Source organism: Elephas maximus, chromosome 21 (assembly GCF_024166365.1).
Source record: "Elephas maximus indicus isolate mEleMax1 chromosome 21, mEleMax1 primary haplotype, whole genome shotgun sequence".
NCBI lineage: Eukaryota > Metazoa > Chordata > Mammalia > Proboscidea > Elephantidae > Elephas > Elephas maximus.
This window is the reverse complement of record NC_064839.1, coordinates 63,723,197-63,845,092: the sequence shown is the minus strand read 5'-3', so window position 1 is coordinate 63,845,092 and position 121,896 is coordinate 63,723,197. Positions and strand designations below refer to the sequence as shown.

The window sequence follows — 121,896 nt, the reverse complement described above, 5'->3', positions numbered from 1 at the left end:
GGTTTGGTTTTATTTCCTTGGTATGCAACCTGGTGTAACAGAGTTCGGCTGCTAATCACAAAAGTCGACAGTTCAAATCTACCAGGCGCTCCTTGGAAATCCTATGGGGCAGGTCTACTCTTTCGTACAGGGTCGCTATGAGTAGGAACAGGCTCAAGGGCAACGGGGTTTTTTTTGGTCAACTTCACAAACTTGTCTATCATTATTGCATACGCATCCTCATTTATCTTGCCTGACTTCCTTAACTGCCGCTTTCTACGATCTTGGTTTTTGTGTTTACTCTTGCTCTGATTGGAAGTTCTCTGTTGTGGACTCACGTCTTTCTGCCTCTGCTTTCATACTTGGCTAGGTTGTGGCTTAGGTCTAGATTCTACTCAAAATCAGATCTCAGTGAGTAGTCTTTCTTTTGCTGATTTCAGTTTGCTGAATCTTGAAAGACAGAAGAGACCAAGCTCTACCGAATGCACAAAGCGTGATAATTTCCAAAAGACTTTACTACTTATGTTAAGATGCAAAGACAAAAACAGTGAGCAATGGCTTTTCTGGCATTGTTTGGGCAAGTGGTTTGGTTAGACACTGACTCAAAAAAAAAAAAAAACTTGAGATGAATTGCCTTTACTAGAGTGGTTGTCAAATGCACACATATAAACACACACAAATACCCACACACACGTGTGCCCACACACATATACATCAAAATCCCTTGTAAATATAATCCTGTCAAACACTTACAAAGCTGCATTTTGCTATTTTTATTTTCTTTTAAAAGCTGCTTTAGCTTTATTTTATTTGTACAAAAGTCTTGAAAATTCTTCTAAGGGGGATGGTCACCCACTGTATTGTCCTTGATCTCCCAAGACATACTTAGGACTGCTTTGAGAACTCTCTTGTAGAGTATCAATAGTTTACATTTCAACAATTCCTGTTTCAATGAGATACTTTTCATTAATCCATCATACACAATTTAATAAATGGCTGATTTGGATAATAGGTGAAAAGCCAGTATCACATACTTTCATCAAGAGAATTTTCTTGGGTTTGGAATAATTTTCAAGAGAGATGAGAAAATATGATTCTCTAGTTTTGTTATCAGGCTACTAGTAGCACAATTTTATCAGAAAATCTACACTTTTGATGCATCTATAAAGCAGTATGAGTGGCCCTCCAAATCCTTCTCTTTATTTTAGTAGTCGTCAGCATCCCCAGCACAGATGGCCAGCAGCGCTTTCTCATAGTGCCCTGAAGCAAAATTCTGAAAAGAAAAAAATAGATATTTGAAGTAATATGTCATAGTATTTCTAGAAGAGAACTTTATTTCCTCTGAAATGCAGTTTGAAAGACCCAAATTTATATACTTTGTCATTCAAAGCTTTAAAGTGTCCTGGGAACTATTCCCACTGGAAGTTATTTGAAAAACGATACCATGTTTGTAGTCACCATAAAGTGGTTTAAGTAAAGTTGATTGACCTCTAATATGTATTTATGAGAATAGCTTGCAGCTGAATTAAATCATCTCCTCATCTTGAGAAATTTATTATTATAAATCAGTATAGAGCCCTCTGGAGAGCAAACTGACAATGTAACTCAAAAGAATATTTATACTCATAAATGCAGTAATTCTACTTGCAGAAATACATACAAATCATTATCAATTATTGATGATCACAAAGATTTATGCTAAATAGCATGTACCTTAATATTGTTTATTGGAGTGATAAAATGAAAATAAAATGGAATGTACAAAAATATGGGGTAGTTTATATACTTTACAGCTCACACAATAGGATATCATGGTCCAATAAAAATGTCCCTTTAAGCAGTAAAATAAATGATTGTTTATATATATACATATACATGTATTTTTTTTTTTTTTAAGACTGAAAACACCTAAAACAAAATTTCATTAGTGGTTATCTGTGGTAGATAACTAGAATAATTTTTTATTTTCTTTTTATTTTTTTTTATAGTTTGTTTATAGTTTTCTAAAAAGGGGCCCTGTTGGCACAGTGGTTAAAACACCCGTCGGCAGTTTGAACTCATGAGCTGCTGTGCAGAAGAAAGATGTGACAGTCTGCTTCCATTAAGATTAAACCCACTGCTGTTGAGTCAATTCTGACTCGTAGCGACCCTATAGGGCAGAGTAGAACTGCCCCATAGAGTTTCCAAGGAGCGCCTGGTGGATTCCAACTGCTGACCTTTTGGTTAGCGGCCATAGCACTTAACCACTATGGCACCCCGGGGTTTCCCCGTAAAGATTACAGCCTTGGAAACCCTATGGGGAGGTTCTACTCTGTCCTACAGGGTCACTATGTATCGGAATCAACTCGAGGGCAATGGGTTTGTGTTTTTATGGGGAGTTATAATTTCTACATATTCTAAAATGATAAAACAATAAATAAATACAACTATAAAAGCTATCTTCATTAAAAATCAACTATCACCTTAATGTTCTCTTACACAAGATCACGTGATTATAAGTCATTGCTTTAAATGCACATAGTAAAGTTACACTGAGCATTTGTAGACATTGATAGACTTGGAGGTGGCTGTAATTACTTGCAGTATGTGCCTAAGAACTACTTTATTTATCTGGAAAGTAAGTTATGACATGCAGTTCTCAATGGAAAATTTCTATCACCACTAAGAGGTTTGAGGTCTCTAGATGGAGCAAACAGTTTGCCCTCAGCTAGTAGTTGTCAACATTCCCAGCACAGGTTAGTGATTCGAACCCGCCCAGAGGCACTGCGGAAGAAAGGGCCTGGTGATATACTTCCACAGCCAAGAAAATGCTATGGAACAGTTCTGTAATACCTGTGGTTGCTATGAGTTTGAATTGACTCAACAGCGGTAGAAAACAATAACAAAAAGACCATAGGGTTTTCAAGGTGGGTTTAAGGAGAGTTTTATCCCAGACAAGGAGATAAGATTTCTCTTAACTGCTCCATCAACTCTTACTCTCAGGAAACAACCTCGGCTACCCAAGGACCTACAAAGTCTTCTTTTGTGGTTTTATGGTCTCTTGGTCCTTGGATTGCTGAGTTTCTTCTGGAGCACTCTTTCACTAAACTGAAAAGATATTTTCAAAGAAGTGTAAGAGATACCTTGCAATGGAAAATTTCAATTGAAAACAACATGAACAAGGCGACAGCATTTAAAAAAAAAAACTAAACTGAAGAGATATTTTCAAAGAAGTGTAAGAGATACCTTGCAATGGAAAATTTCAATTGAAAACAACATGAACAAGGCGACAGCATTTAGCTACGTGCAAAATATGAGTTAAGATATATTCTCAGGCCCTGCTTGTTCTTGATTTATTGCTTGGCTGTCACCATCACGAAATTCTTAATATTTTGAGCAAGGGGCCAAGCCTTTTCATTTTTCACTGGGTCACCAAAATTATGAAGTCACACCTGTATATTCCGACAATTCCTCGCTAGGTTTCACCAAAACCCTGGGAAAAGCTTAGAAGTACCAGAATGAAGAAATTGGTGTTGAATTCTGAATCACCCTTCTCTGCACTTCAAGGGCTAAAGAGAAAATTCTACCTAACTAGCAGTGATAAAAAATCACCAGTTTCTGAGATTTGGCTGGCTGCCCTGCCTTCTCTGAGGGTATGAGAGGTGGTCTGAACAGATGGCGTAGTAGTTAAGTGCTACGGCTGCTAACCAAAGGGTCGGCAGTTTGAATCCGCCAGGCACTCCTTGGAAACTCTATGGGGCAGTTCTACCCTGCCCTATAGGGTCGCTATGAGTCGGAATCGACTCGATTTCACTGGTTTTTTTTTTTTTTCCCCTTTACAAGTAGTGTTGTCTTGCCAAAAAAATGCATTCCCCCCCCCCCCCCGAGGACTATCTCCTGCTGATCCTGACCATACTTCAGAATTAAGCCTCCAAAGCACTATTATTGTGACTGAGTATTTTACATGGGAGCCCTGGTGGTGCAGTGGTTAAGTGATATGGCTGCTAACCAAGAGGTTGGCAGTTCAAACCCACCAATCGCTCCTTGGAAACCATCTGGGCAGTTCTACTCTGTTCTGTAGGGTAGCTATGAGTCAAAATCAACTTGATGGCAATGCGTTTGGTTTAGTTTTATTTTACATCACCACAGCAATGGTTTTTGCTTAAGACACATCAAACAAGTGTAAATTCTGTCACTGAGGTAAAGGTTTCCAAGATTAGTGCCTGTTGATGTGCTAATGCCTGTCTGAAGTACTAGATTATCTCTGTTAGAATGCTTAATTTTTTCTCTTCTAGTATAAAGTTATTGAAATTAAAGCTTTTGTCTCAGTTTCAAAAGGGGACCTTATGTGTCTAAATAAATCACTGGCAGGAGACTTACTTTGATATCGTGAAACAGGGATTTTCCATATCTCTCTTTGTATCGTTTCCTAATGGTCATCAGGTCTATTTCACTTCTGGCAATTAAAATCCTGATTACGGTTTTATTATGAAAACCAAAGTCCTAAAGGATATAGAAAAGAGGAAAAAATGAGGAAACTGTACCTTAAATTCAGTGGGATTCCCTGGGAGGTGCAAAACAGTTAAATCCCATGCTTGTAGCCCAAAGGTTGATCATTCAAGTCCACCTAGAGGCACTTTGGAAGAAAGGCCTGGCAATATACTCCTAAAATAATCAGTCATTGAAAACATGGTGGAGCACAGTTCTACTCTGATACACACGGGGTTGCCATGAGTTGGAATCAACTTGACAGCAACTGTTTTGTGTTTTTTTTTTGGTTTAAAATAGACTCCTTTCTTTTCCTGTACCAATTTGCTCTTCTTTCTGTGTTCCTCAATTGCTGACGGCCCTGTCCATGGAGCCCTCTCTCTTACTGAGTACATATTATGATATTCTCCTACATTTATTTTACTTTTTAAATTTTCCTGTAATTTCTATGTCCAGTGTCACAGCCTTCACTCTGGTCTTTATCATTTCACCCGCAGATTCTGGAAGAGTATCTCCGTGTTCCAGCCTTGTTACCTTCACACTGTTTCCTTCACACTGTACTATAAAATACAAACCTGATCACGTGGCTCTCCTAGGTAAAAATGCATCCTATGGGGTGTCATGGATTGAATTACGTCGCCTCAAAAATGTGTGTATTAACTTGGTTAGGCCATGATTCCCAGTATTCTGTGGCTGTCTTCCATTTTGTGATTGTAATTTCATGTTAAGGAGGATTAGGGTGGGATTGTAACACCACCCTTACTCAGTTCACATCCCTGGTCTGAAGTCAAGGCAGTTTCCCTGGGGTGTGGCCTGCACTACCTTTTATCTCTCAAGAGATCAAAGAAAAGGGAGGCAAGCAGAGAGTTGGGGACCTCATACCACCAAGAAAGCAGTGCTGGGAGCAGAGCAAGTCCTTTGGACACGGGGTCCCTACACCTGGGAACCTCCTCGACCAGGGGAAGATTGAGGACAAGGGCCTTTCTTCAGAGGCGACAGGGATAGAAAGCCTTCCCCTGGAGCTGACACCCTGAATTTGGCCTTGTAACCTACTAGACTGTGAGAGAATAAATTTCTCTTTGTTAAAGCCATCCACTTGTGGTATTTCTGTTACAGCAGTACTAGACTAAGAGTGCTTAAAAAAAAAAAAAAAAAAACTAACTCCTTGCTAGATGAATGTTATGCAGTAAGACAGCAATTACATTTTCATTTTATATTCTATTTATTATTGAAAACTGAAAAGAATAAGAACTCCAGGTACTTGAAATATTTGCTGATTTAAATGCAAATATTCAAGAAATACAAAGATCAACTTCTGTATACAAGACCCAGAAATAATACTGCTAATAGGGTCGCTATGAGTCCGAATTGACTTGAAGGCACGGGTTTTTTTAAGCTGATTTGAAGCTGATTTCTTAGATTAAGAAATCAGCTTCAAATTGTCTTTTCAAATGGTGTAGTAGTGACATCCAGTGGCCACCAAGCATAATATAATTTTTGATGTCAACATTTAGGCTGTCGACCTAACAAACGTTTCATAATTTGAGGTTTTTCTAAAATGAATGAGCTAACCAAGTTTCTATATTTAAATCACAGATAAGTGTTTGGCATGCCCTGGAAAAAAATTCAGAGGTTTTCTTTGGCTTAAACAAAAACAAACAAACAAAAAACCAAACCCGTTGCCCTCGAGTCGATTCCAACTCATAGTGACCCTACAGGGCAGAGTAGAACTGCCCCATAGGGTTTCCAAGGAGCACCTGGTGGATTCAAACTGCAGACCTTTTGGTTAGCAGCCTTAGCTCTTAACCGCTACACCACCAGGATTTCCTTTGGCTTAGGAGGAGTGAAAAGTGTTTTTTTTTTTTTTTTTTTTTTACAGTATTTTATATTCAAGGTCCTCATGCATCAAAAATTTGATGACTTGGGTATACAGTTCTGCCCTTTTCTTCCTAATTATTTGTAAATGCACCTCCCTTCCTTTTTTGCCTTGCAACACACACACAGCCAGGATACAGTTTACATTTATTATTAGAATAAGTAGCCCCCAATTTAGGCATAATTAGAATCAAGATAACTGTGATGATTGTTTCCATCCTTATTTGTGAGTGAAACTATTCTGTTGTGCTGGTTGTTGGTTCTTTGAAGAAGGAGACTGGTGAAATAATCCCATAGCGTTGCCCAATACACTATTTTAAATAAATTTCCATCAAATAAGCTTTTCTGTTTAGAAGTAGAGTAAAAGAGAAGCAGAGGGACTGTGAGAGTTAATCTTTCCCGTGTTTTTAGGTTACATAGACTCTTCCTGTGCATAAATAAAAACGCTCTTTACATAAGACATATAATGAAAACATTTATCACAACTCACATATTCTCACACATACTGCCGACTCTGAACAGATTTTCCTGTAAAACTGCTCTGAGGATATAATGCTCTGAATATTACTGATTATTTTATTAGTACAGTAATTATAAAATTACCATACTACTGGATTTTTAGAATATTGTCTTTGCATTTTCAAGGCCATGACATATATATAATAATTCGCACCAGACTATTACTTTTTCCAAAAGTTTCAAGCCCGTGTGGCAAAGCCGCTCATTACCTCATGCACGTAGGTGTTTGTGACTTTAAAAACAGATGCACCAAAAGACGTGTGATTGAAAAACACACTAAAGTACAAAAAACGTTCCCATTTAATTACAAAGATGGCTTTAGAATGTGTTGTTGCCAAGCAATCTCTTTAAGTACTTTGGGAAACCAACACATCATGGTTAAAAATAGCCACTGACATTATTGTAATGTTTTAAAACTTCAGGAGTGTAGCAATTTCTTGGGGAGAGTTTGTAATGGTTTGACATTTTCTGCTTGATGCCATTTGTTTTGTCTTGCATAAGTATAACGGTGGGATCTTTGGAGATACACAAAAGCACTAGTATTTACCAGTTTCCGAGGATACTAATAGGTTCTAAAGGACATGAGGGATATAGACCCCAAAGACGTAATTCTTAGATACCTAAATTTGATACAGAAAGCAGAGAATTACTTTCATTTAATGTGTCTTATGGAAACCCTGGTGGCACAGTGGTTAAACGCTAGGCTGCTGACCAAAACGTTGGTAGTTTGAATCCACCAGTCACTCCTTGGAAACCGTACAGGGCAGTTCTCTGTCCTATAGGGTCACTATGAGTTGGAATCGACTCAACAGCAGTGGGTTTGGTTTTTTTGTTTTTATTTTTGGTGTATAACACATTTTTCACTTGGGCATGCTGTCTTTGAAGTGTATATATTTATACATACAAGACCAAAATAGCTATCAACATTTTATTAAGTGAAGTAATATTTGGAAGAAGTAGACACAATTTCTGGAGAAATATTAAAAACATATGGATTGTACTTACATGGATTGCACTATATAATCTATACGCAAAATAGGCTGGTTTATCTTGAACACAGAGAACTGGGAGAAATCAGAGAGAAAAGAAGAAACTTTAAGGGTGACGATACATATGTTCTTCAGAATTCGAGAAACTTTTTTATATGGAACAATTCTGAAATAGGGATTCTTTGAGCGTTCTAGGGATGTGGGATTCCATATTGCACACTGTATTGTAATTTTTACACTAAGAATAATAGTAAAATCATGACACAGAGAAAAAATATAAAGTCACCGTATTATAATGATTTATTCAGGTTTTCATTTGGAAGTCTCTTAGTTCCTTCGTATATCCTAGTGAAGAAAAATTTATCCACTCTATCTGAAGATTAAATAGAGCTAGGAAGGAGCCCAGTTTATCTCCGCTATTATACATTTTGAAAACCCTGGTGGTGTAGTGGTTAAGTGCTACAGCTGCTAACCTTAAAGGTCAGCAGTTCGAATCCACCAGGCGCTCCTTGGAAACTCTATGGGGCAGTTCTACTCTGTCCTATAGGATCAACTTGATGTCAATGTTTTTTTTTTTTTTAATTATAGATTTTTATTATTGTAGGATTCAGTATAACAAAGCCCAACCCAATCCGTTCATCTTCCCTTGCAGGCTTGTGATAAGATCTGAATATATTTGAAAAGAATCTGTATGGACCATAACTGCTTTAGACTAGTTTTAGAAGTTGTCGATTCAAAATCCCTATGGCATCAGAACAGCCTAGAGCCAGGTATACAGGTGCCTTTGATGAATGTCAGTTGTTAATTATAGACATTCAACAGTGTTTATTTGAATAAGTGAATAAATTAATGAATTCTGTATTTTGGGCTAGAACTTTCTAGGCAAAATAAAATCACCATAAAAGTGTTTTCTCTGTGGTTGAAGTAATTATTTTACGTTGTGAAGCCATGCCTTTATCTTTTATTTATAATATAATCACTCTTGAGTCTCTGCTAGAATGTAAGCTCCTTGAGGGCAGGGACCCTTGTTGTTCTTTCAATATTCCCTCTGCAGTGCCTAAATCAGGGACCAGAATAGCAGGTGCTCCATAAATGTTATTGAATGAATGGATCAGTTAAAGGGTTTCTAGTACCCCTGTGGTCCACTATTTGTTCTCTCATGCCTGCTGCTTTGTTTTTGGCTTTGGTCTTTGGCAGAAAGAGTTATGCTGAGATTCAGATGACACAGGTTTTAGTCATAAATTTGTTACTAATTAACTGAAAGATGTTGAAGCAGTCATTTAACCTCCTTACATCTTTTTTTTGTAAAAAGAGGGGCTTTGATACATAGTTTTAACTTTTGTTGAGAATTTGCTGGAATACACGCACAGTCTTCTCAGAAAACTGCACAGACGCAAATATTCATATTTTGTATACTATTTTAAGGATTTTACAGAGTGCTTGAAAGCATTTTCTTGGAACTTCTAGCTTAAAACCTTTTTACTAGATAAACTATAAAGATCCTGTTATCTTTCAGCCCCCATGGTAGATTTCTGAGTAGCTACCAGTTTTTCCTTCTATAGAGGGTACCATCTCTTACTTAGAAAAGAGTGGGCAGAATGCTCTCTCCTGATAGCCTGCAGAAATCACTGCTAAATAAAAACTTGGTAAATCTCTTCTATGGTAGGATTCTCACTGGGTTTGGTTTTTTGGTTTATGGTAGGATTTACACTTCAAAGCAAGTTTTTTAGAGAGGGGTGGCAAAAAACCCATTTCCTCTAAGAATAAAGGAAGCCACATAGCTGGTATTTACCTGCTCTTGAACAAGGCAATGGCAGTCAATAAATATAAAGTAGATTTAAAGGTGTCAGACCCCGATTACCTGAAAAATAGGGTCTGAGAATTCAGTGTTTCCTAGCATGAAAGTTGACGCAGCTAATAGGGTTGGGTGTTTATTAGACCCATCAGACTGCCAGCTCAGTTCTTATAACAGTAGATGATAGACCTCTAGTCTCCAGAGTTAGCATTTCATTTAAATAATAAAACTCAGGGAAAAATGCATCGATCAAGTGCTTATATTTGTACCTAAATTCAGTCAGAGACTGTGGGTTTATTGTTGGAGAAAAGGTTTGCTGTACACCAGGTAATTTATTACTTACCAATGGCAACTAGCAGTTGCTGAAAATATCCATCGTAACATTCATTAATGGCGTCTACCAAGTCTTGCCCAGAAATATTTTGAAATTCCTGGAAAACTTCAACAAATTGATGTAATTCAAAGGAGAGTTTGTACATACGATAAATTTAAAATACAAATATTGATTGTGTCGCTATACATGGTGACAATGAATGTTTCCTAAAATGAATAAAAAATACTACTGCTATCAGTTGCATTTGATTTAAGAGTCAGCATAAAGCCTGCGCGTTGGCGACCATTAGAGAGCCTTTGTTGCTCTCCTCTCTTAGGGAACACTTGTCATTTCTAGTGGGAGCCGCTAACTCACTGCTGATTTAAACTGAAGGGGAAGCCCAGGGCCAGCCATTAGATATGGGACATTTGCTTAAGACACATATTATTAGTCAGTCAGACTTAAGTCAACAAAAAAACTTTCTAGTAGAGCTTACATCTGAGAAGTAAGTGCAAAAGTCCTCTGAGTGGTGATTAAAGTAGTGATTATGAAGTCTATGAAGAGTATTCTGAAAAATATGGTATCACCTAGAGGGTCATAGGCTAGAGTTTACTTAGAACTGGGCTACATAAAGCTTCCTTATTTCAAGTACTTACTTATCCAGATTTCTCCCAAGCAACTTTGAGTTCTCACTTACCATTTCAGCAAGTTAGAAGCAGGGAGGCATTTTTTTTTTTTTTAACAGCAATTCACATACAAAGTGTAGGGGTGGGAATTGGGTTAGGGTAGGTCATCTTTTGGAAACCCTGGTGGCATAGTGGTTAAGAGCTATGGCTGCTCACCAAAAAGTTGGCAGGTCATCTTTTAAAAATTTTATAGAACTTTGTATGTTTTATATACATAGAAAAAAGTTCCTTTTTTTTTTTTTTAATGTAAGGGGAAACAAAAAATGCATCAATTTGGGAAAAGTTAAAGTGCAAACTAATGAGGCTGCACCTCTAAGACTAATAAGGCAACATCGCATAAATCATGACATTAATAACAATTGCTGTGATTTATTGTTATGAATTGAATTGTGCCCCCCTCCCCAAAGTTAACCCCTGTGCCTGTAAATATGACCCTGCTTGGAAATAGAGGTTTTCTTTTGTTATCTTAATGAGGTCAGACTAAATAACTAAGACACTCATTGTAAACCTCAATTCTGACTCACAGCAACCTAGAGCAGAGCTGCCCCATAGGGTTTCCAAGGAGTGACTGGTAGATTCAAACTACCAACCTTTTGGTTAGCAGCCTAGTGCTTAACCACTGTACCACCAGGGACCCAAGACACCCATTAGTTACACTATGTTCACTATATTTTTTCAAGACAACATAAAATACACCATGTAGGAAATAGCTACCAATTTGAGTAAGTTCTCCTCAAAAACAGAGACAGTTTTTTTTTAAGGTTGAGTATTTGAAGATTATAGAATTTAGTTATGGGAAAAAATAAAATTATAGAAAAAACTTTACTTCTCAGTAATGTCATTAAATGAGGTCTGTCTATATAAACGTAATTCAAAATAAGTTCCTTTGAAATGAGTGGCTTTTTTTTTTTTTTTTTTCCATTTCTGTGTAAGATTTCCCCTTGTGTTCTGTTTTGTTTTTAGTTAACTCCTTGCTTTTTGTTACTGTAGCATCAGCTGAGTAGCTGGAAACAACCCAGTTAATAATCACCCAGCCACAGCTGCCGGTAGCTCTTGTTGCACAGGGTCATCTGCAGCGTGGTTTTGTGCTCCCCGGTCCTCTGCTGGCAGGCTTCCCACAGGACCTGGAACATCAGACAGACAGGGAGTAGCATCGGAAGTGCCCCCGAGCAGTTTACAAAGGTTCTTCACACTCTGGGTGAGAGCTGGTTCCAGTTACCACTGCGTCCTGAGCAGCCAGAGCAGGGTCTGCGTATCCTTCCTCTCTAGTTCCCTGCAAAGTAAGCACAGGTTTCCCTCCGTCAGTATTTTACTGGACAACCCATCCTGGCGTCGTTGGGAGAAATACGCTGGAACCACCAAACACACTGGTAATTCCTGAGAAAGTTCTACGGTTATTCGAAACAAGGTGATCTCTATTTCATAGTTTGTTTTTTTTTAATTGTGGACTTTTTTGGGTTTGTTATATTTATTTATTTTTGCAGCAGTGATAATCTTTGCAGCAGTGATAATCTTTGCAAGATATTGAGGTGTTTTTCAATTTTCCAGTTCTCTGTGCTATATCTTCCCCGTCATCAGCCATAGCACCCGCTGCCTGACAGGGGGTGATACGGTGGGATTTGATATTGTTAGGGTGAAAATGCAGAGAGAAAGAATGAGTTAATGTTCAGTCTCTGACATGTAAAATAGGATTTGTGCAGCAATCCAGACTTTGTGGAGTGAGAGGATTTTTTATATCCCTCCCAGCCATTATCATATAAAGAGCAGAGACGACCAAGTTGGTTGTAGAGTTTTACATAAGGGATGTCTCCTTCAAACAGAGACCGGGGCGGGGTTGGCACACAGAGTCCTCTGGTCCCCCATCATTATGAGGAAAAGAGGGAGAAAGAGGTAGGCGAAGCAGAGACGTTATTGAACCTCACTCTTTAGATCAAAATGCACAGGGAAAGCTTTTTTTTTTTTAACTACACTGAAGAATATACTGAGAGTATAATGGCTTCTGCCCCTATCATTGCCGTAGAGTAGGTTCCAACTCATAGCAACCCTATAGACCCTGGAAATAGCCACATTGCAATGAACTCAATGACACAGCAAAATTGGACAGAGGGAGGGCTTCAGTACTACCCTCTTGAATTAACCTCAGTTCCTAAATCTCATGACTGGAACCTATTCCTAAGTGGAGGAACTTGTATTTTAGTAGAGAACTGGAGGGGTAGACTTCCAGATGGGGTTATTTATAACTATGGCAGGGACTGAGTGTTCCAGGGCTACAAGGTAGACACTCAGCTAGAACTGTGTGGGAAACACAGATCTTAGGGGAGGGTTTCAGCCCTGGTGAGAGCAGAGGTGATGGTAAACCGTCATGAAAACTACTTGGCTGTAACCAAACTGAGGCAGAAAAAACTAAAAAAAAAAAACCAAACCTGCTGCCCTCGAGTTGATTCCGACTCATAGTGACCCTATAGGACAGAGTAGAACTGCCCCATAGAGTTTCCAAGGAGCGCCTGGCAGATTCAAACTACTGACCCCTTGGTTAGCAGCCATAGCACTTAACCACTAGCCACCAGGGTTTCTGAGAAAAGAGACTGTAAATTAACCACCTGCATGTTTTGGCAGCTAATACTTGAGAAACTCCCATATCCTGGACATCTCTATCTCATGTGGTACATGTCCAGAATTGTCCAGAATTGCCATTCTGTATCCACCAGCCACTCCTTGGAAACCTTATGGGGCAGTTCTATGCTCTTATAGGGTTACTATGAGTGGCAATCAGCTCTACAGCAAGGAGTTTTTTTTTTTTCTGGTCATTTTGTGGCTGAGACCAGCAAAAATGCAGAAAATATCTTGATGATCTGAGGACACTATGACTCTCCTGCTGACAAGAGATCTTATAAACCATGTGCACACCTGTCTACCAGGTGCCTCTGAGAGAGGAGTAGGAGGGCCAGAAATCTGAGAGGACAGTATTTAAGTTAAAGGAATTGAACGTTCACTCACACTGAGTATCCAAAGTATTGCAAGATTAAATTTACCGTATTAGATTAAATATTAGTTCTATTTCTCATCAATCAAGAGTCTGAGGCTTATGAGCGAGCTCAGTTCATTTATAGAAATGAATCAGCTACACTTTTTTTGTGAGTAAATTTGTAGCCCTGGAAAATTTAATATTTTAAATCCTACATCAGAAGCTCTGTATTATCTAAAGTTGTACAAATGAGGGGAAATAGACGTGGGCCTGCCAGACTCACTTCTTCGGCCTCATCTCTTTTGCTTAAAATACCAGGGGACTAAGAATAAAAAAAAAGAATGCATGCATGTAATTCATATTTTTAAAATATGTGCATTTATATAAATATGGGTGCTTTAATGCTTGTAGGAACAAGGCAGAGAAGACAATATTTAGAGAGTGAACGCTATTTTATTGAGTGGTAGGATTACTGGTACAATTTTAATTTCAAATCACAAAAGTAGTGAGGTACAGGGACCTCGGGGATCCTGCAGTTCCTCCTCTTATGTTGGATATAAAAATAAATGGGCTTTGAGGTATTTAGTGAATATTCCAATGTGATTTCACTAATTGTTGGAGAAAGATTATGATTAGATTCCAGTGTCATTTCTGGCTCTTGAGGTTTGGTTACTATGCTCTTCTCTTTGCCTAAAGAACTCATTACTTTCAGACAATCTCCTCTAGTCACCTTTTGGATTCCTCCCTTAAGGTTTTAATCTACACCAAGCAACACATGTTTGCAAAAAATTAATGTGCTATATCTTCTGTGGCTTTACTCCATTTATCTAACAAAATAAACCTATTATGGTGATTCTTAGTCATCTTGTTTGGCTTGTCAGTTTAGAATTTGTTGGAATTGATCACTCCCTCCTCCCTGATACACATTCATCACTTGGCTTCTAGGGACCGACACTCTTTCTTCTCCTTCTACTTCCCTGGTTACTGCTTCTTAATCTCATGGTTCCCCTTTACTTTTCATAAAGCAATCACATACTAATGGAAGATCCAGTACTCAATCTCTAGCCTCCTTCTTACCTGTATACACACTCCTTGTCAATTTTTTAGAATCATGCCTGGCACATTATAGGCATTCAGTAAATGCCCACAGAATCAGTACGTGAATGAAGGAAAGCTAAACAAATAAATTTTAAATGGCAGTAGATCATTAGCAGTAGGCATGGACAGATTTTCTGAGTCACCGGAGTTCTTTCAGTGATCTCCCAATCAAAACGTGTACCTATGTAAACATCTACCCTTGCAAAGTTTTTCAGAGATATTTAAGAAGATTGCTGTTTTATCATTTTTCTGCATTTTTGCTTAACCAAAATCTTTTTTTTTTTTGAAAGATAATATTTTTGGACATTTAACTTGAAATGGTGCCTATGTGTTTACCTTCCTAGGAATTAGTTCTGAAGGGCACCTTAAGCAGACTAGTTCACTAAAAAAAATGTGAGTGAGTACGTTTGTTATTTGGCTTTTCCCACAAAGACAGAGCCAAGCATGTTTTGCCATATAAAGAGCCTAAGACAGCAGTGTGGTGTGTTGAATCGATGTTAAGTATCAGAGAAATAGCATAAATGAGTAGAGAGCTTGAGTTAGGGACAAGATAAAAAAACAAAGGAATGAATTAAAGAGAGTAAAAATTGGGCTGAAAATACTTGGTACAGATAAATTCCCTACAGGTGATTACTGAAAGTTAATGGCAATAACATCCTCAGCTCAGAGGCCTTACTCTGTTTCAGTTGGAGAAATTGTCATAAAGAGAATTCTGAAAATCAGCGTGAAGAGTGAGCATCCCACTGGGCAGTTTCCATTCCTTCTCTCTGTGCAAACATTTAGCATCTCCAGTGTGATTTGCACATATTGATTAATTAATCTCTAAATTGGAATTTTTTATTAAGATACTTAAAAAAAGCTCTCTGTAAATCCAGCTTAATAAAACCACATGCAGGAAGTGTTGTGAGTCACTTTAACGATTCACATTCGTTTTCAAGAAGAATGTGTTCTGGCTGAGTTGTTTCCTTATTAGAAATTGTCCTGTCGGAAAACACTTTAAAGATTAAGTAAAAGATCTTTTTTCCCCCAGAAACTAAAAGTGATTTTGAACACTTTCCAATTAGTGAATACCTCAAGGCTCCTAGACTCCAGTTCCCACCTCCGCTTCTCTGTTAATTCACACACACACACAAAGTGTGGCTGAATTATCCTGATGTTAAAAAGACGAAGACGCGCAAATTTTACTTTGATTCTGAAAGTGAAGATGCATCAGGAGGTGGAGGGCATGTTTATAACAACCGGAGAATTGTAGACTATTAGTATTCAGAGGGATCTGAGAGAAGAATGAAGTCATATCCCTTAATTTATAGATTAAAAACCTAAATCTCAAGAATGTTATGACAAATCCAAGGACAAGCAACTGAAATATAACAATACCAAGAGGAAAAGATACATATCTTGTTTTATACAGAATGTGATACATATATAATATACATAGCCTCTGTGTGTGTGTGTGTGTGATGTTTCTCCCCGAAATAGAGATGGACAGAAGGATAACTGTCCCAACTAGAGAGTAAGAGAGCTTTGAGTTTATACTCCTGTCAACGGGCTGGAATTCATCATCAATACATTTTGTAACACTTAAGGAAGGAATTCAATTTCTTTTTTGTAAAATACCTGCAGAGATTCTCCCTGAAATGGTGTATACACGTAGGGGTCAGAACAGATTTTTTTTTTTCGAATTCCTTAACTCACTTTGCATCTTTTTTCAATTATCCAAATTTACTGATCCAAATCCTGAATCAGGGATTCCAAACCGAAGAACCATTAATGTAGAAGTTGGTAATCATGACAAATCTTCAAAAATTTTAAAAACCTAAGAGAAATCATATGTTTTGCTAAGCAGTATGCAACACCATGGGACTTCTCATCCTCAAAACAAACAAACAAAAAAACAGTTGTCGTCAAGTCAACCCTGACTCATAGTGACCCCTTTTGGGCCAGAGTAGAACGTGCTCCATAAGGCTTACAATGGCTGATTTTTTAGAAGTCAATTACCAGGCCCTTCTTCTGAGGCATCTCTGAGCGGACTTGAACCTCAAATCTTTTGATTAGCAACCAGGCAGTAAATTAACGATTTGCACCATCTAGGGACTCCCATCTTCAAATAGAATATTAAGGAAGATTACTGAATATGTATTTTATACGTCTATCCTCTCTATTATGAGTTTAGCAATCTCTATTTGTAAAGTGTGTTTTAAATTTTAAAAGAAATGAACTGTGAAATTTTCAACTGATAAAACAATTAAATTGTGTTTTTTTTTAAAACGTGTATGTCTACACAAATTATTTTATTATGTATACAAATACACACACACTCTCACACCCATACCCTATCAATAATAAAAGATCATTGTTTAATTTCAGGAAAAAGGAACTGGAAATATGAGTAAGATTGATTACCCTATTATATCAACGGCAGGCACTGTTCATTGATTTTTTTTTGTCCTTATGATTTATTTTTCTCTGTTTCATTTTTAAAGTGCCTTTTTTTTTTCTTTAAATTAAAAGGATGCTTATAAAAATACCCTGCCATTCTGATTTTTTGGCGTCAGTTACTTCTAAGTGGTTTTAGCTCAACCTTTAAAGAGTTGAGATTCTAAGAGGTTATTTGAAAATTGATGACTTGAATATTTTATTAAATAGAAGTAGAATTGGAGTGGAACTAAATGGAGTTGGAGGTAGGAGAAATTAAATTTAACAATAGAGGTAGAGTGTACTTATGATTGGTTTCATGTTATCTTTCTCATTAGGTAGATATGTGATCTTGGGCAAACAATTAAACCTCTCTGAGTGTCATGGATTGAATTATGTTCCTGTGCAGAGAAGCCCCTAGTCCAGGGGAAGATTGATGAGAAGGACCTTCCTTCAGAGCTGACAGAGAGAGAAAGCCTTCCCCTGGAGCTGACGCCCTAAAGTTGGACTTCTAGCCTACTAAAAAAAAACTGTGAGAAAATAAATTTCTCTTTGTTAAAGCCATCCACTTGTGGTATTTCTGTTATAGCAGGACTGGATAACTGAGACACTGAGCTTCAGTTTCCTTTTCATGCAAAGCAGGACTACCACCAGTTGGGTTCCCTGGGAAGCTGACTCTGAGATGGAGATTAGCATGCAGCCTGTTTATTATTGAACGTCTTTGGGATCAACCCATTTAGAAGGGAGAGTAAAAAAGAAGCAGGCTCTGGCAGAGCGTGAATAGTCCTAATAAAATGAAATGTAGTCCTAATGAAATTAGTTTTTTTCCTACTAAAGGGCTTACTTTTTTTTTCAATGAACTGAAATACATTTCTAGTTGCACGTTAAGAAAGTAAAAGCTTTTTTGATATTAGGATACAGCTCATAGATTTACAATTTAATAATTGGCTTTAGCAGGAACATTATCTATTCCAAGAACAACCTCTGAGTGAAAGCTGTTATTTTTTAAAAATTGTTTTGTTAAATAATAAACATCATTTTTATATTAAAAGTAGGAAGTAAAACATAATGGAAAAATACCATTCGCAATACCAACCCAAACATCAGATAATTAAAAATAAAGATAATAAGAAAACTGCAGTGCCCATGTCTTTTTTTTTTTTTTAAAAAAAGGTGATTTAGAAAGACAGACCATACTCCTGGATTGAAAATCTGGAAGCTGTTATTTTAAATTTTATTGTGTGCCACCATTACTTTCAAAATAGAAAAATAATAAGCCTTTTAAATTGAGAGACTGTTTTAATTAAAATTAATCTTATGTAATTCAAAAGTTAGAAAATATTCAATTAATATGCTGCCAAGATTATTTTAAATAATAATAATTATTATTAAGTGTCTCTTTTCCTATAAATGACTTCAGTGTCTGTTAAAAATTAAAATAAGCTTATTCCTAAGACGATTTACACAGAAATCTCAAACTTGATTATGAAACCCCAAATTATGTATCTTTTTTCCATCAGTGTTAACATTTCTAGGGATCAGAATCCTCAGTTAGGATTTGAATAATTGAGGTTGGTGATGTAGCCAGTTCTACGGGCTGTGCAGCCAAAACATGTAAATCCAAATCAAACCAAATTAAAACCAAGCTCAAAAAAGCAAATGCTTGATTTTATTCATAGGAATTCACTAAAAAATTGAAAATTTTAGCCAAAAAAATTTACATAGCAATATGATATTCTTTTCAACTGAGCAATATGATGAAATCCAATCAGCCCAAGTCATCAGCCTGTCCTCAATGTGAAGCAGTTAAATTGGCTTTCTCAGCAACGTTTTCTTTTAGGTTTATTCATTCTGAATTCAAAACAAACAATAACTTGGGTGCATACACACACAAATAGATAAAAAGAATTAAATCCAGGTTGCCTGGCAATGGATGGAATTGTTAGTTTCTGTTTTCATCTGGCATATATATTTATTCATTCTTTAATTAGATTGTACTAAGTATTATGAGTCACGGTATGATTTTTTATTATGCTTTAGGGGAAATTTTACAGAGCAAATTAGTTTCTCGTTAAACGATTAGTACACAAATTGTTTTGTGACATTGGTTGCCAACCCCATGATGTATCAACACTCTCCCCTTCTCTACCCTGGGTTCCCTATTTCCATTTGTCCAGTTTTCCTGTCCCTTCCTGCCTTCTTGTCTTGCTTTTCAGCTGCTATGCCCATTTAGTCTCGTATACATATTTGAACTATGAAGCACGTTCCTCACATGTGTTATTATTTCTTTTATAGGCTTGTCTAATCTTTGGCTAAAGGGAGAACTTCAGGAATGACTTCAGTACTGAGGTAAAAGGGTATCCGAGGGCCATACTCTTGGAGTTTCTCCAGCCTCTGTCAGACCAGTAAGTCTGGTCTTTTTTGTGAGTTTAAACTTTGTTCTACATTCTTCTCCTGCTCTGTCTGGGACCCTCTATTGTGATCCCTGTCAGAGAAGCCTGTGGTGGTAGCCAGGCACCATCTAGTTTTGCTGGACTCAGTCTGGTAGTTATGGTCCATTAGTCCTTTGGACTTATTTTTCCCTTATGTATTTGGTTTTCTTCATTCTTTGCTCCAGACGAGGTGGGAGCTGTTCAAAGCTTTTAAGCTCTCAGACACTACTCACCAAAGGAGAATGTAGAACATTTTCTTTATAAGCTGTGTTATGCCAATTGACCTAGATGTCACCTGACACTTGGCCCCCAGCCTCACCCAAGTAACTTAGTCCCTCAGGGAGTTTGAATGTCTATAAAGCTTCTATGACTTTGCCTTGATCAAGTTGTGCTGACCTCCCCAGTATTGTGTATTGTCTTACCCTTCACCAAAGTTACACTTATCTATTATCTAGTTAGTTTTTTACCCTCCCTACTCCTCCCCTCCCTAAACCAAAAAAAAAAAAAAAAACCAAACCCAGTGCGGTCGAGTTGATTCCAACTCATAGCAACCCTATAGGACAGAGTAGAACTGCCCCATAGAGTTTCCAAGGAGTGCCTGGTGGATTCAAACTGCCGACCCTTTGGTTAGCAGCCATAGCACTTAACCACTACGCCACCAGGGTTTCCCCTCTCCTCCCTAGTAACCATCAAAGATTCTTTCTGTGTGCAGACCTTTTCTCGAGTTTTTATAATAGTAGTCTCATATAGTATTTGTCCTTTTGTAATTGACTTGTTTCACTCAGCATAATGCCCTCCAGACTGATCCATGTTGGGAGATGTTTCCCAGATTCATCATCAAAAATTCATTAATTCTAGTTACCTATTTATTTGGTTAGAGCTCTGGTGGTGCAGGGGTTAAGAGCTTAGGCTGCTTATCAAGTGGTCAGCAGTTCTAATCCAACAGCTGCTCTTTGGAAACCCTATGGAGCAATTCTATTCTGTCCTATAGGGTCACTATGAATTGGAATCGACTCTACGGCCATGGGTTTGGTTTGGTTTTTGGTATGAGACTCATACAATAGGGTGTGAACAGTTGGCCACTTTCTACTTCTGCAGATTGGGAAGGATAGGAGTTATGAAATTAGAAACCAGGCATGAAGATAGATTGGTCACTAGATGGGAGCTGACTGACCGGCTGAATCACCACTTGGTCTAGAGCTGCTCACTTGTCAGGAGTACCTGGTCTGGTCGTTAAGTGGTCTTGACCAATGGTTTTCACCTTATGCTTTTAGACAACTATTACAAGAAAGAGATGAGCTAGGTAAATAATTGGCTGGCTTACAAACAGAAATAAAAAGCAGTAGAAAGAAATTCCAGAAGTTTGGTGTTTCTTGGTTCCTCAAAATTAGAATGGGAATCACTTATTTATATTAAGTAATGGGAGCTGAGACTTAAAGAGGCTTAGAATGAATGGCAAAAGCCCTTTATGATTCAGCCCTGCAGTAAATATCCTGCTAAGTTTATTACCTGTGATGGTCTTCAAGTCATTGACTTAAGTTGTGAAAAATAGAGACATAAGTCAGTGCATAGATGCAAAGATAACTCATATTTGATAAATATATCTAGGGAAGAACTTTGGGTGTGGCTAATTAGTACATGGAACTGATGGAAGCAAGGCGATCAGAACCCTTCTAATCTTTTTAGGAGTTTGTATTTCTGAAAATATTGGAAACCCAAATTAAAAAAAAAAAGCCATTCAAGCTGTAAACATGCCCTTAACCTCCAAATTAGCCAGACTTGAGCTGTGAAGGGTATACTCCACAGCACCACTTAAGATAAAATTGTGGAGGATAAAGAACAAGGAAGAACCCCTCAGAGTTTGGTACCAGGAGCCTCAAAAGTGTTCAGGCTAAAAACCAATAATCTAGGAACTCACAGAGGCAGCTGGCACTGGAGTGGCTCATAGAAAAGGAAGAAGGAGTAGACAGAGAGTTTTTATGTGTGGGGCATTGGGGTTCTGAGGGCATAGGCAGCATTGTCACTCTAGTCTCTTTCCCTTGGTTCTTTCTGTCTTCTTTTAAGTACCACGCTTCCACCTTTATTTCCACTAAATGGACTTTCATTTTTTCTTCTTCTTTCAGAGGCCATGGAATCTTTTCTCAATGTCAAATCCTATGTACAACATTCTGTTTACCTACAGCTTATATCGTATCAGTGATTGCAAAGGTGACGCAGAACTGGACAACATTTGGTTCTGTTGTACATGGGGTTTCCATGAGTCAGAGCTGTTTGCACAGCAATTAACAACAATAACATGGCTTATTGTGAAATTCCATGGCAACAACTCAAAGTGATGTTCTTGACATATAAAGGAAAGGTTTGAGGATTTAGAAACTCTTGTTTTATCATACACATATACACACACTCACACAGATACACAATCAAAATGCTGACTCTTGAAACATTTTCCCCAGCTATAGCAGTGGTGAAGCATTTGGCTGCTAACCAAAAGGTTAGCAGTTTGAATCCACCAGCTGCTTCTTAGAAACTCTATGGGGCAGTTCTACTCTGTCCTATAGAGTCACTATGAGTTGGAATCGACTTGATGGCAATAAGTTTGGTTTTTTGGTATGAGCTTCCAGATTATCTTTTGGTAGGTAAGCATTGAACACTATTTTGTTGCATTCTTGAATGCCTTTGTTCAACAGGATTATGGGCACGTTCAAGAATCTGTGCAAGACAAGAGATAATTCTATTGTTAAAATATTATTCTTATTACAAGGTTAATATGTGGAGTGTTTCCAAGCACTACTGATTGAATAGAAATAATTACACATCATTTAGTCAGTACAGAAAAATAAAGTGGCAAAATCTAATTTTATTTTGAAGCAATTTTCCTTTGTGGCAATATTATAGGCAGTACTGAGGATCATAGGCTAGCACTTGGGATTCTATGGAATTAAATTCGAATTCTAAATTTCTACCTACTAGCTCTTTAGACACTCAGAAAACAAGGACCTTATACTTTTTGATTCTCTGTTTTCTCATTTCTAAAGTGCTCATAAGAATATTTAATTGTAGTGTTTTTATAGCTACTAAATGAGAAAATACGCTTCTTTCCTTTCTCATTACTGGGCGCTTAGTAGGAGAAAAGTTAGTATGTTCCCAGCTTGTTTCGCAGCTCTAAAAAATGGATTTAGAGATGGAATATTCTAACTGAGAAATAGAATATTCTAAATGGAATATTTTAATCTTTTAAATCACGTGGCATATGTAATTAAGTATGTATATATAAACTCAAAACCCATTGCTGTCAATTCGATTCTGGCTCATAGCAACCCTACAGGACACAGTAGAATTACCCATAGGGCTTCCAAGGCTGTAAAATCTCACGGAAGCAGATTGTCACATCTTTCTCCCACGGAGTGGTTGGTGGTTTTAAACCACCGACCTTTTGGTTAGCAGATGAGCCTTTAACCATTGAGCCATCAGGGCTCCTTTGTATGTATGTGTGTGTGTGAGCCTGACTAGTAGTTACCCTATGGGGCAGAGTAGAACTGCCCCACAGGGTTTCCAAGGAGAAGCTGGTGGATTCAAACTGCCGACATTTTGGTTAGTGCTGTAGCACTTAACCATTAGCCACCAGGACTCCCATACACACACACACACACACACACACACACACACACAGAGGGAAGAGGTGGAGGGCCTTAACAATTTGTACTACCCACGAACTGATATACATACGTACATATACATATATTTATAATTATCCTAAGTAGAAATTTATTTGTATTTTTTGAAAACAGAGTTGATGCATTATTCATATTTGTTTGTTCCTGCTTCCAACCTGAGTTTAGCCTTGAATTTAGCTGGTATTCAGTAAATGCTATTATACAGAAGTTACAGTTAAACTTTAACTTGAGTTTCTTGTCCTAGTTTTCGAAAATGACATGACATACAGCCTTTTTTTTAAATAGCGCAAAACAATTTGAATTTTGGAATGCCATACCTGAACCAAGTTCATGAGGGTGTCTCTGAAGTGTCCTGAGGTCTCTGAGTAAATGTCCCCTTGAAGGTCACTGCCGTATTCTGGGAAAAAAAAATGTCTATTTTAAAGGTATGAGTTAGAATAACATAGCAATGAGCTTTGAATAAATTGATGCTACTTCCTCAGCTGTGAATGAAAAGCACAGGAAATATAGTCAAGCTGTTGACATTTCTTTGCCTTTTGCCACCTTTTACCAAATGTAGCAATAAATAGTCTGCCAATGAAACCTTGTACCTAATAGTAATGTAGGCAGAGGTCTTAAAAGTACTATTTTTTTTCCCAAAATTGAAAAACAACATTGAAAGTCATTTCATATTTTCTAATTCTCAAAATTAAGAATCATGCATTTCATTTCTTATAGGCTGCTGCCCAGGCCACAGCTCTTCCCAAATGCTTTGTCTCATTTCCATATTAGAAGGGAAGGCTCTTACTTCATCCTCCTTGGGTGAATCTTGTTTTTGTTCAAATGCAATAGAGCTGTCTGGAACATTTTCTGGACATTCAATTTTACAGAATACATTATGCGATGGAACTTTACGCATTCAATTTTCTTGAAATGAAAAGAGTCAAGCTATTCTACTTTTCAAATGTGCAAAAGAGATGATTTTGAGGCAGACTACAGGGATTATGAAATTCATGTTAAGTGAAGTGGTTATCTATATTTTAAAAAATTCACTGAACAATTGTTCTGTTTTGCTTCATTTGATCTAGGTGTCTGGTCTCCCCTGGGTAAGAGATAATATGTCCCCTGAACCAAGGTGCTGGACACTTGCTTTTCTTAAGGAAAATAGCCACCTCTTAGACACTGGTCGTTTTTCCTAGAAAATTTGGTTAGTTTGATTGTCTAAGGAATTGTTTTCTTTTTAGTAGCCTAATCATCAATTTTATTTGATGAGTTCATTGGTCTTGAGTGAGTCATATTTAAAATATGGAAATGCCCCATAAAAATCCTTAAAATACACACAGTGGAATATTTTTGTGTGTTATTTGGAAATATAAAGTTAATATGTGTGTAAATTCCCTTACGCAAACAGTAGGCTTCTCGCATCTGGAAAATTTCTCCATTTGTTCTTGAAGCTAATATATCAATGAGGCAATTCTCTTCAGTGCCTACTCCCTAGAAAGACAGAGAAAGAAAATATAAAGATATTTCTATTGGGATTAAGAGTCATCTTATATAGAATAAAGGGATATGGCATTCCTGGTATTCTGGGAGGTTGTGTGTTTGGGATTGAGACTCAGTTTGAATTCTGGCCCTACCATTTACTCCCGGTTTGACCCTGAGAAGATTATATTATCCACAACTCTGTTCCTTTAGTTAAAATAATGCAATACAGGCATTTATAAATGATGTGGAAAAGAAGTGTTTAAACATTGCTCATGACATTGAGCATTTCCATTTTGCTCCTGGAATATGACTTCTTCAGCAAGCTAAAATTAGAACATAGGTCTCCTCGGGATGTTTCAGGGACCTGCCCTTCCTCTCCCTAGATGAAGAATTTTGTACAACCTGCCTAGACATTTGGAATGGGTGCTTTCTAGGGTCTCTTACAACCATATATATATTTGTCTCTGATAATGGTTGTAAAGACAACACACTTTTTTCCAGGAAAGTTTCAGAAATTCTTAGCATTCTAAGAAATATTGATCAATTATATCAGTTTTGTTTAAACAGCAACAAGTAACTTCATTCTTATAATTTTCAGTCACATACTTTTATAAGAGGTAGACATTGACATATACAACCTTTTTTTTAAAGCAATTAGAAATTCTCTTGAATTTTATACAACGTCTATGCTGAGCAGCAAACATGATGGCCACAATCCATGTTCCCTTAATTTTTTTTTTTTTCCTACTTTGTCACACATCGTTCACAGATTGTGGTAATCTCGTCATTGGCAGCCATTATATTGGAATAATTTCAACCGTTTTGCAGGTGGTTAATATCAGGATTTGGAAAGAAGGAGAAGAGGACTTCTTTCTCCCCATCCCTTGCCAACAAAATCTGTACCAAGTCTGCAGTCAATTTATTTCGTGGAAATGACTTTTCTGTAAGGAAGAACCATTCTAAGCCTTCAAAAGCAAAATTCTGATACCTTTAAGCAATAGTTTTTGTAAAGGACTAAATGAAGGTCATAAAAATAAACAAAGAGGGTATCTAAATCCTGTGTCTGATTCAGGGTTCTATTTTTATTTCATGGGCCAAATTTTTACAAATATTGTGAAGAGAGTCACCTGATTTGTAACTTTCCCCATTAATATACCAATAAATATTGAGGAGAGGCCGTCTGAGTAAGTACTTTTTTCCTTTGGGTAGCTTAGCAAGTGGTTGGCTCAGTATATCTGAGTTTGTACAACAAATAAGCAGACTCATCCCAAATCCTGAGATACAGCGGCTCCCCCTCTGCCCCACCCTAATAAGGCCACTTCCCCTGACTGTAACATGTTCACTGTAAGCTTCTTGCTCAGATATCTTATCCCCCGCTCCCAATTCTGTAAGTGCGTAGAGACTCACTGAGCAGTTCCCCCTGTACTGGATTATCTGTCTGAGTCTGTTACACGTATGTTTTTGGATCAGGTCACTACCTTCATGGCATGCCAGAGCTCATGAGCATCGTAAGACGGTGGTGGGTACATGAGGCCAACCATAACATCTTTGAAATGATCTGAAAGTGTCTCCTTCAGATCACCAATCAGGTCCTGTTGAGAGGGGGGGAAGTAAAACATTTTATTAAATCAGTTACCAAGTTTACAAGAGAAATGAAGTAATTGCAGAAAATCTTCCGGTAACAGTTCCTTTTCCCTACCGGTTCACACAGTAACAAGTCTGGTTTTGAGTCATGCATATGTAAGTGGATTACCCCGGGTTATAGACTTCATGGAGCCCTGATGGTGCAGTGGTTAAGTGCTCAGCTGCTAACCCAAAAGGTTGGCAGTTTGAATCCATCAGCTGCTCCTTGAAAACCCAATGAGGGAGTTCTACTCTGTCCTAGAGGGTCCTCATGAGTCGGAATTGATTCGACAGCAACGGGTTTGGTGTTTTTTTGGTTTATAGACTTCATAGCTTGGAAATGACTGACTTACTGATAGTCTTTTCACAATCCTTATCCCCAGTCCCTCTCATGATTTGATTATGAAAATGAATAAAGTTGAAACCTAAGAACATTTTAGTTGGGTGTTCTTTCTTTTCTCGTGCAGAATCAATTAACATTTTACTTTAAAATAATTATCTTATCGTTACAGCAGTCTCTTTTAGCTGGGACAATCTCTGTAGTATTGTCAAAAAGCATACTGAAAAGGATTTAGTAAGTAATCTTAGAAGTTTCTTCAAATAGCACATTAATATACCTATTTAAAATATTGAAAGCTAAACACTAAAGAAAAAGACAGTGGATTTTTTTTTCTTAGAATACAGTACAAAGACATAAAATTGATGATTTTAATTTTTTCCTAGTACAGGGTGCAATTTAAAAATGCATGGAATTTATTTTCTGTAGAATTATAAACATACCTTTAAATATAAAGATAATTCAAATAAAGATATAAAAATATTTAAATAAGATTTATTAAATAAACTTGAAAAATTTACAATATCTTGCAAAAATATATAGAGATTATTCAGAATTACATTTAAAATATGCAATATTTTAGTCTTAGCTTTTTAGGTGGTTCAATGATAGAATTCAAGTATAAGGTACAAGACACAATAAGCATTATTAGCATAAAAACTGCAATTCATTCATTCGTTCATTCATGATTCATTAATTCATCCAATGAATACCTGATTGGCCAGGCTATTTCAGGGACTGGGGGGTCCAGTGTTCAACTGCATAGATGGGGTCTCTATTCTTATTGAGCTTACAGTAAATGGAAGAGGAGACTGAGATTCATGAAGGACTAAAGATTTCTAAGAAGTTCATTTAATAATCAGGATACTTTATCCAATTATATAAAATACAGATAACTGCAACCTCTTTTATTTTTACTTGGCTGCCTGAAATAAAGAAACATTATTGAAATAATCAGTTTCTTTCATAAAATATTTTCTGTTTTGGTCTATATGTTCAGATTGAAGGTATTGGGGTCTGGGGAATGGATTTTTAGACTGTTATAGGGTTCAATGACTTTTGAGAGATCTAGGCCGTCCAGAGGAAAGAGACTCTCTTCCTATACTTGACTCTAAAAGACCACCAACATAGCTTCCAGAGAGGTATGTTGTTGTTGTTGTTAGGTGCTGTTGGGTTGGTTCTGACTTATAGTGACACTATAGGACTTTTTTTTTTTATAGGACAGAGTAGAACGGCCCCATAGTGTTTCCAAGCAGCAGCTGGTGGATTTGAACTGCCGACTGAGCTCTTAACCACTACACACCGGTGCTCCCCAGAGAGGTATGTAAAACCCATAGTTGAATAAATCAAGATTAAAGTATCTATACAGAAAAGCAAACCTGTTACCATCAAGTCAATTTTGGCTCATAGCAACCATATAGGACAGAGTAGAACTGCCCCATAGAGTTTCCAGAGAGTGTGTAGTGGATTTGAACTGCCAACCGAGCTTTTAACCACTATGCCAACAGTGCTTCCAGAGAGGTATGCATACCCATAGTTAAATAAATCAAGATTAAAGGATCTAGGCAAAAAACCAAAGCTGTCACCACTGAGTCAATTTGGAGCCATAGTGACACTATAGAACAGAGTAGAACTGCTCCATAGGGTTTCCGAGGAGTGCCTGGTGGATTCAAACTGCCAACCTTTTGGTTAGCAGCCATGGCTCTTAACCACTATGCCACCACTCTTTCAAGCAGGTAGATATACTGATGGTGTCGTTTATAACATATATCTAGCAAATACCAGCAGCCTACCTGAGTCAATGGATTAAATACTTGCTTTCATATACTGTATCTTTTTTTTTTTTTTCCATATACTGTATCTAGGAACCCTGGTGGCGCAGTGGTTAAGAGATCAGCTGCTAACCAAAGGTCGGCGGTTCAAATCCACCAGCTGCTCCTTGGAAACCCTATGGGGCAGTTGTACTCTGCCTAATAGGGTTACTATGAGTTGGAATGGACGCCATGGCAACTGGTTGAGTTTTGTTTTTTATAATCCTCACGATAATCCTGTGAAGCTTTTATTATTACTCCCATTCTCTTCCTGAGGAAATCGGGGCACAGAGAAGTTAATTAACTTGCTTAGGGTCATATGACTATTAAGTGGTAATGTCAGAATTTGAACCCAGTATTTCCAACTCTGGATCCCATGCTCTGTATATCTGATCTGACCAGCTGTCTGTATAAAATATAAAGAATATGGCTTCTGTGGGTTTGAGGCTGTGAACTTTCTTAAAGAGTACTAAGTGTGTATGTACCCACACAGAAGAGGAGAAATCAATTTCTGCTGTTTTTTTTTTCTGTTCCTGTGTGCATAGGCTGGTGTTTAGTCTTCTACAGACTACTTGAACACTTGTTTTGTAACTTCTCAAATATCTCTCTCTAGAACACATTTCCTAAATTCCAATACCTTTTACCTCAAATACGGTCTTTTAACTCAATATCTCTTACTACTACTTTCTCCTACAGAAATGGATAAAGACGTTTTCATTTTGAATCTTTCGCCGTTTCTCTATTAGTTCTTCACTGAATATTTACGGCCATTTGAAATGATCAATTTTATCATTTTGCATCATCGAGAGATATGGGTCTTAATTGATATCAGCTATTTCAACTTTAGTTCCGACCCCCTTATTAATTTTAAAATGTCCTTAGAATTATTAGCATAAATAATGTTCAGCTAGTTGTTTTGATGTGTTAAAAGGAAAGGTTAGAACACTCATTTCTTTCTTTAATGGACTCTTTTATGTAAGATTAAATAAATAATTTTAAAAGGGAAAAGATATTCATGTAGGGAGCCTATCAGAGTCTCTAATAGAATGACATTACTTCTTTTTATTAAGCAATTAGTATGTGCCAGACCATGTAATACATGTCATTCTACTTGAATTAATTCTTAAGAACCTATGCAAGGAATAATTCATTTACAGGGGAGAAGCTGAACAAGAGTGACTAAGAATTGTCTTGGGGTCACACTGCAAATAGGTGACAGGGAAGGAATGTAGATTCATGTCTGAGTGATTGGATCCCCCCAGCCTTAGACACAACTTCTAGCTGGTAGATTGTGTCAAGCCTCTCCTGATCTCTGGCTAACTCGATCTCTAAAAGATGACCTTGATCTGCTCTTTTGGATTTCAAACTTACATTCTCTTATGTGTCTTGACAATCTGCCTCCAAACTTCAATTTAACCCTTAGGATCATTCTCTTAATTCTAGATTTGGAAGTAGAGGGCGTGGCATGTTAACTATGCTGTTCTGACCGGGCTTTCTTTGAATTCTCAATCTTGTTACTTCACTTTCTCCCCTGACCACCTGGAGCTCCTTCTCAACAGTGGGCATCTTGTACAGTTGGAGTGGGGCCTGGCTGAGAAATTTCCTTCCATAAGGCTTGTGATGGGCCCTTTTGTGATTCTGAGGAAAATTATTAAGTATCCAACTTATGTTGAAATAGGTGTAACTGAGAGAAAATAATAATTACTTTATAAAGCCTCCTGCTCCAGTATTTCCAAAAATGTAAAACATTTTTTGAAAGATATTAATGTTGTCAAGCTGGGATGTAAAAAAAAAAAAAAAAGAGAGAGAGAAAATAGCTCAAATTAAAAATAAAAACTAGATTCCTGAAAAAGCATCCGCAAAAGGTACTGAATTCTCTTTGGATCCATTTGACAAATACTAAGTCACACCAGGAATATAAATTAATTCATTAATGCATTTTGATCCTGACAACATGCCTGGGGAAACAGATTAATAATAGGAATCAAATCCAATTAAAAAGCCTTCCGTACAATCAGGCCCAGGATTAATGAAGAGAGTCTTGAGAAGTGAGGATTCTAGATTATCATTATTAATGATTTAAATGATCATTTTCTATGATATTATTTCAAGAAGAAAAAATTAGATCATGTTAAAACTTACTTGAAAAGGAATCGCTCTATTTATTGCTTTTGAGTATTTCTCTATTTCATTTTTCTTATGCCCAAATTGGCATTCTTGCAAAGCCAATTTAAAGATAGTCGTGATTTTAACGATAAAGGAACTGATATTAATTGCATTTCTGTTAAGAAGTATGTACTTTGCAAGATACTTTACACAGGATTGTTCATTAAACCTGATAAGAAATTTGCTAAGCAGATTTCAATATCTCAGATTTGTAAGTGAGCAAATGGAATTTCTGATTAAGTACATTGCCAAAGATAATCAATGGCACCATTGAGCTTTTGTGCCAAGATTGTTTGACTCTTTCCACTGTACCCATGATTTCTCCAACTATACTTTTATTTACTTGCTTTATTTTTCTATTACAAAGCAACATGTTATTCTGAAAAGATGCTTAAAAGTTGCTTAAATAATAATTTATCAAGAAAGGGAGTAAAACGCATCGATAAAGAACAGTGACGAATCTGAAACATTTCATGACATGGAGGAACCTGGAAGGCATTATGCTGAGTGAAATTAGTCAGAGGCAAAAGGACAAATATTGTATAAGACCACTATTATAAGATCTTGAGAAATAGTATAAACTGAGAAGAACACATACTTTTGTGGTTACGAGGTGGGGAGGGAGGTAGGGTGGGAGAGGGTTATTTACTGATTGGTTAGTAGATAAGAACTACTTTAGGTGAAGGGAAGGACAATACTCAATACAAGGAAGGTCAGCTCAACTGGACTGGACCAAACGCGAAGAAATTTCTGGGATAAACTGAATGCTTCAAAGGTCAGCGGAGCAAGGGCGGGGGTTTGGGGACTATGGCGTAAGGGGACTTCTAAGTCAATTGGCAAAATAATTCTATTACGAAAACATTCTGCATCCCCCTTTGAAATGTGGTGTCTGGGGTCTTAAATGCTCACAAGCGGCCATCTAAGATGCATCAATTGGTCTCAACCCACCTGGATCAAAGGAGAATGAAGAACACCAAGGTCACACGATAACTATGAGCCCAAGAGACAGAAAGGGCCACGTGAACCAGAGACTTACATCATCCTGAGACCAGAAGAACTAGATGGTGCCTGGCCACAACCGATGACTGCCCTGACAGGGAGCACAACAGAGAACCCCTGAGGGAGTAGGAGATCAGTGGGATGCAGACCCCAAATTCTCATAAAAAGACCAGACTTAATGGTCTGACTGAGACTAGAGGAATCCCGGAGGTCATGGTCCCCAAACCTTCTGTTGGCCCAGGGTAGGAACCATTCCGGAAGACAACTCATCAAACATGGAAGGGACTGGACAATGAGTAGGAGAGAGATGGAGATGCTGATGAAGAGTGAGCTATTTGTATCAGGTGGACACTTGAGACTGTGTTGGCATCTCCTGTCTGGAGGGGAGATAGGAGGGTAGAGAGGGTTAGAAACTGGCAAAATTGTCACGAAAGGAGAGACTGGACGGGCTGACTCATTAGGGGGAGAGTAAGTGGGAGTATGGAGTAAGGTGTATATAAGCTTATATGTGACAGACTGACTTGATTTGTAAATGTTCACTTAAAGCTCAATAAAAATTATTATAAAAAAAAGGGAGTAGAGATAGCATTAGAATTCTCATTTGTTAGAGAATCCTCTTGCCATCTCAGTTATTCTTCCTTAGTTAAAAAAAGTTTCTACTTTATTGAGGTCTAATTTATGTAAAGTGATATACACACATTTAAAATGTACACACCAATGAATTTTGACATGTTTTTACATCAGTGATACCATCACCAAAGTCAATATGTTAACTATTTTAATCTCATACAAACATTTCCTTGTGCCTCTTTGCAATCTATCCTTCTCTCCAGCTAAGGTCTTAGGCAACTACTGATTTATTTGACGTCACTATAAATTAGTTTGCATTTTCTAGATTTTTTTATAGCCAAAATTATGTACTCTTTTTAAAATCTGTTTAACTCAATTTAATAAGGTTTGTTATTCATACTTGTTGCAGTTTCAGTATTTTATTTTTATGGAGAAGTAGTATTCCATTGTATGAATATACCATTTTTATAAATTATCTCTTCAGCTGTTGATGGATGCTTGAGTTATCTCAAGGTTTTAGGTATCACAGGAAACCTGCTATAAACGTTCATATACAAATCTCTGTGAGATAATATGCTTTCATTTCTCTTTGGTGAAACACTAAAAATGGAAAGTTTGGGCCAAATGGCAGATGAGTGTTTAACTTTTTAAGAAACTACAGTCTCAAAAATTGTACTGTTTAATGTCTTTACTGGTAGTATATTAGGACCCCAGTTGCCTTGGTGGCATAGTGGTTAAGAGCTTGGCTGCTAACCAAAAGGTCGGAAGTTCAAATCCACCAGCTACCCCTTAGAAATGTTATGGGGCAGTTCTACTCTGTCTTATAGGGTCACTATGGGTCGGAATTGACTCGATGGCAATGAGTTTGTTTTGTGAGTTGCTATATATTCTCAATTACACTTAGTATTGAAAATGTTTTTAATGTTAACCATTCTGCTTCCTGAATAGCAGTATACTATTTTTGCATTAATTTCATTCCTCTAATGATTTTTATGTTGAACATCTTTTCTAGAGGTTTTACAGTTCTACATTTAGATCTAGGATTCTTTTTCAATTTTTTTTAAATTGTACTTTAGATGAAGGTTTACAGAACAAACTAGCTTCTCATTAAACAGTTTTATGACATCAGTTAACAACCCCATGACATGTCAGTACTCTCCCTTCTCGACCTTGGGTTCCCTATTACCAGCTTTCCTGTCCCCTCCTACCTTCTAGTCCTTGCCCTCGGGTGGTGTGCCCCTTTAGTCTTGGTATGTCCTATGGGTCTGTCTAATCTTTGGCTAAATGGTGAACCTCCGGAGTGACTTCATTGCTGAGCGAAAAGGATGTCTGGGGGGCGCATACTCTTGGGGTTTCTCCAGTCTCTGTCAGGCCAGTAAGTCTGGTCCTTTTTTTGAGATAGAACTTTGTTACATATTTTTCCCTAGCTCTGTCTGGGACCCTCTATTGTGATCTCTCTCAGAGCAGTCAGTGGTGGTAGCCAGGCACCATCTAGTTGTACTGGACTCAGTCTGGTGGAGGGAGGCTGTGGTAGTTGTGGTCTATTAGTCCTTTGGACTAATCTTTCCATTGTGTCTTTAGTTTTCTTGACTTTCCCTTGCCCCTGACAGTGGAGTATCTTAGATGGCTGCTCACAGGTTTTTAAGACCTCAGACACTACTCATAAAAGTAGAATGTAGAACATTTTCTTTATAAAATATGTTATACCAGTTGAGCTAGATGTTCCGTGAGACCATGGTCCCCACAGCCCTCAGCCCAGTAATTTGGTCCCTAAGGGAGTTTGGATTTTTCCTTGGAGCTTCCATGACTTTACCCTGAACAAGTTGTGCTGGCTTCCCTAGTATCGTGTACTGTCTTACCCTTCACCAAAGTTACCACTTCTCTATTGTCTCTTTAGTGTCAATTAAATTTTTTGGGTGCTGTTACCTTATGGTGTAGTGGTTAAATACTACGGCTGCTAACCAAAGGGTCGGCAGTTCAAATCCGCCAGGTGCTCCTTGGAAACTCTATGGGGCAGCTCTACTCTGTCCTATAGGGTCACTATGAGTCGGAATTGACTCGACGGCACTGGGTTTGTTTTGTTTTGTTTTTGGTTATCTTAAGGTTAATTTTATTACTGTTCTTGTATTTTCATCAGATATCCAGCTGTTGGAGTCCCTGGGTAGTGAAAACAGTTAACACATTCGGCTGCTAACCAAAAGGTTAGAAGCTCAAGTCTAACCACAACTGCCTCGAGAGAAAGGTCTGGTGATGAATCCCCCCAAAATCAGCCATCAAAAACCCTTCGGAGCACAGTTTTTGTCTGACACACGTGGGGCCATCATGAGTTGGCATGAAGTTGTTTAATCTGGTTGTTACTACAGCATGTGTTGAAAAGACATTTCTTTCCTCAGTTAATTGCTTTGGCAACTTTGCTAAAAATCATTTGGCTCTATTTGTGTGCATCTATTTCTATGTTCTCTATTTGCTTCCATTGATTTATATGTCTTGTCTTTCACCAATTAAAAAATGTCTTGAATAATGTAGCTTTATGTTGTCTTGAAATTAGGTACTTCTTTGTAAAAATTTCCTAAACTATTTCCATTGATATATACATTTTAGAATAATCTTCAGGTATGAAACAAAAGCTCCTGGAATTTTTCATTCTGAATGAGTTGAATCTACAGATCAATTTGGTGAGAAATGACATCTTAAAAATATTTTGGCTTCTCATTCATGAACATGGTATATTTCTCTATTTCTGTAGGTATTCTTTAATTTCTTTCAGTTAACTTTTGTGAATTTAATGGGGAATATTGAACTATTCGTTTAGATTTGTTTCTAAATATTTATGTTTCTTGGTGCTATTTTAACTAAATTTGTTTTTATAATTTCCTTTCTAATTGTTGCTACCATGTGAAAATATTTTTAATATTAATCTGTATCCTGCCAGTGTGCTAAATTCACTTATCACTACTTGTAGTTGTTTTATAGATTCCTTGGAATTTTGTAAATAAAATATATCATCAAAAATAGGGATAATTTTACTTCTTTTTTCCCGATTTTTAGGTCTTTTATTATTTTTCTTGCCTTATTGTTGTGGCTAGTACCTCCAGACCAAAATGTCAAATAGAAGTCGTGAAAGCTGGTATCCTTGCCTTGAACTTGATCATGTTACTAACTTGTTGAGACTTTTTATCAGAAATGTGTTTTGAAGTTTTCCATATGTTTAGTGTTTGAAGTTTCAAATGTTAATCTATATAAAAAAGAAAGATCATTGGTTGCCTTGAGCAGCTGGATGGTGGTCTGATAAGGATCAGGGACAAAATCAGGGAGTATTTGAAGTGCTCTGTAATTTGACTGTGGTTGTCGTTATATGGGTATATACATGTGTGAAAACTAATCAAACTTTACAATAAAATGAATGCATTTTATTTTATATAAATTATACCTCAACAATGTAGACTTTTAATTTTATTTAAAATTTTATGTTAGCATCTATAAAGTGAATATGTTCCAAATTGTCAATTTATTGAATTCTTTCAAAGAGATACTCTACAATATTTATATTCTACATTAAGTAATACCTGGTCTCAAGTTATTTACCATTTAATTTAGTGCACTTTGATATTTTCCCCAAATTACTGCACCTTAGGAAATATATACACCCTTTTATTAATATCATGGAGCCCTGGTGGCACAGTGGTTAAGAGCTCAGCTGCTAATCACAATGTCCCAGTTCAAATCCACCAGCCTATCCTTGGAAACCCTATGGGGCAGTTCTACTCTGTCTTATAGGGTCACTATGAGTCAGAATTGACTTGACAGCAATGGATTTAGTTTGGTTTTATTAATATTGGTGCCATAAGGCAATTATTCTTTTTTTAAAATATTTTATTGTTTCAGGTGAAAGTTTACATAGCAAATTAGATTCCCATTTAACAATTTTTATACAGATTTTTCTGTGACATTTGTTACAATTTTTGCAGTGTGTAAGCATTCTCGTTATTTCCATTCTGTTTGTTCTGCTTTGCATTTATCTAGCTTCCCTGACCCTCCTGGCCTTCTTACCTTTGCTTTTGGGTAAATGTTGACCGTTTGGTCTCATTTAGGTGATAGTTTAAAGGAAGCAATTATTCTTTAATAGGGCTGTGGCAGGGTGCCATATGAGAATCATAGGTGACAGAAAGAGTTGTTGAAATTATTCAGATGAGTTTAATGTAGCATCATATGTGTCTCTCAAATTTTCCTTAATTCAGCATCTAGCTTTAGTACGGTGCCAAGGGTATGGAACGTGCAGAGTATACTGTATATAATTAAAAAAAAACCCACTGCCGTCTGGTTGGTTCCGACTCATAGCGACCCTATAAGACAGAGTAGAACTGCCCCATAGAATTTCCAATGAGCACCTGGCGGATTCAAACTGCCGACCTCTTGGTTAGCAGCCGTAGCACTTAACCACTACGCCACCAGGGTTTCCATACTGTATATATAACCTATAAATTAATGTATAAACAAAAGAAATAATAAACAAATGAATGAATGAATGAACTTTGAAGGAAAAAAACCTTATTTATTGATTAGATGTAGAGGATAAAGGCAATGTTAAGTTGAATATTTTTTCAGTTATTGCAGAAGTCTTTTATTTAATCTAATTCACATTTCCTTGATCACTATCCCTTCTCACATTTATAATAACATCATTAGCTTCTTTCCATCTTTATGCATTATATCATTGTACTACTATTGTCCGTCTACAGTCTAAGTATTCCATTGTGTAACATGCTGAACTTAATGCTTCCACTAGATGGAGCTGGTGTATCTTTATTTTGTAACATTGTATATATGTAATGCTCTGTAACATGTTACACACATACATATTTAATATATATGTACTTATGAAAATATTTATAGTATAGCAAATATGTACGTATATATATTTGCTATAGTAAACAGTTTTTGAAATATTCCAATAAAATATTACACTTTCAGGGAAAGAAACAGCATCAGATATTATATATTGTCATTAGAATATGGACGTTCTGTTGGTGGAATGTTTAGGTTTCAATCACAGCAAAGTTCCATCTGTGAGATCATGGGAACATCCCTTAACCTCTGTATGTGTGTCTGCTTCCTTGTCTGTAAAATGAGAATAATAATTGCACCTAACTCATAGAGTTGGCGCATTAAGTGACTACCAGAGGAAACTCTTAGGATATTTTATAATGCATAACAGGCAATTAAAAACTGTATTTATAAAAATAATTTTAATTGAAGAAACTGTGTAACAAGAAATAAGAATTTTACTCCAGATTAAAAATGGCTCATTATCAGCAACAGCAGTATTCAGTTCTGTCTCTCACCTACTCTCTCTTCCTATCTCTATGTCTCTCTACTTTAGAGATCTATGATACTGTATTTCTTCCATCCAATTGTCAGTAAATCCTTCTGTTTACAAATATATCCAGAAACTGATGATTTCTTACTACTTCTACCACTATCACGCTTGCCCAGGCCACCATCATCATACTCCTGTGTTAATGGCAAAGCCTCCAAATGAGTTTCCCTTCTCTCCTTGCGTCCTACAGTCTTCCCTCAACACACCTGACAGCCTGATCCTGTAAAAATACCAATCAGATTAGTCACGTCTCTGCTCAAGATGCTCTCTTCCCACTCCAAACACCAGGATAAAATATAACCTTCCCTATGTTTTTTTTTTTTTTTCCCTGTGAGTTGGAATCGACTCTACAGCGACAGTTCTTTTTCTTTTGTATAGTTGAACTCAGAAGAAAGTGAATACCCCAGCTGTTTTAACCCATGTAAATAAAATAAAAAATTTTTTTTTTTTTTTTTTTAAATACTGAAGTCCTTACAATGGTTGACAAGGTACTACATGGTGTGTTCTCTGTCACTTTTCTGCCCTTATCTCCTATTACTCTTCTCCTTTCTATTGGTACTTCTACTCTAACTGCAATGGTCTTCTTACTGATCCTAGCATAGCAGACCTGCCCTGACCTAATGGTCTTTGCTTTTGCCCTTCACTCTACCTTGAATGTCCTTCCTTTAGATACTCACATGACTCACCCATCCCTGCCTTCAGGCCTTTACACAAATATCACCTTCTCAGTGAAACCTACCCAGGTCACCCTATTGAAAATAACACCAGATTGTAGCACTTCCTGTGTATTTCCTTTGGGCTTCATCTCTTTTTCATAGTGCTTTTTGGTTAACATATGACATACTTTACTAATTTATTTTATTTATTATTTGTCCCATACCAGTAGAATGCAAAGTTCCATCGTGGTAAAACTTTTGGTCAGCTTTATTCATGGTTATTGCACTGGCATAGCCCGGTGGCACATTGGTTAAGAGCTCGGCTGCTAACCAAAAGGTCAGCAGTTCAAATACACTAGCCACTCCTTGGAAACACTCTGGGGTAGTTTTACTCTGTCCTATAGGGTCACTGTAAGTCAGAATCGACTTGTTGGCAATGGGGTTATATTTCACCAGCACATGGAAGTGTGCCTAGTACATAATAAAAAATTAAAACCAAACCCTTTGCTGTCAAGTCAATTCACTGCCCATAGCATTTCCGAGGAGCAGGGGATGGATTCAAACTGCCAACCTTTTGGTTAGCAGCCACTACACCATCAGGGCTCCTCTTAGGTATATAGTGCTCCCCGGTACATAACACAGAGACCCTGGTGGTGTAGTGGTTAAACGCTATGGCTGCTAACCAAAAGGCTGGCAGTTTGAATCCACCAGGTGCTCCTTGGAAACTCTATGGGGCAGTTCTGCTCTGTCCTGTACGGCTGCTGTGAGTTGGAATCGACTTGAAGGCAACAGGTTTGGTTTGGTTTTTGGCACATAATACACACTTACAAAATGAGTATTAGAAGAATGAGAGAATGAAGCCCACTTGTAATTCAGTAAACATTTCTTTGGAGTCATTCTAGGCAATTCAAAAACAAACCCAACCAAGGTCCTTGTCCTCAAGCAGTTTCATTTAGTGGAAGGGGCTAATATGCAGGAATCACGATTGCATTGCAATGCAAAATGTAGCCGTGGTAATGACATGATATCATTAGGATGCTGGGAAGGAGATATTACTTTCAGTTGGGAAGATAAATATTGAATAATGTGTTTAAATAACTAAACTCTGCAAGTTCCAAGAGGAACCTTCAAATAGGTTCTCTAATTAAAATCTTAAATTCTCACTTGATGCGATATAAATAACTTTGCAGATGCAAACCTTTGGAGTGTGACTCTCCCCAGCCTGGATGCCTTAGCTTTTTTTGTTTCCTAAAGACTTGCCCTGAAGTGGACTCTGCAGGGAATCACAGTGTGGCCTTACATTAAGCTAATGAGTACTTGCTTTCCAAATTGAGCAGTTCCATGTTGCTGATGGAACTACAGATTGCCCACGCTGTAGCTATTCTGACCACTGCAAGTAAACGAAAAGTAAATTTGCAGTTTCTTCTGTGTGGCCCCTCTTAAAAAATTTTTTAGCTATCTCTAATTATGGGTAAGCAGGGATAAAACCAAAGCAAACCCGTTGCCGTCAAGTCAATTCCTACTCATAGCGACCGTACACGACAGAGTAGAACTGCCCCAAAAAGTTTCCAAGGAGTGTCTGGTGGATTTGAACTGCTGACCTTTTGGTTAGCAGCCATACCGCTTAACCACTACTCCACCAGGGTTTCCAAGCAGGGATAAGAAGTAGAATAACATCTTGCTTGTCAGAATGCACTCAGGAGAACAGTTTCATATGCATTGAGCTCATATGCCCTTTTCTATTACCAGAAAAATCATACTTGATGTTTAAACACTCAGTGATGCAGGCCCTATAAAATACAATTTAGAATTTGTCTTAATTCTACTTACCCCAGCCCAAAACAACAAAAAAGCAAACCTGTTGCCATCTAGTCAATTCTGACTCACGGGAACCCTATAGGAGAGAGTAGAACTGCCCTATAGAAAGGTTTCCAAGAAGTGCTTGGTGGATTTCCAACTGCCGGCCTTTTGGTTAGCAGCCTAGCTCTTAATCACTGTACTACCAGGGCTCCACCCACCCTAGCAGTCACTGTATAAATCCTTGTACAATTTATATTGTATTATGAAAATATTCCCATGACCTGCTTTTTCACTTCGCAGTGATTAGCGAATATTCTTTTGAACGACTTCATTTTACAGATGTTTTCATGGCTTATTCAATGATTCAATTGTCGAGGGATATTTGAGTTGTTAATTTTTCTCTGGTGATAAAAATAAAACCTTTGTCTGTGGAGAAGATGAAAGCTAAAACTCTCCTCTTCCAAACACCGGGGTAAAACGTAACAAAAATTCTTTTAAAAGCATACTTGTTCTTAGAAGAAAGGGATTCAATGATGTAAAACCATTAGAGGAATAAGGATCAGAGGATAAGGAGATGATCTGACCCGGGAGATGATGTTGCAGGTGATTGAAGAAGATAGGGTTGGTTTGAGAACTATTTGTTTGGGCATTAATACCCAAGGACAGGAGAACATTTATCGAATCTGTTAACACAGGAAATTAAGTCTGAAACCATTCGTAATGCAGTTCGGACCCTCCAAGAATTACACCCTCAGTAGAATTGTTATCTAGGAAAAAAGAAGTAGCGTTCACCATTGGAGGATGGGCAGAAAGCTCACCTATCATTGCATGAATTTTGAGTACAGGGATATTCTCCCCGAGAATCCAAAACACTAGAGCTGTGTCTCAGTTGGGCTTAAAGTTCAAATTTATTCTGCCCACATGAACTAAGACTTCCCATGAAGAGATAGTATCATGACTTCATCCTAAGCTGGTGAGTCTCCTGAGACACCAGTAAGAAGCACCTGCAAAACAAAACTAGAGAAATTCTCTGACTCCATAGAACAAAAATGATTCTTACTGTAGAGCAAAACAAAACAAAACAAAAAACAACTCAACTGAAAAGTTCTTAAAAAGTATCATGAAATACACTTAGAAATAATCTCCTAGGATGATAGCGGACTCTACAAACAGCAAATTAAAACCCCATGAATTTGAGATAATTAATAAGAATCTGAAGACTCAATATAAAAAAAAAATAACAGGCTTGGTTAAAAAAAAAAAAAGCAAATAGCATCTAGAAATTAAAAACACCTAGAATTAAAAAATGTAATACATATTTTAAGGAATTGATACTAGCAGCTAAAAATGAATTAGTCAATTGGAAAAATATGAAAAAGTGATAAAAATTTAGAGTGACAAAAGATAGATAATATGAACACAAGATTAAAAGACATAGAAAACTAAATGACAAGGAAAAATGTCCAACAGGAGAGAATATAGACAAATGCTATTTCAAATCTTATGTAATATGTGAATTCTAAGCTGTTTAGACAAAAACACACAAACTTATTGATTACCACAGTGAAACTCAGAATACCAAAGATAAATGAAAATATTTTAAAAGCAACCAGAGATAAAAATAACAGACAACCTACAAAGAAAAACTCTTGATGTGAGAAGAGATTTCTCAAAAGCATCAGTGAAAAAAAAAATTGAATAGATATCTGCAAAGTTCTGAGGAAAAATAAATGAAATTTAGCCTAGAATCACATAACCACCTAAACTAATATTCAGTAATGAACAACAGATAAAGATATTCTTGGGAAAAGACCCAAAGACCAAATTCACTTGTTACTTCTGGAAAAAAAAAAAAAAAGTGCCAAGGAATGTTCTTTTGGAAAAATCCTATTGAAATTAGAAACACGGAGCTGAATGTTAGAAGAAAAATGAACAAAGAAATTGAAAATCATGAATAAAACTAAAGCACTAACTTATAAAACAGCAATAATAATAATAAATTTAGGGGAGTATATGGATTGAAGTGTACCCCCAAGGTATATATAAGTCCTAACTCCTGTACCTGTGAATATGAACTTTTTAGGACACAGGGTCTTTGAAGATATCAGTTAACATGAGGTCATACTGGAATAAGGCGGGTCCCAATTCAATCTGAGTAGTGTCCTTATGAAAGAGAAGAGACACACACAGAGGGAAGAACCTCTGGCTACCAAGGTAAGCTTTATCGGCAAACCAGAATGCCTGGGGCTACTTGAAGCAGAGCGAGACAAGAAAGAATCTTCCCCTAGAGCCTTTGGAGAAAATTTGATTCTACTGACACCTTGGCATAGTGGTTAAGAGCTAAGCGCTCCTCGGAAACCCTATGGGGCAGTTCTACTTTGTCCTATAGGGTTGCAATGAACTGTCTCAGTGGCAACGGGTTGGTTTGTTTTTTTTGGGGGGGCACTCGGAATTTGGAATTCTAACCTCCAGAACCTACCTGGATTTAGCATCCAGACAATAAATTTCTGGTGTTATAAGGCACCCAGTTTGTGATATTTTATTATGGCAGCCCTGGGAAACTAATAAAGGGAGAATAAAGAAGGTGAAATAAAAATATTGGACAATAAAAGTCTACCTGGAAAATTCCCCTAGCTCTTATGTTAAAACCAGGCAAAAACCTGTAGCATCATGAAAACGGGGCGGCAAATTCTGTGGATTAAGATGGACTCATTAAAAAAGAAGTTGCCATTGTATGAGTTAAGCTTGTGTAAGCCAAAGGGTGAACATCCCTTAGCTGTAGCCAGAAGGAAATGTGTCTCTGGCTACTGAGTCCAGGGCCGCCAAAGCTGAATAATACACCATCAGTAATAATGGCCTTACAACCTGATACAGGGCTTTGCCTGAGCTGAAAATATTAGAAGTTCAGATGTCACACAGAAAATAAGTGTGCTTGCTTGCTGGTGCAGAGCAGGTCTCTCCCTCGTGCTTCTTGATCTTTCCCCTCCTTCAGCTTTTTAAGTAGGAAAATATTTAGGGGTGTGACAGAGGTCTTTGTCTCTTCAATGTGGATGATGAAAGGCTTGTCTGAATATTCCATCTGAGTATGCTTGTCTGTGGATGTATTGTTGCAATCTACAGAAGCATATGGACAGGGAGAGGCCAGAAATCCAAGCTAGATTCAGAAGAGGACATGGAACAAGGGATATCATTGCTGATGTCAGATGGATCTCGGCTGAAAGCAGAGAATACCAGAAAGGTGTATACCTGTGTTTTACTGCCCATGAAAAGGTATTCAACTGTGTGGATCATAACAAATTATGGATAAAATTGCTTAGAATGGGAATTCCAGAACACTTAATTGTGCTCATGAGAAACCTGTACATAGACCAAGAGGCAGTTGTTCGAACAGATCAAGGGGATATTGTGTGGTTTAAAACTAGGAAAGGCGTGCATCAGGGTTGTATTCTTTCACCATACCTGAGCAAATAATCTGAGAAACCTGGACTACATAAAGAAGAACAGGGCATCAAGATTGGAGGAAGACTCGTTAACGACCTGTGATATGCAGATGACACAACCTTGCTTGCTGAAAGTGAAGCGGACTTAAAGCACTTAAGATAAAGATCAAAGATTACAGCCTTTAGTATGGATTATACCTCAACAAGAGAACAAAAATCCTCACAACTGGACCAATAAGCAACATCATGATCAATGGAGAAGACATTGAAGTTGTGAAGGATTTCATTTTACTTGGATCCCCAATCAACACCCATGGAAGCAGCCATCAAGAAATTAAACGACATATTGCATTGGGCAAATTTGTTGGAAAAGATCTCTTTAACGTGTCAAAAAGATATCACTGAGAACCAGGGTGCGCCTGACCCAAGCCATAGTATTTTTAATCACTTCACGCATGTGAAAGCTGGACAATGAATGAGAAATATCGAAGAAGAACTGATGCCTTTGAATTATGGTGTTGGTGAAGAATATTGGATATATCATGGACTGCCAGAAGAAGCACAGCCAGAATGCTCCTTAGAACCAAGGATGGCGAGAATTCATCTCACATATTTTGGACACGTTATCAGAAGGGATCAGCCCCTGGAGAAGGGCTTAACGCTTGGTGAAGTAAAGGATCAGCGAAAAAGAGGAAGCCCCTCAGAGAGAAGGATTGACACAGTAGTTGCAACAATGGGCTCAAGCATAGCAATAATTGTGAGGATGGCACAGGACTGGGCAGTGGTTTGTTCTGTTGTACACAGTGTCTCTAGTAGTTGGAACTGACCCCACAGCACCGAACAATGACCACAACATGCTTATCTGAGTGTGCTGGGGAGAATTAGAAGTAGAAGGACTCAAGTTTTTATGAATCTGTTGGATACAGGTCCCTGAGTCACATTCTTCCTATTATCTATTGGTGGGATGGTACTTAAGTTTAACTGATGAGATTTGGGCAAGGCTAACAGTGGAGAAAGGAACTAACATGACCTTGTGACTGGGGCCCTTGAGCTGATTCACAGCTGATTATTGTAGCTTCCACTGCTAGATATACTTCGTATTTGCTTTATTTGCTTTGAATGCTTGTAAGTACCAGGGAGGTGCTCTCAGTAAGGAAGAGTCGCATACAGGGAAGTGTTTCTACCTTTGGGGCCCCATAACTCTAATAAACACTTTTCAGTTACAATTCTCTGTGATAGATGATTTGCTGATTGGAGGGGAAGTAGCCTCCTAGAGGTGCCTTTTGGTGTTTTCAACTTGCCATCCTCACAAAACTTCCAGGTATACCAGTTTTGAAAAGAGGCTATTAGATTACTCCTGGAATCTTGTCAAAGCTGCATACGTGACCTATGGAGGCCTTGTGACTCTCGTACCTGATTTTCCCATTTTGAGGAGGGTCAACTAAAACTCAATGACTGATATGTTGAAAGAATCCAATGTACCTCACTTGGCCCCCACAGCATCTCAGGTTTACATGAAAAAGTGGCAGATGTTCCTTTGGGTGAAAATTTAACCTCCACTCTGCTGCCTGAAGCCTGAAGCAAAGCTGCTGAATTAAAGGATGTCAAGCAGTTCCCCTAAATGCCTTGGCCTGGTAAATTGATGGCTCATCTGACATGAAACCAAATGGTATCCACTGGGCTTCTGTGGCTATTCAGCTTAGTAACTGCTGCGCAGAGCCAAAACATGAACAAGGTCATTCTGTTCAGTGGACTGAAATCAAGGCTTTTTTCATAGCTCTCACCAGTATTCTCTTTAATTAACATCGTTATCTTTTTACTCACTCTTTGGTCTAACACTTGGAAAAGTACATCCTGGCATATTAAAAAAGGGTCATTTGGGGGATGTAAAAAGGTGGAAATAAATTGGAGTTGCTGATAGGAACTTATGAATCATTCTTGCAGGTGTCCATGGTGAAGTCTCATTCTCTGATGAAACAAACTGGAGTCCAGCTGCTGATCAGGGCTGCCCTGCCAAGATACACCACTGCTGCCTCTATCCATCATTATTTTGGACATCACAACACATACACTATCATAAACTGAATGTAAAGAAAAGTACTCTATGTGTCTGATGCCAAGGGTATGACTGAATGCCAGACTTGTTGCTCTTGTCAAAACTTGATTTTTTTTATGGTGAAAGAAGACCAGTGCCTCTGTACCGTCCTGGCAGATGGACTGCATGAGACCTTTGATCCCCTCTTGGGGCTAGTGATAGTCCTCACGACTTTCGACACTTTTCAAATTACAGCGCTGCTGTTCTAGTTCAATTAGCCAACTCCAGTCACACTATGTAGTCCTTAAAACTAACCTGTATCATGTTTTTGGCTTTCCAGGCTACTTTCCAGTCTGACCATGGTGCATCTTTCATTGCAAAAGCTGCTCAATACTATGCTAATTGTCAAACAAGGTATTTGGTGTACTGCCCATGCTCCCCACCATCCATAGGCTTCTGGTATTGTTGATCATTGGAATAGCTTCCTAAAATATGAACTCAAAAAGATTTCTGACTCTATCTCCTATACTTCCTTTTGGTCTACATAGCTTATCAAGGCAGTTTTATCAATGAATAATAGTCATCCCAGAAAAGGATCAACTTCTCTCGACCTCCTCCTAGCCTAGATAATGGTCAGGATGAAAAGCGAGGGTTGTATAAACCCATTCTGAACATAATAAATTTCACCCTGACCATTACTGGGCATGCTGCTGCTTTCTGTCTTTGAACAGAAACCTCAGGGTCTATTGGTTGGTCCACTCTACGGCTGCAAATCAACTAAAATTAGGCATAGGTAATTCACACTTAATTCTCACTTAGTCACCTAGATTCTCTTTGGAGTTTCATCATCCTGGATCATAGGTAATGACCACTTGGTTGAGTACACTGCTCAAATGTGGAACATAATGACTCTCTAGAATTTTTGTAAATATGGCCTTGCATCTGATCCTTCCAAATGAAAGTTCTGGCTGTCAGTTGGAGATAACTGGAAAAAAAGGTGAAGTTATACCTACTGGAATGGGATTTGGCAATTTTCTGGTGATGAAGTGAGAACAACAAACTTATCACCTGGGAAGGGAACACCTTAGACCTCTCGATGTATGGAGGAGGAATGGCCATTAATAAACCTGGTCTTTCAGGCCCATCCTTGTATACTTCCCAATTCATTGCAAGCCCCTTACATTTTACTGATTGCTGAATCTGTCTTCTCCTTCAGCACAATTATTCCCCTTAACTGGAAGTATTTGCTCCTGAACCTCCCATGACACCTTCAGATGTCTTCATGTCTTTCCATCCCCAGTCCCATGCCCATTGCTCATTTATTCTGTGGGGTAGACAAATGTCACCTGGCTGTGGCGTGGGTGGACAGGACAGGTTGGATTGACTTCCCTTAGGCAGTTCCTCCAAAAATAATGACTAGACTTGATTATCAGTGGAACCCCTAAGGCTTACTGGCTTGCTTACAGGGAACCGTCAACCTGTGTCCCTGACTAAGCTAGGTCTCACCTGGGGACTCTCAAAATTGCAAATAACACTTTCTTTGCAGGGACAAATAAAGGTAGATATGTTTGGGGGAAAATAGTTTGTGGGTCTCATATTTCTGCTAACTTATCTAGGTGCTAAATGAGGCACCAACTGCCCTTTGCTCTGGACTATCTTTCCAAGGGTGTTTGTATAGTGAATACCCTTGGAAGATAGAAATAGTGTCCTGAGTAAGGGGCAGGATGCATTCTGCCAATTAGAAGTGATTCGGGTTTCCTAAGTTCCTGGTTTCTCTTCTTAATGAAATACACTGGATGTGCAGTATCATCTGGTCTTCTTGCATTGGTCCGTGGGAATTGAGGTTGACAAACGATAAATAATAATCATAATATGTAAGTAAATTATGTAGTATGTTAGAAGATAATGCATGTTATGGACAAAAGAAAAAGAGCAGGTAAGGAGGGTCTGAAGTGCCAGCATGGGCATTGAGGTGGGTTACAGTTTCAAACAGGGCAATCAGAGCAGGCCCTCTTCAGTAGTTGACACTTGAGTGAAACCTTGAAAGAAGTGAGAGAATTAGCAATATAAAGATCTGCCTTAAGCGTGGCGCTTACTCAGTTGAGAAGAACTGGCATTTTTGAGAATTTATAGCAAGACAAGACTTAGAGTCAGGTTATCTTGGCTCAAGAATTACCTTTGTGTGACTTTGGGCAAGTCGGTCTCTGCATTAAATTGCATAACTAATGCCACAGTTTAAATGAATATCAGAAACCAGAATATGTCAGAGCTGACCATTCCTGTTTTAGATGAGAAATGAGAAAATTAATTGCTTCAGTGCTTAACTTGAACTCTGTCAGGAACCATTGTCAGGCTGCCAAACTAAAAATGTATGGGTAATCCCCCTCCTCTCTTACCAGAGGCATTTGACCGTTCATTTGTTTCATTGCACCATCAATAGACTAGCACTTGCTTTGGTGTGGAAGATCAGCTGTGAACATATTAATTGCATTGATAGATATGTCGATCAGAGGCATTGGATTCCAACGGGCTTTTTAGTTGAGTCTAGGGATTAGTTTCTGCTATGGGTAATGCAAAGTTGTTGATGAAATTTAGCAGCTATTCACTAATGTAAAATATCAAGTAATAAGTATTTGTGGAGGATGTCTAGAATTGTGCTTTACTCAGCATCTAAGAAAGTGATTCTGTCAATTATTATGCTCTTGATTATACGTGTTAATAAAAATAAAAAAAATCAATGATTAACATAGAGGATAGTCTGTAAATATGTGCCACAGAAAGGGGGAGGTAGCAGTAAATACACTTTGGCCAAATAGAAGAAGTAATTTTGAGTGCGAGCAACATGGACGGTCAAGAAGACTTAGCTTGAAAGCCAGTCAAGTTAACCTGGGAGCAACCAGAGCAGGGAATGACGGAAAAGAGAAATTTAGGCAATTTAGGAGCACTCATTTTTAACTAGATAGTGGATAACAAGAAGATGTTTTTCTTTTTATTTATATATGTATTCTAAGAAAAATAAATATGCGGAAAATAAGTCCTTAGATGCACTTATTTTACAAACCCAGTGCGTCTTCTATGTCAGGGCTTGGGTTGAGGTCTGCAGGGACAGCAGCAAATAGCCCAGTCCCTGCTTTCCTAGGAGTTAAAACTCTAGTCAGCCATTATATCAAACTAACACAACCCAGTATGGCAACTGCCATGGTCACAATGTGCACAGGAGTTGTGGGAACCTAGCAGGAAGTACCTAGCACAGAGCGCGGATGTGTGCGCAGGCCAGGAGGGCTTCCAGGAGCAGCCAAAGCCTAATTACATCTATCAGAGGAGTGGCAGTCAGCTATGCCTTCATGCTGTTGTTCAAGAAACATTAAGCAATCTTGGTGTGTTAGATGGACATTTGTGCCAAACTCTAGGAATGTACAAGGTGCATTCCCAGCCTTCGAAAGTTCACTAATAGTAATCGGGTGCTGTGGGAAGTTGTGTGAAGGATGCAGTAGCACCACAAGTCAGCGCCACTCAATTTCCGGAGTGGTGGCGTAAGGAATGGTGGCAAGTGTCTGGGAAGGGGAGTTGGTGTGCAGTAGGTGGAATTAAGAACCAGGTCATTGGATATAGATGATATGCCATGACTAAAGCTGAGAGAGCAGACTTGGTTAACGCAGAGAAGTATAAGCGCAATTGAAGGTAAACCTTGGTGCCACAATGGTTAAGTGCTTGGCTGGTAACCAAAAGGTTAGAGGTTCAAGCCCATGAGCAGCTACAAGGGAGGAAAGACCTGGTGATCTGTTCCCATGAAGACTAAACCCAAAAAACCAAATCCATTGCCGTTGAGTTGATTCAGACTCATAGTGACTCTTTTGGACAGAGTAGAGCTGCCGCAGGGTTTCCAAAACTGTAAATCTTTACAAGAGCAGACGCCACATCTTTTCCCCATGGAATGGCTGGTGGGTTCAAATTGCCAACCTCTTGGTTGGCAGGTGAGCCCTTTAACCACTGAACCACTAGGATTTCTTCCATAAGGATTACAGCTTAGGAAACCCTATGGGGGCAATTCTACTCTGTCACTTTGGGTTGCTATGAGTGGGAACAGACTGGAAGGCACATAACAATAAGAACAGATGAGGGTAGAGGGAGAGCAGAAACAAAGCAACCAAGACTCTGTATGTCCTGGGAAGTCATTGGGATTTATCCTGTGTACATATGGATATTTGTGAGAGAGGAATGGGATAAATTTTAAAAGATTAAAGCAGGAATGTGAGGAGTGAAAATTTAGATTTTAGGAGTCATCCTCACAGCAGCGTGGAAGAGGGATGGGAGAGGGGTGGTGGCGAGATGAAGAACTGACTTAAGACTGTAGAAATGCAGTCAAAGTGAGGGAAAGAATGAGAGGAGAACTAGCCATTTTACGGGACTTGGTAACTGCATGCTTCAGGGGGAAGAAGCTAGCTGACTCCCTGTTTTCCAGTTCGTGCAATTTAAAGAATCAGCCATGCTTTCCCATGAAGTATGGATTATTCAGCAAAATATGAGGGTTTAACAAATTCTAAGACTTTATATGTATAGTGAAAGATCCTTCATTAGATTATAAATTCTCAAATGGATTTTAAATTCCTTGAATCTAAGTGCCACATTTCTAAATTATTTTATAATCTACTTTAGGCTAATTTTGTAGAGACTATGTAATAAATGTAAACTAACCTGATGTGTAAAGAACAAAGATGTATATGTATTTTGTGTTTAAAAAAAACAGTTACTAAAAAAAGACCTCCCTTATAGCACTGTGCATATTAACCAAAACAAATAAACCCATTGCCATGGAGTTGATTCCGACTCTTAGCAAGCCTATCAGCCAGGGTAGAACTGCCCTGTAGGGTTTCAGTGGGGCAGCTGGTGGATTCCAACTGCTGACCTTTTGGTTAGCAGCCGAGCTCTTAACCACTGCGCCACCGGGGTTCCACTGTGAATATTAAAACAGCATTAAAAAAAAAAATGCTGTCTAGTCGATTTTGACTGAAAGTGGCCCTATATGACACAGTGGAATTGCCTCATAGGATTTTCTAGGCTATAATCCTTACAGGAGCAGATTTTCAGGTCTTTTCTCCCTAATGCCTGCTAGAGGTTGGAACCTCCCACCTTTTGGCTAGCAGCCTTATGCTTAACCACTGCGCCACCAGGGCTCACTAAAATAATATTAGAATACCAGTGATACAATTTTTATAGTTTTTTTTTTGTACCTTAGATGAAGGTTTACAGAACAAACTAGCTTCTTACTAAATAGTACACAAATTGTTTTATGACTTTTTTAAAACGGTTTTTTATCTTTACACTCAAAAGAAAACCATCTCTAGTGTCATGGGAATATAAGAGATAAGATGACGGTTCTACCTGGGGAAAAAAAAAAAAAAAACGCATACGTTGAGTCTCCTTTGGCTTAATTCAACTAATTTCACTAGCAGGAGTGATTTTTTGGATCATTAATTCATTCTACTGCTGAGGGCTATTCTTTAAGTCACGTATTATGGTTATTTAAAGCGTGAGGCTTAGGGATGGAGTAAATTGATATGAACTAACTCTGTAGAGAATGTTTTATGACAGTGTCCCGTCATAATGCTCAGTTTACGAAGTAATTGCTATTTCAGGTTCTTTTGGCCTGAAGAGTGTTTGTTCTGAATCTGTGTTTTAAATGCCTAACAAAAGAACCTTTAAAGCTACTTGTTTTGAAATTAGAATGTGATTCCTTTAAAACACCATGGATACTTTTATTGCCTTCAACTATTTTTAAACTGCCATTCTGTTTTAATGGTCTTTATATCTGCGTGCTGTGAGAAGGCAAGCTCGTAAGAGAACTCACTTGGGTTGAGAGGTGAGGGCCTTTGGAAAATGGCAGGAAAAGATCTTATTTTTTGACCTGGTGACCATAGTCCTTTCTACCCTTTCCCTAAAGCTCAGCACAGGACAGTTTCCAGCGCAGCATTTTTAGCCTAATTGGACCAGCTAGCAGCGTAAGGCTACGAACGCTTTTCTTTTTTGGAGGTGGAATGATTTTTGCCAAGGGACTAGCGGATCCCTGTGTCTGTGAACAAAACTCGCAGATAAATGACTTCGCGATATAACGTTCTTTTAGTCCTTCAAACATAGTAGAGGGATATGAACTCTTTCTCATGCACGGTGGGGCCTGAAATCTTTGTCATCTGTGAGACCAGAAACATTAATATTACCTGTTCTCTGAAAGAGCAGTTATTTCTGACAAGTTTGGCCCTAGAAACAGGTCCAGGTGAAGAGATCTTACCCGGCCATATATGCTCTGGTATGCCTCCGCGATCATCTGCCTTTGAGCATTACAGCGTTGAGTTAGAATGTCGATCAGCATGTCTTTGTTGCAGTCTGGAAAAGTGTATTTGAAGATTAATAAAGCTGTTGTTCTGTAGTTAAGAAGAACCCTAAGAATCAATATGAATATTCAAACGTTATCTCTGATGATACTTTATAACAGAGAGCAATTTTAACCAACTCTTGATGGGGCCTAACCTCTCCCTATCTCTTATTTTAGTGCTATTACTACATATTGCTTCTCTTCCTTTACAAAGATCCAATAAAAAATACAAGGGAGCGAAAAGAATGTGGTCTTCCTTCAACTACCACTTATTCCACCAAAAAAGGGTTCCCTGACCTTCCAGATGATAAGCGTTTGAATGGGCACAACATCTTTCTCATTTGACAGTTACGGTCAGATTGACAATGAACACATATTAAGGGAAAAATGACTGCTCTAGTCCAGAACCTTCAGGGGAAGGAGGGCTAACAGAGAAGGAAGTCATGACAGCGTAAAATGTCTGCACCTTTCTGAGGGATGGTAGGCATCTGTCATGGCTTGTATGGAACATGGTCTCGTGCCCATAACACAGGCTGGGCTATGTGGCCTCTACTGCTTAATATATCAGCTCACTGAGCTAACCACCAGTTGTCATTGAGTTGATCCTGACTCTTAGGAACTGCATGTGTGTCAGAGGAGAACTGTGATCCAGAGGGTTTTCAATGACTAATTTTTTTCAGAAGCAGATCACCAGGACTTCCCTTCCAGGCACCTCTGTGTGGACTCCTCCAACTTTTCGCTTAGCAGCCAGAAGCATTAACCATTTGTATTGCTGAGGGAACGCACAGCTAGTTTAGATACATTTAGCTGTAATTATAGTCAGAATGAAGGAAATGCTTACTGGAGATGGGGAGATAAATGAATTGAAAGGTTAGGCTATTAAGCATATCATCCTCTTGGAAATTAAAGTTATCCCGAATGGGCTTAGGATAACAGCAGGGCTGTGAGTCAGGCGTGGAAATATCCAGGTCATAGGGAAAGTGACTAAGATGTACTTAGATGACCATACCAATTCAAGGTAAAAGGAAGAGCAGGTGGAAGAAATGGTCTGAAAGCTGTAATAGGGAGGCGGGAAGGCACAGAACCAACTCCAAATACTGAGGTTTATGGCTTGTGAGAGAGAAGGCAGCCTCCACTGGAAAGGCAAAGAGTAAAATGTGTCCTGGGATAAACCCAGCTGAGGCCTTGGCTGAAAGGAAAATCAGTAAATAGCTCTAGAGGAGTCTATTAGCCACATGATAAAAAAAAAAAAAAAATTTTTTTTTTACATGATAAAGTCACCCACAAATTTTGCATCTAACAAATAGAAGATTTTTCAATTACTGCCACTGTTTCATTCTTACTATCATTATATTGGACTGCCTGGGAGGTGCAAATAGTTAACGCACTCAGCTGCTAACTGAAAGATTGGCAGTTCCAGTCCACCGAGGGGCATCTCAGAAAAAAAGACTTGGAGATCTACTTCCGAAAAATCAGCTGCTGAAAACCCTATGGAGCACAGTTCTACTCACACACACATGGAGTTGCCTTGAATTAGAATTACTCAATGGCGCCTGGCTTACTGGTATCATCATATTGGCGTAATTGTTATAGTCTTTACATAGTAGAGGAATATGAGCTGTCTCTGACATACAGTGAGGCCTGACGTCTTTGTAATCTGTGAGAAAGAAAAAAAAATAGAACCTGTTCTCTTTATCTATGTTATCAACTAATAACCCATATATAATGCCTGATCATTTTAGTGAGGTCCTGGACAGCTAGAACCACTTCTAACCCACGTGCCTGAATCTAGAGAAAGAACTAGACAAGCCAAAATTCTTCTTTTTTTTTTTTTTTAAATAAATTCAGTGCTGTTTAGAAACAATTTGCAATTTCAGTAATGATTGTTTTCTTGACTGTTAGACCACTTTTACCTCTCTGGCCATCCATAAGATCAGAAAATCTTATAAAATTACTATGGCTCACTATGCCAGAATTTTCTTTTAAATTCAGAAAAAAATAATTATCTAGAATTTCCTGTCCTAATGCAATAGGACAGGAAAGAGAAAAACACACCATGATTCTACGAAGAAATCAAAATTATTATTTGCAGAAGATGTTGCTATCTATCTAGAAATCCAAGATAATTAACGAAATTTTTTATAAAATTATAGCAGAATTCAATAATTTTTATTTATAGAATGTAAACATAAAATTAAATATCACTTATATAATTATGTGTTAAGAAACGAATAACCCCACCGAAAAACAAACAAACCCATTGCCATCGAGTCAATTCCAACTCATAGCGGCCCTATAGGACAGAATAGAACTACCCCATAGGGTTTCCAAGGAGAGGCTGGTGGATTCAAACTGCTGACCTTTTGGTTAGCAGCTGAGCTCTTAACCACTGGGCCACCAGGGCTCCTCATAAGAAATGAATAGAAAATAGTATAACTTGAAATACGAATAGATGTGCAAATATGAATAATTTTAACAAAAAGCTGCTTGTTATGTGCAAATAGCCTATAAATCTTTAGTGTTTTAGGAAAAAAAAATACCATAAATAATTCAGCAGTTATGTTAGTGACATAAAGACAACTCTATGAAGACTAAAACCTTCAGAAATAGCTCAGCCTAAAATACTGATAAGCCAAAGATTAGGACGGTCAAAACGAATCCATATTCTGACCCTAAAATCGTAACCACAGGAAAATTGAAACTGAAGCAAAGAAAAAGAAATCATTGAATAGATTGTTCTGATCTAGAGTTTTAAAGCAAAAATTGCACTTCTGAAACAAAAAATAATTCATAACTGTTCTCTTGCCTCTGTATTATTCTAGTATTGATTGATATTTGAAAAGCCATGAAAAGATTGCAAACTCCTAAAAGAGACTTCAGAGAGCATACTTAAGATCTTTTATTGTTTTCCTGTGGGTTTCTCCTAGTGAATAAAACACAGGTGTGCACACATGCTTGCACACACACGTGCTTGCACACACACACACACACACACACCCTCAGTAACGTTCTTGTAAAGGGGACCTTGACTTTGAAGTTAAGAGCTCCCTTTCTTATGAAAGGCTCTGCATGTTTTATGCAAATATTTTTCTTATGCTGTCAATGTTTATCTTAGTGCTTGTGAGAAGTCATCTTAAAACAGCTTCCATTTAAAGGAAATACGTGGATGCTTAGCAATGCCGTATAGTATCTTATTTAAAGATGAAATCTTTTTTTAAAAGAACCCAACAATACTTCTCCTTACTTCTTTCTGTATTCCTTTTCTAAGCTCTAGCTTCATTCACTGAACATCAATTAATAAGTACCTGTACCCCAGACTCCATGCTCTGGGGGCTCACAGTGCAGACAGCAGGTGAGACAGAAGCAAAAGCTCAGTGATTATGAGGTTAGTGACCCAAGAGTTCAGACGCAGGTAACCGAGGATTGGCATAGGTGGTTGAGCGTGGCATACTCAGATAAGGTCATTTGAACAGAACCTTGAAGGAATTAGACAAGAGAAGAAAATTGCATTGCAGGCAGGAGGATTATTAAGCCAATTTACAGAGATGTGTGAAAAAGTAGAGCCTTTTGAGGGAATAACAAGAAGTTAGATTTGGCTGCAAGTGGAAGGAGCAAAAGAAAGAGACTAGGAGAACAATTAAGGGCAAGGTCAAGAAGATTGCTTTGTCTTAGATTAAGGTTTGTGTTTCTTTGTTTGGGATTTCATTTAGCAGTTAGTGGTGAGGCATTTAAGGATGTAAGGGAAAAACACGTCAAGGTCAGCTTTGCAGTGGAGAAAGGCAAATCTCTTCCTCAGTATTTTTCTTTTCTATTACTTTCGTTCTCATCCTACTTCTTTGGCAAACTTGATTTTCTATTTTTTAATATGTGTCTTGCTTTCATTGCACATCAGGTATTTCACAGTCATATTATAGCCTTAAAACAAGATAAAGCAAAAAAAAAAAAAAAGAAAGAAAATAACAATCAAACATTGTAGAAATTATGGGGCTTACCAAATCCTTGCAATGCTTCTCCTAGCATTTGTGCATCCATAATGGGATTGAAATTGGGAGCAGGGAAGATGGTTCCTTGCACCTGGTGGGAAGAGTCAATGAGAAAGTGATTGCAGTGATTCATAGTAAAGGATTCAACTTTTTTTCCAGAAAAAATGAAAACTAAACTATAGGCTATATATGTAAATTACTGTAAGACCTACGCACAAGTCTATTGAACAATTGCTTATGTTAATTGTAGAGAACAAATTTGTTGAGTATATTTCATCCATTGGCCTCCACTGTATGGACATCTATTATTCATCTAAGAAACTGAGGTACTAGAACCAATAGTAGAAAAGTGGAAGAATCGAATTAAAAATACATGTCTCTTTAATACATGGTAAGCATTTTTAGAAATTGAAGCCTAATTTGTAGAAACTGAAAACTGTACTGGGGGAATTCATGTCGTTCATATGAATTAGAAATGGCACTTGTGACCATAGCTTTTTTTTTTTCTTTTACCTTAGGAGACCTAACATCACATTAGAAAAATTGAAATATTTGAATTTGGATTACAGAGTTCATAAAAATCCAAGTGATATGGGTAGGACAAAGATTTTTAGCTCAAGCTTGCAGCTGCAGAGAAAAACATAAAAACACAACTGACATCCCATTGACACTCTCTTGCCAGTAATAAAATGGCAGAACATTGAAGACAGGCTTTGGATGCACATGGCCCATTATTTCAGATAAATGCAGCCAGGACTAGAAACCATATCATCACACTGGGCACAAGAGAACTGTCAACCAAATTTATTAAGAAGAAAGGAAGTTTTCCCCCAACAGGGGGAACATATTGTCACCATTCCCAGAAATGTTGGACAAAAACCACCTCCCCATAGCAGACAGGTTTACCAAGCCCAGAGAAGAGTTCAAAAATTCACTGAGCATTTCTACAGCTGTAACCTCCTAGCTGAAGATGAAGCTTTCTAGTGCCCGTTGTCTAACACAAGAAAATTAATTCATGAACAAGACTCAACCATCAATTCTAGTTAAATAAATATGCATACCAATACCAACATACTCATGAAGAGGTTCTTGGAGGATTAAGAACACTGTTCACTTGGGGTAAAGCTAAGAATTAAGTTGAGTTTGGATTATATTTCATTGATACTAATAAACATGAAGATGTTCATTTGAAGTAGACAGAAAACCATGTAACAACTGTGACATGGCTGTATTTTCATACTTAGGAGTACAGATATTGTTAGTGGAATGTTCTTCTGAATTGTACTCATGGACCCAAACCAAAAACCAAACCGGTTGCTGTTGAGTGAATTCTGTCTCACAGCAGCCCTATAGGACAGAGTAGAACTGCCCCATATGGTTTCCAAGGAGCAGCGAGTGGCTTCCAAAGTGCTGACCTTTTGGTTAGCCCACAGCTCTTAACCACTGTGCCACACATGGGCAGATACATGTAATTAAATTTAGCAATCTGACATTGCTAAAGTGCAGTCATTTACAAATGAATTGCTTATTTGCTTCTGAGATCTCAAGTTTATCGGAGAGAGAGAACCTCAAAATGAAGTTCTCTTTGAGCCCGTTCCTAATTCTAGATTAGGAAACAGTACGAATATTCTGACTCATTCACTAACCTTTCGCTTCTGGTGAGACACTTTGAGGACAATAGGCTTTAATTCTTCTTCTACATATTACAATTCTACTGTAAATTCCTAGGTTGATTCTCTCTACCTCAAGAGTTTTCCTGGAACTGTCATCTGCCTTTAAATGGGAACATTTCTTTTCTGATATTTGTCACTGCCATTTACTGAATCTTTTTGGTCTGTGTAGTTCCGTATCAGTTTTTTCTTTGGGAAAATTAAAGGTTGGTTGGGGTAAAGGAAAGAAATGCTTGACTTTCCCACCGGTTTCCGGGTTGGAAGACTTGGGTTCTCGGACAGTACTGCCTTGGTGACCTTACCCAGGCTGATTGCTACAGGCCAGAGAGATTACAGGACTGTTTTGAGGCCGAAAAGTGGAAAATGTATATGAAAGCAATAAGGTATATTGTTAAATATGTGTAAGTTATCTAGGCAATTTTAGGCACATAGTGAGCAGCTGTCCACCACAAAACATTTTGTTTTTTGTCAGGCTGAGATCCCTGGGATTTGTACTGGAGTAAGTGCTGCAAAATAAAACTATGTGCCTTTTTTGCAAAAAACAAACAAAACTCACACACACATGCACACACAAAACCAACAACAAAAAAACTGCTTTGAAAGTTATAGAGAGGGAAACTTAGGTCTACAGAGATTTATCATACTTAATCTGCAGGCTAAAGAAAAAAGGCAATGGGTTTTTTTTTTTTTGAGTGCATAGCTACAAGGAGCCCTGGTGGCGCAGTGGCTAAAGCAGTAGACTGTTAACTCAAAGGTTGGCGGTTCGAAACCACCAGTCGCTCCTCGGGAGAAAGATGAGGCAGCCTGCTTCCCTAGGGATTTATAGCCTTGGAAACTCTGTGGGGTCGCTATGAGTCAGGTCAAACTGCCTTGGAATTCTTTCTCCAAAATTTGTACTCAACCATATTCTATGCATTTCTCAAAACTCAATACCAGTCCCTCTGATGGAGTCAATATAAGCTGAGCCCTTCATTCACTAGGAACCCTGGCGGTGCAGTGGCTAAGAGCTTGGCTGCTAATCAAAAGGTTTGCAGTTCAAATCCACCAGTCTCTCTACGTGAGAACGACTTGGTGACCTGTTTCTATAAAGATCACAGCAGCAAAGCCCTACAGGGCAGTTCTACTCTATCATATGGGGTTGTTATGAGTTGGAATCGACTTAAAAGCACTTAAGAACAACAGCAGTTACTGAGACATATTTCAAGTTAACCCATTAACAGTAGTTGAGCCTTCTAAAGTCAGAAACTGTCGTTTCAGGTGTTTTTCAGCATTGGTATCTTTTACAGCAATGTTCTTTATATATATATGTGTGTATGTATATACATAACCAAAAAACCTGCTGCCATCGAGTCGATTCCAACTCATAGCGACCGTACAGGACAGAGTAGAACTGCTTGATAGAGCTTCCAAGGAGCACCTGGTGGATTCCAACTGCCAACCTTTTGGTTAGCAGCCATAGCACTTAACCACTACACCACCAGGGTTTCCATATATATATATATATATACACATATACATACACATATACATACACATACACATATACATATACGTATACATGTGCATATATATGTGTATATATATAGCTAAATTTTATTGCCTCAGGATAAATAAAAAAGTTGAAAAAATGAACATTTTCAAATGTGGCAGTGAAAAAGAATATGTACATGTATATGGGAAGATTATTTCATTTTTCTTGTTTTGAAAATTGACAGATTTAGAAATAGTATCACTTATCTAAAGCAAAGTAGATTATAATGTCTGTCATGTCAATTTGCATCCTTACCATGAGGCAATCAAAATATGATCTTTGCTCCTAGTCATTTGTGAATCTGCCTTTTGACAGAAAAATAATAAATAAAGATACTCCCTTTTTAGAAGACAAACTACCATATAAACTGACTATGTAAAAGAGCATGGGTAACTACAGATTTGAAATTTGGTTATAAAAATTACCCCCCGAGTAAATAATGAATAGATCTCTTTACCAAAATGAGAAATTGTGAAATTGTTCGCATTTGACTCTCTGCAGACTGAAAAAATTACACATATTTTGCTCATAAAGTTGATACAATTATTTTTGCTATCCCATACCAATATGTACATCAATAATTGCATGATATTTCATTTATTCATAGCCAGTCAAGGAGCTAGAAGCGATAAAGCCATGTTCCTCAAATCTATCACCCACATTTTAATTATTTTTCCCAAGTTGTTTTGAGCCACACTCACCTTGACAACCCAAGTGCCTCAAGGCTTAGACTTTGAAACGTTAGCCATGTGAGTTGACAATTTCGCTAACTGAATACCTTCTACAATACAGGTTTTAATGAATAATTCAGCATCAGGAAGTATCTTAGTTTTAGTGTCATGGGGATTATTAGATCTCTAGCTAATTCGATGGCACTGTTTTTTTTTTTTTCTTTTTAGCTAATTTAGAGGAGCCCTGGTGGCAAAATGATTAAACCCTCAGCCACTAACAGAAAGGTCTGCAAATTAAATTAGGTAATTTAGGAATTTTAGAGTCTTTAGAGGAAATTCTACTGAAATCTTGGAATTCCTTTTCCACAGGGCACTTCCCCAGAACCAGCCATTTGCTCAGCTTTGGAACATTGGCGCTTGGATCTCTATTATCTCAGGACTGAATCCCCTAAATTCTGAAGGTCTACAGCCCATAATCTCTTCTGCCTCATATCTGCCAAGAATTGTTCTGAAGTGTTTTCAATGGCTTTAAAAAACAGCCAGCACTAAAGGATGGGTTAACATGCTTATTATCAGAAAAAAGTATAACCAAAACTTGATATGCATCTGGAAACCTTCCCATCTCCCATATGCTCCACATCTAATGAGCCATTCTGTATAATTCTGCCAGCCCTACCCACACAATAGCCTTTATGTGATTTCTCTTCTTTTTCATTCCTCTTAATACTAATTTAGTACGGGCTTTCTCACTTTTCCCTTGGGTTGTATTCAACGAGTTTCTACTTTATTGCCAGAGTAATCCTTCTGAAAGATCAAACTCATCATTTGTCTTTCTGTGCCTAAAACCTCAGTGTCTAAAGCACTTCTACGCAATATTTGCTTTCTCTTCAGGCCTACATCCTGAATAGAATTCTCACGTGAAAGACAGATTCATGGGAATGCCTAGGTTCATGAACACATTCCGGTATGGTAACTTGAATGACATCCCATTCATTCAAGTATTTGAGGTAATCTTATGTGGAGATCCCCCCCATACAGACTATGGATTATATCTTTCTGTTCCTTTTAGACCATACATCCCTGAGGCCATTGATTCTGTGGTCCATCCTTGTACGAGTGGTTCAGTATCTCAGTTGAAATCACTGCTGATTTAGCATTTTCAAAATTTTCAACAGACTGTCAGAATTTTGATAACACATATTCCTTCATCAAATTGATTTGAAATTTAGCTAAATAGAATATGTTGGCTTCAGTTCTAGGCATTGCCTTTAATATTTATAATTCACACAACTGGAATTTAGCCTTACACTATATAATGTTATGGTTGGGCTTTAAAATTACATGCAAATGTATTTCCAGTTAAATTCCTTACCAAACAAACCAGTAAAGGGTAATCATTTCCTAATCACCGAATATCTGTCAGAAACGCCATCTCCTTCATCCTATTTTAATGAGATTAACCAAAACCCAAGCCAAACCTGTTGCCGTTGAGTTGATTCTAACTCATAGTGACCGTATAGAACAGAGTAGAACTGCCCCATAGGGTTTTCAAGGAGCAGCTGGTGGATTCGAACTGCTCACCTTTTGGTTAGCAGCCGTAGCTCTTAACTACTGAGCCCTCAGGGCTCCAAACTTAGGAGGTTTGGAAATCATGTCAAAACATCATGACCTGAAAGGACTGCAATTGGCATGGATTTTAGAGAATTAGTCTTATTTATGAGAGATAAAGTGGCGGATGAGGCAGGTGAGCAACTGAAAGAGAATACATCTGTGTAAAAACAGTACCTTCAGGTGAAAAATTGAGACTGTACGGAACATAGAAACCCTGGTGGCATAGCGGTTAAGTGCTATGGCTGCTAACCAAAAGGTCTGCAGTTCGAATCTGCCAGGCACTCCTTGGAAACTCTACAGGGCAGTTCTACTCTGTCCTATAGGGTCACTATGAGTCGAAATCGACTCCACGGCAGTGGGTGGGTGGGTATACGGAAAATAAGGAAAACAACAGTGTGTACTCTAAAATGAAGGAATATAACTTTGAATATCCTAAAAGACTCAAACTTGGAATTTCATTGAGTAGTGCAGCAAATGTTCTTAATTTTCTTTAACTACAAGCATTTTTTATTATAAAAATATAAAGAACACATTTGCCCATTCAACGTTTTTCACGTGTACAGTTCAACAAAGCCAATTCCACTGATCATGTTGTACAACCATCACCAATATCAGTGTCAAATTTTCCATCTCCATTAAAAAAAAACACTATACTACCTAAACAGTGATTTCCCCTTTGCCCATCACTCTTGTCCCTGGTAACCATTATTAAACTTTAATATCTATACCTTTATCTATTCTAGCGGAAACCCTGGTGGTGCAGTGGTTAAGAGCTATGGCTGCTAGCCAAACGATTTGCAGTTCGAATCCACCAGATGCTCCTTGGAAACTCTATGGTGCAGTTCTATTCCGTCCTATAGGGTCACTATGAGTTGAAATCCACTTGAAGGCAAAGAGTTTTTTTGTCTATTCTATGTATTTCATATTAGTGATATCACACCATATTTGTTCTTTTGTGATTGGCTCATTTCACTCAGCATAATGTTTTTAAGGTTCATCCATGTTATTGCATCTATCAGGACTTCTCTTTATGGCAGAGTAATATTCCATTGTATGTATATACCACATTTTGTTTATCCATTAATTTGCTGATGGACCATTAATTTATTGTGAATAGTACTACAATGAACTTTAGTGTACATGTGTCTATTAGTGTCACTGCTTGCAAGTCTCTTGGGTATATAACTAAGAGTGGGATTGCTGGGTCATATGGTGGCTTTATATTTAACTTTTGAGGAGCTACCATGCCATTTTGCATTCCTACCAGCAATTGATGAGGGTTCAGATTTTTCCACATCTTCACCAACAGCTGTTATTTTCTCTTTTTCAATCTATATATCTTTAATCAGTTTGAAATTGATGCTGATACTCTTGAATGAGAGAATGAGACCATTAACATGAAAAAATGTGTATAGATAAAATGGTAGCCCACACTTTTTTGTGGTGTGTATAACATTATAACATTAATTGTAGTTTCACAATTTACATTTTCTACTTCTTATATTGAATAATTAAGTCAATGGAGTTAATGGACATTTGAGTTGTTTCTTAAATTTATGTAGGAATTTGCCATGTAGTTTAAGTTGCCTTAAATATTAATTGATTTTAGTTTTATATCTTACAGCTTAACATATCTCTTATCAATTTATTCAGTTATTTTTGAAGCAAATTAAATAAGCAACTAATATGTGTATCATATTACACTACACAATGTTGGTATTTTTACTACTGCAGATCACAAACATATACATAGCTAATTCAAGGCAGAAGGTGATAAATTATATCATAAAAGTCTAACAAAATGTCCTGGAATTAGGAGGGAGGAGATAATCTTCAAGTGAAAAATAAGAAAGAGTTCAAGGGAAGTCTTTTTGAGAAGGCTTTGCTTGAGGTGAATACCTCAAACTGGAATTGCAATGTTTGCATAATTTTCACATTTCTGGAAAACCATGTTTAAGTAAGAATTATTTAATACATTTTTATACCTGGGAATATTTATAGAACCAAATCTTCATATTTAGATTTCCTTCCTATGAATTTCATATACATGAAGGTTCATACACATATTTCAAAGTTCCATTTAAATTCTATCTCCATTAAGTGTTTTCTGGTAAGCACAGTTAAAAATGATCTTTCATGACTTACTATAATAGCTGCCATTTACAAAGTGCCAGAGATTGCACTAAGCTCTATTATGCAGCATTGTATTTCATCTGAGAGCCACCCTATGGTTTTAAAGCCATTATTACCTACATTTGGTGGATGAATAAGTGAGGCATAGTGAGAGTAAGGAAATCATTGTGCCTACACAGCTACTTAGTGACAAAGCATTAATACTTCCTCGTAATACTTGGACATTATTTGGCACATATAATCTTTATTGTTGTTATTGTTAGGTGCCGTCGAGTAAGTTCCGACTCATAGCGACCCTATGCACAACAGAACGAAACACTGCCCGGTCCTGCGCCATCCCTACAATCGTTGTTATACTTGAGTCCATTGTTGCAGCCACCGTGTCAATCCACCTCATTGAGGGTTTTCCTCTTTTCCGCTGACCCTGTACTCTGCCAAGCATGATGTCCTCCTCCAGGGACTGATCCCTCCTGACAACATGTCCAAAGTATGTAAGATGCAGTCTCGCCATCCTTGCCTCTGAGGAGCATTCTGGCCGCACTTCCTCCAAGATAGATTCGTTCGTTCTTTTGGCAGTCCGTGGTATATTCAGTATTCTTCGCCAACACCACAATTCAAAGGCGTCAACTCTTCTTCGGTCTTCCTTATTCATTGTCCAGCTTTCACATGCATATGATGCGATTGAAAATACCATGGCTTGGGTCAGGCACACCTTAGTCTTTAGGGTGATATCTTTGCTCTTCAACACTTTGAAGAGGTCCTTTGCAGCAGATTTGCCCAATGCAATGCGTCTTTTGATTTCTTGACTGCTGCTTCCATGGCTGTTGATTGTGGATCCAAGAAAAATGAAATCCTTGACAACTTCAATCTTTTCTCCATTTATCATGATGTTGCTCATTGGTCCCGTTGTGAGGATTTTTGTTTTCTTGCTGTTGAGGTGCAATCCTTACTGAAGGCTGTGGTCTTTGATCTTCATTAGTAAGTGCTTCAAGTCCTCTTCACTTTCAGCAAGCAAGGTTGTGTCATCTGCATAACACAGATTGTTTATGAGTCTTCCTCCAATCCTGATGCCCCGTTCTTCTTCATTTAGTCCAGCTTCTCATATTATTTGTTCAGCATACAGATTAAATAGGTATGGTGAAAGAATAAAACCCTGACACACACCTTTCCTGACTTTAAACCAATCAGTATCCCTTTGTTCTGTCTGAAAAACTGCCTCTTGATCTATGTAAACGTTCCTCATGAGCACAATTAAGTGTCCTGGAATTGCCATTCTTCGCAGTGTTATCCATAATTTGTTATGATCCACACAGTCAAATGCCTTTGCATAGTCAATAAAACACAGGTAAACATCCTTCTGGTATTCTCTGCTTTCAGCCAGGATCCATCTGACATCAGCAATGATATCCCTGGTTCCACATCCTCTTCTGAAACTGGCCTGAATTTCTGGCAGTTCCCTGTCCATATACTGCTGCAGCCATTTTTGAATGATCTTCAACAAAATTTTGCTTGCATGTGATATTAATGATATTGTTCTATAATTTCCACATTCGGTTGGATCACCTTTCTTGGGAATAGGCATAAATATGGATCTCTTCCAGTCAGTTGGCCAGGAAGCTGTCTTCCATGTTTCTTGGCATAGACGAATGAGTATCTCCAGTGCTGCATTTGTTTGTTGAAACATCTCAATCGATATTCCATCAGTTCCTGGAGCCTTGTTTTTCGTGAATGCCTTCAGAGCAGCTTGGACTTCTTCCTTCAGTACCATCGTTTCCTGATCATATGCCACCTCTTGAAATGGTTGAAAATCGACTAACTCTTTTTGATATAATGACTCTGTGTATTCCTTTGCATCATTTAATATTTTCCCCATGGAATCCTTCACCATTGCAACTCGAGGCTTGAATTTTTTCTTCAGTTCTTTCAGCTTGAGAAACTGCGAGTGTGTTCTTCCCTTTTGGTTTTCCATTTCCAGCTCTTTGCACGTGTCATTATAATACTTTACTTTGTCTTCTCTAGAGGCCCTTTGAAATCTTCTGTTCTGTTCTTTTACTTCATCAATTCTTCGTTTTTCTTTAGCTGCCTGACCTTCAAGAGCAAGTTTCAGAGTCTTCTCTGACATCCATCTTGGTCTTTTTTTTCTTTCCTGTCTTTTCAGTGACCTCTTGCTTTCTTCACGGATGATGTCCTTGATGTCATTCCACAACTCGTCTGGTGTGCAGTCACTAGTGTTCAATGCATCAAATCTATTCTTGAGATGGTCTCTAAATTCAGGTGGGATATACTGAAGGTCATATTTTGGTTCTCGTGGACTTGCTCTGATTTTCTTCAGTTTCAGCTTGAACTTGCATATGAGCAATTGATGGTCTGTTCCACATTCCGCCCCTGGCCTTGCTGTGACTGATGATATTGAGCTTTTCCATCGTCTCTTTCCACAGATGTAGTCAATTTGATTTCTTTGTGTTCCATCTGGCCTGGTCCATGTGTATATAGTCACCTTTTATGTTGGTGAAAGAAGGTATTTGCAATGAAGAATTCGTTGGTCTTGCAAAATTCTATCATTCAATCCCTGGCATTGTTTCTATACCAAGGCCACATTTTCCAACTCCTGATCCTTCTTTTTTGTTTCCAACTTTCACATTCCAATCGCCAGTAATTATCAGTGCATCTTGATTGCATGTTCGATCAATTTCAGACTGTAGCAGCTGATAAAAATCTTCTATTTCTTCATCTTTGGCCCTAGTGGTTGGTGTGTAAATTTGAATCTTAGTCGTATTAACTGGTCTTCCTTGTAGGCGTATGGACATTATCCTGTCACTGACAGCATTGTACTTCAGAATAGATCTTGAAGCATTCTTTTTGATGATGAATGCAACACCATTACTGAGCTGAAATGGACGGGTATTGGCCTTTTTGAATCAGACAGTCATATAGTCTACTATGCTGGGAATGACAACTCAAAGAATCTTTATTGTAGCATTGTCTTATCACGTAAATATTTTGTTTGAGGGCAACAACGAAATTTCAACAGCATGAAGCAAAAGAATCATGCTTTGTACAATAGTTTCTAACTCTCAAAGCGTAAGGCCAGATACTTTGCCTGGGCTCACTAATTGATTTGAATTGGGCTGTGGACTAAATTGTGTCTTTCCAAAACATGTGTTGAATTCCAGGCTCTTGTTAAGGATTCCATTTTATTTGGATCCACAATCAATGCCCATCAAAGCAGCAGTCAAGAAATCAATCGATGAATTGCATTGGGCAAGTCTGTTGCAAGAGACCTCTTTAAAGTGTTAAAAAGAAAAGAAGTTACTTTAAGGACTAAGGAGCGCCTGACCCAAGCCATGGTATTTTGAATCAGTTTATATGCGTGTGGAAACTGGACAATGAATAAAGAAGACTGAAGACGAATTGATGCATTTGAATTGTGATGTTGGCAAAGAATATTGAATGGACTGCGAGAAGAGCAAACAAATCTGTCTTGGAAGAAGTACAGCCGAATGCTCCTTAGAAGTGAAGATGGTAACATGTTATCATGGACATGTTATCAGGAGGGAACACTCCCTGCAGAACGGCAACGTGCTTGGTAAAGTAGAGGGTCAGTGAAAAAGAGGAAGACCCTCAAAGAGATGGATTGACAACAGTGGACTCTAACATATCACAATTGTGAAGATGGTGCAGGACTGAGCAGTGTTTTGTACTGGACACTGTAAGTCAGATACGACTATGTGGCAAATAAGAACAATAAAAACAAAATACGTGTTGAATTCTTGGCTTTCATACCTTGGATAAGTCCCTGGGTGGTGCAAACAGGTAAATGCTTGGGTGCTAACAGAAAGTTGAAGTCCACCCACAGGTACCTCAGAAGAGAGGCCTGGTGATCTACTTCTAAAAAAATCAGCCGTGGGAAACCTTTTGGAGCACAGTTCTACTCTGACAGACATGAGGTCATCATGAGTTGGAATCAATTCCACAACAGCTAGGCTTTTTTTTTTTTTTTTTGCTATTTTGGATGTGATCCTGTTTGCAAACAGGGTTTTTCCTTTATTATGTTAGTGCAGGATGGATCCTAAACCTAATCACTTCTGAGTTATTAGAAGACCAGAATAGAAACGGAGACACACACGGAGGGAAGGAGAAGACAACAATAAGAGACAGATGTGTCTACAAACCCAGGAACACTAAGGTTTTCCGGAAGCTGCTGCAAGCTGAAATAAAGGAAGTTCCTCCCCTTAAAACAGTGGACTTTTAGCCTCCTGAGCTGTGATAAAATAAATTTTGGTTCTTTAAAGTCACAGGTTGGTGATATTTCTGTTACAGTGGCACTATGTAACTGTAACAAATGTATGTAAATATTTTTGAAATAGCTCAACCATGTGTACTAATCTTTTTTAACCTGTTCTAAGCTCGTGGGGATATATTCATTTGAATTGTAGAGCTTGGTTCAAGTCATTAAATCCAGATACAGTACTTGGGTATAATGTAAGCTGTTCGGCATAAACATGGCTCCAAAGAATGATGGCTGAACTTTAAACCCTCTTGCAAATATGAAATCCTATGATTCTCTGATAACTATTTCACCGTACAAGAGAAGTGTCTGTTAAATGATGGGGAGCTTTATGAGCCTACTACATAGGCAAACAGCCAGGTTTTCTTCGTTTGCCATTACAGCCAATTTCCAGTTCTGTGAATGCACTTTGTAGATTTTTCTGACTCCACTTACTATGAGTTTCTCTATGAGATTCCATCTCATTTCCTGAGATAGTTTTATGCACTGACTCTTCTAACTTCCTTTTCACCGTATCATATTATTTCCAGACTTATTTTCTATCGCAAATCTAGGTAGTATTAGACACTTGGAACTAATAAGAGAGCAAAAGATCTATGAAATAGGCTCTTATCCATCATGGAGAAAACTTATATACTAAGGGAAACATTAGACAAAATAAGGTTGTTCAAAATTAAATTAAAAAAAAAGCATTATAGATACAAAATATTTCCAACTAGTAGATTCTGGAAACGCTGGTGGCATAATGGTTAAGAGTTTGATTGCTAACCAAAAGGTCAGCAGTTCAAATCCGCCAGGCGCTCCTTAGAAACCCTGTGGGGCAGTTTGACCCTGTCCTATAGGGTTGCTATGAGTCAGCAGTGGGTTTGGTTTTAGTAGAGTTTCTATCATCTTTGATTATTTACACATACATTGTTCTCTGCTTGTCAGATAATTTAGAATTAACAGCATAATATATAGAGGAATACAGAAAACCATGAGTAATAATTTTTAACCTTCTGATATTATTTCTTTTTCCTAAAGAGTAAAAAATATCTTAAAGGTGTCATTACACATTTCAACAGTATTTTCAGAATTGGTTTTCCTCTGAATTAAAAAAAAAAGTATATATATATATTCATATTTTTTTCTTTTAAACAAATCTCTAGAAATTTCCCTCCACATTGTGAAATGGTTCTGAGGATGAAATCCTTTACAGTACAGGATACATTCTGTAAGGCTTTAAATTTGAACTTTTGACATGTTTTCAGGAAGGACCAGTAGTCCTTGGATAGGGAAATCATGCTTGGTAAAGCAGAGGCTGAGCAAAAACAGAAAGACCCTCAGCGAGATGGACTGACACAGTGACTGCAACAATGGGTTCAAACATAGCAATGATTGTGAGGATGGCACAGGACAGGGCAGTGTGTTTCTTTCTGATGTACACATAGTCGCTGTGAGTTGGAACCGTTGTTAGATGGAACCTAACAACAACACAGCTGCTCTAAATGCAGTCTTATGAGTGAAACACCAGCCAGGTTCTGAATAATTTAGGCAACTCCCCATTCATTAGTATGACTTACTGGAAAAGAGAAAACGGCGGTCCCATCATGGAGTCTCCACCGTTCTGAGAGACCAATCACATTACAATCACTTCTCTCTCAGATTGGTAGAAAAGATTTTTCAGGAACCGAGAGCACAGCATAAATCTAGGTGAACAGGAGCCTGCAGAATTACAGCAGCTTCCTTCTCAAAATAGAAAACACGTGGCTGGGACCTCAGGGAGACTGATAGCCAAATGATACTCTCTCTACATAGTCATCTCGGTTCAAAGAGAGGAAATGCTTACATTTTTATTTAATCTTTTTGAAAACTCAGTTGTTTTGTAGCCCATGCTAATAAGGCTAAGGGCATACTCCCTCCCTTTGCCTCTTTTTTCTTCATAGCTTTACAACAGTCCTCACCTCTAGACAATGACAGAACTATGTATGGGAGATTCAGTCCCTGCTCCTAAGAAACTTAGTATATATCTCTGGTAAGAAAACCATGTGATTAAGAAACCATAGAGTGGTGCGATTTATTCCTGCTAAAAATTGGAAGACTACAACATACATTTATGCATTTAATTGTCCAGTGTGCTTTTAAAACATTTTGAAAGACGCATTATTATCCTAATTGTTCAAATACCACCTGGGACAACTATTTCTGAATTGCCTTCAGAGATGTTCAAATTCCTCCATTTAACAAATAAAAAAAATAATAGGTATCACTTAATGATGGATTTGATACTTACAATTTGCCAAAGCCAAGAGTTAGGATATGAAGAGTAATATAGCTATCTGGATGGCACCATTTTATTTATTTTTTTTCTGGTGAAAATTATACTATGATATTGGTAAACCTAAAGGTATTTTCTAAAATGAAATTGAAAAATAAAACTTTGCTATTAGACTGTATACTGTTTTATTACCTTATGACTGTGGTAAACCACATTTCACTTAGCTAATAGGTCACAAAGGACATGGATTAGAAAAATATGAATGATCTTGGCTTTAATCTATCCCTACTTGTTGGAAAATATTTGCCTTACTGAGCCCTAGTCGGTAGTCACTGTATATAGAGAGTGACACCATTTTCTAATACAGCCCTTTTGCCACAATGAAAAATTTTTTTCTTAGTTATTAAAATGCTTAAATATATTCAAATAATCAAATTATAATTTGTGTCATTATTGCTCTAAAATAATATTTATTTATTCAATATAGTTTTATGATATCACAAAAATAATCAATAGAATATGATATCTGAAAACTGGGCCTTTGGTTAATCTAAAGTTAAATCAAACTCGCAATTTGTCAGTTTCATTGCTTTAAAAAAAAAAAAAATTTAGGCACTGAGAATTCCAGTCATTTGGTTTATTTGGGGAGATCTTGAGTTTTTATTCTTCTATTTTTTTTTTTCTTTCTGTCATTCTGGTAATAGGGAAGGCTGTGATAAATACTACACTTCTAGTTTTTGTCCAAGTAAATGGTCACTGATCTTTGCCCATGGGCAATATAATATACACAAGAAGGGAAAGATCCAGGGAAAGACAGCTGGAATAGAGTGATACTGGGAAAATCCCAAGCTGATCACACCTGTAGTCAGAGTGTTAGGGTTTATTTGTGCTTGTAATATTAACTAACCACATGCTTCTTAGACACAGATTCGAAAAAAAACATTTTCCCTCTCTTTCATATACATAGATCAAATCCCCCCCAATAATCTGGATGCAGCTCAAATCTCACCTATCGCATGCAGTCTTTTCAGATTACCAATGTTATTTTGCATCTCTATTACACAGGACTTTGGGTTATTACACAGGACTTTGCATTTTTTACATCTCTCTTTACCTCTAAATTTTAAACTTCCTTAAGGCAGGTATACTTGTCTTCTTGTTTTTCAAAGCATCCAGAGTTTTCGTTATCGTTAGGTGCCATTCAGTCAATTCCAACTCATAGTCACCCTGTGTAAAACAGGACGAAACACTGCTTGGTCCTGCACCATCCTCACCATCATTGTTATGTTTGAACCCATTGTTGCAGCTACTGTGTCACTCCATCTTGTTGAGGGTCTTCCTCTTTTTCGCTGACCCTCTATTTTACCAAGCATGATGTCCTTCTCCAGGGACTGACCCCTCCTGATAACCTGTCCAAAGTATCTGAGATGAAGGCTCAACATTCATGCCTCTAATGAGCATTCTGGCTGCACTTCTTCCAAGACAGATTTGTTTGTTCTTCTGGAAGTCCATGGTATAGTCACTATTCTTTGCCAACACCATAATTCAAAGGCATCAATTCTTCTTTGGCCTTCTTTATTCATTGTCCAGCTTTCATATGCATATGAGGCGATTGAAAACATGGCTCGAGTCAGGCACAGCTTAATCCTTAAAGTGACATCTTTGCTTTTTAACACTGTAAAAAGATCTTTTGCGGTAGATTTGCGCAATGCAATGCATCATTTGATGTCTTGACTGCTGCTTCCGTGGGCATTGATTGTGGATCCAGGTAAAATGGAATTGTTGACAACCACAATCTTCTCTCCATTTATCGTGATGTTGCTTATTGGTCCAGTTGCAAGGATTTTTGTTTTCCTTATGTTAAGGTGTAATCCATAATGAAGGCTGTGGTCTTTGATCTTCATCAATAAGTGCTTCAAGTCCTCTTTGCTTTCAACAAGCAAGCTTGTGTCATCTGCATGTTACAGGTTGTTAATGAGTCTTCTTCCAAATCTGATGCCGCATTCTTCTTCATATAGTCCAGCTTCTTGAATTATTTGCTCAGCATACAGATTGGATAAGTATGGTGAAAAGGTACAACCCTGATGCACACCCTTCCTTACTGTAAACCACTCAGCATCCCCTTATTCTGTTCACATAACTGCCTCTTGGTCTATGTACAAGTTCTTCATTAGCACAATTAAGTGTTCTGGGATTCCCACTCCTCACAATTTTATCCATAATTTGTTATGATCCACACAGTCGAATGCCTTTGCATAGTCAGTAAAACACAGGTAAACATCCTGCTGGTATTCTCTGCTTTCAGCCAGGATCCATCTGACATCAGCAATGATATATTCCTCATTCCACGTCCTTTTCTGAATCCAGCTTGAATTTCTGGCAGTTCCTTGTCAATGCTTTTGAATGATCTTCAGCAAAATTTTTCTTATGTGCAATATTAATGACGTTGTTCAATAATTTCCACATTCTATTCAATCGTGCCTTGGATATAATGCAGATTTAATGAATGTTTATAAAATATAAAAATACATAGACAGTGACATTTATTACTCATATATGCAGGCTCTGCTCTGGGCATTTTCACCCACATTTCCTAGGTAATCAGCTCAGCAGCCTTGTGAGACTGATACTATTAATATTTCACAGACGAAGATGCCATGAGGCTGAGTAAGTTGTTTAAAGCTACACAGCTCGTGTGTCATGATGCCAACAGTCAAATCCAGATCTAACTTCACGGCCGTTGTTGTGTGCTGTCTAGTCAATTCCAGCTTATAGCAACCCTATGGGGTAGAACTGCCCCATAGGGTTCCCAAGGCTGCAATCTTTACAGAAGCAGACTGCCATAACTTCTCCTGTGGAGCGGCAGGTGGAATCGAACTGCCGACCTTTCGGTCAGCAGCCCAGCCCTTAACCACATGACTTTAATTAAAGCTGTAATTGATGTAAAAAGTACTATGTAGTATTGAGTTTTTTTTTTTTTTATGTTTATAAGAATAAAATGTTTCCATTTGCAAAGAGCCTTATAGGTAAGAACAAAGTTCTTAAAGTCTGAGTTCTTACTCCTTAAATCGGTTCAAAGAGAAAGAACAGAAGAGAAATAGAGAGAGGTAGAGAAAAAGTTAGTCACAAAAAGAAAGACAGAAGGAGAGAAAAAAATCTGGGTTGAAGCAATACTTCACAGGTAGTGAAATTAGGGGTTTGTCTTTACTTTTATGCCTAATTTATATAGTACATAGTATTAATGACTCAAACATAGCACTAAAATCCTATATCATTTTTACCTTTGCAATGACTGGTTCACCTACAGCTTTTTTTTTTTTTTTAATATAATCACAGTTTAGATATGAAAAAAGCCAAGGGAGGGATTTTATAATGGAAAACTCAATTATAGCCAAGTTCATATTTAGGATAACCAGTAACCAACTGGTTGCCATCAAGTCAATTCCACAGTGACCCCTTGTGTGTTAGGGTAGAAGTGTGCTTCATAGGGTTTTCACTGGCAGATTTTTCAGCAGTAGATTGTCAGGCCTCTCTTATGAGGCACTTCTGGGTGAACTTGAATCTCCAACCTTTGGGTTACCAGCCAAGTGTTTTAAACATTTACAGCACCCAGGGGCTCTTGATATTTAGAATGTTATCTGCTAATTGTTTTAAAGGATCAGTATTGTGGTTTTATTGCAGGCAAGACTCAAAGTTTAAAATAGTCCGTTGGGAATTCAGTGTTTCTGATCAATCAAACAAAATGGTATGAGTAATGAAAATCTAAAATAATTTTAAAATACGAAACTAAGAAAGTTGTCTAATCTATCATCAATAAATTATAAATATATCAGTTTATATCAGCAAGGATCTCAGAATAAAATGTTATAATAAAATTGCTAAGACATTTAACTTGTTAACCAAGGTGTTGAAACAGGTTTTACCTGATTGGCGTTTTGGTAACTGACAACTGAATAAGAAGCCAATTTTGCTCAATGCCCAAACAGTGAAAACTAACATTTTTGTCATTTAAAAAATATTTTTCAAGCATAGAGCTTAAAAAAATAGTGCACAATTAATTAGTTGGAACATGTAATAACACACACAGAAAATTTTATCTCTGGATCTGTGACTTTTAAGGAGTACCTGTTGTCATTGCTGTCAAGTTGATTACAACTCATAGAGACTGTGTAGGAGAGAGCAGAACTGCCCCATAGAGTTTCCAAGGAGCAGTTGGTGGGTTGGAACTGCCAATCATTTTGGTTAGCAGCTGAGCTCTTAACCATTACACCACCAGGGTAGAATTCCATAATTTAGCATGCAAATAATGGGTGCACTTTAGTTAAAAAAAAAAAAAATGGAGAGAACACACAAGCCTATAATAATAAATTATGTTTTATTTGTTCAAAAGAACCAGTCAAAGTCAACTGGCATAATAAAATCTGTTAAGAAAACATTCTGCATCTCACTTTGGAGAGTGGCGTCTGGGTTCTTAAATACTAGCAAGCAGCCATCTAAGATGCATCAATTGGTCTCAACCCACCTGGATCAAAGGAGAATGAAGAACACCAAGGACAGAAGGTAGTTACAAGCCCAAGAGACAGAAAGGGCCGCATAAACCAGAGACTACATCAGCCTGAGATCAGAAGAACTAGATGGTGCCCGGCCACAACCGATGACTATCCTGATAGGGAATACAACAGAGAACCCCTGAGGGGGCATGAGACAGTGAGATGCAGATCCCAAATTCTCGTGAAAAGACCAGAGTTAATGGCCTAACTGAGACTAAAAGGACCCTGGTGGTCATGGCCCCCAAACCTTCTGTTGGCCCAGAACAGGCACCATTCCCAAAGCCATCTCTTCAGACAGGGATTGGACTGGACAATGGGTTGGAGAGAGATGCTGGTGAAGGTTGAGCTTCTTGGATCAGGTGGACACTTGAGACTATGTTGGCATCTCCTCCTGGAGGGGAGATGAGAGGGTAGAGGGGGTTAGAAGCTGGCGAAATGGACAAGAAAAGAGAGAGTGGAGGGAGGGAGCAGGCTGTCTCATTAGGGGGAGAGCAATTGAGAGTATGTAGCAAGGTGTATAGTTTTTGTGTGAGAGACTGACTTGATTTGTAAACTTTCACTTAAAGCACAATAAAAATTAAAAAAAAAAAAAAGAACCAGCCAGAAAGAGTCTGTGTTTGAAGTTCATCACCTAAACTGAGCTTTGAATATAAAAGTTTAAATAGGAAGAATGGTACTGAATCCATGACAGGGGTTATAACAAGTGGGTTTCTTTTGTTTGTGTCTGTTTGTCAGTCTCTCACATTTATGGGTCTATTTAACTAGCTTATCTGTCTATATATCTATCTACCTAACATCTGTCTGTGCCTGTCTTTCTCTGTTATTTCATGATATAAAGCAAAGGTAAAAAAAATATTGTAGTTTGGTCGATACAGCACAGATCAACTAAAGTTAGGAAGGTTATAAGAATCTGAGGAACAACAAACACATACCAATGTGTTAGAAAGGAGTAATGATATGCATGGACTCAAACATACCAGCAATCCTGAAGATGGCACAGGACCAGGCAATGTTTTTTCTGTTTCAGGGAAGGCCACCGTGAGAGCGGACTTGACAGCAACTAACAACAGCAATGAATGATACGCAAAACAGATTTCATGAAGGAGACAGTCCAGAGAATAAACATACCCAGAAATTCCTAAACAAAAAGTTAGGTTAAATATATGGGAAAATATTTTCTGAAATGCTTTATCTCGTTTTTTTTTTTTTTTTTTTTAGCTATTGCAATAGTCTGTAAATGATAATTCAGACTTTCAGTTATCAGGACACAGAGGAAACCTTCGTGGAAATATTCTCGATGTGCTGGATAAAGAATAGGAACTAGAAATGCCTTAAAATCACCTGAACAAGAAATAACCAGAGCAAGCTGTGCCTACTGCAATTTCAAAGAAAAATGCAAAATATTAAATCAATTATTAAGATATTTCAGTGCAATTTTACTGGCAAGAAAAATTCTTAATATATTGGTCTCCAAAACTGTACCAAATAAATAATATCTCCTCTTAATCTAAACTGAACATCCTTGGCTTCTAAATGAGCAAAGACTAATCACTGGAAGACTAGATTGCTCAGAAACAACCTATTTATGACCAGTAATGCATTTTGCAAGTAGGAGGTCTTTAATAGAAGCCTTTTATAATTGAAAATTTTTAATGCTATCTGAAGTATATATTGCACAAATTGCCCATGTTGGCCCTGTCGTTTAGTGCCAGCAGAGCACTATAAGACGTGAAACCACATACATTATCTACTTACCAGCAAGTATTGAAACTCACATTTGACTACCCCAAAGGATCAGAATTCACAGGAAAGCATCTTCTTGTTAACTGACTGTATTTAATTGAAATCAGTGTATATTCTTGATATTCTCAGAATTATGTACACCTGAATTTTGACTTTAGTATCATATAAGCAGAACTATTTTATCGAATTAAGGAGGCAATGCTATACTGGTCAATTCTCAAAAAGTCAGATCTGCTAAAGATTCAAATACTTTTGATTGATTCTTGCCCTAAGTGCCATTTCTTTACTTAAATGATACCACTGTAATAAAAGAAGTTCACAATAGTCAACAGGTAGTCAACCAACTGATAATCAATCAAACAAGGAAAAAAATGAGCGAACAAACAAGTAGACTCAACTTGAAACAAAAACATGTTAAACTGTGAAAACTATTAGAAAACCTCAGATAACCAGACTCAGTTTCCTGTCCCTGAAGGTTTAGATTCCACTTAAGAACATCCAATGTTGATAAAATATTCAAGAATGGTGTAGGAAATGTGCCGTTTGTGTGTGTGTGTGCATTTTGTTTTGTGGTAATAGTGACTCTGATGCCATCAGACTTCTGCTTAAGTCACTTGGCTCACTGCAACAGACAAACCTCGGTAGGACTGAGCCCACTGGGTTCATATTTTACTCCCTTGGTCCCTAATTGAGTACCCTGCATAATATTCTCATTTTCCTGGAAATGGAATGCTACTTTCTCCTTCCACAACTATTCCAGAGATCAAAAGTCCCTAAGAACCCATGGCTGTACACAAATATCCTCAGCAAGTTCTATAATATCAAAGGCCCTCTGACTAGATTGCTGACAACTTCCCTACTTCCCAGTTGCTATGCTTTATCCTCTCTGTACATGAAGTAACACCAAACAAAAACAAGCAGGATATTTAAGTCTATACCAATTGTGTATATAATCCTCACAACTGGACCAATGAGCAACATCATGATAAACGGAGAGAAGATTGAAGTTGTCAAGGATTTCATTTTACTTGGATCCACAATCAACAGCCATGGAAGCAGCAGTCAAGAAATCAAAAGACGCATTGCATTGGGTAAATCTGCTGCAAAGGACCTTCTTTAAAGTGTTGAAGAGCAAAGATGTCACCTTGAAGACTAAGGTGTGCCTGACCCAAGCCCTGGTATTTCCAATCACATCATATGGATGTGAAAGCTGGACAGTGAATAAGGAAGACCGAAGAAGAGTTGACGCCTTTGAATTGTGGTGTTGGCGAAGAATATTGAATATACCATGGACTGCCAAAAGAACGAACAAATCTGTCTTAGAAGAAGTACAACCAGAATGCTCCTTAGAAGCAAGGATGGTGAGGCTGCGTCTTACATACTTTGGACATGTTGTCAGGAGGGATCAGTCCCTGGAGAAAGACATCATGCTTGGCAGAGTACAGAGTCAACGGAAAAGAGGAAGACTCTCAACGAGGTGGATTGACACAGTGGCTGCAACAATGAGCTCAAGCGTAACAACGATTGTAAGGATGGCGCAGGACCGGGCAGTGTTTCGTTCTGTTGTGCATAGGGTCGCTATGAGTCGGAACCGACTCGACGGCACCTAACAACAACATATATACACACACACACATATTCATGTATATACATACACCCATACATTTGTGTAAAATATGTAAACATGTATACTATATATGTATATATGTGCACACACACATGAAACTACATTTACATATCTATTTATTTATCTAATCTGAGAAACTGGAAAGAAGCATGCTCAGAATATTAACTTGTTAGTAGAATTACCTTAATATGACTACAAGATACTGATTTAATATTTTCTTTCTTTTAAATCCTTTTTATATTTTCTAGATTTTTATGTAGCACTACAAATAACTGTACTAATCGTTTTGACAAATTGACACATGTTCTCTACCTTAATAAGGAAAACACCTCCGAGAATTATGTAGGGTAGGGAACGTGAGAGCCCTGGGGGCATGATTTGAAAGAGTCCATTGGATAAAAAGACATTTAAAGGCTCTGCAAAAAAAAAAAAATGGTTAGCCGTTTGATGTCGAGGATGTGGAGAAGGACAGCCAGTAATAAATTCCCTTTGGCTGGGCTGCTAAGTAATTTTAAAAATAGGGTGTCTAATATTTAATTTCAAGTTATTTGTAGAATTTCAATTTAAACCCCTGTGTTGTCATTAATCTTCAAAGAGTTTAGCTAGCAAGATTTTTGATGGTGATATTTTGGGAGAGTGAAGGAATCAGGGTCGTGTCCATGTTAAGATCACCCAGCATGAAGAAGGGCTAACATAAATGGGCTGAGAGGATATCCTCTCAAGTGATTAATCAGCAGGAAGGAGAACATGCACACTGAGCTGACTAAGAAAATCGATAATGTTTTTTCCCTGTGTTCCTCAAGCTGCAGACAAAATACTTTAGGGAGACAAAAGTCATTGTGTTAAGGATTTTCGTGAACTTCATTTGACTCTCCAAGGAAAACTTTACATCCAGGTTATGCTTCCAATGAAAAAATATGGATATTAATACAGCCAAAATAAAGTTTAGTGAACTAAGGACTAGCGATAAGATAGCTTTAGTTACATTATTTTCTTTCAAATTGATGGTGTTTATAAATATCAACCAGTTACTAAATTAGTTGTAGAGTTGTTACAGCTTAATAGATCGATGTCAAGGAGTCTAAGAAAGGGATAAATGAAAATCAAATTCAGCCATACAACCTGTTTAAATTAAAAGCCAAGAGTGCCTTCACTAACACAACGTTACTGTTTTAGGAAACGCTCTCCCAGGGAGGTGGAAGTGTAAATAACTCTTTATAGAAAACTACTAAACCTAACATAATTAGAGTGAAATAGCGTCAAATGAGTACTTTCTCTTCAAAATCCAAGATTTCACCGTGTAAACTGAATGATGTTGTTGTTATTAAGTGCCATCAAGTCAGTTCTGACTCATAGAGACCCCGTGGATCCAGAACAAAACGTTGTCCAATCCTGTACCAACCGCACCCTCACATTCATTTCATTGAAGGATATCTCTCCTCAAATAGCCATTTCCTTATCCCCAGAACACGTGACTTCTACTTTATATGGCAAAAGAGATTTTGCAGGGGTGACTTAGTTAAGGACCTTGAGGATACTTAAAATAGGCAGATAAGGAAATCAGAGAATCAGTGTTATAAAAAATGACATTCAACATTAATATTTTGAAATTGAATTTAAGTGTGTGTAGTCTGTTAGGCTTTTTTTTTTTTTTTTAATCCTCTTATGCCAGGTTTGTTTTGTTTTGTTTGTTTCGGATTGGTACCAGAATTCTCTTTTGCAAAATTAAATATTAGAAGGCCTTTCCAGAATCCAGAGGGAAAGATCTATAACTCAAACGTTCCATCAGCCAAACTATAAAGTACAAGAAAAGGCAAAAGGAAAAATATCATCTACGTACTCTTCTCCAAAAAATAATGCACAACTATGATTCCAAATGAATGAAAACTGAATTAGTGTGAAGAGCTCAAGTGAAAAAAAGCAGTTCAATACTATTAATAGCACAATCTACAAATTAATAGCTAATACTTACATATTGAATTATCAATATGTGCCAGGCACCATTCTAAGTATTTTACCTTACCTCATTTCAATCACTGAAGATTAAATGAACAAGCGAACATAGAAACAAGTGAGGTAGGTATTTTTGCCATTGCTGAAGGAACTGAGATTTAGAGAGGTTAATTTTCATTGCTAGGAACATAAGCCCAGATTCAAACTCAGATTTGTCTGATTGCAAAGCCCATGCTCTTAATTGCTAGACTTCCTTGCATATGAAGAAGAATTGCAAATGGGAGAATTTTTTAATAATTAGAAAATTAATACACAATGCAATCAATTATCAAATAAAATCTCTGACAAAGAAAAGTTGAAAAGTCATTTATAATCTTTGTCTAAAAATTATTGTTAAATTTTCAAATGAGTATAACAAAAGCATAAATAGGAATAATTATTAATAGTCTATGCCAAATGCTCTTCTAAGTGCTTATTATATGTTTATATGTTGTTATATGCTTTTTTTTTAAAAATGGAATCACATATTATACATTATCTGGCAGACTGTCTTTTTTCTCTTAATATTGTATCACTTTATAAGAGATTTCTTAAAATCTATTATGCTAGTTTTTAATTTTTGAAGGTGATTACATATCATGGAGCAAGTCTAAAAATACTATTCCACAACCCTCATGAATGGTCTAATTAAAAGTAAGATGTCATATAGGACTTTTTATTTTCATCGATGACATATTATTTTAAGAGAACAGATGTAACATTTAAATCTGTAGAACATATTTGTATCCCAAATAAAATAATGTGTAAATGTATTTTGCAAACCAGTGTTATGGAGTGATGGAAGCATTTTGACTTCATACTATTTGTATAGCTCTTTGCAATTTACAAAGCTCTTTTATCTTTGTCTTGTTGGATGTTATCAACAGGCCTGTATCAGGCAAGGTAAGCATTCCAGTTTCTATATTTCATATGAAATGATGACTCAGTGTTATTACACAAAGCCACTGGCTTAATAATTAACAGCCTAGAATCATAGTCTTCTGACTTTAAACCCAGTGCTCTTTCTATGTATCTTAATTCTCTCTTCTTCTTCATTTTTACTGTTGGTTATTATTCTTATGTTTCAAAAAAAATTAAGACATATGTTTGCTTACGTCTCTTATAAAAATAATTTGAAAATCCCAATACACATAAATTAATCTAGGGGTGATCAAATACACAGTAACTTATCATCTTGAAATAGTTAAATGAGGCATGCGTTTAATATAGCATCTAAGAGACTGCTCAGGCTGACGCAGCACATACAACCTTGAACTTCACGCTTAAGACAGAGATTATGCTGCTCCTTAATGTGTGAAAGATTGCATGTCATGGATTTACTAGAACAATTTCTGCACAATGATGGTGCAGCCCTTAAATGAAAGCTGATGTGCAAATTCTAGCACTTCCCTCTAATTTGATAATTTAACAGGGTTGTAACCAGCACTCTCAAGACCTAGTAGCCCTATTTCACAAAAGAAACAGCCTCTTGCTGAGTAAACGTTTCTTCAGCTTCGATGAGAGAGATCAACAGCAACGTTACCTACTGCACTGTATGTTCTTGAGATATTTATGAGAAAAAGAAGCACCTCTTTTGCATACCGTTTTTCTTCCTGTTTGGATACTGACAGACTGCTATGGAGAATAGCACTGATGTTCTATCCCCAGTGGAGTTTACCTTTTGAAAAATGCTTTAGTTCAACCTGGATTTACAGTTTTTCTTTCCCCAAGCTTATATTAATTGAAGCCAGAGGTTACCATTCTAAAGTCAGTTTGCAGCTTAGTAAAACCTCGGCTGGGTAATTCATAAATAAATTGCTTAACTAGATAATAAAGAACTTTTAGATTTCTATGTTAAAGGGAATTTAATTCAAACAAAATTTTAGGATTTTTGTAATTAATCTTGATACCATTAACATAAGATATATGATGGAGTTAGAGGTGACAGTCAGTTTGTTTAGGTTGTCTTACCTAGAGCTATTTTTAAATAAATAACCAGCATAGAATTTCTTTTTTATTCAAAGAGTGAAGATACACAAACTTCAGAAAAATGAATCATACTAAAGGAAAAATGTGGTATTAATATGATTGCAATATATTCAATTATTAGAAGTTGTACATTTAGCCATAATTTACTCTGGTGATGAAGGAGACAAAAGAAGTCTATTTTACCTTACTTGATTTTATAACAATTAGTTAACAGGTTTCAACTTCTAAAATCAAATCTATTAGTAGCTTTATAGTAAGGAAAAAGATAAGTGAATTATCTTTACTAACAGCTGAAGAGATTTTAAAATGTTTAAAATATTTAAAGGTCACTGTTGGAAACCCTGATGGTGTAGTGGTTAAGTGCTATGGCTGCTAACCGAAAGGTCAGCAGTTCGAATCCACCAGATGCTCCTTAGAAATTCAACAGGGCAATTCTACTGTGTCCTATAGGGTTGCTATGAGTCGGAATTGACTCAACAGCAGTGGGTTGGGTTGGGTTGGGTTGGTTGGTTGGTTAATTTCTCAAGGGTAGGGTTTTATGATGACATTGAATTTCAATTTTGCTATATATTTCCTTGTAAAACTTGATCAATGCTCTGATAAATAGCAATTCACAAGTTATCTCCTTGTGAAAAAATATGTTTCAAAAGTTATCATCTATCCTTCTGTATAGGAAGGAAAAAGATGATTCAGAAAATGTTAATGGTCACCAGCTTATAAGAGGAGTCCTCTTTTAATCATCAAGCTCATGTTTTAGTCATTTGTTCAAGTACAAAATGATACAAGGACAGATTCAGGAAAGCATAGTCACCTGCCCCAAAGTATCACGTTTTGAAAAGAATGCTCATCTGATTATTTTTACATTTTGAAGCATTAGTAATGCTCCTAAAATTTGCTTAACTTACACTCAAGATCAGTTCTATTTTTTGCTATCAAAAAATAGCAAATATCAATTGCATTTGGAGCATTTTTATATCACCTTTTTCTTTTAAAATCTGAAATGGCTACAGGAATCAGGGTCTATGCTACACAACCAAAAAAACAGTTGTGATGCAATTGATTCCATCTCATAGAGACTCAATGTGTTTCAGAGTAGAACTGTGCTCCACAGCATTTTCAAAGCTGTGACCTTTTGGAAACAGATCACCAGGCTTTTCTTCTGAGGGGCCTACAGGTGGGCTCAAACCCCCAACCTCTCAGTTAGTAGTAGAGGGCTTAAGCATTTGTGCCACATAAATGATATGTATCAACCTCCTTTCTGGAGAGCTGGCAGAAATATTTATTTGATGGACAAATGGTGAAAGAACAAATGGCAAAGAGTCAAGATGTTTATATAACACTGTAGCAGGATACTAACTTTGGTCTCTATAAGTCAGTGTTTATTGAGACTCTAACCTGATAGCAAAAATAGCACCAATCACGTGCAATCATATTCCAAAATGAGGATAAACCACCTAGACAGAATTTGCAAAGAAAATTCTAGAAACCAGCATTGTAACTCTTGGTCACTCACCAATCAAGAGGAATTGAAGAGGTCCTATTTAAAAATTATACATAGGATTTATTTGGGTAGAGGGCATAGTGTTCTATGTGCTTTCCCTACACTGTCATGGGGAGCAAGGTGAAAGGGAAAGGGTGATTTCTCTGTAACTTAAAAATTATTGATATCATCTTTAAGAAAACCACCAAAGAGAGAAGTTGTATATGTCCATGGAGTTTGGAGAACATGGCGGTCTCACACTTGGATAAATTAAAGCTGAAATTGCACAGTTGGCCAGCTACTTTGATTGAGGAGAGGTGGCTTTACGAGGAATGCCTGAATTCCTAGAATTTATTGCACTTCCAGAGTTTGTTGCATTCCCAGAGTTTATTGGGACCAAGAGTGTGTAGGTGTTTACCATGGACCAGATGAAAGCCACAGAGTAGGAAGTTAATCATAAGCCATTATGATGGCATCTAGTTCCAAAAGGTATTCAGGAGGAGTAATGAGAACTCTGAGAGACCACATTGATAAGCAAACTGCAGAAGATCCTTGTCGATGAGAAAAAAACCAAAAACCCACTGCCGTCGAGTCTTTTGCAACTCATAGTAGGACAGAGTAGAACTGCCCCAGAGTTTCTAAGGAGCACCTGGTGGATTCAAACTGCCAATCGTTTGGTTAGCAGCCATAGTTCTTAACCACTAGGCAACCAGGGTTTTCTTGTCAATGAGAGGAATCGTAAAACCTGTAATAGTCCCAAAGAAACATTTTCAATGGTCAGAGGGTATCAGTGCAACATAACTATAAATCAAAAACCAAACCTGCTGCCATCGAGTCGATTGTGACTCATAGTGACAGTATAGGACAGAGTAGAACTGCCCCATAGGGTTTCTAAGACTGTAATCCTCATGGAAGCAAACTGCCACATCTTTCTCCCTCGGAGTGGCTGGTGGGTTTGAACTGCCAGTCTTTCAGTTTGCGGCCCAGCACTTAACCACTTTGCCACCAGGGTCCTTATATGACTATAAAAACCAGACCTAACCCATTGCCGTCAAGTAGGTTCTGACTTACGTGCTACAAGTTAAATAAGACCAAAGACTTCCCTGATTTTTTTATACTACGTACTCCTTTCTCCCTAATGGTGGAGATGTTAGAAGCCCCAGCTAGACCGCGTTCAGGTGGGACAGGATTGACCCAAAGAAGGAGAAAGAAGTCAATTCACACCCCCTATTTCTAAAGCAGTTTTTTGGCTTGAAACTGGCAAAAGTTAGTAAAGGGGAGAAGAGTTAATTAAGAAAAAAAAAAACTCAAAATTTTTTTACCATGACATAAAAGCGGTCATTTTTAATTTCTGTAAATTTTTGTGACTGAAAGTGACTTATGAACATTTACTTAACTGAGAATAACAGAAAAGCCATGGGACATATGAGAAACTAATCCTAGAGAGTTTAACTGGACGGTAAAAAAAAAAAAAATTATAAGAGTAAAACAAAGGGACATATTTTCCCCCCAATAATCACCCCGTGTTTAATTTAACTACCTGAAAAAAAAGTCAGTGTTTTGCAAAAATATTTTTTAAATAAAGCATACATAAGTGTCTTAGTCATCTAGCGCTGCCATAACAGAAATACTACAAGTGGGCGGCTTTAACAAAAAGAAATTTATTTTCCCACAGCCTAGTAAGGCTAGAAGTCCAAATTCAGGGCGACAGATCCAGGGGAAGGCTTTCTCTCTCTGTCAGCTCTGGAGGAAGATCTTGTCAATCTCCCCTGGACTAGGAGATTCTCTGCGTGGGAACCCCGGGTCTAAAGGACACGCTCTGCTTCCCATACTTCTTTCTTAGTGGTATGAGGCCCCCAACTTTCTGCTTACTTCCCTGTCCTTTTATGTCTTGTAAGATAAAAGGCCACACGCCAGGGAAACTCCCTTTACGTTGGGTCAGGGATGTGACCTGAGTGAGGGTGTTACAATGTCACCCGAATCCTCTTTAACATAAAATTATAATAAAAAAATAAAGAACAACCACACAATACTGGGGATCATGGTCCGGCCAAGCTGATATACACATTTTTGGGGGGACATAATTCAGTCCATGACAGAGTTAAATTGTCTCAGAGAGATAGTCAGTAAAAAAATTCTATAAAGCCTTAAACTGTTCCTTAACCTTCACTGAAACTTTGTTCTGCTTCACTCCATTACCTCCTCCACTTACTTTCTCAGTCTGTATCTATCTCATTCCCAATAACTGTTCTAAAATGAGAATTGCAACAAATTAACAGCTATTTAGACTACAAATTTTAAAGCTTTGGCTTGGCTATTTTTATTTTATGTTCAACTGAATTATTTGATCTTTGATTTGCAATCAAATAAATCCTTACTTTCTCTTTTTGATTGACCTGTTTTGATCAGCATTGCTTTGCTTTGCTTGATTGGCATTGCCCATTGGGTCCATGTGAAAGGAAAACTAATAGGGTGATGATTTCATAGTATATTTTGGTCTTTTCAAGATGTCTTAGTGAAAAGTTAAAAAGCCCTCCATCTACCCTGGGGTGTGAAGGATACTACTGCAAAGAACACCACAAAGTTGTCATTGCTTTTTCTCACTGACATAAATCCTTCCATCCCTGAGGATGGCAACACATGTACAACTAGCTACTTCTATATCTAATATATCTTTATTCAATACGGCTACCATGTTCCTGATTGTGGGTGGAGAGGCACGAAAAGAAGCATATATCTATTAAGTAAGTGAAGAAATCATGTAGCAAATATCATGTACCATGTAACCAGGAAACATCTGATCATTACCTTCTCTGATAATTACAGTGTAAAATAATCAAGGGTAACCAGTCAAAGTTATGACCATCTCTCCATTTCTCTTAAGATGGTGGAGATACAGAGTTGATTCCGACTCATAGTCAACCTAGAGGACATAGTAGAACTACCCCATAGTTTCCAGGGAGCGGCTGGTGGATTTGAACTGCTGACATTTTGGTTAGCAGCTGAGCTCTTAATCACTGTGCCACCAGGTCTCCAGAGATTTATCTAGGGACATATATTTCACCAGAAAAAGGCAGGCTTAATTTCAAATCATCTTTGTTCTGTTATTCCTTCGCAATACAGCAAATTAAATAACCCCCTTTTATTCAGACTTTGTGGAATCAGAGTTGCATATGCTTTGTAAACTTGAGTTAGTACGCAGATTGGTCAGGTACATATTTCCATCAATAGTTGTTATTATTAATTCTATTATTCTTCCTCCTCATTATTATTAACATCAACCTGTAATCCCACTCAAGTTTGGATATTTTGAGAGTTCCATGGGACACTATATTATCACTTTCAAGAGTTATTTTGATATATAATTAGAAATATCTAACTTAATTTAGTTGTAAACTTAAAACCTTAAGCCTGGTTTATAAAATTGAAACTTTAGCCAAAGTCTGCCAGAAAAAAAAAAAAAAATAGAGAAGACACAAACCATGAATATGAGAAGTAGGAGAGGACTTCACTACCAAAAGAAATGCTATGAACAATTCTATGCCCCAGAATATGACAACTTAAATTATCTGAAAGCCTAAAACCACCAAAACTAATCAAAGAAAATGAATAACCTGAATTAAAAAAAAAAAAAGCCTTCTAGTCAATTCTGACTCAGTGATCCTACAGAACAGAGTAGAACTGCCCCATAGGGTTTCCAAGGAGGAGCTGGTGGACTCAAACTGCCAACTTTTTGGTTAGTAGCCACAGCTCTTAACCACGGTGCCAACAGGGCTCCATATTTCCACTGGTGAATTCTACCAATCATTCAAGGAAGAAATAATACCAATTCTATAGAATCTCTTCTAGGAAATAGAAGAGAAAGAAACATAATAAAAAAATATTATGGGACCAGAATTACACTAATACCAAAACCAGACACTGCCAGAATAGAAAATTAAGGAAAAAATATCCCCTACTAAAATGGATGCAAAAATGCCCAACTTAATATAAATAAATCCAACGTAGCAGTATAGAAAGAATAATGTAACACAACAGAGTGGGGTTTATCTCAAGGATAGATGACTGTTTAAATATTCAAAATCAATAAATTTAATTTACCATATTAACAAATTAAAGAGGAAAATAATGTTATCATCAAAATAGGTTCAGAACAAGCATCTGACAAATATAGTGTCCATTCGTGTTAAAAATTCTCAGTAAATCTGGAAGAGAAGGCAATTTCCTTGATCTAATAAAAGACATCTAAAAACGTTACATCTAACATCGTAGAATGTCTTGATCTAATAAAAGACATCTAAAAGCATTACAGCTAACATCGTAGAATGTCCTCTCTCACAAATTAGTCAAAATCAGACTGAAAGTCCTAAGGCAGTGTAATAAGAAAATAAAAATAATAAATAAAAGGCATACATATCAAAACAGAAGAACCAAAACACTGTTGACAATAATTTTAAAAGACGAAATAAACAGAGAGAGATGGTATTTCCATGGGTTGGAAAACTCAATATTGTTAAGATGTCAGATCTCCTAAATTGATCTATAGATTCCACATAATCCCAATCAAAATTCCAACAGGATTTTGACAATCTGATTCTAAAATTCCTGTGGGAATATAATGGACAGAATAGCTGAAACACATTTGAAAAAGAAAAAAAATTTGGAGGAATAACACTAATTTTAAGAACTATTATAAAGCCAGAGTAATCATGAAAGTGTGGTATTGACTAAAGATTTAAAAAATTACATATTTCAGCCAATAGCTATTATTATTCTATTGCTCCCCCTCCTCCTTTTTCTCCTTATTATCATTTGCTTCAACTTGTAACCCTACTCTGGGAGAATCGAGAAATAGATCCACATAAATATGCACAAATATTTTTGGCAAAGGTGTAAATTCATTTCAACGGAGGAAGAACAGTCTGCTCAAGAAATGGTTCTGGACAATTGCATATCTATATGCAAAAAACAAACAAAAACCCTTAAGTTTGACTGATACATCAAACCTTATACAAAAATTAGCTAAAAATGACTCATAGACCTAAATAGAAGTGTAAATCTACAAAACTTCTAGAAGATAATATAGGCAAAAGTCTGCATGACTTTGGGTTAGTCCAAGTCTTTTGAGATATGTCAATAAAAACATGAGCCATTGAAGAAAAAAAAGGATAAGTTGGACTTTATCAATATTGAAAAATTTTGCTATATAAAAGACACTAAATAAAAAGACAAGTCACAGACAAGGAAAACATATTTGTAAATTACGTTTCTTACATTTCAAATGAAGAACATTTATATGAGCTAAATAAAGGAAAATTAAAAAAATCACCAATTAACTAAAAAATAGGTAAACATTCTATACAGGCACACCACCATGGAAGATATGATAAATAAGCAAATAAAAAGATTATCATCATTGTCCATCAACGAAATGCAAAATAAAATTACACATACTGCTGGTGGGAACTGAAAATAGTACAGCCACTCTGCAAAAATAGTTTGGCAGTTTGTTGTAAAAGTAAACATACCGTTGCCGTGAGACCTACCAATTCCGCTTAGAACTATTTACCCAAGAGAAATGGAAACTTTTCTTCATTCAGACCTTTACTTGAATGTTTATAACACCTTTATACATAATTGTCAAACCTGGAAACAACCTAAACGTCCTTCTGTGAAGGGACAGATTTTGGTACATTAACGCAACAGAATACAGATCAGGAAAAAACATGGGACATATATTTCACCAGAAAAAGGTAGGGTTAGTTTCAAATCATCTATGCTAAGTGAAAGAACCACCATAAGTCTGTTGGTTTGTCGTTCTGTGGGGGCTTGCATGTTGCTGTGATGCTGGAAGCTATGCCACAGGTATTCAAATACCAGCAGGGTCACCCATGGTGGACAGATTTCAGCTGCACGTTCAGACTAAGACAGACTAGGAAAATCAAGAGGCAGTTGTTCAAACAGAACAAGGGGATACTGCATGGTTTAAGTCAGGAAAGGTGTGCATCAGGGTTGTATTCTTTCACCATTCCTATTCAATCTGTATGCTGAACAAACAATCTGAGAAGCTGGACTGTATGAAGAGGAACAGGGCATCGGGATTAGAGGAAGACTCAGTAACAACCTGTGTTATGCAGGTGACACAACCTCGCTCGCTGAAAGTGAAGAAGGCTTGAAGCACTTACTGATGAAGATCAAAGACCACAGGCTCAGTATGGCTTGCACTTCATCATAAAGAAAACAAAAAACCTCACAACTGAATCAATAAGCAACATTGTGATAAACTGAGAAAAGATTGAAGTTGTCAAGGATTTCATTTTACTTGGATTCACAACACCACAGAAGCAGCAGTCAAGAAATCAAAAGACGCATTGCATTGGGCAAATCTGCAAGACCTCTTTAAAGTGTTGAAAAACAAAGACGTCACCTCGAAGACATCTTTGGTGCGCCTGACCAAGCCATGGTGTTTTCAATTGCCTCATATGCATGCGAAGGCTGGTCGATTAATAAGACCAAAGAAGAACTGATGCCTTTGAATTATGGTGTTGACAAAGATTATTGAACAAACCTGTTTTGGAAGAAGCACAACCAGAATTTTCCTTATAAGTAAAGATATCGAAACTATGTCTCACATACTTTGGACATGTTATCAGGAGAGATCAGTCCCTGGAGAAGGACACCATGCTTAGTAAAATAGAGGGTCAGCAAAAAAGAGGAAGACCCTCAATGAGATGGACTGACACAGTGGCTGCAACAATGTGATCAAGCATAACAATGATTGTGTGGATGGGGCAGGACCAGGCAGCGTTTCATTCCATTGTACACTGTGTCAGTATGAGTCGGAACTGACTCAATGGCACCTAATAACAACAAGTGAAAGAAGCCATATACAAAAGGCCCCAGAGTCTGTATTTCATTTTATATGACATTCTGGAAAATGCAGAACCATAGGGATAGAAACCAAATCACTATCTGCCAGTGTTAGTAGTTATGGAGAGGGGTTGCCTGCAAAGGGGTGGTAAGGAGGTAGTAAGTACATCATATCCATAATATTTTTTTCCTAATCATATATAACCTCAATCTAATCAAGAAAAACATCAAACTTAAATTGTGGGGCATTCTATAAAATAACTGACTAGTACTCTTCAGAAGTCTCAAGGTCATGAAAGAAAGTAAAAAACTGAGAAGCTATCACAGAGCAGAGGATACTATGGAGACATGGCAACTAGATGAAATATATGACCCTCAATTAGATATTGGAACAGGAAAAAAAAAAAAAAAGAAAGTAGGGGAAAAATTGGTGTGACTCAAATAACAGCTTTAATTTAGTTAATAGTATGATACCCTTCTTAATATCATTGTTTCGATAATTTTAGAACAATTATGTAAAGTTGTAACCACTAGAGGAAGCTGTAGGAGGAGTAATTGGGAACTCTCTGAATTATTTTTATAACTCTTCTGAAAATCTGAAATTTTCTCAGAAAGTTAAAAAATAGTTATTTGTGGGGAGCAAATCTAGCCTCCTATAAAATCAATCAGAATTGCAAATCAGAAATTACTACATTGGTTCAAATGTGGCTTCAAACAGCAGTTTGACAATGAGATTGTGCAACTGGAGGATTAAGACAAAGGTCCAAACGTGAGAATAATAGTAATGGGGTGTAGCAGGAAACAGCCAGAGCCCAATTTTTTTAAACTCCACTTTACAGAACACACTATACTAAGGAAAGAAATGGGTGAGAGCTCAGGGCTAAGGATGAGGGAACGTGTATTGGAGACACAAGGAGAGAACAAATTCGGAAATACGAGGGCAACAATATCACAGCCACATGGAAAATGTCCTCCCTCACATATTTTCACACTGAAGCGACAGAGAGCCTCATGGAGAATGTAAATCTGTAGGAATCTGTTCTACATCCCTCTCTGTGATAAGAAGGTTCTTGTAGCTCGAATGCAGATGGTTATCTTGGGATGAGTGAAGGACAGAGCATGTTGCCAATAAAGCTAAGCATTTTTAAACTAATTCTGTTTTCATGGTCACGTAAACCAGAGAGAAAGAATCAAGATAAAATTTTTGGCTAAATGTATAAGATAACATGACACATAGGATTTCAATAGACCATAACGTTTGACTTCCCTCAGAATACAGTACACTTTTCCCAACAATTCGTTCTTACGTCAAATTCCAGATCACATAAATTTTCCTTTGTGTGCATTTTTAACCTACAAAGAGAATTAAAAAAGAAAAGGAAAGGAAAGGAACCTAGATATTAAGGCCATACTCCTGCCCCTGGTAGGGGAGTGGAATGGAGCCTGATATTTAAGAGAGGGGCTGAAACACTTGTTCCCTCATTATTTTATTTTATTTTTTAATAATTTTTATTGTGCTTTAAGTGAAAGTTTACAAATCAAGTCAGTCTCTCACACAAAAACTTATATACACCTTGCTACACACTCCCAATTGCTCTCCCCCTAATGAAGCAGCTCACACACTCCCTCCACTCTCTCTTTTCGTATCCATTTCCCAGTTTCTAACCCCCTCTACCCTCTCATCTCCCCTCCAGGCAGGAGATAGCAACATAGTCTCAAGTGTCCACCTGATCCAAGAAGCCCACTCCTCACCAGCAACCCTTTCCAACCCATTGTCCAGTCCAATCCATGTCTGAAGAGTTGGCTTCGGGAATGGCTCCTGTCCTGGACCAACAGAAGGTCTGGGGGCCATGACCACCGGGGTCCTTCTAGTCTCAGTCAGACCATTAGGTCTGGTCTTTTTATGAGAATTTGGGGTCTGCATCCCACTGCTCTCCTGCTCCCTCAGGGGTTCTCTGTTGTGTTCCCTATCAGGGCAGTCATTGGTTGTGGCCAGGCACCATCTAGTTCTTCTGGTCCCAGGCTGATGTAGTCTCTGGTTTATGCAGCCCTTTCTGTCTCCTGGGCTCCTAATCACCTTGTGTCCTTGGTGTTCATTCTCCTTTGATCCAGGTGGGTTGAGACCAATTGATGCATCTTAGATGGCTGCTTGCTAGCATTTAAGACCCCAGACGCCACTCTCCAAAGTGGGATGCAGAATGTTTTCTTAATGGATTTTATTATGCCAATTGACTTAGATGTCCCCTGAAACCATGGTCCCCAAACCCCTGCCCCTGCTATGCTGGCCTTCGAAGCATTCAGTTTATTCAGGAAACTTCTTTGCTTTTGGTTTAGTCCAGTTGTGCTGACCTCTCCTGTATTGTGTGCTGTCTTTCCCTTCACCTAAAGTAGTTCTTATCTACTATCTAATTAGTGAATGCCCCCTCCCACCCTCCCTCCCTCCCCCCTCTCGTAACCACAAAAGAGTGTTTTCTTCTCAATTTGAACTATTTCTCAAGTTCTTATAATAGTGATCTTACACAATATTTGCCCTTTCACAACTGACTAATTTCACTCATCATAACGCCTTCCAGGTGCCTCCAAGTTATGAAATGTTTCACAGATTCATCACTGTTCTTTATGGATGCGTAGTATTCCATTGTGTGCATATACCATAATTTATTTATCCATTCATCCATTGATGGGCACTTTGGTTGCTTCCATCTTTTTGCTACTGTAAACAGTGCTGCAATAAACATGGGTGTGCATATATCTGTTTGTGTAAAGACTCTTATTTCTCTAGGATATATTCTGAGTGGTGGGATTGCTCAGTTGTGAAACCCTGGTGGCGTAGTGGTTAAGTGCTATGGCTGCTAACCAAAGGGTTGGCAGTTCGAATCTGCCAGGTGCTCCTTGGAAACTCTATGGGGCAGTTCTACTCTGTCCTATAGGGTTGCTATGAGTCGGAATCGACACGACAGCACTGGATTTGTTTTTTTTTTTTTTAATGGTTCCTTCATTATTATTGGCAGGAAAATTATATGTAGCCCTGTAATTCTGAGAAAGGGTATCATTTAATACATATTTCTCCCTGCTATGTATCTTAAATAGCATTTTCTAAAATTCCTGTTCATCTCTCAAGCATTAAAATTATGCCTTATTGGCATCATGCACAGGGCCAATTTCACTAAGTCCTGAGATCAAAAATGATGGAATATCTTGAAGGAAGCCCAGGTATATGCAGGTACAATCATCCTAATATTCGTAACATCTGTGATGAAACAAAATAAGGGAGTAACACCCTGAAGAGCTTCTACTGACAAGGAAACTGTGATAGGCTTAGCAGTGACCTTGGTAACACACAAAAAAATTCTCATTTCAAAATTAGCAATTCACCTGTCACTGCTGGTTCACAGATCTAACCCTTTTTTGCTGTGAAAGGACTATTATATTTGCTGTGAATATTTACTTTTTTAAAAAAAATTTAATCTGAGCAGCATGTTTGATTAAACTCACAGTAGTCAACCCGACTACCCAGGGAATGTTTCGGTTTGTTGTACATAGGGTTGCTATGAGTCGGAACCCACTTGGCAGCACCTAACAACAACAGTCAGCCCGAAAGTTTGGTGGTTGGAGCCCACCAGCTACTCCATGGGAAAATGACCTGGTGATCTGCTTCCATAAAGATTACAGCATTGGAAACCCTATGGGGCAGTTCTACTCTGTCCTACAGGGTTGCTCTGAGTTGGAATGGAGTTGACAATGGGTTGGGTTTGTTTTAGTCAGCAGGACAAGTGATAAAAGGTACACAGAAGGTGCCTGTGCCTCCAGGTACCAGCACCTCTATCATTCAGCAGCTCTATCTGTTTTCTTACTTAACCTTTAAAACAATGACATTTCCAGACTGGCAAGTAAATGAAAGTCTAGAAGGATGTGTACATATATTCAATATCTCCGAAGAGTTGACCAGTGTTTCGAGAAGATGACTACTGTGGTGATGGCAGTAACAATGAATGATTCAACTATAAAATGCAGTATGATTCATGCAATTTTTAAACTATTGCTAATACATGGAGCCCCGGCAGCACAGTCGTTAGTACTTGGAACAATATGTCTTCTGGGCTTAAGGTGTTTTCTCTTTTTCATAACTTAAAAAATATCACTGCATGCTTTCAATTCTGGCTTATTTAAAAATAAAATGGCACAAATGTTGCAATTAAGAGATAGAAAGATAAAACACATTAAGACCCCCTGTTGCTTTATTACAAATTGCCTCAAAATAAAGATGAAAAGAAGCTTGTGAGCGAAGTTGATTCCCACTTTACTTATAACAGGAGTACATAAAATGCATTATCTTGGGCACAGAAAGTCCATAATTACTTTTATGTTTTGTACTTGATGCTCGTCATAGTCTGTTGAAAAAAATTTTTTTTGGTTCCTTCTAGCATAATTACCAGAATGTCAGAAGGACATAAATAAAAGTGTAATTAAGAAAGACTGCACTCAGAAGTATGTGTTGTGAAACAATGTAATGCTTGCAAGGAAAATGGGCCCAGAGGGGCAGTCTTTACTCTGCCTTTGGATACGAGAATGTGTCCATAAGCTATGAGTAGAATTTTATGAATCCTTAGAGACCATTCAGAAGAGGTGTAAGCAGAAAGATTGACAACATAAACTCTGAAATCCTTTTTTTTTTTTCAATTCCTGTAATTCTTCCCCTATTTGTGAATCAGGGTGAGATGGTCCTAATAACAAGGAATTTCTACTGAGAGGAAGTCCAAAGTAGACAGAGAGCCAGGTATTGGTCTGGGAAAGAGTACAGCAGAATGGAAAATCACTAATGCCTTCTAAATGGTGCCTTTCTTCGTACTTTTGTTCACTCCACCTAATTACAGAAATGCATTACTCATTTTAATAACTATGAATCATATTGCTCAAACATAATTTCTCCAGACTTATCTGATGATTTAACAAAAGCTTTTAACAGCTTGTGATTTAGTCTGATGATTTTCTTCCTATCTTATTTGTTAAGTGGGTTGATTCATCAGGAAAAATAAAATAAATATTTAGTTACCAACTGTTCTTTGTTACTTGGGCTTTACCACCTCTAATGCTATTTAAATATGCAGAGGATTCTGGGTTTAAAGTAAAGCTTGTTTAAATGAGCACAATGAATTAATGTTAATAGTAGAAGCATGTTGTTGTTGTTATGGCCTTTGAGTTGGTTCCAACTCATAGCAACCCTAAAGAACAGAGGAAAACTGCCCCATAGGGTTTCCAAAGAGGGGCTGGTAGATTTGAACTGCCAAACTTTTTATTAGCAGCCAAGCTGTTAACCACTGTGCCACCAGGTCTCCTGTACAAATATAATGTCAAAATAACTTTCCAGAGAATTTTATAATCAGCCTGGAAAACTCTAGTATTCCGGAGAAGTCAACACATCCAGAGAGGTCCAATTTTCCACAGCTCGTATGATCTAAGTGTTGAAAGTGTTTTGGAAAATGTATATAACTCTACAAATTTAAGGCTTATTATTCTTGTTATTATGGTAAATGTTCTCAGAACTTGAAAACTGGACTGAACACTTTCTCATCATCACCTCTGTAATGTTTTTTTTCCTTTTACTCCACAATATTGTCTGATTCTGAAAAGAATTGTTCCTACAATTCAGTGGAATGCATGCTTCAAGAGGGTAGAGGTTTTGACAGTCTTATTCACTACTGTATCCTGAGCACCTAGAATTAGTGGCCAAGGGTAGAAGCAGGAGACCAGTCAGGAGGCTACTGCATTAAGCTAGCAAGTGGTGATGGTAGCTTGGACCAGGGTAGTTGCAGCAGAAGTGGTGAGGGGTGGTGAGACATTATGAATCTATTTTGAATATAGAGCCAAAAGCATTTACTAATAGATTGTTTGTAAGGTATAAGAGAAAGAGAGGAGTCAAAGATAATGCCAATTTTTAAATGTTTACTTTTTTCTGTTTCTGCCTGAGTTAATACGAAGATGGCATTTCCAGTCACTCAAGAAACACTTGGTTATGTGAATTTGGGGTTCAGGCATCGATGCTGGGCTGAGATATAGATTTGAAAAAAGATTCAGTGTGTGGATTGTAAATAAAGCCATAGGATTGGAAGCTATGACCGAGAGAGTGGACATACACAGGAAAGGGAAGAGTTTCAGAATTTAGCCTGAAACGCTCCTGGCAAAGGAGACTGTGCCAAACAATGCCCACACATTTAGTGAGATGAGGAGTGAGAATTAGGCACGAGATTAAGCCATATGGGAGTCACTGCTTACATTAATAAGAACAGTTCAGATGAAGTGGTTGGAGACAAAAGCATCATTAGAGGGGATTCAGAGAGAATAGGAGGGGAGAAGTTAGATGTAATGAGTGCAGTACAGTTTTGAGAAGTTTTTGCCATAAAAGATGGAGAAAAGTAGGTCATAATTGGTGAAGGAAGTGGGGATTATGACATTTCTAAGATAGACGTGGAGCCCAGGTGGCACAGTGGTTAAGAGCTGGGCTGCTAACCAAAAGGTAGACAGTTTGAATCCACCAGCCATTCCTGGGAAACCCTATGAGGCAGTTCTACTCTGTTCTATAGGGTCGCTAGGAATCGGAATCAACTTGATGGCAACGGGTTTATTTTATTTTTTATACATATACATATGCATGTCTAATATATGTATATATGTCTCTGGGTGGTACAAATGGTTAAGTGCTTGACTACTAGCTGAAAGGTTGGTGGTTTGAAACCCACCCAGAGGTGCCTCGAAGATAAGACTGGCAATCTGTTTTCAAAATATCAGGGCCTTGAAAACCCTATGGAGCGGTTCTACTCTGGACACATGGGGTCAGTATGAGTTGGAATCAACTCAAAGACTCAATGGCAACTAACAACAGGGACTCTGAGTATATATGTATAAACCCCAGTAAACCCAGTGCAGTCGAGTCGATTCCAACTCATAGCGACCCTATAGGACAGAGTAGAACTGCCCCATAGAGTTTCCGTATATATATTATTTCCCTTTAGTGATAGATAAAAACTTAACCTCCTCGCTAGAAGCAATATATTGTGTTGTCAAAGGTCAGAGATTTGGAGTCAGACAGTTGGCTTCAGAGCTTTAGCATTGCTACTTAATAAAAGTGTTAAAAATTGCTAACCTGCAAAGTATACTTCAGGTACTTTTTATTGCCTTGCACACCACTTAATTCTCAAGAAAATCTTATAAGATAAGTGCTATCATTACATCCATTTTACAGGCAGGGAACTTGAGATGCAGAAAGAGGAAGTAAGTTTTTCTCAGTCACACAATGCTGTGGAGTCAAAGCTGGCCTCAGCTACATTTAATCACTACGCTACAGTCACATTTGCCCAGCACCTACATTAAAGACAATCTGTGACTTTTTTTTAAAGCAGGTTTTAAGAATTTAACAACATGCCTATATAACATTTCAAGAACTAAAGTTGTTGTTGTTGTTAGGTGCTGTTGAGTCGGTTCCTACTCATAATGACCCTAATTTAACAACATGCTTCTATATCATTTCAAGAACTAAAGTTACTATGTTTAAGTTCTCCAGCTCAATACTTGAGGAGTCCAACAGAAGCTTCAGTAAAGGTCGAAGTCGTAACAGTATGATTCATAACTTGTTGAATCAAAGTGTGTAGATTTCAGACAACATACTCTTGCGATAGTAAAAAAGCAATCTAAAGCCTGAACAACCTTTTAATAATATTTGTTCAGTAAATCATACTGCAGATAAACAATCAAAGTCAGATTTCTTGGATGGAAGTTTTTCTCCCAGGAAAACGTTTCGATAAGAAGAGCCTGCTTTGAAAATAACCTTGCCCTAATCAGCCCAGAATGCTCATTAGAAGGGAGAAGGGCGAGACTATGTCTCACATACTTTGGACGTGTTATCAGGAGGGATCAGTCCCTGGAGAAGATGTCATGCTTGGTAAAGTAGAGGTCAGTGAAAAAGACGAAGATCCTCAACGAGATGGATTGACACAGTGGCTGCAACAATGGACGCAAGTATAACAATGATTGTGAGGATGGAGGAGGACCAGGCAGTGTTCGCTCTGTTGTACGTAGGGTCACTATGAGTCGGAACCACCTCAGTGGCACCTAACAACAACAAAATCAGCATCCTCTGCTCCCATGGTGGGTGGGGGGCTTCTTAGCCTGTAATCACTCCTGGATAGCATGCCCTGAATTTGTTTCTGATTTACCGAGTCCTTTTCCTTCGTGACATGTGATTCACTGATAAAAACAACGTTATTTCTTCCATGCTAGATGTACTAAAATGTTGACTATCTTGATGCCCACATGGATACTACCTGATCCACTATTGCCTGATATTGGTGCTGTCCTGAAACCGTGCTGGGGCAAACTCACAAGTAACAGCATATTTGGAAAGATGATGCTCCTAATTTTATATATATTTATTGGGTTCATGAAGGATCTACTTTTTGTTTCATAACATGAAATCTGAAATTTTGTAGAAGAATTAGACTTAGGCTCTTATCTCTCTCTGTCTCTCTTTTTTGTTTTTGTGGTAGAAAGAGCAGAGTAATGGTTTTAGAGTTAGACAGGATCTTATGTCTACTACTTCCTGGCTTTTTACCCTGAGAAAAATATTTAATTTCTCCAAGCCTCATTCTTTTCCTTTTGAAAAGGGAGAAGCTAATACCTTCCTTGAAGGATGTGAAGACTAAAATAAAATTTGTAAAACCACTGAGCGGCATACCTCAGACATTCAAGAAGAACTTCCAAACCTTTCCATCTTCATTGGGGTTCTTGTAAGACAGTTTGCTATGAAGATTAAATTAGTCAAGGTGTGCAAAGTTTCTGATGTCTAGTAGACACACAGTAAATTATAATAATCACTATTTTTTGTTGTTATTGGGTGCCCTCAAGTTGGTTCCAACTCGTAATGACCCTATATACAACTGAACAAAATGTTGCCCGGTCCTGCATGCATTTTATGTGCAATAACAAAAGCTATTCCAGTTATGAAATATACCAATATGTTACATTGCTTTTCATACAACCATAATTACCATTTTTCTGTCAGTCAATAACTATGGTAGCAATAAAAAAAACCTGTCAAAAGGATAGAGAAAGGAATGGGATTAAAGTTAATTTAGAGGGCAAAAGAAGGGTATAATAAAATAATCTATAGGTGATAAAAGGTACTTGCATGATACAAACGGTTGGTGTTTACGTACTAACCTAAAGGTTGATTATCGAGAGCAGAACAACTAGATGGTTCCCAACTACAACAATGACTACCCTGACAGGGAACACAACAGAGAATCCCCGAAGGAGCAGGAGAACAGTGGAATGGAGACCTCAAATTCCCATAAAAAGACCAGACTTAATGGTCTGACTGAGACTAGAAGGACCCCAGAGGTCATGGTCCCCAGACCTTCTGTTAGCCCAAGGCTGGAACCATTTCCAAAGCCAACTCTGTTCAGACAGGGACTGGCCTAGGCTATAAGACAGAAAATGATACTGGTAAGAAGTGAGTTTCTCGGCTCAAGTAGACACATGAGACTATGTGGGCAGCTTCTGTCTGGAGGGGGGATAAGAAGACAGAGGGGGACAGAAGCTGGCTGAATGGACATGGGGAATACAGGGTGGAGGAGTGCACTGTCTCATTAGAGGGAGAGCAACTAGGAGTACATAGCAAGGTGTATATAAGTTTTTGTATGAGAGGCTGACTTGATTTGTACACTTTCACCTAAAACACAATAAAAAAATAAAATAAAATAAGAAAATAAAGGTTGGTTGTTCAAACCCACTCAGTGGCACTGTGGAAGAAAGGCCTGGAAATCTCCTTCCCTAAAGATTATAGTCAAGAAAATCCTATGGAGCAGTTCTACTCTGTAACAATGACAACTCCGTAACAATGAGTTTGGTTTGGTATAGGTGATAAAATGCTACTATAAAAATAAGGGGGTTAGTTGATGACGAAACACAACAAAAGCAACTAACAATTTCACTGGAGGAATTAGGGCCATATATTTTGAAGAAGATAGTATATTTCACTGGAAGATAGTCTGAGTTCTGGGGTTCTAGAGATACCTGTGTTTGGTTCATGGCTTGAAAAAATGTCCTAGTTGTGTAATGTTTTGTAAGTTATTTAATGTTTCTATAACCCAGTTTCCTCCATTATAAAAGGATTATTACAATAATATCTTCCTGAAGGATGATTTAGATCTAACTATTAATAAATTTGGAGACCCTGGTGGCATAATGGTTAAGTGCTACAGCTGCTAACCAAAAGGTCAGTAGTTCAAATCCACCAGGCACTGGAAACTCTATGTGGCAGTTCTACTCTGACCTATAGGGTCGCTATGAGCCAGAATTGACTCGACAGCAATGGGTTTGGTTTTGGTTTATTAATAAATTTGAATAATTACAGACTTGTAGTAGTTGCTTAATTAAGTCTTGCTTTCCGTAGATAAGTTTTACAGTCAAGCATGTGAATAAAATACACCTATTGAATCAAAGGGAGCCCTGGTGGTGCAGTGGTTAAGAGATTGGCTACTAACCAAAAGGTCAGCCGTTCAAATCCACCAGCCACTCCTTAGAAACCCTATGGGACAGTTCTATTCTGTCCTGTAGGGTCACTATGAATCGGAATTGACTTGATGGCAAGGGGTTTGGCTTTTGGGATGTAACTAAGGAGCTCTGGGTGTGCAGTGGTTAAGTAAGTGTTCAGCTGCTCACCCAAAGATTGGCAGTTCATCTCTACCAGCCGCTCCTTGGAAACCCTATGGGGCAGTTCTACTCTGTCCTATAGGGACGCTCTGACTAGAAATTGACTTGACAGCAACAAGTTTGGTTTGGTTTTGGTATAAGGTAACTAACGGAGCCCTGGTGGTCCAGTGGTTAAAGCCCTCAGCTGGTAACCAAAAGGTTGGCAGTTTGAACCTACCAGCTGCACCTTGAGGAAAGATGTGGCAGTCTGCTTCCATAAAGATTTACAGCCTTGGAAACCCTAAGGGGCAGTTCTACTCTGTCCCATAGTGTTGCTATAAGTTGGAAAAAACTCAACCAAATCAACCTGATGGCATCAGGTTTGGTTATTTTGGTTTAATCCACATAAACTACCTTAATGACAGGGGGCCTCTAACTCCATAATTCTAGAAAGTAATTTAAAAATATTACATATGTTTATTTCTTGTAGATCTGTAACTACTTTCTATATGCTGGCCTCTTACCTGACATATTCTGTACTTTGTAACTGACACAGGTGAATTAACTCTGTGGCTGTCAGAAATGGTAAAATGTTTGAATCAAGTATATAAGTTCAGATGTCATACACCCTGAATCAGAACTGCTGAGTAGAGGGTGAATGATTTTACTTTTAACAAGCAACCCAGCCAATAATTACCCACACTACAATATGAAATTTTTTGCTTTCTTGCCGTTGGAAGAGTTTGTGTTTTGCTTGAGAACACCAGACTCAAAGTGGAGATTAAATAAACTTGGCCTCAGATATTGGCCTTGTTAACACCAAATTCTAACTACCGTTGCCATATTTCTTAAGGTGATAGATTATTGCTTTAAAATATAATGACCTTGATTATGTAAAACCACTTGAACATGAGAAATTGTTGAGATCACACATAAAAACTAAAATTTACCTCCCATATTTACAAGGAGTTTTTAGATATGCTGAAAGCCAACTCTGTAACCTTAATTTTCTTTATCTGCTCTAGAAACTATTGCACTTCTTTAAAATTTTGTTACCATGGTAAATTTTAACAATCCCTGAAATATAATTTAGATATTCTCCAAAAGTTTCTTTTGCTAAATTGGCATTTAAGTATCAATACCAGACTATATAGTACACAGAATAGAATATTAATTACTGCTAAATAATTTTACTTGAATAAATAGAAAAAAACAAAAACAATAGCCTTTTCCATGTTAAATCATTTACCACGCTGGCCTAAACTACCTAATTCCTTTTATTTCCCTGTAGAGCAATGTAACTGCCTCCCTACTAACAAAACGATCATGGGAACTTCCAACTGCAAATTGAGATCTTGAAATCCCAAAATGAAATTAAGATCCTTAAGAAAACGGGATAGAAAATACCTATAATTTAGGTCCCCATTTATCTTGAAAAATAAAGTAAATAAATTTTTTTAGGAATTAATATTTTGTATGTGAGTAAATTATATTCATTCTTATATCAAATAATCATATTAGGATGCTTTTTGCAAAATAAGTTTCCTGGGTGAGTTTTTTATAATACAGATTTAAAAAAACACCGTTATCAGCACACACACGTTTATATATAATTTCCAAGACCGTTGTATAGCTATTCAAAGTCTATGTATTTAGATCATACAGTGTCTATGTTGGGTCTTCAGAAGCTGGTGGACAATTACAGCAATTGAATTAAGATGATGCAGGGAAGGAAAACAGTGAAATGACTAAACTGAGTTAGAAATTGCTTAAATTCTATGGATATTATTTTTTAAAAATTGTATTACTTGAGAGCTCAGATTAAAAAAAAATTAATAATTAAATTTATGTTCATTCTTATATAGAGAAATAAATATGGGGACCAGAAAAGCCTTGTTATAACATAATTCCTCAGTTATAATTCTGAGACGGCTTACTTTTGAAAATTGGGGTAATAAAATTGTCTTTATGGAATAATACATTATTTCAAAATTAGCACAGATTTTCTATTTAGTAAAATTAATCCAGTTTAATGTTTATAGTGAACACCTACTAATTAAAAACTTAATAAAAATTTAAAATGACAAGCAGGTCCTATTACAAATGTCCAGCAAAACAAGTGAGATTTTCTAAATCAGGACTCATCTCAAAAGCCTGGAAAATTTTACAGAAATAGCCATTATACTTACATAGTCCCCGCAGTACATTTTGATGATAATGGTTAGCTTCAGAGTAGATCCAAAGATTGCCAGCAGGTACTCAACTGCATAGAGTTGTTTCACTATGGAGCCAGAAAGAACTGAGGTGCAATGTTTAATCAAATTTAAATACGTGTACCATTAACCTCTGTCTTCTAGGCAAGAAAAATTAGAGGCAATTTTCCATATAACATGTCCAGAGATACAGTAGTTATACTAGGCTATTAGTCATAGGTGAATACCCCAAAAGAATTATTACACAAAATAAACAGAACTATTAGCCTAACCCTCTGTTGTATGTTGATTTAAGAAACATGAGGTAGCCAATCAATGAAAGAAGTGTAATCTTTTGAAAAAGCTGATGACTTATGGAAACTTCAGTTGATTAACCGCAAAGTTAATGATTTATTTTCTGCTTAATCATTTTAAACATCAAGATTCTTTTAGCTGTTCAAGGCCATGCTTTCATATTTCCAGTCACTAAATTCTATATGCATCTACACATTTCAATATTTCGGTTACTGTATATCAGGTCTTGTTCTTTGAAAGTAATGTATTTAGGACAGACTTAATTGCCAAGGAATAAAAGTTTTTGGAGATAATCATGTACTCACCATTATTTCCACAATTCACTTCCACAGGTATTTTATTTCAATTTTTGAATGTTACATTTTAAGAAAAATTAAAAAAAAAATTTCAAGTTCAATAGATTGTTATGAGATATCTATCCCCATAAGCTTCATATGGAACTCTGGTGGCACAGTGGCTAAGAGCTCAACTGCTAACCAAAAGGTCAGCAGTTCGAATCCACCAGGCACTCCTTGGAACCCCAATGGGGCTTCTACTCTATCCTATGGGGTCTCTGTGAGTTGGAATCAACTCGACAGCAACAGGTTTGGGTTTTTTGGTCTAAGCTTCATACATCATTCCAAAAAATCACAAAATAAATTAGTATCACATCGTTTACTACTTGTCGCAAATATTATATAATTCACACTTAACAACTTATGGCATTTACTAGTATGACATATCATTTACTGCTTATATTATTTATCAGTATTATATCATTTTCTACTTGTCTAGGAAACCCTGGTGGTGTAGTGGTTAAGAGCTATGGCTGCTAACTAACAGGTCGGCGGTTTGAATCCACCAGGCACTTCTTGGAAACTCTGTGGGGCAGTTTTACTCTGTCCTACAGGTTTGCTGTGAGTCGGAATCAGCTCGACGGCAACAGGTTTTCGGGTTTTTTTTCCTACTTTTCAATGAGTATTACATCATTTCCTTGTCATTAAGGGAGTGGTACAGACAATGTTCATTTAGGATATAAAATGTAAAAAATACTTTGAAGAAGAATGGGGAATAAATAATTCTTGGTAGACAGAACGGAGTGCTGTAGGAACACCATCCTTTTTTTAAAAATGTTATTTATTCTTAATTCTAGAACAGCTCATTCATAATAAAGCTGATATCAAAATATCAATAAAATAAATAAGCAAGATGTCTTAATATGAGCAATATAATGAGCAGCAACATAAATTCTGCAGCATTCAGTTCATACTAGAATTTGACTAATTTAATAGTATAGTAGGATGAAGATGTGGAAACCCTGGGGCTGTAGTGCTTAAGAGCTATGGCTGCTAACCAAGAGGCTGGCAGTTCAAATCCACCAGGTGTTCCTTGGAAATCATTTTACTCTGTCCTATAGGGTTGCTGTGAGCCAGAAATCAACTTTATGTCAATGGGTTTGTTTTTTTATTTTTCATGGAAGATGTAAACAAGCATAATATCTCCTTTCAAAGAAGTTATAATAAAGTGAGGCAATGTCGTGTGTGTGTGTGTGTGTGTCTGTATGCATTTGTGCCTGAACCTGAGTCTTTTGTTTTCTCCGTGTGTATTTAGACAGCATATGTTGTCGTTGTTACCTGCAGTGGAGTCAGGCCCCCGAATTATGGCGACACCATTCACAACTGAACAAAATATTGTCTGGTCCTCTATGCCATCGTAAGTTGCAGATGTGACTAGTATCGTGATCTAAAAGGTTTCCATCGACTGATTTTCAGGACTGGGTCCCCAGACCTTTCTCCCTAGTCTGTCTTAGCAGAGAAGATGCACTGAGATCTGTTCAGCATCACAACAACATGCAAACCTCCACTGACAGTTGGTGGCTGTGGACGAGGCGTGTCAGCTGGTAATTGAACTAGAGTCTCCCACATAGCGGATGAGAATCCTACCACCCAAATGCCACTGCCTCCTAGATGTCATGTAGTAATTACTAAATTATAGTTACACTTATTAAATGTATACCCTATTGCCGTCCAAAAAAAAAAAAAAAACCTAACCCATTGTGGCTGAGTTGATTCCGACTCATAGAGATCCTATATGACAGAGGAGAGCTGCCCCATAGGGTTTCCAAGGCTTCACGGAAGCAGACTGCCATGTCATTCTCCCACTGAGCGTCTAGTAGGTTCTAACTGCTGACCTTTGGGTTAGCACCTGAGCTCTTAACCACTGTGCCTCCAGGAAAATGAGGTTTTCAACTAAAATTACTTATTATTTTCTTTTTTATGTTTATATTCTAAAGCTGTGGCATTTATGACTTCAGTTGCAGTCTACGTTTGGAATAAAAATTGTTGAAATAACTGAGCAAACACACCTTTCCCTAACAGGATCAGATAATTGAGAAAACAAATAAAAAGAAATCTGATAATATTCCCAAATTATTTTCCAGACGTTGATTAGTTAGTGGATATTTTTTATTTACCCATTTTAAAATTTAGCTTTAGAAAAGAGTCCCCAGTGGAAGACATGTCTGGAATTTATAATACTTTATGCAAAAAAGGAAAGGATATGAAGAACCTGTGGCAAAGTCTTGAAATATTTGGGGAGATGGTGGCTAATTGTTGTTGTTATTAGCTGCCTTGGGCCAATTCTGACTCATAGCAACCCCATGTGTGCAGAGTAGTACTGCTCCACAGGGTTTTCAAGGCTCTGAGCTTTCAGAAGCAGTTCCAAGGCACTTTTGGGTGGGATCAAACTGTCAACCTTTGAGTTAGTAGTCAGGTGCTTAACCTGAGGCTATTCTAATTTGTATGCACCGGAAATTTTTCATAATAAAAAATTTAAATGATTTGAGTTTAACTTAGGTGTCATTTAAATATCATTTGGGTATCTACCATCTGAAAAGTAATATATGCTAACAATAATTGAGATTTTACTCTATGCTACGTACGGTTTAGGAGCTCTGGTGGTGCAGCGGTTAAAAGGATGGACTGGTAACCAAAAGGTCTGCGGTTTGAACCCACCAGCCGCTCTGTGGGAGAAAGATATGGCAGGCTCCTTCCATAAATATCATAGCCTGGGAAACCCTATGGGGGGTAGTTCTACTCTGTCGTATAGGGTCGCTATGAGTCAGAATAGACTCAATGGCAGTGAGTTTGGTTTGGTTTGGTAGGTACTGTTTCAAGTGAATTTACTTGTATAAATGAATTTAATCCTTACAACAATTCTATGGGTGAGGTACTCATATCACTCTTACTTTAGCAAATAGGAAGTGAGGTACTGAGTAGTCATGAAATTTGCCGGAGTGGTAGAGAAATTTGACAAGGTGAAGATTTGGACCTATGCAACCTAGCACCAGAACTTATCCTCTCAATCTCTAAAATATACAGGTACTCTTTTAAAGAATAAAACACAACAACCATTAAAAAGAAAAAAAGCACGATTCAAAGAGATTTACAGCTTAGTAGAGAAAATTAATAGAATACAAGATGAGAAACGCTAAGTGCCATAAGCGAGCCACATAAAACATTATGGAAAATTTTGTAAAAGATAAGTTACTTTAGGCTGCAAGTAAATCAAGAAGACTTCACAGATGAATTAGCATTTGATATGTGGCTTGGAAATTGAAGGCAAGAGTCATGAGGCGGGCACTGTAATTGTCTTAGTTCCAGATTAGATTTTCAGTAGTTATATATGGTCTATAAGGAAATGCATTTTTCTGCTTCATTTATTTGAGTGAAAAGTCAACTTAACAGGTACAAAGGAGAAATATTAGTGGCATCCAATATCTTGGAATTAATGTTGTTTCCTGGTCATAAATCAGTACATACTGATTCAGAGAGGAGAAAGGCTAAATCAGCCTAAAAAGACAGAATGACTCCTAGGTGAGTAAGACATGATTATAACCTTTCAAAGTTAATAATTTATTTGAAGAAATAGTGGAGATAAATCAGGAGGCAGGTAGATCTCTTAGGAAGGCTAGAAAAGTGAGTCAAGAATTGGGAGTATCCCTGTAATAAATGCACAGGTTAGATGGTACATTGATTGGAATACCAATGTAATGTAAGGTACATTGTTTCTTCTACTAACTACAGGCCTGTGATAGATTATACTATTGTTCACACTTACTCACTTCCTTCATTTCCTAGTTAGGTGGAATACCACATGCATTCCTGCACCTTTGAATTTGGGTTTGGCCATGTGACTTACTTTAACCAATGGGATATGAGCAGGTGTGGCACGCTACACTTGAGCACAAATTTTTAGAAGCATAGCAATTTTCCACTGCTCTTTTCTATCACTTTTGCTCTCTGGCACAAAAATAACAAGCCTCCGATTGAGAAAGCTTAAATGAGCAGTGAAAATAGGCCCATAAGAAATCCACAGCCTCTGAGGTTTTGCTGTTGCTTCTGCTTCAAAAGATGGCTAATGCAATCTCAGTTTTGGCAATATTTATATTATCCTGGCTGGAATACAGTCAACATAAAATGAAGCTTATCATTTATTTTCTTTGATAACTCTTCACGATGAAATCTCATAGTTAAAATTTGAATTCCTGTGTAATATGCAATACTAATATTTAATTTAATATTTAATCCTGCTGAGAGTCACATATAATATCATTGATTCAATTTATTAGCAAATATTTATTAAGTGACTAATATGTGAATGTGGTGTTTCTTAATTAATAATTTGGCACTTCCATTTTATATGTAACACAAAAAAGTATAATTAACACAAAACTGTTTAGTTTATTTATGTTGTTGTTCTCAGATGCTGTTGGGTCAGTTCTGACTCACAGCGACCTTATGCACAATAGAACAAAACACGACCTGGTCCTGTGCCATCCTCACAGTTGTTGCTATGCTTGAGCCCAATCGTTGTAGCCACTGTGTCAGCCCATCTTGTTGAGGGCCTTCCTCTCTTTCTCTGACCCTCAGCTTTACCAAGCATGATGTTTTTTTCCAGGGACTGATCCCTCCTGATAAGATGTCCAAAGTACTTGAGAGGCGGTCTCACCATCCTCACCTCTTAAGGAGCGTTCAGACTGTACTTCTTTTAAGACAGATTTGTTCATTCCTCTAGCAACCCATGGTATATTCAACATTCTTCTCCAACACCGTAACACAAAGGTGTCGATTCTTCTTTGGTCTTCCTTATTCATTGTCCAGCTTTCCCGTATGTTTGAGGCAATTGAAAATACAATGGCTTGGGCTAGGCGCACCTTAGTCCTCAAGGTGACCTCTTCGCTATTTAACACTTTAAAGAGGTCTTTTCAAGCAGGTTTGTGTAATGCAATATGTCCTTTGCTTTCTTGACTGCTGCTTACATGCATGTTGATTGTGGATCCAAGTAAAATGAAATCCTTGACAACCTCAATCTTTTCTCTGTTTATTATGATGTTGCCTATTGGTTCACTCGGGAAAACTTGTTTTCTTTATGTTGAAGTGTAATCCATACTGAAGGCTGTATGCATGTAGCCTTTGATCTTCATCAGTAAGTGCTTCAAGTCAGCTTCCAGCAATCAAGGTTGTGTCATCTGCGTATTGCAGGTTGTTACTTAGACTTCCTCCAATACTGATGCCACGTTCTTCTACACATAGTGCAGCTTCTTGAATTATTTGATCTATATACAGATTGAGTAAGTATGGAGAAAAGATACACCCTGATGCACACCCTTCCTGGTATTAAGCCCCACAATATCCGTTTGTTCTGTTCGAACAACTGCCTCTTGATCTATATATAGATTCCGCAGAAGCACAATTAAGTGTTCTGGAATTCCCATTCTTTGCAATGTTATTCATAATTTGTTATTATCCACACAATTGAATGCCTTTGCATAGTCAATAAAACATAGGTAAACATCTTCCTAGTATCCTCTGCTTTCAGCCAAGACCTATCTGACTTCAGCAATGATATCTCTAGTTCCATATTCTGTTTTGAATGTGGCTTGAATTTCTGGCAGTTCCCTGGGGATATAGTGCTGCAACCACTAAAGAATTATCTTTAGCCAAATTTTACTTGCGTGTAATATTAATGATATTGTTCAAATATTCCCAAAATCTGTTGGATCAAATTTTTTTTTTTTTTGGAATGTGCACAAATATGGATCTCTTCCAGTCTGTTGGCCAGGTAGCTGTCTTGCAAATTTCTTGGCATAGATGAGTGAGCACTTCCAGTGCTGCATCAGTTTGTTGAAACATCTCAGTTGGTATTCTGTTAGTTCCTGGAGCCTTGTTTTTTGCCAATGCCTTCAGTGCAACTTGGATTCCTTCCTTCAGTACCATCAGTCCAATCCCTGTCTGAAGAGTTGCCTTTGGGAATGGTTCCTGTCTTGGGCTAACAGAAGGTCTGAGGACCATGACCTCTGGGGTCCTTCTAGTCTCAGTCAGACCATTAAATCCGGTCTTTTTACAAGAATTTGGGGTCTGCATCCTACTGCTCTCCTGCTCCCTCAGGGGTTCTCAGTTGTGTTCCCTGTCAGAGCAGTCATCGGTTGTAGCTGGGCACCAACTAGTTCTTCTGGTCTCAGGCTAATGTAGTCTCTAGTTTATGTGACCATTTCTGTCTTTTGGGCTCATAATTACCTTGTGTCTTTGGTGTTGTTCATTCTCCTTTGCTCCAGGTGGGTTGAGACCAATTGATGCATCTTAGATGGCCACTTGCTAGCATTTAAGACTCTCCAAAGTGGGATGCAGAATGTTTTCTTAATAGATTTTATTATGCCAGTTGACTTAGATGTCCCCTGAAACCATGGTCCCCAAACCTCCACCCCTGCTATGCTGGCCTTCGAAGCATTCAGTTTATTCAGGGAACTTCTTTGCTTTTGGTTTAGTCTAGTTGTACTTACCTCTCCTGTATTGTGTATTGTCTTCCCTTCACCTAAAATAGTTTCTTATCTACTATTTAACTAGTGAAAACCCCTCTTCCTCCTTCCATCCCTCCCCATTCTCATAACCATCAAAGAATATTTTCTTTTCTATTTAAACTATTTCTTCAGTTCTGATAATAGTGGTCTCACAATATTGGTCCTTTTGCAACTGACTACTTTCACTCAGAATAATGGCTTCCAGATTCCTCCATGTTATGAAATGTTTCACAGATTCATCGTCGTTCTTTATCTATGTGTCGTATTCCATCGTGTGAATATACCATAATTTATCCATTCTTCCGCTGATGGTCACATTGATTGCTTCCATCCTTTTGCTATTGTAAACAGTGCTGCAATGAACATGGATGTGCATATATCTGTTCATGTAAAGGCTCTTATTTCTCTAGGATATACTCCAAGGAGTGGGATTGCTGGATCGTATGGTAGTTCTATTTCTAGTTTCCAAAGCGGTTGTAACATTTTACATTCCCACCAGCAGTGTATAAGTGTTCCAGTCTCTCCACAGCCTCTCCAACATTTATTACTTTGAGTTTTTTGGATTCATGCCAGTCTTGTTGGCATGAGATGGAATCTCATTGTAGTTTTGATTTGCATTTCTCTATTTTTTTTTAATGCGTGATGATCGTGAGCGTTTCCTCATGTATCTGTTAGCTACCCGAATGTCCTCTTTAGTGAAGTGCCTGTTCATATCCTTTGCCCATTTTTTAGTTGGGTTATTTGTCTTTTTGTAGTTGAGTTTTTACAGTATCATGTAGATTTTAGAGGTCAGACGCTGATCGGAAGTGTCATAGCTAAAAACTTTTTCCCAGTCTCTATTTTTTTTTTAAGTAATCTTTTTACTCTTTTCGTGAAGTCTTTGGATGAGCATAGGTGTTTGATTTTTAGGAGCTCCCAGTTATCTAGTCTTTCTTCTACATTGTTAGTAATGTTTTGTATACTCTTATGCCATGCATTAGGGCTCCTAGCATTGTCCCTATTTTTTCTTCCATGATCTTTATCATTTTAGATTTTGTATTTGATCCATTTTGAGTTTGTTATTGTGCATGGTGTGAGGTATGGGGATTGTTTCATTTTTTTGCAGATGGATATCAAGTTATGCCAACACCATTTGTTAAAGAGACTGTCTTTTCCCCATTTAACTGACTTTGGGCCTTTGTCAAATATAGCTGCTCATATGTGGATGGATTTATGTCTGGGTTCTCAATTCTGTTCCATCAATCTATGTATCTGTTGTTGTACCAGTACCAGGCTGTTTTGACTACTGTGGTGGTGTAATACATTCTAAAATCAGGAAGAGTGAGGCCTCCCACTTTGTTCTTCTTTTTCAGTAATGCCTTACTTATCCAGGGCCTCTTTAACTTCCATATGAAGCTGGTGATTTGTTTCTTCATCTCATTAAAAAATGTCATTGGAATTTGGATTAGAATTGCATTTTACCTATAGATGGCTTTTGGTAGAATAGACATTTTTACAATGTTAAGTATTTCTATCCATGAGCAAGGTATGTTTTTCCACTTGTATAGGTCTTTTTTGATTTCTTGTAGTAGTGTCTCGTGGTGTTCTTTGTATAGGTTTTTACATCTCTGGAAAGGTTTATTCTAAGTATTTTATCTTCTTGGGGGCTACTGTAAATGGTATTGATTTAGTGATTTCCTCTTCAATGTTCTTTTTGTTGGTGTAGAGGAATCCAACTGATTTTTGTATTTTTATCTTGTATCCTGATTCTTTGCTGAACTCTTCTATTAGTTTCAGTAGTTTTCTTGAGGATTCTTTAGAGTTTTCTGTGTTTAAGACCATGTCATCTGCAAATGGAGATACTTTTACTTCTTCCTTATGAATCTGGATGCCCTTTATTTCTTTATCTAGCTTAATTGCTCTGGCTAGGACCTTTAGCACAATGTTGAATAAGAATGGTGATAAAGGACATCGTTGCCTGGTTCTTGATCTCAAGGGGAATGCTTTCAGGCTCTCTTCATTTAGGATGCTAATGGATTTTGCCTTTGTATAAATGCCCTTTATTATGTTGAGGAATTTTCCTTCTATTCCTATTTTGCTGAGAGTTTTTATCATGAATGAGTGTTGAACTTTGTCAAATGCCTTTTCTGCATCAACTGATAAAATCATATGATTCTTGTGTTTTGTTTTATTTATGTGGTAGATTATATTAGTTATTTTTCTAATCTTGAACCATCCCTGCATACCTGGTATGAATCCCACTTGGTCATGGTGAATTATTTTTTTGATATGTTGTTGAATTCTATTGGCTAGAATTTTGTTCAGGCTTTTTGCATTTACATTCATGAGGGATATACGTCTATAATTTTCTTTTTTTGTGATGTCTTTACCTGGTTTTTGTAACAGGGACATGGGGGCTTCAGAGAATGAGTTTGGGAGTAGTCCATCCTCTTCCATGCTCTGAAATACCTTAAGTAACTGGTAGTGGTGCTAACTCTTCTCTGAAAGTTTGGTAGAACTCTGCAGTGAAGCCATCAGGGCCCGGGCTTCTTTTTGTTGAGAATTTTTTGATTACCTTTTTGATCTCTTCTTTTGTTATGGGTTTATTTAGTTGGTCTACCTCTGCTTTTGTTAGTTTTTGTTAGTTTAGGTAGGTAGTGTGTTTCTGGGGATTTATCCATTTCTTCTAGGTTTTCAAATTTCTTAGAGTACAATTTTTCATAGTAATCTGATATGGTTCTTTTAATTTCAGTTGGGTCTGCTGTAATATCACCCATCTCATTTCTTTTTCAGGTTATTTGCTTCCTCTCCTGTTTTTCTTTTGTGACTTTGGCGAATGGTTTTCAATACTGTTAATTTTTTCAAAGAACCAGCTTTTGATCTTAACTCTTCCAGTTGTTTTTCTGATTTCTATTTCATTTAGTTCTGCTCTAATTTTTATTATTTGCCTTCTTCTGGTGCCTGTGGGTTTCTTTTTTTGCTGTCTGTCTATTCGTTCAAGTTGTAGGGATAATTCTTTGATTTTGGCCCTTTCTTCTTTTTGGATGTGTGCATTTATTGGTATAAATTGGTCTCTTAGCACTGCTTTCGCTGTGTCCCAAAGGTTCTGATAGGAAGTGTTTTCATTCTCATTGGATTCTATGAATTTCTTTATTCCATCCTTAATGTCTTCTATAACCCAGTCGTTTTTGAGCAGGGTGTTGTTCAGTTCCCATGTGCTTGATTTCTTTTCTCTGCTTTTTCTGTTACTGATTTCTACATTTATGGCCTTATGGTCAGAGAAGATGTTTTGTAATATTTTGATGTTTGCAATTCTGCTAAGGCTTGCTTTATGACCTAATATGTGGACTATTCTGGAGAATGTTCCATGTGCACTAGAAAAGAAAGCACACTTGGCTGCTGTTGGTTGGAGTGTTCTGTATATGTGTATAAGGTCAAGTTGATCGATTGTGGCATTTAGATTTTCATTGTCTTTATTGAGCTTCTTTCTGGATGTCCTGTCCTTCACCAAAAGTCATGTGCTGAAGTCTCCTACTATAATTGTGAAGCTGTCTATCTCACTTTTCAGTGCTGTTAGAGTTTATTTTATGTATCTTGCAGCCCTGTCATTGGGTGGATAAATATTTAACATGGTTACATCCTCCTGGTAGATCGCTCCTTTAGTATTACATAGTGTCCTTCTTTATCCTTTGTGGTGGATTTAAATTTAAAGTCTGCTTTTTCAGAAATTAATATCGCCACTCCTGTTCTTTTTTGATTGTTGTTTGCTTGATATTTTTGTCCATCCTTTGAGTTTTAGTTTGTTTGTGTCCCTAAGTCTAAGGTGTCTCTCTTGTAGGCAGCATATAGACAGATCTTATTTTTTAATCCATTCCGCCACTCTCTTGTCTCTTTATTAGTGCATTTATTCCCTTTACATTCAGCATAATTATGGATAAGTATGAGTTTAGTTCTGTCATTTTGATGTCTTTTTTTGTGTCTTGTTGACAGTTTCTTTTTCCCACTTAGTTTTTTGTGCTGAGTAGTTTATGTTTTGTCTTTTCCTCTTATTCATTGATTTTATTTCTGCTGAATCTCTATTTTTTTCATGTATTTTATTTTGATATGTAGGGTTGTTAGTCTCTTTTGTAGTTACCTTAATATTTATCCCTATTTTTCTAAATTTAAACATAACTTTTATTTCTTTGTGTCGCCTTTTCTTCCTCTCCATATGAAAGATCTATGACTACATTTCCCTCTTTATTGTTTTAATGTTGTCTTCTTTTACATAATAACATCTCTGTTTTCCTGTTCTGAGCGTTTTTTTTATCTTGATTTATTTTTGTGATTTCCCTGTCTGGGTTGACATCTGATTGCTCTGTCCAGTGTTCTAGTCTTGGGTTGATACCTGATATTGATTTTCTAACCAAAGAACTCCCTTTAGTATTTCTTGTAGTTTTGGTTTGGTTTTTATGTATTCCCTAAACTTCTGTTTATCTGGAAATGTTCTAATTTCACCTTCATATTTGAGAGACATTTTGCTCCATATAAGATTCTTGGCTGGTAATTTTTTTCCTTCAATGCTTTATATATGTCATCCCATTTCTTTCTTGCTTGCATGGTTTCTGTCGAGTAGTCCGAGCTTATTCTTATTGACTTTCCTTTGTAGGTGACTTTTCATTTATCCCCAGCTGCTCTTAAAATTCTCTCTTTATCTTTGGTTTTGGCAAGTTGGATTTTAATATGTCTTGGTGACTTTCTTTAGACATCTACCTTATGTGGAGTTCGATGGGCATCTTGGATAGATATCTTCTCATCTTTCACGATATCAGGGAAGTTTTCTGCCAACAAATCTTCAACAATTCTCCCTGTATTTTTTGTTATCCCTCCCTGTTCTGGTACTCCAATCATTCGTAGGTTACTTCTCTTGATAGAGTCCCACATGATTTTTAAAGTTTCTTCATTTTTTAAAATTCTTTTATCTGATTTTTCTAAAAATATATTAGTGCCAAGTGCTTTATCTTCAATCTCACCAGTTCTGCCTTCCACTTGCTCAATTCTGCTCCTCTGACTTTCTATTGAGTTGTCTAATTCTGTAATTTTATTGTTTATCTTCTGCATTTTTGATTGCTGTCTCTCTATGGATTCTACATTAAATTTTTATTTAATTTTTCATTATGTTCTTGAATAACCTTTTTAATTTCTTCATTTGCTTTATCTGTGTGTTCCTTGGCTCGTTCTGCCTGTTGCCTGATCTTCCTCCTAATCTCATTCCTGATGTCTTGAAGAGTTCTGCATATTAGTCTTCTGAATTCTGCATCATGTAATTCCTGGAAGGCACCTTCACCCAGAAGATCCCTTGATTCTTTGTTTTGAGAGCTTGTTGAAGCAATCATGGTCTGCTTCTTTATGTGATTTGTTATTGGTTCTTGTCTCTGAGCCACCTATAAGTTATTGTATTAGTTTATTTTATGTTTGCTTACTGTATCCTAGCTTCTAGCTTTTTTTTTTTTTGATATGACCAAATGGGTTGCTTGAGTGAGCTAGCCTGAGTATTTTCACCTTTGAAACTCTGACGTCCTGTCACCAATGGCTAGAGCTGTTATCAGGTATATCAGCTTAGGAGTCCATTCACTTTTCTTTTATGGATTCGGCTCAGGTGTCCAGGTAGCTGGTCATCAAGTGTGTGGTATAGGCTCTGTCCTACAGTCTTAGAGTGGCAGGGGTAATTGGTGTAGGTACCAGTATCTGGTTGCAGCAGGGAGTCACATTCTGAACAATGCAGGGGCTGAGAATCTTCCCCCAAGTGACTCCAAGGAAAGCATGTCCCTCTTTCCTAGAGCATACAGGTGGGTAGGTTCTACAGACAGACCATGGGCACCCAATGCTTTTGGTTGTAAGGACTGGGAAGTACCAGTTATCTCTGGACCCCTGTTGCAGGTGGCTGGGTGACCTGAGTGGAGCCACCAGTCCTTAGGCCACTGATGTTGGTAGGTGGGGACCCTGTTTAACAGGCAAATCAATTTCAAACATCAAACACCCACCTCTCCACCACACAGCTGAAACAGTTGCAGTCTGCCAACAAGGGCCTATTCTCCTGAAATAGGCCTACACAGGAAATCAACAGCCACTGAAGCTGGCTTGGGGGCAGAGGGTACTGTAAAATACATGCATGTACTTAGCTTTTGCCCAGAACGCCATTCTCCTCTGGTTCTGGGGGTATGAGTAGTCTGTGTGGCTGGCTGTTTTTCCCTGAGGAAACTGCAGCCGAACGCTACTACCAGCATGCCACAGTCCCTCCCTGGAATGGTGCCTGAGGGATCCCAGCAATTTAAGTCTGGCAACTCCTCTCTGCTTCTGAATGGTCTCTTCCTCCCCTTGCAGCTCAGTCTGTTTTCTAACTTTGCCTTTGATGTTCAGGGCTCCTAGCTTGTCATAAATATAATCATTTCACTTGTTTTTTGGGGTCTTTGTTGTAAAAGGGTTCACTGGAAACATGTGACTAACCCACCATCTTGGCCCAGCCTCTATTTCATTTTTAATGACTTCCAATTTGCCTAGATTCATACTTTGTACATTCCACATTCTGGTTATTAATGAATGTTTGTTGCTGCTCATTTCGAGTCATGCCACATTAGCAAATGAAGGTCCCAAAAGCTTTACTCCATTTATGCCCTTAAGGTCGTCTCTACTTTGAGGAGGCAGGTCTTCTCCAGTTGTTTTTTGAGTGCCTTCCAACCTGAGTGACTCATCTCTGAGCACTGTATCACACAAAGTTTATATATACTCATGTATAATTAATACTGAAGGCTATAATCTTTGATCTTCATCAGTAAGTGTTTCAAGTTCTCTTTACTTTCAGCAAGCAAGGTTGTGTCATTTGCATATGGAAGGCTGTTAATGAGTTTTCCTCCAATTCTGATGCTGCATTCTTCTTCATATAGTCCATCTTCTTGGATTATTTTCTCAGCATTCAGATTGAATGAGTACAGCAAAAGGATATAACCCGGAAGTACATCTTTCCCGTTTAAACAATGCAGCATTCCCTTGTTCTGTTCCAACTATGCCTCTAGGTATATGTTCAAGTTCATCACAAGCACAAATAAGTGTTCTATAATTTCCATTCTTCAAAATGCTATCCATAATTTATGATCCACACAGTCAAATCCCTTTGCATAGTCAATAAAACACAGGTAAATACCTTTCTGTTATCTTCTGCTCTCAGTCAAGATCCATCTGACATCAGCAATGATATCCCTCATTACACACCTTCTTCCGAATGCGGCTTGAGTTTCTGGCCATTCCCTGTGGATATACTGCTGCATCTGCTTTTCAATGATCTTCAGGAAAATTTTACTTCTGTGTGACTACAGCCTTCAGTATGGATTGCACTTCAACATGAAGAAAACCAAAATCCTAAAACTGGGCCAAAAAGCAACATCATGATAAACATAGAAAACCCTGAAGTTATCGAAGATTTCATTTTACTTGGATCCAAAATCCACTCCCATGGAAGCAGCAGTCAAGACATCAGCAGATGTATTGCATTGGGTAAATCTACAGCAAAAGATCTCTTTAAAGTGTCAAAAAGCAAAGATGTTACTTTAAGAACTAAGGTGCACCTGCCTCAAGCAAAGGTATTTTCAATTACCTCACATGCATGCAAGAGCTGGACCATGAATAAGGAAGACCAAAGAATTGACACCTTTGTATTGTGCTGTTGCAGAAGAATATTGAATATACCATGGACGGCCAGAAGAATGAACAAATCTGTCTTGAAAGAAGTACAGTCTGAATGCTCCCTAGAAGCAAGGATTGCAAGACTTTGTCTCATGTACTTTGGACATGCCACTGGGGAGACCAGTTCCTGAAGAAGGACATTATGCTTGGTTAAGTTGAAAGTCATTGAAAAAGAGGAAGGCCCTCAACAAGGTGGATTGATGCAGTGGCTGCAACAATGGGCTCAAGAAATGGGTGAAGGACCATGCAGTATTTCATTCTGTTGGACATAGGTTCACTAAGAGTTAGAAGTGACTCGATGGCACTTAACAACAGTGTAATTAATACTACCTCCTTGAACACTGAAAACTGCCTAAAACACCAATCTTAAAATGGGGTTTATAAACAGAACAAACTGCCTTCCAATTAGACAGTGTTCTTCAAAGTATTTTGCAACAATATCTCCCCATAAATGCTCAAAAACTATTCACCTCTACTTTTATAAAGGTGTTATACAGAATTTTTCCTTCTAGCTTGTGTAGTTGAAATCTATATTCTAGCTTTTTTTCTTTTTTTATTGTGCTTTAAGTGAAAGTTTACAGTTCAAGTTAGTTTCTCATACAAAGATTTCTACACACGTTGTTACGTGACCCCAGTTGCTATCCCTATAATGTGACAGCACACTCCTCCTTTCCACCCTATATATCCCATGTCCATTCAACCAGCTCGTGTCGCTTTCTTGCCTTCTCATCTTGCCTCTGGACAGGAGCTGCCCATTTAGTCTCATGCATCTACTAGAGCTAAGAAGCACTCTCTTCAAAAGTATCATTTTATGTCTTATAGTCCAATATAATCTTTATCTGAAGAGTTAGCTTAGAGAAGGGTTTCAGTTCTGGGCTAACAGAGAGTCTGGGGGCCACATGTTTTGGAGACCCTTCAGTCTTGGTCAGACCATTAAGTCTGGTCTTTTTAGTAGAATTTGAGTTCTGCACTCCACTTTTCTCCTGTTCTGTCAGGGACTCTCTGTTGTGTTCTCTCAGGGCAGTCATTGGTGGTAGCTGGGCACCATCTAGTTCTTCTTGTCTCAGGCTGATGGAGTCTCTGGTTTATGCGGCCCTTTTTGTCTCTTTGGCTAAATTTTCGTTGTGTCTTTGGTGTTCTTCATTCTCCTTTGCTCCAGGTGGGTTGGGACAAATTTATATATCTTAGACGGCTGCTTGCTAGCTTTTAAGTCCTGAGTTACCACTCAGCAAAATGGGATGCAGAACAATTTCTTAATAAATTTTGTTATGCCAACTGACCTAGATGGTCCCCAGACACCCGCCCCTGCTACTCTGTCCCTTGAAGTGTTTGTATTCAGGAAACTTCTTAGCTTTTGGTTTAGTCCAGTTGTGCTGACTTCCCCCGTATTGTGTGTTGTCCTTCCCTTCACCAAAGATAATTCTTATCTACTATTTAGTCAGTGAATACCCCTCTCCCTCCCTCCCCACCCTGGTAACCATCAAAGAATGATTTCTTCTGTGTTTAAACCTTTTCTTGAGTTCTTATAATAGTGGTTGCATACAATATTTGTCCTTTTGTGACTGACTAATTTCAATGAGCTTAATGCCTTCCAGATTAATCCATGTTATAAGATGTTTCACAGTTTCATCTTTGTAGTATTCCGTTGTGTGAATATGCCATTATTTGTTTATCCATTCATCTGTTGATGGACACCTTGGTTGTTTCCATCTTTTTGCTGCTGTGTACAGTACATGTGTGTGCATATATCTATTCATGTGAAGGCTCTTATATCTTTAGGATATATTCCAAGGAGTGGCATTGCTGGATCGTATGGTAGTTCTATTTTTAACTTTTTAAGGAAGCTCCAAATCAGTTTCCAAAGTGGTTGTACCATTTTACACTCCCACCAGCAGTGTATAAGTGTTCCAGTCTCTCCAAAACCTCTCCAACATTTATTATTTTGTGCTTTTTGGATTAATGTTAGCCTTATTGGAGTGAGTTGGAATCTCATTGTAGTTTTGATTTGCGTTTCTCTAATGGCTAACGATCATGAGCATTTCCTCATGTAACTATTAGCCTCCTGAATGTCTTCCTTGGTGAAGTGCTTTTTCATATCTTTTGCCCATTTTTTAAGTGGGTTATTTGTCTTTTTGTTTTTGAGGCTTTGTAGTATGTAATAGATTTTAGAGATTAGACCCTGATTGGATATGTCTTAGCTTAGTTGCGTTATCACCCATCTCATTTCGTATTTGGGTTATTTTCTTTGTCTCCTGCTTTTCTTTTGTTAGTGTGGGCAATGGTTTATCAATTTTGTTGATCTTTTCAGAGAGCCAGCTCTTGGTCTTGTTACTCTTTCAATTGTTTTTCTATTTTCTATTTCATTTAATTCTGCCGTAATTTTCATCATTTGCTTTCTTCTGGTGCCCGAGGGCTTCTTTTGCTGCTCTCTTTCTATTTGTTCAAGTTGTCGAGTTAAAGTTTTGATTTTGGCCCTTTCTTCTTTTTGGATGTGTGCGTTTATTGCTATGAATTGACCTCTGAGCACTGTTTTTACTGTGTCCCAAAGATTCTGGATGGATATTTTTTTGTTCTCATTTGATTCTGAGAATTTCTTTATTCTGTCCTTAGTTTCTTCTATAACCAAGTGTTTTTGAGCAAGGTGTTGTTCAGTTTCCATGTCTGGTTTCCTTTTTTTCCTTGCTTTTTTTCTTATTGGTTTCTACTTTTATGTCTTTATGGTAAGAATAGATGCTTTGTAATATTTTGATGATTTGGATCCTGTTAAGGCTTCTTTTGTGACGTAACAAGTGGTCTATTCTGGAGAATGTTCCATGTGCATTGGGAAAGAAAGTATACTTGGCTGCTGTTGGGTGGAGCATTCTGTATATGTCCATGAGATCAAGTTGATTGATTAAGGCATTTAGATCTTCCATGTCTTTATTGAGCTTCTTTCTGGATGTTCAGTCCTTCACAAAAAGTGGTGTGTTGAAGTCTCCTACTATTATTGTGAAGCTGCCTATCTCTCTTTTCAATGCTGTTAGAGTTTGTTTTATGTATTTTGGAGCCCTGTTGTTGGGTGTGTAAATATTTATTATAGTTATGTCCTCCTGGTGTATTGACCCTTTAATCATTGTATAGTGTCTTTCCTTATCATTTGTGGTGGCTTTTACTTTAAAGTCTATTTTGTCAGAGATTGATATTGCCACTCCTGCTCTTTTTTGACTTTTGTATGCTTGATATATTTTTTTCCACCCTTTGAGTTTTAGTTTGTTTGTGTGTAAGGTGTGTCTCTTGTAGGCAGCATATAGATGGATTGTGTTTTTTTAATCTATTCTGCCGCTCTCTTTGTTGATGCATTTAGTCTATTTACATTCAGTGTAATTATTGATAGGTATGAGTTTAGTGCTGTCATTTTGATCTCTTTTGTTTTGTTTTGTTGACAGTTTCTTTGTTTTGCTCAATATTCTGTTCTGAGTCATTTTTCTTTATGTATTTTCTTTTCCTCTTTTTCACTGTTGTTGTTTTTGTATTTCTTGAGTCTTTATGTTTTTCTTGTTTTTTTATTTTGATGTGTAGAATTGTTAGTTTCCTTTGTGGTTATCTCTTAATATATGCCTCTATTTTTCTAAGTTTAAGCCAATCTTTTGTTTCTTTATATCACCTTGACTTCCTCTTCTTATGAAAGATCTATGACTATTTTTCTGTCCCTCTTTTTTGTTTTAATGTTGTCATCTTTTACATGGTAATGTCTCTGTTTCCATATTTTCAGTGTTTCAGCTCTGATTTATTTTTGTGACTTCCCTATCTGGGCTCATATCTGATTGCTCTGTCCTGTGTTTTAGTCTTGAGTTCTTATCTGATGTTATTGATTTTCCTAACCTGAGGACTCCTATATTCTTAATTTTTAGAAAGTATCTAATGGGATCCAAATA

The 121,896-nt window shown here is 37.6% G+C and overlaps 1 protein-coding gene across 1 annotated transcript; it reads right to left on the bottom strand.

Moving 5' to 3' along the window:
- Positions 1 to 1,040: 1,040 nt before the first annotated feature.
- Positions 1,041 to 103,286, bottom strand: ANXA10 (annexin A10). Its single transcript, XM_049864180.1, has 12 exons — positions 103,129 to 103,286; positions 55,851 to 55,932; positions 51,775 to 51,869; positions 26,153 to 26,266; positions 24,593 to 24,683; positions 23,528 to 23,607; positions 11,843 to 11,896; positions 11,654 to 11,747; positions 9,968 to 10,063; positions 7,846 to 7,904; positions 4,339 to 4,461; positions 1,041 to 1,252 (listed from the first exon to the last, which is right to left on the bottom strand). Exons 1-12 carry the CDS (start codon positions 103,144 to 103,146, stop codon positions 1,184 to 1,186), a joined length of 975 nt encoding a protein of 324 aa, XP_049720137.1. The 5' UTR covers positions 103,147 to 103,286; the 3' UTR covers positions 1,041 to 1,183.
- Between the last annotated feature and the right edge of the window lie 18,610 nt (positions 103,287 to 121,896).

What these genes read in the sequence shown, in the direction of transcription:
- ANXA10 (XM_049864180.1), bottom strand. An exon ending in ACCAGAGCATATATGGCCGG is followed by an intron (nt 26,267 to 51,774) that starts GTAAGATCTCTT and finishes CCCTCTCAACAG; the next exon opens with GACCTGATTGGTGATCTGAA. An exon ending in GCAACTGCTAGTTGCCATTG is followed by an intron (nt 7,905 to 9,967) that starts GTAAGTAATAAA and finishes GATTTCTCCCAG; the next exon opens with TTCTCTGTGTTCAAGATAAA.